Genomic DNA, 121,896 nt, shown 5'->3' on the forward strand with positions numbered 1-121,896 from the left:
TTGGTTCAAGGATGCATGTAAAACCTGTAGGGACACCGGCCCTCGGTGCCCACCCCTGCTTTAAATGGATCAGCTTAATTGCAGAGGCATCTCTCAGACCATCTGTGTGTGTAGGAGGGCGTGTTTGAGCTGCTAGTGCAAGTCTGTCTCAGACCGTGCTGTCTGTGTGTTTGAGTTGAAGCAAACTGAGCCATCGTGGTGACAGAGCAGAACTAAAGTTAGAAAAATAATCAATGAAATCAGCCAGGAAATTGTGTTTAGAAAAGTTGTTACTCGGAGTGTGTTCACTTGGGCTCGTTCAACTTCTGCAGCACACCAAGACGTGTGACTCGACTCCCGATTTGAAGATTATCTAAAGTTTTCTCTGTCTCGTAAGCACACATGCACGCACACACTGGTCCCTTTCTATCACCAATGCAGCAATCAAAACCACAGCCGGTCAAAGTTAGCATGATCCCTCCACACTCCCAGGCCAGCTTTTTCTCTCCGATCAGGAACCCATGTTCAGTGGAATCAGCATGTCTGCTCGATGTTCCCTGGTGGCTGCCAGGCTGAGCCTGCTGAGGCCCGATCTGCTGTAATTTGCCAGGCCCATTACTCCCACAAATGTGATGGCTGCGAGCCCTGTGAGTGTGAAACAGTTGGTGGGATAAAGAGAAAGAGAGAGAGAGAGAGGGCGAGCAAGGTACCTCGCTATTGCTGCTGTCTAGCCACAGTGTCTGAGAGCGTGCAATGCTTTGTGCTAATGGCACCAATTATGCACCAGAGAGCACTGCTGATGGGCTGGTTTTACAGCAAAAGCGCTAGAGGGAAAATGGTTGCATAGGGGGGCTTTTGGTTCCAAAAACAGAGGGGGGAAAAAAGGGATGTTACAGACCCGACTGAGATGAGCCACTTGGGGCTCATCTTTCCTAATAGCGGTCTGCTCACCACCCAGACATGTGGAGGTGTCTGGTTGGATTGCAGCCATGCAGGAATTTATGTATGTTGTTTCAGAGGAGCAATTCGAGCAAGACTACGACCAATCAAATGCTCTCAATAAAACGTACTCCCCTCTGGACGTCTCAAAGGCTTTCTGTAGATTTGATTTGAAGTCTATAACCTAGAAACCAGTGGGCGTGATGCTGATGCTATGATACTCGCTCTCTGTCAGATTGTAAAACTTCCGTGTGATCAAAGTGTTTTAGAGAGAGAAAACGCCCCACAATAATGATTCTGGTTTTCATCCCATGGAGTAATTGCACTCATTGTGTGATGTTTACAAGCAAAATTTTATTTATCTACATTTTTATGCAACACAAAAGAAAACATCTCGTCTTTCATGCAAACAAGAGCTATCAACGGGTTAGACCTGAAATCTCATTTAATTGCCTCCTCTGGCATGTGAGAAGCACAAGAGTTGTGTGTGAGACTCTTGACTGGTGGCAAAAAAAGAAACTTTTAATTTCACTGAATGCTGCTGAGATACCTGCATCCATACAGAAGATAATTAAAAGTCCTTGCTAGGAAGCAGAATATTTTTTTGCACAGGGTTCAGCAAGAAAACAGCACAGCTGACTTGCTCAGTCATGTGCAGATACTGTTAGATTAAAGCTGATATAAAAAAGTGAGAGCACGCTAGACAGGCAGTAAAAATGAGACCATCCATAATCAGGAGATCTCTCGATCAAAAATAATCACACAGACGCGTATTGTGAAGTCAGAGCCAGCACAGCCACGCCTTTGATGCACAGATGGTGTGTGTAAACTTTCTCATTCCACCTCCTGCTCTCTCTCCTCCTCTCTGCTGTTATCTGTCTCTCTGGTTTTCTCATCCCTCTTGTCCCACATTCTTCCTTCCTCTCATCATCATGTGTGTCACTCAGCTGATTTCTCTCGCTCTGCCTGCTGTGAAGCACCTCGGCATGCATCCCATCCCACCTGAATTTAATAAATGAAGGCTTGCAAAATTGCCAAACAGGATGGGAACACTGTGGATGCACAAATGTGAGCGAAAGGTGTTTGGTTTATAAAAACGAGCTCCTTCTGCAATGTTGGAGTCTTCATAGAAAGCAGCCAGTGATAGATTTGTCTGCTGGCAAGACAAATTTATGCCACATGATCCTCATCTTTGTAAATGGCTCACTGAGCAGGACAGTGGAGAGACAAGTGTGGCATGCCAGGTCAGGAATTCTGCAAGCTTCAGAATAATAAGCAATCAAACTAGTTGAGACTCCAAGTCTGATTGGGGTCAGCATTGTTGAATTCAATTCTGACCTCTCATTAACAGTCAAGTAATATTACACAAAAAATCCCTATTGGTTGAAAAAAATTACAAATAAACATCCCAGCTGACTAAAGCTGTGCTTTCTCAGTATCTGAAGTTAAACAAAATAAATCCCAGTCAGTTTAAATGTAGATTTTGCATAATTTTGTAAATATGCTTATTTTTTTGGCAAACAGTCTGATGAAATGACTGATAGCATTATTGTGTCTGTCAGTTAAATGTAAGGCTTAAAGCCATTTAACTTAGCTTCACATAAATACTGGTGATAAAATAGATAAACAACCAAAACACACAGTCTCTAAACTTTATCCATTTGCACATGATAATTACTCTCTTTTGTTGGGCACAAACCCAAAATTATTACTACAAAAATGACTGTGTTTACACTTTTTTAAACACGTTGAACAATATAGTAATGGGATAATACATTATGTGAAAAATATTGCAAAAAGAGGTCTTGGGTGGCTTCTCCTTCTCCTCAAAACTGGTTACTCTAGTGAGTCATCAGAGGAAATGACAACAAAGTATCCTGTAATGTATGAAAATGTCAAGCTGACACCAGGGCTACAGTTGCATATGAGAGTCTCTGGTTATCTTTATTTCCAATGGAATCAGCAGGTTTACACAGGCCTTCTGTGATTTAATCTGGATAAAACGTTTTATCTGTTTCAAATTCACACTCCATGAGTCAAAAATAAAGAAGAGGAAGAGCGTAAAAAAACAGAGGAATGCTGCACTATATTTGTGGGACTTGAAAATGAATATGAAGAGCAGAATTCCCCTTTTTCTTTCCTGGTTCAGTGTGTGAGGTCAATCAAATACATGTGCATGGAACCGGAAACATTCAATGAAAAACTAAAAATGTAATTTCATTATTTTTTTTATTTGTTTTTTCAAAAAGAGTTATAGAGACATTAATCTTGTGTACAAAAAATGTCTAAATAAAAGGCTATGGTTAGCTTATTAACATCAATGCAATATAAGTAACACTGGTAGCATACTGTGATACCGCACACTTCAGGTGCTTCCGAAAAGCCAAGACTTAATCCAAAGATGCACGTAGCCATTGTGATGTTGAATGAAAGCCACCCTCAAGTGGCCATTTGAGGAACTGCAGCAAAATAAAGGGAAAAATGCTTTTTAGGCCAGTACACATCATGTTGTCATCAACATGGAGGTTGCAGTGATGCAGACTGATGCAGACTCAACATGCCAACCATATGACAAACCCAGCTCTCATAAATACTTACATTTCATATTAAAGACTTATTTTTAAATTTGGGTTTAGCTGAGGGTTGCATGAAGGCAAGGGTTCACAAACAGTGCCCGTCCGTTAAGGCAAGGAGCCACTACAGAATGGATTCGGAGGACTAGAGTAAAATACGAAGTGAAACTAAGTTGAAGGTTTATAATTTATTAAGAGGACTAAACAGAAAATAGTGTTGAGGGTAACAGACTGAGTTTTAGTTAAGTCAGATTAATCTTGAATTTATTTTCATGACTCTTGATCAATAAAAATTGTAAGCTGTGAGAAGTGGGGCATGAACTTTTTTCTGAATTAGTGTGCCAGAAAACAAATAATTATCTTTGGAGAAATGTCAAACTTTAAATGAAATAATTGTGTACTTGTGTGGTGCTATTATTGTATTACTTTCCAAGTGGCAATAACTTGTTGAAAAGTCCTTAGATGTGGCAAGGGTGATATTAGAGAGAAATTCTGCTGGTGTTCCCCGTGGTGGATGTTTACTGAAATAAATTTAGCTGTCTCTGCTGGCATAGCAGTTGGTAAAATGAAATTTCTTTTCATCTGCTTATTGCAAATACAACAATGGAGACCTGAACTGAAGGAATGTTTTTTCAGGCTCTCAACTGAGTTTGGAGTGCATAGGAATACCAGCTCTTCTCCAGAGGCAGACTTTGTAAGACCTGGGTTTACTTGTGACAGGCTGACTGACAGTTAATCTCATTGATGGATTGTGCCTTGAACAGGAAGTACAGATGTTGCTAAGCAAACCCAGCTATATAAAAACACTCAGTGAGCTAAGGAGACAGGATTATTCCTAACAGTGGAGAGAATTCAACTTTCCAAACACTTTATGATAAAATACTGTAGTGACGTTAAAGATCACATCTTGAGGTTAATCACAGAAATACAGAGAAGAAAGAGTGCAGTTTGGTGAAACATTAGTTAAGAGCCTGACTGTTCTGGAAAAGAAATGGAAAGGCACAATGAATCTTTAATGCAAGTATGTGCATATCTGTTCTCTTTGCATGTAGTGAGGAACAAGTGTGGGCATAGCTAAACGGGGAGGCCTGTGGAGGATTCAGCTTTCAAACATGGAATATTCAACTTTTTCTTATTGCCTGTATCAAACCTCGCCAAGAACGTGCGGGGGCGTTAGGCTGTTTAGAGCCGGGGAATCGATGCTGTAGGCAGGCAGAGGGGAGGGATCGGTGCTTAGAGGAGCGGAGAATGGGCCACACTTGTATCACTCACAAGGTGTTCTTGGCAGTTTGCTGCCCTCTGTGCAGTAAAGCCTTCAACTTGTAATGTTCCTCAACCCTGTAACACGACAAAAAGGTTGCTCCATATCTGTGTGGGCAGATTTCCATCCCCTCCGGTATCCATTTCTGAGATTATTTCTGCCTGCCTTTGCTTTGGTGTGTTGCACTGCCTCGAAAGATTTTTCTGGATGAAGGCAGAAAAAGTTGGAATAACTAAAAGGATGTTTAGGGCTTCTGATGAATTGACAGCTCGTTCGATAGCAGACATTATAGGAAAACAGATAAGGACTACAGCAGAAAAAATACATTATTCAGTTAATCTGTGTTTATCTCCATAAAGACACAATTCAACCAGCGTGAGATAAACCAGTGAGATAAATCAGACTGCAAACAGAATCCACCCCCATTCCCGAGAGTAATGAAGTTGTCACTGGCCAAATCTGACCCTAAAGCAACGCTCCAGGGACAATGATATGGTACCCACATCTCCACACAAGGAGGCTGGCAGCCTGGAGAGGGGACACATGCGATGATAGCAGTCATCCTCACTGGAATGGGGGAAAATAGAGGTCATTGTGTCACTCATCCAATAGGAGGCGTGTGTGTGTGTGTGTGTGTGTGTGTGTGTGTGTGTGTGTGTGTGTGTGTGTGTGTGTGTGTGTGTGTGTGGTGCTCCAGTTGAGCATATAGTGAGAATCCCTGCAGAGATGGTGACAGCAAAGGAGGAATGACACTGGTGGGATGCTGAAGTGATTGTTGATGCATGGCTAGAGCTGATGAAGCCCGCCTCCATAAAAAATGGGAAATATCTGCTCCTCGTTTACCTCCAACAAGTTAAATTACAGATGGAAGGTGGAGTTTTAGTTAGAGTGCATCTCATATTCAGATTAGGCTACTCCCTCTTAAAATCATATATATTTCCAAGACGTAATGAAACGTGCCCTACGGCTCCAAAGCGTAATGCACGGTAAGGCAATCGTGCATCCAATCTAGAGACTCGGTTCCAGTACTCTGTGTGGTCTCTTGAGGGGTGAGAAATACTCGCTCAGCTACTCGCCGCTCTCCATCCATAGCGCATCTCCAGCTCTGAAGCCACTTTGGATGTGGACACCAGCGGCAGCGCTCGATCCCTCCGCTTCACACACTCACACAAACACACTTTTAGCGATGCAGCGTAGCAAACAGGACCGGCCGGAGAATTCCTATCTGATCAGGCGTATTGATGGTAAGGCATTTATTTCATTCTTTTTTCTTTTTTTTTTTTTCATTTTGCGCTAAGAGAGCCGTGACCGAAGTGTGTCACTGTCGTGATAATCACTAAATATTTTAAAGATGTGTTCTTACAACAACTGAAACTGTGTCTTGAGCTATTCTACTGTGAGTTTAAAGTGACTTTATCGGCTGCTGTTTTTACTATTATTATTTTAGGTGCTGTTTATAATAGTAATCATTTTCAGATGCCAAATTGCGCTTTTCGTCACTGCTACCCCTACTTAAACTGGCAGTACAGTAGCATAAATTGAACTACTCCTTACCGCTATGTTTTAGTGTTTCGGTAAACTTAACATTTTTTTTTTCATTTGATTTTGCACTTTAACACATTCCCTCTGTCTGTTTCTGTCTGTTTCCACTGTTTGGAAATGAATCAAACACTGAGAAAACCTTTAGTCGGGACCTTATAAGTAAATATTATATTCTCTGTGGACAAGATCAGATGAAGCGCTGACCTTTTTCTTTTTTCCCCCTTTTGCTCCTCTCAGTACCTTTTGTTTTCCCTTTTCTTTTTGTGTTTTTGTGCTGGAGGAATCACGTAGGACAAGCTTCATCTTCTCTCCCCCATCACAGGAGCCCCTCTGTAGCCCGGGGTCAGGTGTATCTCCTTTGAGCGCTGCAGTGTTCTGCTCTGCTCTCCTGCCGTTCTCACTCCCGAGGCGTAACATCCCGACGTTTTGTCACGTCCCGCGGCGTTCCTGAGGAACCCGAAAGGTGACCTTCCACGTTGTTATGGTACGTGGCGGGTTCCAGCCCTGTATTGCAGCCCTAAACCTAACCTTATCCCTAAGCCTAACCATAACCTTATTCCTAACCTTAACCATAAGCGTATCCCTAAGCCTAAACCTAACCTTATCCCTAAACCTAACCATAACCTTAACCCTAAACCTAACCATAACGTATCTCTAAGCCTAAACCTAACCTTATCCCCAAACCTAACCATGACCGTATTCCTAACCTTCACCAGCACTTTAATGACATGAAATAGTCTTTCCCCAAGCGATTTAAAGGGAAAAAGCTAAGATGTGTAGATTGAGTCCAAACGGTTCTCATGTGTCCGTAGTTTTCCGTCACGTAGGAACGCGTTGGGTGCCCGAAAACGTAATATGTTAACGATTTGTCACCTAGCGTAAAATGTTACGCTTTGGGAGTGAGAACGTGTTGGCCTGTGGATGTTTGAGTGCGCGCGCGCGCGTGTGTGCGTGTGTGAAAGGAAAAATGCATAGATGCGAGGACTGGAGCACTGAAACGCCTCCCGATGATGCTACTGTTGCTCAACTGTGTTTTCCAGGATTGATCGCCAGGCTTTGCCAATAAATAGCCTTCCCCTGAGGATCTTTGAAAACACAGAGGTGCCTTAATAGAAAAATCTTTGGCACTGTCACATCCCTCAATCACCTGCATCCCAAATCCCTCAGTCCCACCCTCATCGCTAACTCCTAACCTCGTTTGTTGTCTTTGTTTTCCACAGAGGCAATTACCTTTCTTGCACCAAACACTTTTGCTGCTATGTTTTCTCAGCAGCAGCAACGCCTGTTTGCTGGATTTACAAGTCAAACCTGACAGAGTGTAATCTCTGGTCAGTCTTGTCCCTGTGGCTGTTATCCCTTGTAAGGAATGTTATTGTACAAGAGGTACAAAAGCTGAGACCATCTGAAGCCTGCAGTCCCCTTCCAGCTGTTGACTAAACGTCTATTATTCCGGGTGTGAGTGCCGACGCAGAAGGTGTTATAAGCCGGGGAGAACGGAGGACTTGCAAATCAAATTGCTTTAATCCATTGAAGCATCTGTCTTCATTCTCCTGAGGGCAGCTCGGTGTGCAGCAGAGGAGCTCTGAGCCATGATCATGACTGGAAAGGAAAACAAAACCTGTCGCTGAGGAATTATATGATGCGCCTTGGTCAGCCAACTGTGCAGTAAGGGTATGGATGGCAGGGCTGTCAAATTGACAGATTTTTTTTAAATGTCAGAGATAGAAACAAGCTTGGTCAAAGTTTCTCATTATCTGCAGTCATTCATACAATCGTAATATGTCTCTATCTCTCCTTTCCTTCCACAAACATAGAAGCGACTTTAAAGTAGCCCTAAAACAAAGAGCATGATGTCCTTGTTCCTGTTATCCTGTCTGCAACTATCAGTCTAAGAAACAAACTTTCTCCCCCGATGTGTTCATTCTGCATCGCTGTTTTTAGCTGTATTCAAACAGAATGGCTCATGATGTCAGCTCGATTTCTTTTCCCCTCACCCACGGAGTAAATGTCTTTGGTTTGGCGCTGTTTGTGATTAATGGAACATCAAAAGCTCAGTGTGATACATTCCTGAGGATATGAGTCTGCCAGGGACACATAAACATCATTAATGAACAAGAGGCAGACGGGAGAGAGATGGAGTGACAGAGAGAGGGGTGAGGAAGCAAACAGGAAGGTGATATTTATTTTTGTCAGTTCGGTGATATATATTTACCTGTGATTTTGATTATGATTGCCTTCGCGCAGCCACTTTGAGTGATGGAGAGACAGTTTGTACCCAGGGATCTCGAGCGATTACCTACCATCAGCTTGGTGTATAGGGACGGATGGATGGCAGCGGCTTTTTTTTTCATGAATACATTTGGAAAATCACATCTACCTTTGCTCTTTCATGCCCAGTGGCAAAGAACTCGGAAGTGTACAAAGGAAACTTCTACGCTCATCTGTATGAAGACAGCTATATTTATCTGGGTATGTAGCTCTACTGGACTTAGAGGCTTAATTACCCAGAAGAGAGGAAAGCAAAAATGAAATGCAATTATGCCACTGTGTGCACAGTATCCTGAATTGTGGAGCTTTTGTATATAGGGACATTACCGCTACCATTTCTCCGTGACCTTTGCGCTCTTTCTCAGTGGCACAAATCTGTGGATCCTTATGGAAACATTTTATGCTCGGTAGCTGGCTACTGCCTCGCATTTACTGCACAGAGATGAAAGTGTTGTCAGATTTAGAAGGGTTAAGCAATTTCTTTATTGACTAATACTACTGTAGCAGAAACTACTGTTGAAGGACAAAGGTTTGTATTCTTAACTAGCAGGAGAAAAGTTAATGACATGCACCCTTGAGCAAGATTCCCTGCTGCTCCAGCATGAACAGCGCAGAAGGTCATCAGTGGAAACCCACAGGCACAAGTGTGTCAAAGCTGCACATGTATGTAGCTTTGGAATTAAACACTATTGTGTGTGTGTGTGCCTCTGTGGCTTTCCAGCATTGTCAGTGGGAACGATGTAGAGTCAGAGGTGGAGGCAGGATGGAGTGCTCCTGGAAGACGGTGCTGCTTCTTGTATGTGCGTCTCTGGGGGTCCAGTACACAGCCATCCGGACCCTGAGGGACTCGCTGTCAGGACCTTGTCAGGGAGCTTACCGCTGCCAGAGCAGACATCTCAGAGGTACTACCTGATGGCCAATTTACACTGCCCCACATACCACACTAAAGTCTGCACATCTGTTGGCATACGTATAGGTTTATTATTATATTTAATGCAAATCTAACATGAATAAACTGAAACGAGTATGAGACAAATGAGACAGTATTTGGCGGTACAGCAGCAGCAGGCATGCAGCGATGCACTCTCAGCGCTTGATTGGTGATATTATTTCTATTCCAGCATCGAGAATCAGGCTGCAACACCACGGCTGTTAGTGACTTAAAAGAAAAAATAAAGAGGATCATTAACTAAGGGAATTCCCTGTAAGTGGAGAGGACAGAGAAATTAAATATGTGTGACTGGTTTTAGAATCCTCCTCCAATCTGTCTCCATTAATCCTCTCTCATAGCTCACATGTGTGCCGGTGACGAGCTCCTGTGTATAAAAGTAGCATCCTCTTTGCAATCAACTCCTAATCAGGAGTAATTACACATTAGCTATTTGTGCTATATTTAGAGATCCACCATTTTCACCCCCCTGGTAACCATCAGCAAACAAGCAACTTACTCATGCATGTTTACCCGCTAAATTATTTACACTTTATTGGCTTGATTCTGTATTTCTTCTAGACTAAAGACTGGCTCTAATTCATTTTTATGAGCTGAAATGATTCTTCTGAAATTACTGAAATAACTCTTTTTCACTAGAGCTTGAACAGGTAATAACATATTATGCAATGAGTTATTTAAAGCTGTTCTCCCTGTTGCAAGAAAGCATAATGAAAGTGACGTCAGTATCACATAATATACATTAAAACAGTCAAGATTTTTTTTTTCACTAAGACTCCCGGTGGAGAACCTCCTGCGATGACAGCTGGCTGCCCATGGATTCACCTCGGAAGCACATCCTGCTGTTTGCCACTACACGCAGTGGTTCCTCATTTACCGGACAGCTCCTCAACCAGCATCCTGGGGTCTTCTATGTGTTTGAACCTTTGTACCACGTCCAGCAAGCCTTCACCAACTCCAGCAGCAGGTTGCGTCGCACCTTGGATCGCCGTGCCTTGCTGGGAGCTTACAGGGACCTTCTCCTCAATCTGTACACTTGTGAGCTTCACTTCATGGAGAATTACATCCGTCCCGAGCCTCAAGAGCACATCACAAGCTCTTTTTTCCGTAGGAGCTCCAGCCATGCCCTCTGTTCCCCTCCGGTGTGCTCTGATGGAGTAGTTGCAGCGGCCTCAGATCCACCCGACGAAACCTGGTGCCCTAAGAAGTGCGGGGCCCTGAACCTCACTTTAGCCTCTATGTCATGTCTGTCGAGAGGGCATGTAGCTGTAAAGACCGTGCGGGTCCCTGAGGTAGGGGATCTGCGCACTCTGACTGAAGATCCACGTCTGGACCTTAAGATCGTACACCTGGTGCGAGACCCCAGAGCCATTCTTGCTTCACGCATGATGGCGTTTTCTGATCAGTTTCGCGCTTGGAAAATATGGAATGCAACGGGGCGGCAGCCTCGTTACGTGGACCTTTCGCAGATCACCAGCACCTGTAAGGACATGGTGGCCTCTGTGGAAACAGGCCTGCAGAGACCTGCATGGCTGCGTGGACGCTACCTGCTGGTACGGTATGAGGACTTAGCATTCAACCCAAAGGACAAGGCCAGTGAAATCTACAAGTTTGCAGGGCTGGAGATGGAGGACAGGGTGAGGACGTGGATTGCAAAGAACACCAACAGTAACGCGTCGTCTCCATCTGAGTGGAACTACAGATACTCCACCACCAGAGACTCCAGAGTGACAGCTGAGAGCTGGAGGCTTCGACTCGGCTTTGACATTGTGAGAACGGTTCAGAATCTGTGTAATGACACTCTGGCTCTGCTGGGATACAAGCAGGTTCGCTCTGTGGCTGAACTCAGAAACTTGTCACAGAGTTTAGTGGAACACAGGACATTTCAACCAGTCACATAACAGATTCTGCTGCGGGTTTAAAGTTAAATCTTTATGTTCTTTATTTCTGCTCAGTTTAAACGAATGTAATTTATCTTAATTTTGAACAATGCCTAAAACAAATCATATTTATTGTAGTTTCAACTTTTGTTAAAGATATTAAAAGTGCCAAATCGCAAGTGTGTGTTGCTGAAAAATGTTAATTACCCAAAACAAAGTCCGTACTGCTGTATGTGTTGAATGCTTTTCTTAACTGTATAGCAAAGCTTTGAGGTCTAATGCGATAAAGTTTATGCCTGACTGGGGGGAGGGGTTAATGTTTTTGTAATTTTAATAGTTATAGTGGAAGTGTCAAAAAGACATGCCAGAGTCCAGGTGCCATTTCACAGTAAGTCACTCAAAACATGGCCCTGAATGAAAGACAAAAATAAAAGGAAAGAAATTACAGGGCTTAGCTTCCAAGTGTCTCTAATGCATTTTGGAAAAGGATTAAAATGTCACATATTGCAGGTAGAAAATCTTTTCTGGTGCAATCTCCTGCAGTGCACAGCAGCTCTGTTTTCACTATGTCAACAATAGGAGATTATTTCTTGTTTTTTCACTGTAAATACTTAAATACTGTAATAGCTGATTAAGTGGTGCAATGCAAGTATGAAAATATAATGTACTGGATGTGTTGAGACATTTTTGTCAGTGTTGCTTTACTGTTTGTATTTTTTAGACTTTTTCTAATAAATTATTCATATCATGAGTAATACATATCTACCACATTGGCAAAATCTTCTTCCAGCCATATTTGTTTGATGTTATTTATTTATTTTATTTCTTTAATCCTGAGAGGAAAGATGATAAGTACCTGAGTTTTAGAGCTTCACACAGAGAATGGTGTAAATTTGTTGTGTTTTATCTTGTAATCCCTCTGTATCTGGCTTGTCTTTAAAACAAATTTGAATCGTGCTGATGTGTTTTCTAGTAACAGGTTTTTGAGTAAAAAAAGTTTCATTTTATCTTTGAAGTTAATAAGACTAATACCAGCATCACTCAACTCTGTGTTCACTTAAAACTGTCCTTTGTGTCTAAACAGACAAAGGAATTGTACTCCCTTCAGACACCAGCCCATTTATTCCTATGTAGGACTGCTCTCTTGAGATAATGCTGGAGGTAGTTTTTGAGAACGAACTCATTGGATGAATCACAGACAAACCACTGTTTCGCTGTGATTTTCTTGCCTTTTAAATGCAAACACTGCATCTGCCTGAGGAGGTTGCAATTGTGGCCCGCTGGGAGCTGGGAGCTTTGATGCTCATGCTGCTGAAGATGGCCACTCCTCCTAAGTGAAGGAAAGTATGCAATTTGACTGGAGTAGTCATGCTGCTCTGTGAGTACTATTAAATCTGAAGTGAAATTGTCCCTTAAATAATGTATTTTTAGACACCCTGTCCTCCCCATCCTTCCTGTAGCTGCCCCGTAGCTGCTGACACCAGGGATATCTCAGCGCAGTCCAAAGAATTGATCTACAGATCCAGCTGAGGAGAAACAGGATTTAAGATGCATGGAGAAAAGAGCAGCCGCCTTTCTTTGAACTTAATCTGCAAGGCTACACAAACTGGCCATAAAGCAAAGCTTTATGACACCCCGGGAGCTGTGCTTCATCGGTTTTTCCATCCCCACTCTGACACACAAAGCTGCAAGTGGCCTGAGTCAGCCATCGGCTAATTACCCATTTCTTCTGCACTCAATACCGACAACCCCTTTCTGTCTCCTTAACAGTGCTGACAAATTCAGGTTTTATCTATACTGAGGACAAATATGAGGTGTGCACCGTTACTGGGAAATGCAAAATAGCAAACCGTTCATCTGTGTCACTGGTGGGTTAAATTACCAACGGGATCCTCACATATAAATAACACTAAACCAAAACAGCTAGACAGCAGCACAAAACAGAGTAGAGAGCTATTCCAAGTTTTAAAAAGATCCTTGCCGCATAGAATTCAAAATCAAACATTTTAGTAGCAAGTGTTGTATAAAAGTTTGTTTGAAGACAGAGAAAGATGTTAACATTTTTAAAGTGCTTTGAAGCTCATTCCAAATACATGGACCTTGACAGGCCAGACTAAAACTTGTACAAAGGTATTTTCTTTGTGTCATATGTGTGAGAACAATAATATATTGGCATAAGGTCACAACAACTTTTATTTAGCCTAAATACTACATTACATTACAAAATCTCACATTCAGCTAACTTCAGAAGTTTGAATAACTTTGTTTTATAAAGTCTGTAAGTGTTGCATCATGTAACATTGCAATAATTTAGTTGAGGCTCAAACAGAGAGCACTAAAAGGTCAATGGTGCTTCACTCTGAAGAAAATGTCCCAGTTAAAAAAATTAGTAAACCAACATATTTATATAATTTCTTCATTAGTTCAATATTCCACATTCATCAATGTGAACGCCGAGAAATTTTCAAATACAATGAAATTGTTTATGCTGGCAATTAATGTTAATTTATTACATTTAAATCAAACATCCACCTTTATCAGTTCTTCAGTTATACTATGTTAGAGTTAATATAGATTTTTAAGAGACAAAAATAGATTTGTGGGATCAGCAAACATTAGTAGAGTAATTAATAAAATCATTGATATATAGAAGGAAGAGAGTAGTCTTAATCGATCCATGTGGGACCTCACATTTGATATATATTTCCCCTTTCTTACATATAACGTCTAAACCAACTGAATGCTGTGCCTCAAACACAGCAATGTTCCAGGGTTTTAAAATCAATAGTATCAAATATCTTCAGTTAGTCGAGGACGATTTCTATGCCACATTTATCACTATCAATAGCATCATTGCTTTTTTCACAGAGATGAAGAGCTGCCATTATAATATATTGTGATGAAAGAAGAATATTCAGTGCAATGTTCCCGCTAATTTTTCATGTGTCTGAGCGAACACACAAACTCCCTGAGCAATCCCTTGGACCACTGTGAGCGACATCAGACGTGTGCACTGTGGTCACGCCAGCATCTAATCCATCCAAGTTACATGGTTTATTAAAATAATCAAATTACAGCATTTACATTTATGTTAGACTACTTTTAATTAACTGCTTTAGCCCACTTACAATGAAAATTTAAAAAATCCTGTTCATGACCTGTGTAGTATGTTAACACTATTGGAAGTAAAAATAACTTGAACTCCAATTTTGAAAACACAACTTTCTTTTTTTTTTTTTTTTTCATAAAGCTCTGACTTGTATTATGAGTCTGTGGTCTGGGAGAGAGTCCTGTAACTCTCTGTCTGCCAAATACAGTATATAATGACCAATGTTGGGCAATTAATTATATAGTTACTACTTCAAAAAAGTAACTCAGTTTGGCAAACAACAAAGTTTTTTGCAGCTATTTATTTTTTTTAATGCAGCCAAGGCGTTTTTAAATAAACATTTCAAACTATTTACAGAACAATCAGCTGTTCTGCATCAAATCTGATGCCACACAAATTATTTGTGCCACTCCAAAAACTAATTTCTGTCCACTATGAGATAAAGGAGAACAACAGCCTGATACCTGCAGGCCTGACAACAGGAGATGTATCACTGCTGTAACACCTGTAACATTCAGCAGCCGCCTCATTGTTCTGACACACACAACAAAACTATTGACTACACTACACACTAACTACACACTAACTACACACTAACTACACAAGATTTGCGCTAAACGTCTCAAATCTCTCACATCTCAGAACACCACCGTCACTCCTAAAACTTCCCCCCGTTTCTTAACAACTAGATGCCACATTGCCATATCATTTTTTGATTGGTCGACACGGTACTTTTTTCGACCAATAGGAAAGGGTGGGGGGTTTTTTGGTTTTGTTTTTGCTCACAGGCGGAGAGTGCTTTCCAGCGTTTTCCTTATAAAACGCCGTTTTTACCGTTTCTTCCCGCAGTAAATATAAACAACGATTCAGGAAGAAAACCAAACATTGCAGATATTTTTATCATAACTCTGGTTCTACGTGGCCTCTCAACACAATTTAAAAACTGGTATAAAGTCCACACTTTTTCCGTCAATTGTTCCGTCTGTCCTGCTCACATCTCCAAAGATTGTACACGTTGTCATTAACGTGGCTTCACTGCACATCAGCCACGCCGCTTTGCTAGCTAAAACACCGGTGTCGGCACATAAGGACGCTGTCATAGCCTGTCAACGACGTTGATTGGCTGCGTATAGGGCTTTGGAGCGTGATGTCACGGGAGGTGGACCACGCCCCCTTCCGCCATGACAGTAGGCTAGACACAGGATACAGCTTCAGCTATGGTCCGTGTTGTGTTGTCAGTTGCAACGTTAGATCACATGATCGTGAAGGCAAGAAGCTGGATAATGGGCTCTCTTTTCATCATTTTCCATCCTGGAGGCAACGTGAGGGATCCCATGTATCCGATATTACTAAACAAAGACGTCAGGCTTGCATTGCAGCGGTGAGACGAGCGGATATCGAGTTCTGTGCAATCCCCAGCTTTTTGTTGGTTTGCTCTCCGCATTTTCTTTCCGGTGAGTTCTAAATTAATTCATATCACTCTTAAAAGGCTTTTAGTGTTATTTTCAATGCACTGAGGTCATAGATAATGAGATAAAACATGCTAATGTGTGATGCGGCAGAACCACGTCATGTCATCATGCCGACTGAGTAGCTTATGATTTAGCATTATTGCAGGCAAACCAGTATATGAAATGGATGTAACAAATCCAGACTGGGCACCAACACTGCACATGGGCCTCTAAAAACATACTAAATTGCTCTCATTGTACACTAATCTGCACATAACTTCCAGATGAATCACACACCTGTCATTGGAATATTGGTGTACATTTACCTTATGTGTATGCACTAATTTTTATCTTATAGGCTTTTGTTATGCTGCTGCAGAGTCTGAAGGTGTGCCCCGTGCAGAAGTAATCGATGAAGACCAACAACAAAATCACCATGTCATGGAGGCAGTGGACAGCAGTTGTGTTGGACAAGTGAGGTTGAGGTACCAGCTGTAAATGTGGACAGTGGCGATCGGACAGACAGCATCACGGAAGCTAAAGGGCAGACGAAGTATTGTGTGTGCAATGAACAGGGCAGAGCAGAAATAAACACAACACTGCTTGATAAGATTGTTAAGGTTTGCTGTGTTTTGGTGAATATGTGCCCCAGTGTGGTTGTCAAACCAGCGCCAAATGAAACTTGCTCTTGTTGAGTATTCATAAAGCTGTTGTGTTGCATGTGTAGTTCATTATAAATAATTGTACTTTGTGTGAAGTAGTTTCAATAAAACAGAAAAGAATAGTATCTTTGTTTGTTTTTATTCTTGATCTGTTCACAAGTACATAAAATGAAATGCAAACTATTTACATGGCACACACAGCTGGCATCAATCTTGAACCACAAAATGAAACATTACAGGCTATTTAGAGCAACACGTTGTTTGGAGATTTCCCAACAAGTTCAGGAAGGCACACTTTTAAGAAAGAAGTCTTGTGCTTGCTTTAAACGTGGTTCCCAGAAATCCATTTCAGGGAAGATGTGTATCACAGCAAGGTCTCTCTGTGTCCACACAACGAGGTCACAGTGGTTGGCGCCAGTAACAAAGATTTGTGTTTGTACCTGACAGTAGTGTATCCAGTAATGGTGACAAATTCTCCAGCGTTGCAATAGGAATCTGCCTTTTTATATCGCCTCCTTTGCCTCTCAAAGGCAAAAGGAGGGTGTGTTTATGTTTTCATCAAGACCACATTTTTGGGCAGCTGCTGAGGAGAAGTCAATGTTATGTGCAACCTCGGGCTGTATCTTGGTCATATTTCCGGGCAATACCCAATATGCTGGCTCGTCTATTACAGTTCTGGTGCCTCTGATACGCACTGTAGCCTCGACTTTAAACAAAAGAGCAGCGACATGGGTGCAGGTCTCTGCAACTCCGGCCATGCATGTGCAGTGAGCAGCCTCAACCCTCTCACTGGTGCTCACAATGACCCATGGCTGTAATGCAGTTTCATTCAGTCGTTGTGAGTGCAGTACCTGAAACACACAAAAACCACTTTTAATAAAAGGTCTGTAATGAACCAAGGCTAATATAGATGGTTGACTGTACGTGCAAATCAAAAACTGTAACAAGGAAGTTGTTTAGAAAGTTATCAAGTTCAAACCGACTTACCTATGTCCTAACGACAACGTACTCGCAGCGTGGAGGCTTAAAGACGGACAAATCTTGCACCCAGCCGTTCATGAATTGGATGTGGGCCTCCAGGGATTTATAATTCTTAAACTGGGTTGCTGTGTATGCGCTGACTCCACAGACAAGGTATGTGAAGATCGGGATAGGACAAAGGCGGTAGGTCGTCTGGGTTTCCACTCCACTTCCTTATTTCATACGGGTCCACATTACCGATGCACGCAATTTTTTCAAAGTACCGTCTCTTGGCGTCTGGGCGCAATCGGTCGCGATACAGCCCTTTGTCTTTTGCGCTGATTTTGAGCATGGTTCTGGCAATCCCTATTCCAACAATCCAACACTGTGCGCTTGTTTTGCTTTCTAGCCTACTGACATGGCGCCGCGATCCCACAATGCACTGCGGCGTGACGTCAACTCCAAAGCCCTATATACGAATGTGAATCACATTATTGGCTGGACTATGGGATAAGGTGGCATCGTTCTAATCCCATACAGGAGCAGCCAGTCACTTACTGACTAACACTGCAAAACAGAATTGTTAAAGTTTTAATTTTAATTTCAATTCAGGTTAGATTTTTTTTGTGCGCAACGCAGATTTTCTGTGCCAGCAGTGCGCAATTGCGCAGCTTAGAGGGAACATTGATTCAGTGTAAGTATTACGCATGTTCAAGGTTCAAGGTTCAAGGTTCTTTATTTGTCACATGCATAGTTATACAAGTATAACACACAGTGAAATGTATCCTGACACGCTCCTCGACATGTGCAAAAACATGGGGGGGGGGGTAGAGGGATAACATTATAAATATATATATAGTATATACATTGGGTGAATGTGCAGTAGAAGCAGCAGCAGGTGAATTCTGTACATTAATATGAATAGACATCTGACTATTTTACAGAATGGACAATATAAACATATTTAAAGTTAAAGGAAGTTAAAGGAATTGAGTGTCTGGAGGAGAGTCTCAGTCAATTATAGATGATGTGAGATGGCGTGTGTGTGTGTGTGTGTGGGGGGGGGGGTGTTGGTTTAGGGCCCGGATGGCTTGAGGATAAAAGCTCTTCTTGAGTCTCTCTGTCCTTGCCCGGATGATGCGGAACCTTCTACCAGATTGTAGAAGTTGGAACAGTTTGTTGCCAGGATGGGACGGGTCCTTCAGTATCTGCGTTGCTCTAGTCCGGCATCTCCTGGTGTAGGTGTCCTGAAGTGGGGAGAGCAATCCTGCAGCAGCGTTCTGCTGTACGGATCACTCTCTGGAGAGCTTTTTGGTCCTTCACACAACTGTTCCCGAACCACGCTGTCATGTTCTGTGTGAGGATACTCTCCACAGCGCCTGTATAGAAGATGTTTTCCAGTACTTTGGAAATGCTTATATATGACACCTTCAGGAGGACTAATAGTTTTAGAAAGGTTTTCTCCTGAACTACAAGAGGAAGTTAACAATAGTGCTAGTTTGGTTAGCATGTTGCATCTGTAATTTACCATGACAGGACTAGATGACATTACATGTCAGGTAATCCACATTAGAGTCTATGTGGATTACTTTGCTTTTGAAACCAGCTTTTGTTTTTCATTCAGATAGTTTTGTTTTTTGGGGGGTGGGGGGATTAGTTAAGCTAATTTACAGTCTTTTCATGTTCCTCTCAGCCAGTGCAGAAGTGCCACAAGTTCACCTGGTTGGAAATTTCTGATCCACACTGTCCCAGCTAGACGTCCACAGAAGAGTTGCAGAGGTCAGAGTAGGTGCAAAAGATCAGAGACATTCATAGAATATATATGTATATATTTTTAAAAAAAAAAATACTGCAGCTGAGGTGTTTAAAGTAAAGCATACTTTTTGATTCAGTAAATGGTTTGTGATGACATGCAGAGGTGGTATGCTGACTTCTGTCACACCCACAGTTCCTCGAAAAAACGCAGGGAAACTCCCCACCTTCTACTGTTTTTTTAGAAGCAGGCAAACATCTCCACACCGATGCTTGTAAGAGTATGCTGCTATTGCATCAGCTTGTGTGGAAAGGTTGAAATGTTAAAGAAGATGAGCAGTGGTGGCCCGTGTGATCTGCATGGTTGCAGCTAGCAAATCTTTTATTCCAGAGTGATAAAAAGAGAATAGTATGATCAATGAAAAATTCCTTGATGATGGAGGCTTGGTGGGGGAGCAAGCTCAAGCTGAGAGGTTTAAAGTCAAAGAAGAATAGAGATTGACAGACCACGTGACTTTCGCGCATTGCATGCCGGGAACCCGTGGCAAAACAATCCAAGTACCGCATCAAACGCAAGCATTTGCAGCACCGCAAAACGTTCATTCTCCCGTTCCAATACCTTCTTGGTTTTTCTTTGCCCCCCCAAAAAAGTTATGTACAAAACGAAGGAGAACAATGCCGGACCGTACAAAGACAGACTCCACGAAAAGGCAAAGAAAAGATACGAGGAAAAAATCAAAGGAGTGAAAGGGTCAGACCCTTACGAGCACACAGAGTGGACAAAAAACGTTAGCGTGCTGCCCAACTTTCACCACGCTCAGATTTATAATTATATGGTTCTTGGAGTGAGTGCATACACATACACAAGCCCGGGTACAGTTTACCGATGGATGGGTACAGGACCTTGAAATGCACCATGTAGAACGAAAGACCATCGTACAAACAAAGGTAAATTTACCTCACAAATCGTCTTCATAAATACACATTCGTTAACCGTTTATTAATAGGACCTTTGAGCTCAACGGTAATTAATTAGTAGTGGAAATAATTTTTGGTAGGCATTACAGAAATGTAGCAGTGACAATAATATTGTATGTTGTAATCGTACTGGGCAATTAGTGATACAAAAAAACCTGTTTTATCCTGTGAATAAAAGTATACGTTTTTGTCAATGTACTAACAGAAGCGAAACGCAATATTGTGTCAGGACAATTCACTATTTAAGCACAATAAACAAAGGAGCATAGCGTGACAATTTCTGTTCAGCGCCAGACTTGCTTGTAACCTATATCACCAATTATGTTATGAAAAATGACGTATTAACTACTACAAAACACCGACCTTTGTGGGAATGCTTGGAGCAGACTGTGAAGTTATATTTGGTCTTTGAATGGCTGCAATCCAGGCCATCCGTCGGCTCTTTGTTACTTCGGAAACATGGCTGAACAATTTCTCTTCAAAGACGTAATCCGATAACAAACGATCTCTTTACCCATCGGCTTCCTGTGGCTGTCATGCGACCGGCTATTGCAGTTAATAATACAACAGCTTCTTGCCATTTTTTGTGTTTCTTTTTATCGCTGTGTAACTGATTTCAATTGAAAGCCTGGGTGCGTTAGTACCTCTTGCCACGGGTTCCCAGAATCCTTTGCGGTTTTACCCCTGAATGACGTCACATTTTCAGTCTCTATAAGCCTTTGCCTGCTGTGCTCTCATCTACGATGTGAAGAGCAGCAAGAAAAAAAAGAGCTAACCGGCAGGGATTAATAAAAAAAACCTCAATTATATGATATATTCATTAACTTGTAATAAACAGACACAATTTTTCTTAATTATACACCTTGCTTCCAATCATAAAAATGTAAAAATCAACTGTTTTCCATGAACAGGCTTTGTCTACCATTAAAATTCAAGGCTTTGTTGCCTGTGTCACAAACCAGAAGGTGCTCAGACACAGTGTGAACCAGTTTCCAGCGCTGTTTTGATAAGCACCTACTTGACCTTCCAGTTCCTGTGTTGCATTAGTGTCAGTTGAATCCACTCTATCACATAAATCTCACCTCTGCTCTGTTCCATAGCTGTCTGTAATCACCTGCCTTAACAATTCACTGGTCATAATGATGTGTAGGAGCAAAGGAGGCTGTAAGATGTCCTTGGAGTTGATCCTCCAGCTGCAGGTGTGTCATACGGTTTCATTATTACGTGGCTGACACTTTATGGTCTTTATCTGGGTTAGCAGCCAGCAGGTCTGCAAATTATGTGCTTTCGTGCTATCAGACTGTCACATGATGGCATGCTTTGATCAACATCTGTGCCATTATGCACTCATGTACATACATAAACATATATGTACATACAGGGGTGTTCAAAGCCGAATGTGTGTGAGGTGGCAGAGAGGTGGCGAATGATTTCTGTTGTTCTGTTAGCTCCACAAATTGCGCTCTGATCGGCAAACATTGATTCAAGAAAGGTCAGAAGCTGGTGAGAGCAGAACACACAACATATTGGCATTCTTGTTAAAATGACTTCTAAAAAAGTGCTGCTGATGATTGGGGAAATATCATCAGGAAATGGGTATTTCTATTTTTTATTAGACTGACTGTACAACAGTACTTAAATATAGCTTTTCACAGCAGACACTATTTAATTTCTTTCTGCCTCTTAAGTGCTGGGGGCTACTGAGGGCTGTAATTTCCTCGCACTAATGCTGTCTATCATTTCTGAATATTATATATATAAAAATTATACAATTACAAATTGAACACTTATTATATTTAAGCTTGGCATCTTTTTCTCTTTTGACACGACCATAAAATCCCAGTAGCACTGGCGTGAACAGTTTGCATTTTTCACTCTCCTTACTGGGAGCCAGAGATGTCATTTACGGAGAGATTAAGGATCATTTAGGACAGAATGAAGCCACTTTGAGCCACAGTGTCTTTATTACTGGAGCCACACAGGCCCTGAGCAAACATCAACCTCTGTCACACCCATCATTCAAACGCTGTTATTTCCCCCCATGCGCGCAGAACAGTTACACACAAAGATACACAAGTCCAGTGCACCCCTCCTCTTCATCGGTCATCTTTTGCTCTCGGTGTCTTCTCTTCCGCTCTCTCTTTCCACTGTGTCTGCTTCTAGAGAAGGCTTCCATAAGTCTGGCTCTTATATCTTTTGTAGTGAAAGCTGCATTCTTGTGACATCTCTCCCAAGCGTTTGTTTCGAGCGCGGGTTCACTCACAGATTATTTATTGTGTTTTCCACTGATCCTAATAAGGAGCTTTCATGGCGAACATCAAACGGCCAGCTGGCGGATCTGTATCTTGGGTAGAACTCCTCAAGGTAAATGCAAGCAAGCCTCCATCAAACTTAGCATCGTCAGCAGTATCACACACACACACACACACACACACACACACACACACACACACACACACACACACAGCAGTTTAAAGAGGCACTAGTGAGTCTCAACAGCAAGATTTCCATGTATCAGTGTGTAAGCTTCACCATCAGCAGTCCATTTAAGACAATCAGTGCATTTATTATTAAATGTCAGCAGGACATAAATCACACATTTTCATCTTTAGAATAATTAAACACTCAATTGATTTTGTCCTTATTTGCTCTATTGGTTTGAAAATACATCCCATATAAGGGCACATGCTGATTGCAAAACTGCTGCGATACTGCAAAGGGTAATTAGGTATATCACAATTAGAGGTAACAGGCATTAGAAATGTTTAATTTTTAGAGGTGTCTATGCTTATGAAATGCGGCGGCTATTTTGAGCCCCTTTTTATGATGCACAATGAAGCAGCGGCAGGAGCTCCGGCAAGAGAGAGAGAGCTCATCTAGAGAGAGAAAATGAGAAATAACACAGCATCAAGCAGGAGGCAAGTAACAGCAGGCTTCTACTGAGTGGGTAAATAACTGAATATTCACAGTCGGCCTGTTTGTAATGCTGTCTTTCTTTGCTTGATCCTAATGAAAGTGGAAGACGTATCTTTTGCAATAAGAAACATAGCATTAATACAATGTTCAAATTCAAACTTTTGCATTAAAATTCTCTTGCATCTAAGTTTACCCAGTCGCTGATGTATGAGGATGTACAACACTATAAATTAAATCAATCTGCAAGCGGCATTTAAAAAGGGAAAAAAAGATTTATAAACTATCCACGTGCAGGCTGGTTGCATGGTTTGACATTCTGATGTTGACTGATAGTTATTTAAACATCGACTTGAAACACTGCTTCGTGGTTAAAAAGTAGATTTAAAAGGAAAGTCATGCTGACATCTGGATTACTGCTTGGTTATCTGCTGCATTTCTACAACTTTACTATCAGAGGCAGCTCAAACAGACAACTTCTTAGAGAGCTTAGAGCTTTTTATTGTCATTGTGCAGTTTCTTGCACAGCGAAATTGGGTAGCTGGACCACAAAGGTGCTAAAATAAGAAGAGAAACCAATATACAATAAGGCTGAAAAAATAAAAATAAATAAATATAATAGAATAAAAAGCAGTGTATATGTATACATATGTGAGTGGAACTATATACATGGTGTATGTGTAGGAACCATTGAAACAGACTGGGACCAAAATACCAAATACCAATACCAGACCAAAATCTGTAACAGTGACGCAGTAATGCAAGTTTAATTAATTAATTAATTAATAATGTCAATCTAGGTTTTCATAAGCTACATTAACGTTTGTTAATTTAATAACAGTTGTTTTTTCTGTAGCCATTTGCTAAGGATTGACAATTATTGCATTAAATGAATTAAAAGTCCACTTCGACACGTGCAGTGGAAAGGAAACCATCAACTTTCTGATTAGTGGACAATCTGCTTTCTTTCCCGAAAGACAACTGCACAAATCAATACTGGTTATTCATTATTGGGCTATAAAAGAGGGCCTGACTGGACCTATTGGAAATGATGTCCCCAGTGTGTAACCAAATCATTCCTGGTCAGGGATACAATGTTGCAATTTCAAGAACATTTGTGGGGTATTGATGGTGAAAAAGAAAAAGAAGCTACAGTGTTTCTAGGAGTGACCCCGAGAAAACCACCATGCTAACACTGAGAGCAGAGTACACAACAATTTATAAACCTGTGTGCAGGGATTGTGATTCCAGCCTACAGTTCAGGGCCTAAGGACACCACAGTTGGGATTATTGGCTTCTGTTGTGGATTGAGTTAGTGGCGAGTGAATTTCTACACTAGGTCCTAGGAGTGCAACTCAATCTTTTACTCTCCAAACCTTAGTTGATTCCATCAGACTGACCACCTCCTAACCAAAGTGGTAGACTTTTCCTCCTTGACACTTCCTTAACACATAGGTTCCAAGCCAGGCTGTGCTAAAGCTATTATCCACTAAGGTGCCTTTGCTCTGTACAATTGACTGTTTCAATCTAAACCGACTTGTTTGACTTCCTTTCTATTGACTCCCAGAGTTTCCTTCTTTCTCTAAACTAACATGAATCGACTTACTCCGATATGCAACTCTAAATAGTTGGCACATTGACTAGAGTGGAAATTTCCACCCCCACATAGTTGCAGTTTGCCTCTCACACACATCAAATTAAAACTGAAGATGTGGATGAACTGAAACAGAAAACAAAATAATACCAGCCCAATGTCTGGCTGGGAGCTTCCCTTACGTATTCCACTGTGCCGCATTTTGTAACATTTTCAGTCTTTGGGCATCAGACGTTGATCAAAACTGAACCATCATTTTGCTTTGACATTGCAAAAGTTGGACAACAATTCCTGCAAGAAAAAGGCACCATTGTGAAAAGTAGTAATGTACTTCAAACTGTCATATAGGTTGTTGAAAAGCTTGGATCTTGGAATACAAAAATAATACAAAAGTGAGAGGAATCAGTGGTTGCACTGTAGCTTTAAGCAAAGCACTGGTTTTGTTTCTCCTGATCTCAACAGGGTGCTCTCAGTAGAATGCAGTAAACCAGTCTTTATACTGGCATTCAGTCATGCACACTGATGCCCCTCACCAGCCAGAGCCTGAGCTCCTCTCAAGGATCTTACCCCAGGGAGAATTTGTCTTCCGGAAGGTTTTTTTTTAAAAAGCAGTGCAAATCTTTTTCAAGTGAGCATCACTGAGATGTTTTAGATGTGGGCGCTGGTCCACTACTCTCCCTCCCTCCCTCCCTCCTCTATGGCTTGGCATTTCCTTTTTCCCTTCACTCCCAGCTCCACTTTCAGAGGACAGTAGGCGTGAAAATGTCAGTGGGATTTTTATTTTTATTTTATTTTCTCTGCTCCCCTACATGTAAGTCTTTCGCACAAGTAGGACTAAAGTGCGGAATAAGGCGTGGGCTGCAGTATCGCAGAGGCAGAAGGAGGAAGGTGTGATCACAACCCTGCAGGCTCAAATCACTTCACATGCCACACTCTTCAGACCTGGCCTATGAGTTTGGTTTGGCCTCCGTCCGTCTAGCCCACTCATCCCAGCTTGCAGCAGTGGAGCATTCTGAGGCAAGTTTAAAACACAAAGACTCATGCAGTTTTTCCTTTTCCTTTTATGGCTTTTATCTAACATTCCTTGCATTGAACTGCCATCCCTCTATGTTTTTCCCCCACAGCTCCAGCTGTCTAGATAAAGGTATACCAACACTGTCAGCAGTTCCTCAGTGAATTCCCAACTAGCTTTAATTTTCAAACTCATCCATAATTCACCAACACTGGGCACCTAACAGAGCAACATCTCGCAGGATTAAAGGCCCAAGTACTGTATCTTTTCCTTTCAGTTTAATTTGAATAGATTTCATATTCATTGAAACACCATATGAGACATCCAATTTAAATATGTTGAAAAGGAAAAGGAGCAGACAGTAGGGAGTTGAGGCGATAGGGAAATGGACCCAGACCACAAAAGTATCAGCATGGATGGCTTTCAGCTGTTGCGCTGGAGTATTGAGGCAGCTGCATGGCGGATACTGTCTGCTTTTGTTGAAAGCTCTGTCTTTAGGACAGATGTAAGAACTTGAGAAATAGTATGAAAGGGTACAGCTGCAACTCAGTATTGGACCCCCACAGTGTTTTGGGACTTAGAGAAAGATTATCAAAAAGAATGGTAAGAATCAGTGCAGCTGATTACTTTTACTTCTTTGTATAGTGGACGCTGTATTTCCACGACACACAACGACATCTGTTTATAGACGTCCCCTGCCTGCCTTACAGGATGATTAAGCAGCAAAAAAATAAAAAATCAAGAGAACAATACTGCAAAAAACCAAACAAACCCCAAAACAAAACATTGGTCACATTTTCTTCATCTTTTTTATTCTATGTTTTGTTTGTGAAGAGAAAAAAGATGACTTCCTCCTTTTTCAAATGACTTCTTCAGCTAAGGTCATGACAGCTACAGCTTGGTGCAGCCGACATAAGGTCATAGAAGCGGGGTGTAAATCTTTAACAGATCACCAGTCCATTGCAGGACTGTGGGCAGCCTGAGCAACTGGAGGAAACTCAGGCAAGCACAGAAACATGTAACCTCTAAACTTGCTCTTTTGAGGCAAACACCACAGCTACACCATCACTGGGCCGCCGTGTTCCCAACTCTGGCAAATGAATTACACTCAAAGCACAAACAAAAATACAACTACATAATTATCTCTCCTGTGTATTATTAACACAAAATCAATATTTAATTTTTAAATGACAAGATAATTATTTATATTCTTTTATTAAACAAGCCTAATTATGCTGACCTGCACCCAGAGCTCCCCAGTCAATGTGTTATATCTTTCCTGTTGATTCTGTGCAATAAATAAAACTAAAATGTGCCACATTGTGGAATTATATGTGGATTATATGATGGACTGTTTTTTTGGCATGTAGTAGAAACAGTGGTGTCTTTCTGAAGTCTGTAAATCCTCCTCGAGCAATTTCTTCATTTCATGTAGATTTTTGTCCTTTCTGTGCTAATATTGCACACCATGTAAACAATTTTCCCCCCAATTTAAAGACCCACACTAGCACTTTTCCCTGGTTTCCAGCTTAATGCTGGGCTAAACTGCACACATCCTCACTCTGGGTTTCTGACAATGACAAATTTCTTCTCATCTCTCTCTTGGATTGAATGCAAATGGACGTGTTTCCCTTTAAATGACTGCAGGCTCTTCAGGGCAACAGTATGATGGCCGGCTTGTAAACCTCAATTACCGCTTTTCTTCCTCTCCTCAATCTTTTTGTCCTTCTCTTTCTTTCCCTTCCTTCTTTTGTTTCCAGACACACAGCTTCGGTTCCATCAGTTCCTCAGGGCTGACATGTCTGCTGATGCTAACAAATGACGAGCGTCCCCACTGACAGCAAGTCCATCTGTCTGTGTCAGAGTAATTGAATTTCATAAATATAATCAGAGGGGTCTGTTATGAAGAGACCTGTACTGTGGTCTCCAGTGCGTCATGGCTGTGTATTATTCCACACACAACAGACGCTGCCTGCAGTCCGATTAACAAGAGGGAGCAAAAGCACAATAGCCACTAAGCGCTGATGGAGATTAGTTTGGTATCTAAAGAATAATGAACACAGAATCTGCTGCACAATTCGTCTTGAAATGTAATAGGAAGAGGAAGTTGCCACTTGCTTTCTGGCTTGATTGATTGAGCAGTGGAGGGGCACTCTGGCATCATGATGATTCTCTGGTTTCAAAAAGAATTGTGCTTAAAAACTCCACTAGACAATTTGACATTAGTCATGTCAATGAATGTACTGCTGGCAGTCCGCTACTATTGATCAAAGCAAAAATAAAGGCGAGGACAAATAGACTTGAAACTGAGGAAGCTACTTGTTATTAGCCAAAGCAGGTTCACAGTATTCCCACTGACCAGCATGTGCAAATTCAGCATTAACTGTATGTTCTGCTGAAACAGATGCTGCACAAGAACCATATGCTCAATAGAAAGCATCTAATTAGCTGTTAAATGGGCCAAGCTTTGACCTGAGAAGCTCCCTCAGAGGGGTAGTTAATCCCTGTTGATGCAGTTTGAGGAATTATTGATTCAAAGGCCCATCAAGCTCTGTTCCACGAGGATCCTATCGACCAAAGCAGCCAGAGCCCTTCCACTTAAACGATAAACTCACTATAGAGAATTAAAAAATAGACACTTCACATGCATATGATTGCAACGAGAGCGAACCGACGGGGCCTTCAGGGGTTCTCAGAGACAGCAAACTAATTAGTGGCAATAAAGACCTCAAAAACTTTGACAATGATGCTCTCAGCAGAGATGATCTAACTCCCAAGCTGGAGAGAGCAAAGCTGCAAGCTGATTGTGATTCTCTTAATGCCACTACGAGGAGATTCTGTGAGATGCAACATTGTTTGAAATTACTCTGTTCTGAAATTAAATGAAAAATTTCCAGTGAACTGTGTGATGTTGCCTTTGCTCAATCTGAAACCATCGAACGAAGCTTGGAATGAGAGCCAAAAGGAAAAACAACCTTTCAAATGCTAGCGACTTCATCATATTTTCCTTTTGAAAAATATTATTATACAAAGATCAAAGTGACAAATAACAGGACGGCTAACCACATGTTACTGCTTCCCTTTGGCAAGCGTTCAGATGGACCACTGTGATGTCTGCCAAAACGCAAAGGAAGTGGCTCGAAGCGGCTGATTCACTCACCCTCTCTTGTTCGAGTCCAGATAGATTTCATTTTCAAAACAATTGATAGTTTGTCACATCTGCTGTGCTTTGGGACACGCAGCCTGTGATGTGAAGAGAGTGCCAACATATGGCAGATTTAATTAATGTGAACCATCTCGTCGTGTGCCTCCCACAGACAGTTTAGGCCTGGTAAACCCCACAGACCTCCCGTGTTGTTGGGATTCACAGGCGTTTCCATTCAGTCTGTTGGGTTCCCTTTACAGAATTAATTAAATGTTCCCTCTGCCCACCTGAGCCTGGGTTTCACCTGCTCCAAATCTGCTAAAAATAAAATCTTTTTCTTTTTTTTAAAGAAAAAGGAAATAAAATAAAACTTAGTTTGAAAGAACCCTACCTTTGTTCCATGACTCATGAAAACACGGCAAAAAATTTGATTTGTCTGTTTGCAATGCAGTCACTGACATTCAGTGGAGATGCAAAAGCTTATTTCTCAGATCCCTCAGATCAATGCGTGTCTTCTGAAGCGCTCCTTGTACTCAGTCATTCTCTTTCTGTTCTGCTAAGGAGAGTGCTCCTTTAATGGGTTTGAACACTAAACTGATGAAGGGGCATTTATTGGCTTATCAGGACAAATCGCGTTTTTGAGCTGGCTCTTTGAATCAGAGCTCCTGTCTATAATAGGATAAACAAAATGGCCGAATCTGGGAGAGTGTGTGAACTCACAGATGCCAGATATTCCAAGAGAGATTTTAAGAAATGTTGGCTCCTGTGCACAGTTTTTAAAATTTGATTAAAATGACTGAGCCCTTTGCCTGCTGGCACGTTAAGGCCCTCTCTGAATATTAACTCTAGGGATGGGAATTGATAAGAATTTAGCGATTCCAATTCCATAATCGATATCACTTATGGATTTGATTCCTTATCGATCCTCTCATCGACTGTCATTGAGTTCTCATTGGCTCCGTTTTGAGAGTCAGCACCACTGCTAAGCATCAATAAAGAAATTACATTCCTGCAATTAATGTGCTGTGGGTCAAATATTTGTTTATGTTTGTGGAGGTGTTTCCAGTCTTTGTTGTGATCAGTGTTGGAGTTGTTATTCAAAAAAGTCATTATTACACATATTACACAGAACATTTTTCTTAAAAGTAGTGCAGTAGTTACCTAATTACTGCTGGGAAGAAGTCCTTTTTTTGTACTACTCGTTACAGTACTTTCATGTTTCTCTTAATAGCATACAAAGCTGACCGCACAAAGCAAAGATGAAAACCAGCACAAAAGAGCGATCGCCACAGTGATTCTGCTTTAAGAAACATGAACAGGCTACAGCCTGGCTGCTCATCTGCTTGTTACCTGTTGAAACTCAGGGTCTGACTGCTGGGGTCGGCATTCACTCAGCTTTCACTCTGGGTTCTTGGCTAGCTTACCGTTAGCATGCTGTCCTGTCAGATGCTTGCAAAGAACAGAAGTTGTGTTGGCACCATATTGCGGTTGTTTCTATCCTGGATGCAGTTGCCACTTTACCATTTATCTCATCCTTTTGTGCAATAAAAACAAAAGTCCATATGCATGCTCTAGACTGCGTCCCTATTTTCCTCCTCTGGCATGCTAACTGAAATCAGCTGATTGTAGTGGGATTGCAAGAACACGTAAGCATGATTGATAGGCAGGTAGACTACTGGGAACCGGTTTTCTACAAGAACCGGTTCTGGATTCCCATTCCTAGTTAACTCTTTCCTTTCACTTAGCAAATGAATTATCTGCACTCTAGTCTGTACAAAGTGCAGAAATATAATTTACAAATCAAAAGTCGAGCATTATTTGGGTAAATGAGAAGAAATTAGATCCCCCAAAAATGTTAGTCCCGAAGCTTTAATATCGCTGTGCCTCTGGTGTGGTCTGTAAACTATGCAAACTAGAAAAGCAATGAAATATTGCAATTTCATGGAAAAATTTTAATCATTTCATTCTTCCATTTGGTGTTTCAGCATTTCATTTGTGTACCAAATCAGTCAACCAAAAAGGAATGTTAATGTAGTGAGCACAAAACGAATATTTCACCGCTTAACATCATACTGCAAGGCAGCTATATTTAACACCACAATTTAATATGCAACATCACCGAGTTATAAAAGCAGCTCCTGCTGAGGGAACCCAAGAAAGCAGTATTGATTGGAGGGCCAACGCAGTGCTTCGTTTTTATCGACTGACCCCCGCTGTCAGGAAGAAGCCTGACAAGCTATTCACTGTGGAAACACAAAGAACACAAATGGACAATTCAGCTATCAAATGCTGGCAGGGTGAGATCACTCACATGTGAATTTAGTGGAGATATAAGTATGTAATTATCTTCAGATTGCACTTTTAGATTCATATTTATTTGCAGTTCCACATGGACATAAATTAGAGGAAATAAGGAAACAGTGGTCGACTATTACTATTGTCTAACCAGTATGAAATCCAATCTCTTCCACCTTATAAACACACATCATTATGAATTCATATAAACTAGATAACCACAATCCAGAATAGTCATTCAGGTTTGGGCCAAACCATGAAAAACACAGGGCACTGGTAAAGATACTGTCAGTCATGTAGTGCATCAAAAGGTTTTCCATTATCTTTATAAACAACAAAAAATCCACCGTAAATTGTCTGAACAGAAGTTTATGTAGGTTGGTAAAAGCTAAACTCTAGCTTATGCAGCATTGGTGGGAAATCATATATATTCATGTGAGGAAGAAAGTTTTCACAAGACTCTGTGTAGTCCCGTGAAAAGCTAAGGACACTCTTACTGCTTCCACAAGAATTAAGAGGAAAAGTAACAGCCACCACTCAAATGACTAACCTCTATAAACCCAGAAGTTTGGGCAGTTTGCTGGTCTGGAGTATTTAAGTCTACATTAACTAAATGACACAATCTCCCCAGGAGTGGATGTCCCAGCAAAATCAGCCTCAAGGTCAGACTATCCAATGCAAAACGTCCACGAACCACATCTTAGGTCACAGTTAACAGTAAAATTAGAAAAAGAACAAGTATGGCTTGAATGGAAGGCTCTTCTCTCTGAAAATAAGAAAACAGCACAGCTTAGGTTTGCAAAATTAGATTTGAATAAAACACCATAGTTCTGAAATAATGCACTTTGGACAGACAAGTCCAAAGAGGAGGTGACTGGCAATAATGCACAGCACCACATTTGGTGAAAAAAACCACAGAATATGAGCATGAAGACCTCATATCAACTATTAGCCGCAGGGGTGGAGGGTTAATGATTTGGGGTTCTTCTGCAGCCACAGGACCTGGACACCTTGCCGTCAATCATAATGAAATCCTCTGCATATCAAAGTATTCTAGAGTCAAATGTAAATCCATCAGTCCGATAGCTAAAACTTGGCTGAAACCAAGTCATGCAGCAGGAGAATGATCCCAAGCACAGCAGCAAATCTACAACAGAATGGGTGAGAAAGAAAAGAATCAACGTTTGGCAATGGCCCAGTCAAAGTCAAGACTGAAATGCTGTGATGGGACCTTAAGAAAGTTGTGCATAAACAAACACTCAGAAACATCAATGAATTAAAACTTCGGAAATAAGAGTGGGCCAAAATTGGTCCACAAAGACCGATAAGTCATAGAGCAAATAATTAGTTAAAGTTATTGTAGCAAAAGGAGATTCTACAAGCTACTGATCATGGGGTGTAGTTTTTTCAGGAGACTTCAAGGAGTCCTGTGAAAAAGAGACAATCTGTGGCAAATAAAGACTTGAAGAATTCCAATTTAAATCTGGAAGGCAGAAAGGAACAGAAATAAAAGACTGCAATACACACCTATAAACACACACACACATATTTGTATGTCCAAACCAGATTTTACTATCCTTACTGGGCCTGCTTATGAACATGTTGGCAAAAACAAAATCAATAAATTCATATCTAGCGAACAAAGAGAAATAGTTCCACCCAACAGTAAACAAAGTTACTATTTTTCTGGTTCTACTTTTGGTCTCAGCTGACTCCTGAAGAAAATCTCCTGTTTAAAAAACTCAACACTAACTTGTTCTGTAGAGCTGTTGAACTAAAAAGGGGGAAAAAGCTCAGACCATGAAACCCTGACATTAATCTAAAAATTAAACAGTGTCAGGTGATATTTTTTTGAGTTTGGCACGTGAGTCAAACTTTACGTTTTAGTTCAGCTTCACTCCGACTCCCCTTACACCACTTTAACTCTTCTTAGAGGACATGTAATCTGAAAACAAACACATACTGAACTTTTCTTTCTTTATCTTTTCTCTAGGTCACCTCTCTCACATGCTTTTTGGACTTTTGTTATCACATTTACAAGATAAATTCATTCCAGCTGGTTTAAAGGAAGTGTGAAAAAGAGGTTAAAACAATATTAAAGTACAACTGGGTCATAGCAGCTTGATACTGCTATTCCTTCCCAAAACTTTCACTGAGTTGCTTTGTGGTTCTGTTATTTGTTCAGCCATGGCCAGGGTTTTCTCAGGGTAATGAATAGCATGCTAGTGTGCAGCCCACAACCAGGAGGCTGTGACTTAGCTGGAGGAAGAACCCTGCTGTTCTCTGCCAATTAGAGCCACCCAGTCGCCCCAGCCACCCTGCTGATCTACAAAGAAACCTCATCATTGCAGTAGCTTCTGTAATAATACCAGACTGTACGTCCTGAAGCCAGCATGACAGTTATAGCAAATAAGAATGCTGATCTGCTTTATTCACCCCCAATGTTAAAGTTGTTGTTCAACGGACTATTTATCCTTTTTACTTGACATCACATCATTACAGAAATGCCCACTTAGAGGGTGAAACAAGACATTCTTCCACTGCCTGCCAGTTACTTTTGACTGAGTTCCTTTTGTCAAAATATGGATAGCAAAGTGCTTCTAGAAGCAAGAATCACAACTCGACAGCCATCATGGAATGAATCTGTTATGGTCCTGGGTCTTTGATCCAGTATTTCCTGATTTCTGGACTTGATTATTAGCTGTTTTTCATTTGACTTTATGATTCAAGCCTTGTGCCGGTTTCAGTTTCTGTTTTATGTGTGGTATTCCCCTTTGTTCCCTATGTTTAGTTAACCCGATTAGTGTTTCTGTTTATTTACTTCCTGTATTATTTTGATAGTCATCTGTCCTTGTGACTTGTTCTTAGTTTGCTTCCCTCTGTTTCGTTATCAGCTTTATTTCAGCTGTGTGTAGTTCCCAATGTGTCCCCACTCTGCCCACATCAGGTCTTGTGTATTTACATTCTCACTTTGTCCTTGTTCTTTGTTATGTCCACCTGTACTGTACCGTTTGCGGTTTTCCGTGGTTCCTGTTGTTTCTGAGTACCTGGAATAACCCCTAGTGCTTCCTTTGTTTGTTCACTGACTTTGTTATTTCTTCCTGCTTGCTGAACTACTGTTTCACCTCCAATAAAAGGTTGTTTTCATTTGATCCAGGCCGATCTAAGAGTCTGCATTTGGGGCCTTCGTTCACCATCAGACGTTTTGAGAATATTTGCTAATATCATCGTTTTATTAATAGCTCATTACAGCACAAATCACAATAACACTGAATACTTTCATGCTAATTCATGCTATAGACAAATTGAGCATAAAAAATTCACTTAACTACATCTTTATGTAGGTTTGTGATAGAGGAGTGTTTTGACTGTGTTGTGAAATCACCACCGTCTTCAGCACAAGCGTTCAGGGTCATCACTCAAAAAAAGGTTGTTACTTTGTTAAAGTAATGGACACAAAGCAAAGCGGAGCGATCGCCACTCTGATTCTACTGTAGAAATATGTACAGGCAGAAATGGAAGCTACAGCACTACAAGGCGGACTGCTCATTACGGACTGCCATTTGACTAGAGACCGCCCACCAGGATGAGATTGACTAAAACCGCAAAGGATTCTGGGAACTTGAGGCAAGAGGTTATTAGGACTGCTCATTACTGCCTTTGTCACCTGCTGAAGTTCAGGCTTCACCTGATCTGGGGTCAGAATACACTCAGCCTCAACATGAATCTGGGTTCTTTGCTGCTAGCTTTATGTTGACATACTGTGTGTGCAGATGTTTCCAGAGAAAAAAAAAAGTTGTGTTAGGAGCAGAGATGGGCAGTAAGTTACTGTAATCTGATTACTTTTTTCAAGTAACGAGTAATGTAAGGGATTACTTGTTCGCAAACACGGAACCGTGATAGATTATAAATCTGAGCGTGGTGACCGTTATCTTTCACGTAGGAACGCTGCGTTACTGCGTTACTAAAACCGTGATTTTTGCAGAATGTCTCATGACAGTGAAGTAATGCGAAAGTCACGTGATCGTCGTTCATGACAACAGCTGTGTGCAGATCAACAATGGATAATATATCGAGTGCAGAGAGAGTATGAGCGTGCAGCGTTTAAAGCGTGGAAGTACTGACCTTGACTTTGAGTTTGATTCCATAAAAGTGACAAAAACATTAGTGTCCGTTGTGCGTGGATGTTTCCAAGAAAACTTCTTTTTACAGCGAAAAAAATTACTTTTTTGAAGTAACGAGTACTGTAAGGGATTACTATTGCCATAAACTTCCAAGCAAGCAGCGCTGCGCGCTTAAACGTAATGTGAAACTCACAGAGAAACTCGCGGATTCTTCCACTGACCGCTGCAGCACACCTGCACCAGGGTAAACCTCCGCCTACCCCAGTCCTGCTTTACAGGTGAAAATAGAGCAACAGGACCGCTGAGTCTTTGATTTTATTTATTTTCTGCTGTGTTTACTTGCATCTATTTGAAAGAGTGAGTAAAAACAAAAATATTTTTATTTTATGTGCTGGAATTTGATATTTTATTTTATGTGTTGGAATGTGCAGAAAATAGGTTTAAATGTTAAACAAATTTCTTCCAGTCAGAGAATGTTGCATATAATTAAGTTTTTGCTTGATGCATAAAGTTAAAAGATTTAAAGTTTTAAAAGAGACGTTTCCATTTGATTACATTTTGTATGATGGATTATGCAGAAAAAGTAGAATTGGGCTGAAAGATCTATCGCTTTATCACCTATTCAGGTTGTAAATCGTGTTTTTAAAAAAGTAACTAAGTAACTAAGTAATTAATTACTTTTGAAAATAAGTAATCAGTAAATGTAACGGGATTACTTTTTTGGAAGTAATCAGTAATTAGTAACTGATTACTTTTCAAAATTGTGCTGACTGTGAACAAGTGTGAAGTAACTTGACCAACACTGGTTAGGAGTATAATGAAGCTTTTTCTGTCATGAATGCAGTTTTCCATTTAGCAGCTACCGTTTGTTCTTTTGTGCAATTAAATAAAGGGAATAGCCATACAGTTAAACTCTCACTCCTCAAAAATGCCACAGGAACTGAAATCTGTGCTGACTGTGGAACAAGTGTGAAGGAAGAAAAGGCACATTTGGTGTTTTGCAATGCTTTGCAATGTAGGGAAAACAGAAAAATGTCTATTATATATAAAAGTAATAAATAATGAATAAATGGTCTAGTCTAAATGGTTTAGTTTACTCATGTTGCTTTCCCAGTGATAGTTTTTAATGGCATAGCCAACTTCCTGGATAATGCTAACTCAATGCTAAGACAACTTCATTGGTCAGTTGTGATGTTGATCCCTGACCAACACTGTTATGATGATTTAGGAGCAAAACCAACATGGGGATATTAAACCCTGGCAATACAACTGCTGTATCAAGGCGATTTTTGATAGGGAAAAAAGGTAATCTTATGATATTAATAACTTGATATGTGTTAATAGGTTGATGTTTTCACATTATGAGCTTCCATAAGCCTTTGTAATGTTTTAAAGCTCCTCTTTTGCTTGAACACATTGCGGTTAAAATGGAAAACTTTCTTTTTAAATTTTTTTTTAAACTATTTATAATCACTGTAGTCTCAGGTTGCTGCTGTATATGGATACTACCTGCTCAAAACTGTAGGTTCGTAAACATATATTTATTTTTGTTCTTTTGAAAGGTGCTCTTAATATTTCTGGTTTGAGAAGAATTGACAGGCCAGAGCGCCTCACCATCACATGATGGAAAACTATTACTAAGAGTCATGAGGATACCTGAGAGCCTTGGATTGAACATTATGTCCAACCACAAATAAGAAACTCCAAAGATGTTTTCCATTTCTGTATTGACATGTTGCTATGCTACCACATTGTACAGTCCCTCTTTTCTCAGAGCAGAGAACTCTTCACATTCATGGTTTTCAGGGTCTGACAACATAGCTAATGGGATCCCTGAGCACTCAAGAGCTGGATGCCATTCACTTCCAGGAAGCATTAGTAATGTTATTAACATTAGAGGAGAAGAGGCTTTTTCAGGAAAGAGACATGGTACAATTAAGAGGCATGTTTGGCTGGTGCTGTTTATTTCTGACAGGCTAGTGGGCTGAAGATTTTATAGATGATATGTGAATAATAATTATATTATACCACACTGCCAAACTGCTTCCTCAATATGTTAGGGCTATAAATTGTCACTAATGAATAATAAAATTTTATGTTAGAATCAAATGAAAGTAGATTTCTCAAATAAAATGTTTGTGTGTGTGTGTGTGTGTGTGTGTGTGTGTGTGTGTGTGTGTGTGTTAAGATGTAGCTTGCCCATTACTCTTAAGATGAGAAGTCTGACGTTTTATTTTTGACAGTAGTGGAAGAAAAACAACTTCCTGAAATACTCCAAACCTTAAAAGGGTACATTTGTGAAATGCACTTTTTTTTTTTTTGCCAAAACCTACATGAAAAGATGGATACCACTGACAAACAGATGCTCACTATAAGTGCTGTGTATATTCTTTCTTCATTCAAAACAGGCAATTTCCCACCTCATAGAACACTTTTAATTTTTTGCAACAATTTGCTATCTCATGGTATCAAATACTGTTCTGTCAGATGTCCTTCATGTCTCCAAATTATGCACAAAGTGTTTGTGCACCCCTCGGGCCATACTCTATAACACAAGTTAACAGCCCATTTTTCAAAGAGCTAAACAGTCCACATTAGGAGGCTGGAACAGTGGTGGTGGAGAAGTCACATTCGTCATCCAGCTACACTTGCTGTTTGGAAACTTTTACTTTTGAACTTCTGTTTGTGCTTTTCTTCACTTATTTTTTACTTTAACTTTTACTTGCTAGTAAGACTTAGGCACCAAAAATTGTTCTGTTAGGTTTGGAAACTAAATTACATTGGGTTGCAAAGCATTAACATTTCAACACACACTTAAATGTGAAGAGTTGTGAGTGACAGACCCATACTTCTACACAAAGAGTATCTTATGTTTATTTTAGCCACACTAAGGACTTGACATTTGACAAAATGGCAGTACATATGCAAATCAATATATATGCAAAGTGTTGTTACATCAGGGCTGGACTGGGACAAAAAAATTGGCCCTAGAGTTTGGTCCAAGCGACCCATCATATATATATGTGGGTGTACAATTGTTGCTGGGTTAGGACATGTGACAATTATAAGCTACACTTTACTTCTTAAGAGGGGCTCATGGTCAAAGTACCCATTCATTTTACCTGAATCCTTGAATCTCTCCCTTCCTAATTATATCACTCCATCTATTTTCTTACCACGTTAATTTCACCTTCCTCTGTCTCTTTCTCACAGCTAACCCTGACAGCAGCAGCCTCTTGTGACGGTGAGGGCTGGTTACTAGTTATTGCTGGAACTACTCTTGATGGTACAGCTGCTAACATTTGACACATTTTGCTGTCTATTTATAGTTTCTTTTTTCTCTCTCTCTTAGCTTTTCAGCTCTGCCTTTTCACCACAGTAAACTGTTCTACAGCGAAGGTAGGGGATGGACTGCTTGCATTAAGAGATTTGATTGGGCAATACAGTGTCAGTAATGAACGAATGGGCTGCTGTGAGTGCTTGTAGGGCCGGCGCACAGCGGCTCTTCAAGTAACCCAGCCCTGTGTAACATCCATATGTACAAGCTTCATCTTTCCAGTTTTTGATAGTCCATTGCTGCTATCTTGATACGCTATCGGCTGCTGATCAGTAAATAGAGTATTCTATTACGTAAAAATGATGGCCTATTGTGCACAAACAGACAACAGACAAAAAAGGCCAGATGATTCGCTCAGCTTAGAAAAGATTAAAAATGGGGGTCTATTAATATATATAGGTTATTAATACTCACTCTAGTTTTTATTAATAATTAAATACACATTAATTTAATTAATTAATTGATTTAGTGACTACCTCTTTAAGTAGTCCAGGAGAAGAGATGCTGACACTAGTGTGTGTGCATGCATGTGTGTGCGTGTGTGTGTTGGTGACTACTCATAACCCTAACCAACTAACCAAGGAAACCATTTAATAAGAAGAAAACCGTCCTCTGTGTTTCTGACATATGACTCATGAAACTCCGTCCTTCTTTAACGACACATCAGTAACATCTTGATGGTGCTTAGAATTCAGTCTTTGAATTGTTGTTTTCCCAGGATGGAATGATTGCACAGAATGCATCATTAAAGATATTTTCTCTAATCCACACAGGCTCAGAAGTATGCATACAGCCCCAATAATCCAGTCTTTAAGTCTGACGTCACTAGCCGTGTCTGGGCTCAAACTCAGCTGCAGGTCCATAAATCAAACGATCACTGTGGCATCACTGAGAGTTGAAAAACTATCTAAAGTCTTGCATCTGTAATAAAATGATCAGCGTTCTGCTCTACTAGGTGATGAGTTTATCATCCAGGCATCCATGAAAATGAAACAGAATTTATGACATTTAACGGAGTTAGAAATTAGCAGCAAGTTAGCTCGCTAGCTTCCATCTAAATACAATATAGCATGTCCTGACTGAGGGATTTTGGAAACAAATTCAAACGTACAGCTCTGCTATCACTTCCAACATAAATGAAGACAGAAAACTGAAGTTTGGCTCACTGGTATATAACGATGTGCTACGTAACTGCTAGCGACACAGCTATGTGAGCATAATACAGGGTGGGCCATTTATATGGATACACCGTAATAACATGTGAATGGTTGGTGATATTAAAGTCCTGTTTGTGGCACATTAGTATATGTGAGGGGCAAACTCCTCAAGATGGGTGGTGACCATGGTGGCCATTTAGAAGTCGGCCATCTTGGATACAACTTTTGTTTTTTCAATAGGAAGAGCGCCATGTGACACATCAAACTTATTGGTAAAGTCACAAGAAAAACAATGGTGTGCTTGGTTTCAATGTAACTTTATTCTTTCATGAGTTATTTAAAAGTTTCTGTTTGTTCACAGCCATTGACATGTCGAAGAGGTTAACACGTGAGGAGCGGATCGAAATTGTGTTGATATCTGGTGAATGGAGTAACCGGGTCATTGCAGCAGATTTCAATGCAAGACACCCTACGAGACCACCCATCTCCCATGCTACAGTTAGCAAACTGCTTGCTAAGTTTTGTGAAACTGGTTCAGTGTTGGATTTGCCAAAATGTGGACACAAGAAAATTGTCACTAATGAAGAAACATCAGTGGCTGTCCTAGCTTCATTCAGCAAGAGCCCACAGTGTAGCATTCGCCCACTGGAGAGTGGCATTAGTCGAACATCCCTTCGCTACTCACAAATGTCTTGATGCATTCTCAATCATCCAGGAAAGTGGTCTCATTGAATCTGTTCAACATCCATTTTGTGGGAGAAGCGTTTCGTCACTCATATTACTTCTACTCACAAACCTGGCACAGCCCCCAGTGGGCTGGTTTCAGATCATTATGCAAATGTACTCCAGCTACTGCAGCATCTCCCACACGAGGATGACAAACTCAGCTACTGCGCAGCGCGCACAGAATTTGCAGAATGGGCAAAACAAAAATTAGAACAGGACCCTCAGTTCATGCAGAAGATTTTGTTCAGTGATGAGGCAAACTGTTATGTGAATGGTGAAGTTAACAAACAAAACCACCGCTATTGTTCCGACACTAACCCACGTTGGATGGATCCCTCCAAGACTGTTGGAACAACAAAAGTGATGGTTTGGTGTGGTATATGGGTACAACGATAGTGGGTCCATTCTTCATCAATGGAAACCTCAAGGCCACTGGATATTTGAAATTGATACATGATGATGTGTTTCCCTCTTTATGCACTGAAGCTGGCACGTTCCCTGAGTTTTTCCAGCAAGATGGTGCACCACCACATTATGGGTGCCAGGTCCGAGCATTCCTAGATGAACAGTTTCCTGGAAAGTGGATTGGTCGTCGTGGGCCAGTTGAATGGCCCCAAGGTCTCCCGATCTGATCCCCTTAGACTTTTATCTTTGGGGTCATCTGAAGGCAATTGTCTATGGTGTGAAGATACGAGATGTGCAGCACCTGAAACTACGGATACTGGATGCCTGTGCTGGCATTTCTCCTGCGGTGTTGCTATCAGTGTGTGAAGAGTGGGAGAAGAGGGTTGCATTGACAATCCAACACAATGGGCAGCACATTGAATACATTTTATAAGTGGTCAGAAACTTGTAAATAACTCATGAAAGAATAAAGTTACGTTGAAACCAAGCACACCATTGTTTTTCTTGTGACTTTACCAATAAGTTTGATGTGTCACATGGCCCTCTTCCTATTGAAAAAACAAAAGTTGTATCCAAGATGGCCGACTTCTAAATGGCCACCATGGTCACCATCCATCTTGAGGAGTTTTGCCCCCTCACACATACTCATGTGCCACAAACAGGACTTTAATATCACCAACCATTCCCATTTTATTACGGTGTATCCATATAAATGGCCCACCCTGTATAAACACGCTAACTTTTTTCCACTTGATAAAAGTTAACGTGAGGATTCTCGGTGGTCAGGAACAAATGTAATCTCATGGCAGGATGCTGTAAACGGACCAAACTTCAGCCAGGAGAACAACCGAGGTAATTCATCCACAAGGATGAATAGGGTTAGTCATTCATATACTGCTGCATGGGCTGGCAAGAAGAAAATACAAAACATTAAACATGTTAACAACACAAAACCCATATTAAACGCAGACTACTTTAGGCCCGGAAGCAGGATTCGTCACGTCATCACTTAAAGACCAGATGAAAAAGTTGCACCTCAACCAGACAAGTTTGGTTGCCAACAACAAGTGTGCAGCATAATTCTTGGTCTTCTTCCAGACTTTGGCTTTTCCAGAAGCTCAAACTTCAACCTTATTGAAAATTTGAAGGCTATGTTCCAAAGCTGGGTGCATACCACGAAACATACCAATTTAAGTGAACTCCATCAGTTCTGCCAAGAATATACGACCAAAATTATGCCATAACCATCTTATCAAGGTGCAGCTTCCAAAAGAATGTTTAACCAAATATTAGTGAGTTTTTGAATATATTTGAGCATAAATAATTTTGACCCTGAAGAAATAATTTAAAGCCCTAAAATTACAGTGACATCCATGCACATGATGAGTGTATGTAAACTGACCACAACTGTATTTTTTTGTAATGAATAAAGGTATAGTGTATTATTTTTAATGGGCCTTACATGTTTGGGATCACTTAAGTTACTGCTGCTGCATGAAAGCTGCAATAAACTCAGAGGAAAGACTTCTACAAATAGTTGTAAACAACAAATTCTTGAGCTCCTGTTCATTTTCAGGTGAAGCGAAGTGAAATTGTGTAGCAAATTGAGGAGGGGAGGACCATGACATGATGTCGTATAGAAGCTATCTGAGCTTCAGTTTTTCTCATTTTTTTGTCCTGCATGGACAAAATCCAACACATATTCACAAAAGGCAGCTGAGCCATGTTACAAGGCAACAGAAATATTCACACTGAACAAAAAAGGAATCACAAATAGCATAATGCTCCAAGGCTCACAACAGAGAGAGAACTCCTACCTTCTAAATTCGCCCTGACACCCTCAAACATTGATGAGTCTTCAACAGCTATACTGTCAAGCCTTGATGTGCCAACATCTGCCAGCACATCTGCCCTTGCATATTGCAGTGGAAAGCAAATTCACAAGGCCCACAAATTTTCACAGCTGATGAGCAGGAAGTGGCAGAGGAGGCTGTCTACTGAGGAAGAGGAGAGATCATCCTTCTCTGCATTTACTGAAAGGGACAGACACCGTATCAACATCTATGCTTTGTGATCAACTGTGAAACACATCAGTGCTTAAAAATATATATTTCACATCCATAACATCTATTCATGTTCATTTTTGTCTGGCTATATTGGCCTCATTGACTTGGGTTTTTTTTTAAAGTGGCAGTACAATCTTGACCCCAACCTCTTGGTGAGAGGTTATTGTGTAAAGCCCATGGATCCGATTTTCACAGGGCATCTTGATTACATTTCAGATTCAAATAAAGTAAAAGCAAAAAGAAAAAGATATGCATATAGTGACCCAAAGTCCTCAAAAGAGCTACAACAAGTGCACAGAGCATTGGTGTTTGAGAGCTAGGGGGCAGGAAAAGGGACATTTGCAGATTATGGATTCAGTTATGAAGAATACATTTAAAAAGTTCATAAGGAAGAATTATATTCATTGTTTAAAAGCCCTTTTCCATTTTTGTAGTGGTGCTAGTTTGCATATTCGTTTGCATTTCCTCTTACTGTATACTTCACATACTTGAAACTGTAGCCTATATAAATACAACTAATGGTGTTAACTGCTATTACATTTCATTACAGAGAAACTTGAGTGATTTGTGTTTCTAGTCAATTCATAAATGGAATACAGCAACAGCATATTCTGTGTCCCACTAATCAAACTTGTAAGTGTTTATTAATAGTCCATGACTTATCATGTAATTTTGTAACATTTGCCTTTTAATTCTTCTGACTTTAAGTCAAGATTTTCAGTACATAAAAATAAAAATAAATAAAAAATGGCAATTTTTAAAGGAAAGGGGAGTATATTATTTATTTATTAAATCCATTAATGGGGTGGGGGGGGACATGTGTAATCTGTGCGTCCTTTCTTTTAAAATACTCCGGAAGTAACCACTACTTACAAAATACTAACAGCACTTATGTGGAAGTTCTAATTTTTAACTGATTTGAGTATTTTACATGAACATTTTTATGGTTTTGTGAAAAAAGTGGCACAATTTAACAGGCTCCTCTATGTACATAAAAGATGTTCATACTTTATTTTGTATGCTAATAAATGAGGGCAATTTATGACGTATGCAACATTTTCCATAAAGGAGAGGCTTTGAGGCTTCTTACTGTTTAATGTGAGATTAGCATGGTCAATGTGAGTGTCAAACCATGAGTGCAAGCCTGCTTTAGAGGTACTGGGTGGATTTTCTTAGCTAGCTGTTCATATCAGCTTCTACTTTTCATGCTAGGCCAAGCTAACCACCAGCAGTTACCTCCTAAAAGAAGCAACACAGACATGAAAGTGATATCTCTTGACTTATTGGCAAGAAAGTGAAAAATTTAAAATATTCCTCTAAGCTTTAATATATATTAAAGCTTTTATATATAAGCCTTAATATCTATATATATATATATATATATATATATATATATATATATATATATATATATATATATATATATATATATATATATAGCCAATTTAAAGCACTTTCTGAATAGAATAACTGAGATCTTCTGATAGTCATGGACGCAAACAGAGCAAAAAGGACAAAGGTATGGCCCCATCAAACTCCATCTTTCTCTGAATCTTGGGCAAATCTGGGCTCTTTCTTAAATAAGCCAGATGGAGTCCACAGACATTCTTCATGCTCAAGGACAAACATTTTATCTGCAACATTTTATCAGTTTATATTATGTCTGATTTTTTTCCTTCTTAAGCCTGGGGAACAAATATCCTTGGATCCTTCACCTCTTAAATCCCAATCCGCCAACCTTGTTGTGAATATTTTAAATTTGTATTGTTATGAAATACGTGACCTATTTTTTATTTGAGAAAGATAGAACGTATGCAATGTCTGCAGCTGGACAATCAAGGACACACGCACAGGTTTCATGTAATGAAAAACAAAAATAAGCGTGCACACAAATATATCATCAGTTGACAAACAACATTAAATTGCCATGTTAATGGCTGTAGACTTCAGTTTTAAAAAGCAAAAGAGGACTGCAGTAAAGCAGATGAAGTACTCTGAGTGTCACCAATGGCACATATTGCAACACAAAAAGGATGAACCATTATTGTATTATTGCGGCACACACAGTTGTTGTGTTTACCTCCATTATACTGAGGTGGTGGCAAAAATTAAAAAGAAAAATGTCCAGAAAAAAATCATGGAAGCACATTTAAATGATCATTTTGATGTACAAATTTCTTTGCAGGTGTTCATAATTTAAAACAGCTCAAACCGATAATGATACAAACTGTGTGGCTTTTGTAGTAATGGTAGTTAAGGCAGAAGAACATACTTCTGCATTCAGGTCTAAATTATGTGAGTGCAAAATCAATCAAATTCTACAATGTCTAAAATATCTTATTATTTTATTATTATTTCATTATCTAAAAACATAAGGGTTTTTAAAAGGCACAAAATCATTTCCTCTGTTTGCCTTTGCAGTCATTTTATGTAGTATGTGGCAAATATATAGAGAGAGAAACAGATCATAAAACAACATATTTGTAATTGATAAGATTAAATTTTAGTATCTCAACAAAAGGATTAATAACAATGCTTGTGTGTTGCCTTAGCTGCTTTAAAACCCTATTAAAACCTTATTAGCATTAAAAATGGTCTTTAGGACTCTAATCTGTTTTTTGCTCTGGGAGAAATGCAGTGAGAACACTTTTAACCCAAACTTTACCATAAAACAGGTGCCAAGCAGGAGCCTGCAGAAGATATTTCTTCATGTAGAGCAATTTATGCATTCAGGTTGTATGTCTACATGTGTCTCTATAGCGTTTAAGTGGTCTAATGGGACCCAGGTGCTAATCCTAAAGTAGAGAGAGAAGAAAAAAAAATAGCAAGCCTAAGGCTGATTTTATGTAGCCTATTTGCTCTGTGTGAGTACATATGTATATATATATATATATAAAAAACACCCAGCACGCCCTAAGGCGGTTTGTCCTTCAAGCTCGGGTCCTCTACCAGAGGCCTGGGAGCTTGAGGGTCCTCTGCAATCTTAGCTGTTCCCAGGACTGCGCTCTTCTGGACAGAGATCTCCGATGTTCTTCCGGGATCTGCTGGAGCCACTCGCCTAGCTTGGGAGTCACCGCACCTAGTGCTCCGATTACCACGGGGACCACCGTTACCTTCACCCTCCACATCCTCTCAGCTCTTCTCTGAGCCCTTGGTATTTCTCCAGCTTCTCGTGTTCCTTCTTCCTGATATTGCTGTCATTCGAACCGCTACATCGATCACTACAGCCGTCTTCTTCTGTTTGTCTACCACCACTATGTCCGGTTGGTTAGCCACCACCATTTTGTCCGTCTGCATCTGGAAGTCCCACAGGATCTTAGCTCGGTCACTCTCCACCACCCTTGGGGGCGTCTCCCATTTTGACCTTGGGACTTCCAGGTTATACTCGGCACAGATGTTCCTGTACACTATGCCGGCCACTTGGTTATGGCGTTCCATGTATGCCTTGCCTGCTAGCATCTTGCACCCTGCTGTTATGTGCTGGATTGTCTCAGGGGCATCTTTACACAGCCTGCACCTGGGGTCTTGCCTGGTGTGATAGACCCCAGCCTCTATGGATCTTGTACTCAGAGCTTGTTCTTGTGCTGCCATGATTAGTGCCTCTGTGCTGTCTTTCAGTCCAGCTTTGTCCAGCCACTGGTAGGATTTCTGGATATCAGCCACCTCCTCTATCTGCCGGTGGTATCCGTGCAGGGGCCTGTCCTTCCATGATGGTTCCTCGCTCCCTCCTCTTTCTTGGGTTTCTGCTGCCTAGGTATTCACTGAGCACGCTGTCAGCTGGGGCCATCTTCCCAATGTATTCTTGGATGTTCGTTGTCTCATCCTGGACTGTGGTGCTGACACTCACCAGTCCTCGGCCCCTTCCTTCCGCTTAGCGTACAGCCTCAGGGTGCTGGACTTGGGGTGAAACCCTCCATGCATGGTAAGGAGCTTTCTTGTCTTTATGTCAGTGGCTTCTATCTCCTCCTTTGGCCAGCCTATTACCCCAGCAGGGTACCTGATCACGGGCAGGGCGTGGGTGTTGATAATCTTGTTCTTACCGTTCAGCTGACTCCTCAGGACTTGCCTGACCCTCTGCAGGTACTTGGTGGTTGCAGCTTTTCTAATGGTTCCCATTCACCTGCGGGATCCCCAGGTACTTGTAACTGTCCTCTATGTCTGCAATGTTGCCTTCTGGTAGTTCGATCCCCTCAGTTCTGACTACCTTTCCTCTCTTTGTTACCATCCGACTACACTTCTCCAGCCCGAATGACATCCCGATGTCATTGCTGTATAACCTGGTAGTGTGGATCAGTGAATCGATGTCTCGTTCACTTTGGCATACAGCTTGATGTCATCCATGTACAGGAGGTGGCTGACAACCGCTCCGTTTCGTGATCGGTATCCGTAGCCAGTCTTGTTAATGATCTCACTGAGGGGTTCAGGCCTATGCAGAACAGCAGTGGGGACAGAGCATCTCCTTGGTAGATCCACTTGATGGTGGCTTGTGCTATGGGCTTGGGTTGGCCTCTAGTGTTGTGTCCCCATTGAGTTCCTGATGAAGGCTCTTAGGGTCCTGTTGATCTTGTACAATTCTAGGCATTCCAGTATCCAGCTGTGGGGCATTGAGTCATAGGCCTTCTTGTAATCAATCCAGGCTGTGCACAGGTTGGTCAGTCTGGTCTTGCAGTCTCGGCTGAGTGTTCTGTCTACCAGTAGCTGGTGTTTGGCATATTCTTGCCAATCCCTTTCTGCCCGCTCATGTATTGACCCATGTGCCTGTTCATCTTAGCCGATATGATGCCTGACAGGAGCTTCCATGTAGTACTGAGGCAGGTTATTGGTCGGTAGTGGGATGGGACCGGTCCCTTCTTGGGGTCCTTGGGGATCAGGACCTTCCGACCTTCGGACCTTCCGGGTGTCTCTCGTTAACTAGCAGCTGGTTCATTTGTGCTGCCAGACGCCGTGGAGTGCAGTCAGCTTCTTCAGCCAGTAGGCGTGAACCATGTCGGGCCCTGGTGCTGTCCAACTCTTCAAGACCCTTTCTTGGATATCTGCCACTGTGATGGTTACTGGACCCTGTTCAGGAGGTTGCTGTGGTCTGCCCTCAGATCCACTAGCCACTGAGCATTGCATGGGTTGGTCCCATATGCTCTTCCAGTATTGGCACAAAGCCTTGGTGGTGCTGTTCTCTTTTCCTCCACTGAGAGTACACCTTTGCTGGCTCTGTGGAGAACAGCTGGTTTATTCTCCTGCCTTCTCTCTCTGTATGTGGCGGCTGGCCAAGGCTGAGAAACAGTTCAAGGCCTCAGGTATGGACAGCTTGCTGTATTTCTTATGCACCTTCTTTGTCGCGCCTTTCTGCAACTCCGTTAGTTGGCTAACCTCCTCCGTTAATCTTGCCCTCACCCTCCTTCTCCATGGAGGTACTGCCCTCAACTGTTCAACTTGTAGCCAAGCATCTCACTGATCACTGCTAATGTAATCAGCTTGTTAGTGTGTAATCGCCTTATCGTCCGTGAGTGCTGCATTAACATCATCTAAAGACCTTCTGAGGGTACTTCACGTAATCTTGGTAACTTATTAGGGATCCAGGTTTCAAGCTTGGCCATTTCAGGTCAAACTCATGATCCTTCTCCTATCGCACTTGGGGCTATGTACCCATCTCGGGTGGGGGTGATGATTTTTCCCCTGACCTGGCGGGAGACTCCTCCTTGCCGTAGCATTTATGTTGTACCTCGTCAATCTCTAGCTGTGATAGCAGTCCCTTCTTTCGAATGTTGGAACACTGAGCTACTAGTTGTTTCGCAGGTGGATGTTGGGTAGAATCCATAGGTCCTCATCCTATTCATGTAACCCCTTCCAATTTACTTGCGTAGTAGCATTCCAACAACGCCCTGTTTTCATCTCTGCCCACCGATGCCTTCTTGTTCCAGTAGCCCACTTGTCGTCAGGGTGCCCTGGTTCCTCAACACCTGTGGGACCTTGTTGATCCGGGCGACGTCCAGGTGCTATATCCTAAAGTAGAGAATATATATATATATATATATATATATATATATATATATATATATATATATATATATATATATATATATATATATATATATATATATATATATATATATATATATATATATATATATATATATATATATATATATATATACATGCATCGCAATAGGTGATTACAGGGTACTGTGTGCAAGTGTACTGTGTACTGTGTGCAAGGTGCCATTATTCCTCACCACACTAGAGAAGTTAATTGGGGAAATATTGACTAACTGGAATTATTAACTTGCCAAAAACAAATTAGCTTGCTACACACTTATAATCAATATTTCTATATTAACGGTTAATCACATTACACTTGGTAAGCGAAAGCTAAAGCTCATGGTGGTAAACACACGGAGAATTATGACTCAGCTCTGCAGTTCTCCTCACAAAGCATTTACATTGCATCTTTTATGTTTGCGTTTAATGATTCATTTCACTATTATGCACTTTTAATGCCATTCCTCAGTCACACTGCTGTCATCCATACACTATATAAAAAGACTGGCATAGCTTCTGGGTCTGGAAACTGAAGCCAAGTGTGGAAGTACCTTGGAATATAATAGCAAGCAGCAGGTGACTCAGAAAGTCTGATATAGTAGACTATAAGTCCACTTAGATTATGACCTCAGCTAATAATTTCCTAAATATGGTCATGGTTTCAATCCTTTGTTGCAAGATTTATTTAAGGCAAAACCAGATTTATTTTGTAAGTTCAGAAACATGCAGAATAAAGTATATTTATTACATCTATTCTACATTTTTGTAATTGACACAGTAATCATAATTTGTGTGAGTGTGATCAAGTGTTAAGTAGCAATTGACAGTATTCTGGTACTTTTATTTTCAAAGAGCTTAGAATCTCTGATTCTGAGTTATTAGAATTTTAGATTTGGTTCCACAGTGAAGAGCAGTGTAATAGAACCCAAGAACTGGAACTGACCCAAAAACCCACCAACCAACCAAGAGTTGTACAGGGACTGAATCACGCATAGCAACAGGCCAGATACCCGAAAACAGTCCCCACAGAAGTCCACAAAACACATTTAGTCTGGTAAGGCAAACTTCAGTGCACCCTCAAATATCCCTGAGGGAATAACAAGCTGGGCCATTGTTCCACGACCAGGACAAAACCCACTATGTTGCTACTCCAAAGTACAACTAATGGGCAAACGCTCTCAGAATGGATGATGAGTGTGACCCACTGTATTTGCAGCACACCCTCCGATCATCCCTTCTTATAGATGGGGACCACCATTCCCGGCCTGCCAATTTATAACACAACAACACAGCTTGAGATCTCTTTGGTAAGCTTTCCTTAACGTATTTCAGTAGTCTTCAGGAATAGTTCTCCATCTTTCTTAAAGGACATACAAAGTTATTCTGTGGATGCTGACTGCCTTTTGTTCTCTGTCAAGATGATCCTACACTCTTTCAGTTTTGTTGAGGTCCTGGCTATGGATTGGCCTCCTTAGAGCTGTGAATCACAGATGGGAATTATTAGTGCCCAATGATGTGATATCAAAAGAAATAGGGAATCCACCTTTTCATTTTTCAGGGATCTGTGCTGGATCGAAAGTAATGACGCTCACACAGTTATAACCAGACTATTGAGGTAATAACTTCAGTACATAGCAACAGACTTGAAATTATATAAACCTATCACTTATAAATGACTTTTCTGTGCTTGGTCATCTGAGCAATCAATAATAGATAAGACAGTGACACATGCAGAAAAGACTCCATTATTTATTCAGCTAAATGTTCAGAATGGGAGTTTGTGGTCATCATGGAAGAATTACATCTACATATCTTTCAGCTTCAAAGAATCTTATTGCTGTACTAAATCGGCATAAAGAAGAAATGTTGTCTTGTACAGCGAACTAAGGTCAAAGTCAACCTGTGAACATAATGCAGATGCGTATAACAGATTGTGTGGCATGCGGGGTATGTGCTTAAGACAATACCTGAGTCACCGCAAGCTGAGAAGAATAAAGCAAACATCTTCCCCCGCCAGTCCTCCACAGAATATGAGTTTCCAAAATGTAGCAGAGCAAATGTAGACTTTTGTTACCCTTCTGATATTAGCAATGAATACCTTCTTTGCTAAAGTTAGATAGATAAGTGGGTATGGTCAACCGTTGACACTGTATCCAAAGTCTAAATATGGGCCCTACATTAAGGGCCCTTTACTCATGATTCAGTGTAGTACCATCTCATTGTGAAAGTAAAACCATTATTAAAGTGTAAAGTGACTGAGAGGGATTTTTTTTTTCTGGTTAATGATTACAGTGTCAACACTCAAATTCCTTCACATTTCTATCTCACCACTGACACCTACACTTTCGGTTTTCCCATATATGCACGCTGCCAGTACATGAGTTTTGCTTTAACCTTGAACTACCCGGGAATCTTTCCCACCGCGCTTCCTCTGTTTTCTCTCTCAGTACAAACAATCCCTCCCGATGAAGCAGCGCGCAGAGTGGTGACCCACAAACGCTCTCCTGGGATGTCAAACATGGTCGCCCGCTGATGATTCAAACTGGTTGACACAGGGAGTATTTAGAGGGATGAGCCTACTGCCTGCATGTGCAACCCATTATTTTCTCTAAGTGTCATCCACCGGTGCTGCCTCCTCCTGTTTCACATCCTACAACTGTCTTTGAAACACAAGCCTTTCAGGGGAAACAGCCTGTTTTGTTCAGTTTTAGTGTGACATTTTTATGAGTCTGCAATTCTCAGGGGAGTAGCAGCCTCAGCTCAGTGTATTGTTCCAAAAAGTTTCTAATAGAGGTGGGTTTTCACGTAGCAGAAGAGGACTAAAGACTCACACTGTCTCTTTCTCTCTATATAACCCATAAACTCTCCATCTTTTCTCTCCATATCACTTTCCTCTATGACCATCTCTGCTGGGTCTAATTTCCTTCCATTTCCCTCCAAACTGTCTCACTGTGGTGTGTGCGTTACAAATCACATACCACACACTCGCTGCTCCGCTGGGGCTCTGCCTCTGACACTAGTCGCCATCTGTAAATGGTTTCAAGTCAACCCAACGGTTTAAATCAAAAACATGAAAAACTTTTAATTGATTTATTTGATGATAATCTACAAAACCTCAAACATGAAAAGCAGCAAATTTCTTTGTCAGTACAAGGACAGCTAATTAAACAGATAATGGGTTTCATCAGTAATACTTTCTTCTTCCAGCTGGGCATTTTCTTTTTCTCTCTCTCTTTTTTTTAATATAAGCCAGGACCGAATGAGTGTGACTGTTGTCTCTTTGGAAGCAGCTCAGTTATCAGTTTGCATTTGCGTGATCTATTTTAATGAGATATCGCTGCGCGTTTATTATAATACTTAATGCTGCAATCTGCTTGTGAGCTAGCCCAGTCTGGCAAATACATATGCAGCTGCACTGTAAACAAACACATATGCCGTCATGCACCGTGTACACAGCCACATGCGAATAACTATCGCTGATCACAGGCTGTTTCCATGGTTTCCCTCTTTAAAATAAAAATTAATCCCCTGATCCTGTGTTGATGCCTGAGACAGAGTTTGTTTGCTTCTTTCCATGGATGCCCTTATTTTTGTTTCATAGTTAAAGATACAAAGAGAACATATACAACTGAAATGACTGATCAAACTGGTGCCATGTTCCTCACCATAAATGTGAAACATTTGACCTTCACCAATATTCTCCCAAAACATTCACAGCTAGCAGCTGGCAGTGGCCAGTGAATACGAGGAACCCTGTGGTCATCAGAAGTGACTTTTTTCATTTTACACTAAATAATTGTAAACAAAATGCACTGAGAGTCCCTATCTACAGAAACCAGAGACTAGGCTATCACTTTTTCTTCTAAGGACATTACTATTGCAGAAGGCTTTTACTCCCACAATATTATTTAATTACTTAGTAGCGAAAACCAATAATTACCACTGTATTACTTCATATCATTAGTTTTCTGTTACACTGAAAACATATCGGTCAGTCCTTCCCGTTGCAAGCAGTCTGTAAATTCAGGCTACATCTGAAGCATATAGTGTAATCATTCTCCTGTTGCCCCAATCACAACCCATGATAATTAAAAGGAGGAAAATGAATTCGCTACAGCTCATTGTTTTGATCTGTATTAATCAACAAGTAAAGTCTCTAAATAAATTATGCTTTCTGAATTTCCTGGCAAGTATTTCCTCTGGCGCCCTGCTGTGCACATTTGTCAACTGAGCCAAACATGTTCAGAGACCAAAGTCACTTTTCTGAAAGCAAACGGACTGAAAAAAAAGGCCAATGGCAAACGGTCATACTTAATCAACCGCACTGTCCTCCCAGAAAAATTGGCATTATGTCATAATGTTTAGTAGTCATTATGACACAAAATATCCTAAGTAGCATCTTTCCAAAGAAGAATTATGAAAGAGACACGAGGAAAACAGCTGAACCTCCAGCAGCAAACAAGGTTAATTTTCACTTGAGTCACATCTTTAAGTTCAGTATCCAGTTATCTTCAAAACAACCATCTAGAAAACAACATAATGGATGGTTCAGGTTGCCAGACATGTTTGTATGTGTCATCCAGGACACTGACGTCTGGAAATTTGGGGATTTTAGCAACCACTTAATTCCAGTGCTTTATCAAAACATTTTCCTGCCTTAAGAAGGTTGAAACTGCAAAAATAGCTTCATGACTTTCTTTTCTGAGAATAAATACTGCATATAATCAGGTAGGTTTATAATGGTAATAGTTGAAATTCTGATTCCAGAACTTCAGCTGATTTTTAGATGAATCTATTAATACAAATACTCTAAAATATATTTTAAAGAGTCCTGCTCTGCATGTCTAAAATACTTTCTATGACCCACAGCTGGATTTATATCTTCTAAAATTACTCACATGGCTAGTCAAATACATTATTTATGGGTTACGTAACTTCCTGTAATATGTCTCTGCATTGGTTGAACTTAATTGTGATTTATTCAGCACCTGTCTTTCGTTCTGTTCATGACAGCTTTGCTTAAAAAGGTGTCTGCAGGTAAAAGTGACTCATAAATGAATAAATTTAAATAATTTCAAGATTTTTTTAATCTATAGTCGTCTGGATATAACAGCTTTTCTGCTCTGATCCATGTCTCCAGTCTATAATAAATTTAATTGTCATATACATCTCAAAATGTGTGGGTTCAGTCTCCAGTTATAAATCTGTTTTTAACACTGCAATAAAACCTTCTTCTTTTTTTCCCCTTTAAATGAAAAGCTTTGTGTGAAAGTGTGGGCTGTATGTTTGCATGCCTGGGATTCTGCTTCAGGTAACATGACTAAGAATATCCTCTAGTGGTGAAAAGAGGTTGTGTAAGGACGGTGGATGCTCAGAGTCAGTGTGGTGTGCTCAGCATCCACTTGTACATACAGTAAAGTGGCCACAGGCTCTGAAGGAACATCACTGAGGTTAGACATCCATAATCATAATGATTATAAAAGAGAAACACATCAGGGCTTCTAGTTTTTTATAAATCTCTCACAAGCCTGAAAGAAACACTTGAGATGCAAGCAAGATGAATCTGAAATATAACTACAGACAGGGATGAAAAGCTACTGTATTTAATCATTAGTAATTATTAAACGCTGGCTCTTTCTCCCATAGTGTGTATTTTGGTCCTGCCTCTCTCTGCTGCTCTGTTGCCCTCACCCCCAACCAGTCACATGGATGCCTGCCCCTCCCTGAGCCTGGCTCTGCTGACGGCTTCTTCTTGTTAAAAGGATGTTTTTAAGATCTCACTGTCTCCAGCTTCTCGCTCATAGGGTGTCCTGTGATTGTTGGGCTTTCTTTCGAACATTGTAGAGTCTTTACCTTATGATACAAAGCACCTTGAGGCTACTGTTATTGTGAATTGGCACTATATAAATAAAACTGAATTGAATGGAACTGAATCAGGTGGTTGAGCACTTCAGAAGGGAAACATTAGCAATTCTGAACGTTTTTTTTTTTTTAACCCTCAGCTGCCGATACTGATAGAAAAAGCATGCTTCTTCTTATTGAAACACCCCTCCTAGAATGATTGATGCAATTTTGTGTAGACAACCTTAGAAAAGAATGATAAATTCTTACACAAATTCTAATGGCAACAAGCAGTTGCTGAGATATGTCTTCATACCTTCAAATTCACTTTGCTGTGTTTGTTTAAATCCTAAGGAATGACAAGAAAGGTGCTATAATGCTTCCTTTCTTATCTTCTTTAACATTGAATGCACTAGATCGTACATTTAGAAAGAAAAGGAGTGTTTGTTCCACAACGTTTCATTTTACATTTGTTGCCGGGAGGGTCTATTCTTTTTTTTATTTCTCTTCCAACCCTGTTAGTGAGGTATTCATTCTCACTGGGTAGTCTACATTTATGCAACCCCCTGAAACAACTACAATGCATGGGGCTAGGTGTTATAGAATTAAAGATTTGCTTTTCATAGTCCATGATTGGAATATTCTACTTTCATGAGGGCAGAACATCTGCTGCTGCACAAGAGCCCAGAGGTTATCATTGCTGCCCGGTTCTAAAATCTTTTATCCTGTGGTTCCACAGGACTGAAGAGGCAAAAGAAGAAGGAAATAGTACAAGAAAGTGTAAGAAAAGGTGTGCTCATGTCTGCCTGGGCCGACCTGATAATATAACATTACACCAGAGAAAATAATTAAAACTCACAACAGTAAAAGTTGACTTACAAATCAACTCAGCAGAAAAGGGTATGAATAGAATAACAATATAATATATATTAAATATTAGAATAACTGACATATTTTGTGACACAGTTTTCACTTTGTGTCTGAAATACAGTGATGTTTTAAGGGCAAGACTGTGTTCTACCACCTCACTACATCCAGGCAGAGCTCATCTTCCTCATTTTTTCAAGCAACCAGATTGACCAATAGGGGGGGCAATAACACTTGTTTACTTACAAACAAGTCTTTTACTACTTTAGAACTAATGTACTTTATTTAATAATCCTTCTGTGGTGCTTGTGGCCCCACAGTGGTGCGTGTGTTACCCGAGTCTCCAGATTTTTGAGCAAACAAACACCAAATTGCCCCAAATCCTAAACTTATAAACATTCAAAACAGGCCAAGATGGACTCTGGACTCAATAGGACTCTGACTCAGCTCTATCTGGAGGTGAGAAGAGTTTATTACAGTTTTGCAGTTCGATGCTAATTAAGCTGATGTTGATTGGAGATTGTGGCTGGCAGTAGCAGGCAGGCTGAAGTTGGCTGAGAGTGGGGCTGATTGAGTGGTGCAGAGTTGGACGGGAGAATATAGAAACACGGTCCAGGAACACAACACAAAGGAGAACCAGATAACAACACAGGTCTACAAAACTCATCAAAGACAAGAAAAGAGTTGGCCATGACACAACAAAGTGATGAGGAGCAGATGAGAAGACAGGGTGAATGTGCCTCAGAGCTTGATTGGTGGATGGGCATCAGGTGTGCAGGTTGATTGCACATCAGTAGATGATTAGAGCACCAATACCATACACACAAAAACAACAGAGAAAACAGGGACCAGAAAAAATACACAGGAAGGGGAAAGAAATACAAGAAATAGAGGGAATAATGGAGAGATAAAGCAGTGACCGTGACATTCTGAGAAGTACAGTTACACTATTTTGCATATTTTATGCTACTTTGGTTCAGGTTCTTTTAAAAGGAAAGAGGTTTCAGGCCGTAAAGACACTTTGTACTTTGCAGTCTGCACTCCTGCAAACCCCTGGGAAACGGGACAGGAGGACACAGAGGAAATTTATAGCCAGTACTCAAAGGGTGGAGGTTTCATTGCGATATCACTGATGAAAGGTTTGATGATCCTCTTTGGGAGGTGTTGCTTTTACTGGGGGAGTTCATCATGCAGGAGTGGTACCTTTATTTCCCTTTGGAATGCCACTTGTGGATTTCTAGAGTTCATCAAAAGGGAGGAGATAATTTACAGGAGTGATTCGTCCAGGCTGGGCAGAAGAAAAGTGCATCAAACAGTAAATGAATAGTTTTAAATCTGAAAGGATGAAGAGTAATGTTGTATTTCAGAGTGGAGGAACAAGTTGGATGGAAAGAATAGAGGCTTGATACTCATAATAAACTGGCTTAGGTCTGACTGTCTGCACTGTCAGGATTTAACCTTTAAGCCTTAAAAACTACTGCCACAGTTTAGAGTTTTTCAGTTCAGTTCAATTCAATTTTATTTATATAGTTATATAGTTTATTTTTGCTGGGAGAGCTGTAGAAAGCACTTCTCATACTAACATAACTGTGATTAACTCGGTGAAAAAAAAGCCAAACATCAAAAAATTATAATGGAAACATTTCTAGTAGACTTTATCAACTGGATTCTGTTGTCTGTTCTCATTTTTGTCTCTGTTTTTTATTTTCCCATCATGCTCTGTGTATACATTAATAAAAACAGAAAACCCTTTGCTTTGAATTCTCATTCCCATGTGCCAAAAGTATCTTCCTGTTTCAGTAAACAGAGGCTATGAATTGCTTTTTAAACTGCTAAATTTTAGGTCTGTTGAACAAGCAAATCATATATGATGCTATAAAAAGACGACTGAAGCACAGCCAGTATAATGGAAAACAAAGGTATATGTGATCTTCTCCGTGTGCAGAGTGTGATCAAATTGCTGCGCCGTTTCCACACTGACTCACAGACCGGGGCCTCAAGGTTGCAATTCCAATATGAAATCAACTCGCTACACCCGCTAGCTGTGATAGACAGCAGCCATCTGTAAACACAATCCCCGAGCAGATCTGTGGGTGTGCCAGTCTAGGCCACAGGGGTCAGCTCTGGGTAAATTCAATGACAAGAAGACAACTATCCATTAGGACTCCTCCACCTTCTCCATCAAAAAGCAATACTTTCTCACAAGATGAGAACATAAGAGGCGCCATAATTGAAGCCTCGGGCTGCAGTCCCCTCTGCCACCAGATAAACTGCACATAATGTACGACTGTGTCTCAGTAAACCGCCCGATCATATACGCACGGTTGTTTTTCACTCTATTCTTTTGAAGTAAATACTTTAACGAAGATAACTAGGTAAAGTACTCGTTTTAGTTTGTATTGCAAACATGACCAGGATGCTGGGCAAAATGCTTTGTTCTTTTATCGTTTTAATTATTGATGTTTTTTATTACACACTTTATTCTTTTAATCTTTTTGTTCCTTTTTATAGAATCCTAAATCCTGTCAGTGTTCGCTTATCCTTTATTCGTCGTATATAACTGACATATTTGCAGTAACTAAAGAAATACAAATAAAAGGTTAAAAGAATGGTTACCCATTTTCCATGTGTTCCATATTAAGAGTCATATAATAATGTTATAATGTATTCTAAACTCTTTTTGCGGTGTTCAGGTCTGTGGGACTCATTTTCAGTGTTTACCAAAAGAAAACGATGCACTTTATTTTTATTTCAACCTCAGATTGCTTGTCTTTGAGTCATTTTCTATGAAGAACATACACAATGACAGATATTCAATTACTTCAGTATGGTTGGAGGGATGGGTGGTGTGCTTGTTTGGACATGTGCGTGCCTATTTGCATGTGATTTTTCTTTCTGCTCCTGCTTTTCCAGCAAAAGATTCCATCATTGTTACATTTCATGCAAATATACCTGTCTGTGCTCATATTACTGTACATTTTATCCTCTGTTTTGCAAAAGTAGTCTATATTTTCTGAAGCTGTCTTCTGCCTGCAAATTAGAGGTGCATGTTTTTATTTCTTATTGTGGTTTAACTTTTTGTGTCTAAAAGGTTTTGAATGGCTTTGTTTTTATTTGTTTTGAAAGTCTTATTTTGTTGTGCAAACTCCTAACTGTTTTTTGTTTTATAAGAATATTCTGCCAGATTATTTTTCCCTAGCCCAAGACTAGCTAATTGACATAATTAAGTCACCTGACAGAAGACCACAAAGGCTAAGCCGCAGCATCCTATGACTAATTTGCTGTTTCTCCTTTAGTGTAACATCTAGTGTCAGATGGCAGGAGTTCCTAAGGGGAGTGTGTAAGAATTTCATCCTGATCAGCAAATGTTCCCTGATCTAAAGTCTATTCTAAATCCAGTAGGAACAAAAGTAATAGCTGTGATATGTCTCTCTAAGATGGACAGGGAGACATAATATGCATGCATCAGGTGCAAGAAAAACTGCAAAACTGTCCCTCGTGAGCCGTATAAACTGGTAAAAATAGGCTTTATCAGTGAAGTTGAGTTACATAGACCGATTGAATCTGTTCAATTTCTAATTCAATTAAAAAATGAAACATTAGTAATGAGCAGACACCTATCATTCTTCAAGACAATCACGGTTTTCCCACCCACATATATGTTCTAATTATTTTTTACTGTTTTAAAATTAATTCGGTCAAGTTGTAATTTAATATGCTCTGACAGGGGAGGTGTGTATTGCTTGGAATAGCGTGTCCACAAGCCCTATTACACTTACTGAGAGACAAAAAAAACAAACACTATAGATACCATAAATAGATAATAAAGGCACGCCTATCATTAGCTAAAATTACATTAATACTGCATATAAACCATTGGTAGGAATTGTTTTGAGCGGAACCGAGAGTCTGTGTGTTGTTTTCAGACGGTCGAAGGTACCTTCGTCCGACCTTGTTTTGCATTCGTGTGGGAAGCAGCAAGGATCGTCTTTACTGTTTTGTTTTAACCTTGTTAACTTAATTTTGGCAGCATTATGAGGTTTTGAAGAGTCACGCTTTACAAACAACAGGCTACAACTGTTAGCTTCAACGAGAAATATTAAAAGCCGCTCCAAAAGTGCAGCTATGAGGCTAACAGGACTGAAAGCCCCGCTAACGTTAGCCTAGCTGCTTTTATCTCTGCTTTATTATCATGTCAGCAGCGCTTTTAATGCCCCTGAAATGCAGCCGCCATGGTAAACTTATTTACAAAGTGTTTACGCAGACACAACGACACAGATACCTTTCAAATGTCTACCCATCTGCTGAGCACCTCAGGAAATTTATTTCAGAAAACACGGAGATAACAGGGGAGCAGAGTCTGACTCCTGAGATCAGGCTGAGGTTATTCACCCCCCGTTGCAGATTCTGGCGAGAGAGACCGGAGTTATGGCCCTTTGATGACCCCTACTGGGCTATATACTGGCCAGGGGGACAGGCACTGTCGAGGTAAGATGACAGCCTCAACTAACCGGTCACTTTATTAGGTACACGTCTTAAACTGCTCGTTAACACAGATATCTAATAATTCATTCACATGGCTGCAACTCAGAGCATTTAGGCATGTAGACATGGTCAAAACGACCTGCTGAAGTTCAAACCAAGCATCATGGGCCTTCCGCATACCTCTACAGTTGTTACCTGTCATGCCTTATATCTATATGTTTTTCTCTACGTTGGTGTCAGCTTTAACCCAACACCTTACAGTTTCTGTCCTATCGCCAGTGCAGAAACACCTTCCTACCATAACCCCCACACATTTCTAAGGCAGGCTCTCTCAAGATTGTGATCTGTATTAGTGTCAGTGTGTACCAGTCTACTTTCAGCACCCAACCCTTCACAAATACTTGCAATTTTCTAATAATGAGTGTACCAACTCTATTATGAACATACATTGAAATTCATGTTAAAAAGAAACTTTATTAAAAATTGTATTCATAACAGAACAGAATTAACTTTTTGGCATATGCAGAAGAGCACTGCTGAACACTCAACGACAAGACCACACCAGGTGGCACTCCTCTCAGATTGTATTGTTACTGTCCATCCTTTTATACCCACCATGTCACAAATCATCTCAAATTGGCTTCTTGAACAGTCGGTGCACTCAAATGGCCTACACAGTCACAGTGTTAATCCAGTGGCGTATCTTTGGGATGTGACATTCATGTCATGTGTTTGCAGCTGCAAAATCTACACAACTGTATGATACTGTCATCACAATGTAGACTATGAAGAAGGTGCACCTAATAAAGCGCTAGCTAGTGTAGTTTTTGATTTCCAGCAATTTCTGATAACGAATCGTTTGTTTTTCTTTAATGACTTCCTGTTAAAGGTATGTCTTAGATAACCCTGAGGTGTGCCGGGATCAGACAGTCCTGGATCTGGGGAGCGGCTGTGGAGCCTCAGCTATTGCTGCAAAACTGTGTGGTGCTGCTCACGTAGTAGCTAATGACATTGACACTGGTACGCATTTATGTGTTCACATAATCTGTTATTGCTGCTGAATTTTTCTGAACTGTTCAATAAAAAAGCAGGAATTATGAGAAAGTAGGTATGTTGCTAAAGTGGTTCACATGTGCACTCTTACATACAATTACATACAATTTATCCTTCTAGACATCCATATTTATGACCAATTTCAAAAGTCATTCTCACTCTAAATTTAAATTGTGATTTATGTCCAATTTTGCATTTTTGCTGCTTTTTGCATAATCTGAAGGAAATTAATACTTTTTCCTGCATGTTGTTTAGAATTATGTAGTGGTGGTGATACATTTGCACTAATACTGACATTTTAAGTGAAAAAGGCTGATAGATGATGCCAAAAATTAGGTTAACATTAACAAAATAAAATTTTTTTAAATACTATTGAATCTGTTATACAGGGTGGGCCATTTATATGGATACACCATAATAAAATGGGAATGGTTGGTGATATTAAAGTCCTGTTTGTGGCACATTAATATATGTGAGGGGGCAAACTCCTCAAGATGGGTGGTGACCATGGTGGCCATTTAGAAGTCGGCCATCTTGGATACAACTTTTGTTTTTTCAATAGGAAGAGGGCCATGTGACACATCAAACTTATTGGTAATGTCACAAGAAAAACAATGGTGTGCTTGGTTTCAACGTAACTTTATTCTTTCATGAGCTATTTACAAGTTTCTGACCACTTATAAAATTCAATTCAATTTTCAATTCAATTTTATTTATATAGCGCCAAATCACAACAAAAGTCGCCTCAAGGCGATTGTACAGTAGATAGCACAATAATAAATACAGAGAAAAACCCAACAATCATATGACCCCCTATGAGCAAGCACTTTGGCAACAGTGGGAAGGAAAACACTCCCTTTCCGCAACAGGAAGAAACCTCCGGCAGAACCAGGCTCAGGGAGGGTGCGGCCATCTGCTGCGACTCGGTTGGGGTGAAAGAAGGAAAACAGGATAAAGACATGCTGTGGAAGAGAGAGGCAGAGATTAATAACAGATATGATTCGATGCAGAGAGGTCTATTAACACATAGTGAGTGAGAAAGGAGACTGGAAAAGAAAAACTCAATGCATCATGGGAATCCCTGATGCCTACGTCTATTGCAGCATAACTAAGGGAGGATTCAGGGTCACCTGGTCCAGCCCTAACTATATGCTTTAGCAAAAGGAAAGTTTTAAGCCTAATCTTGAAAGTAGAGATAGTGTCTGTCTCCCAAATCCAAACTGGAAGCTGGTTCCACAGAAGAGGGCCTGAAAACTGAAGGCTCTGCCTCCCATTCTACTTTTAAATACTCTAGGGACAGCAAGTAGGCCTGCAGAGCGAGAGCGAAGTGCTCTAATAGGGTGATATGGTACTACAAGGTCATTAAGATAAGATGGGGCCTGATTATTTAAGACCTTGTATGTGAGGAGCAGGATTTTGAATTCAATTCTGGATTTAACAGGAAGCCAATGAAGGAAGCCAAAACAGGAGAAATCTGCTCTCTCTTCTAGTCCCTGTCAGGACTCTTGCTGCAGCATTTTGGATCAGCTGAAGGCTTTTCAGCGAGTTTTTAGGACATCCTGATAATAAAGAATTACAGTAGTCCAGCCTGGAAGTAATAAATGCATGAACTAGTTTTTCAGCGTCACTCTGAGACAGGATATTTCTAATTTTAGAGATGTTGCGCAAATGGAAGAAAGCAGTCTTACATATTTGTTTAATATGTGCGTTGAAGGACATGTCTTGGTCAAAAATGACTCCAAGGTTCCTCACAGCATTACTGGAGGCCAAGGTAATGCCATCCAGAGTAAGAATCTGCTTAGATACCATATTTCTAAGATTTTCAGGGCCGAGTACAATAACCTCAGTTTTATCTGAATTAAGAAGCAGAACAAAATGTGTTCGATGTGCTGCCCATTGTGTTGGATTGTCAATGCAACCCTCTTCTCCCACTCTTCACACACTGATAGCAACACCGCAGGAGAAATGCCAGCACAGGCATCCAGTATCCGTAGTTTCAGGTGCTGCACATCTCGTATCTTCACACCATAGACAATTGCCTTCAGATGACCCCAAAGATAAAAGTCTAAGGGGGTCAGATCGGGAGACCTTTGGGGCCATTCAACTGGGCCACGACGACCAATCCACTTTCCAGGAAACTGTTCATCTAGGAATGCTCGGACCTGGCACCCATAATGTGGTGGTGCACCATCTTGCTGGAAAAACTCAGGGAACGTGCCAGCTTCAGTGCATAAAGAGGGAAACACATCATCATGTAGCAATTTCAAATATCCAGTGGCCTTGAGGTTTCCATTGATGAAAATGGATCACTTTTGTTGTTCCAACAGTCTTGGAGGATCCATCCAATGTGGGTTAGTGTCAGACCAATAGCGGTGGTTTTGTTTGTTAACTTCACCATTCACATAAAAGTTTGCCTCATCACTGAACAAAATCTTCTGCATGAACTGAGGGTCCTGTTCCAATTTTTGTTTTGCCCATTCTGCAAATTCTGTGCGCCGATCTGGGTCATCCTCGTTGAGATGCTGCAGGAGCTGGAGTTTGTAAGGGTGCCATTTGTGAGTAGCTAATATCCGCCCGAAGGGATGTTCGACTAATGCCACTCTCCAGTGACATCCGGCGAGTGCTACGCTGTGGGCTCTTGCTGAATGAAGCTAGGACAGCCACTGATGTTTCTTCATTAGTGACAGTTTTCTTGCGTCCACATTTTGGCAAATCCAACACTGAACCAGTTTCACGAAACTTAGCAAGCAGTTTGCTAACTGTAGCATGGGAGATGGGTGGTCTCGTAGGGTGTCTTGCATTGAAATCTGCTGCAATGACCCGGTTACTGCGTTCACCAGATATCAACACAATTTCGATCCGCTCCTCACGTGTTAACGCTCTTCGACATGTCAATGGCTGTGAACAAAGAGAAACTTGTAAATAACTCATGAAAGAATAAAGTTACGTTGAAACCAAGCACACCATTGTTTTTCTTGTGACTTTACCAATAAGTTTGATGTGTCACATGGCCCTCTTCCTATTGAAAAAACAAAAGTTGTATCCAAGATGGCCGACTTCTAAATGGCCACCATGGTCACCACCCATCTTGAGGAGTTTGCCCCCTCACATATACTAATGTGCCACAAACAGGACTTTAATATCACCAACCATTCCCATTTTATTACGGTGTATCCATATAAATGGCCCACCCTGTAGTATTTAACCATATCTTGCAGTAGAAGCCTTAAATCTACTGGTTTGTGTTACAGTTGCAGCTGTTGCGACCCAAATGAACTGTGAGCTGAACGGGCTGGAGCCACCTGTTTGTGTGACGACAAACATGATTGGTTCAGAACCCGACGCCTTCAGCCTGATCCTCTTAGGTGACATGTTCTACGATGAGGCCCTCGCCACTCACCTTCACAGCTGGTTGGACAGTTGTGTCAGAGTCCATGGCACTAAAGTACTTATCGGAGATCCCGGCAGAGCCCAATTTGAGAGTCACAGCATCCGACAGCTGCTGCATCAGCTAGCCCAGTTTGACCTGCCTGAGTCTGTTAGAGAGGAGAACTATGGTCTAACTTTCAGCAGTGTTTGGTGCTACCGTCCTGAACTGTAACAAATAAATCGTAGCATTTGTGATGTATTAATCTCTTCCTAATTATTGTGTCAAAAATACTCCCCTGAACTGAAACATGAAGATGTTGTGTGACTTCTACGAAGTTAATTTTTACTCTGGGTCATGAAAAGTCTTCACTGAAAAGAAGAAACAGAAGTGGAAGGGAATACAAGCTAAAAGTTATTCATTATTTTAGTGTATTGTTAACTTGATCATCATTTTTAAATGCATGTAAGTTACACACAGTATATTAGTGCTATTCACGAACAGTCGAACACTCAAGAATAAATTGGTAAATCAACAAGAAAAAAAACCATTTGCATAGACAAAACAAAAAGGATTAAAAAATATCTGAGATCGGTCACATTTTTATTTTGTCAAGGCAATGGCAGAGGTATCATCTACACAAGTGAGGAGGTGCAACAGTCACACAGAAATGCTGTTTTTCTTGTGAATGACCCACGTCAAAGCAGTGTTTCTTCAAAGTTTGTTATCTGAAAAGGAATGGGGATACAATTTGAGGGGGGAATTAAATTTTAAAAAACATCGCTGTGTTTGCACAACACTAAAAAGTTTTTGCATCTCTGTGTGGAGTAAAGCTGTGGAATAGACTAAGTGAAGAACTGAAGCAACGTCCCAGCATGACTCAGTTTAAAAAGCGGCTCAGAAATATGGTTTTTGCAAAGTACAGTGAGGAGATCGGGTGTTCTCAGCCACTATTTTTACAATAGGGATATGTATATATGTGTGTGGGTGCACAAGTGTGTTTATATAAGTATATATATATATATATGTACATTTGTGGATCTTTTGACATGTTACCAGGGTTATAAAAAGATTTTAAATAAAATGAAAAATACATGTAACAAATTGTAATGAAGAATTTATGATGGACAGGACACAAACAGGAAGACAAAGTGTAGACTATTAGTCACTAAATAGTGGAAAGGGGGTGGGATTAAATAAGCTTATGCTTCTCCCTACTCCTTTTTGAACATGTAAGTTATTTATAATTATTATTGCTTTGTTTTCCTTCTGTTTTGCTTTGTCTCTTTTTTTCTCTGTTGTTGTTTTTATACTATTTTAATATGTTCAAAATACAGATTCACTACAAGAGTACATTTATCTGGAAAGTTTTACAAGGACCTGCATTTACATCCATCTAACAGTACAAGAGGGGCACGGCTCAGCAGGTTCTGAGGTAGCTGTAACCAAATGTTGTATCCTATCTAACGATTCTTTATATTTTACACTGAGAAACATTATTTTGAAATATTTGACCTGTATAAAGTATTATGGCCATCACACCATCTTTTTCAAATGTTTAAATAAGTCATGTCATTTTTATTTTTATTTTAGTCATTTTTATTTTTATGTTTTAGCTTCTGTGAAGCACTTTGTGATTTTTATCTTGAAAGGTGCTATATAAAATTTTTTTTACTTACTTATGTCTTAAATGTATTCCACATCGTTCATTTTTGAATCACAAAATTTAGAAAAATTCTGGGCCATTCATAAAGACCTGGAAAGTTTGGCTTACAATTATTAACCAGTTTAAACACTGGGTGGTGAACAGAAGATGGCAAAAGACAAAAAACAAAACAGAGAAAAAATACTTGGTACCAAACTCTTGAAAGGAGACCTTAATGTCACAGAGTAGATAGTGTGCATTTATCATTATCATTATTATTATTATTATTTATTATTATTGTTGTTGTTGTTGTTATGTAGGCATTAACAAATACTAACTTCATAAAGACGTGACATGAGTAGTAATATACCTGTACTTTTTTTCAACTTTTTTTATCTTGCCATTACACTTTCTACTGACCATCCCATCCTCCAAACAGGTTTTCACCTGTTGCTTACACCCCCACACCTTTATCTCTGCATCTCAGAGGCCAACTGAAACCAAAGCCACCTATATAAAAACACCCTAACCAGGCACACCAACCCTTTACATCGGCCCTTGAGAGCATAACACTTCGTTCATCAGCACGAGCATTTTACTTTTAATTTAACTAGTTTAGGAGCATTTTACTTTTCTTTAGCGCTTTGAAACACACAGAGGCTAATAGTTTTCAAACAGAGTGTCACAAATAACAGGTATTCCTTTAGAAATAAACTGTGATACTTCTAACAAAAAACAAAAAACAAACACATATTCTTTCCTCATCACTAGCCATTTCACCATTTTATTTAAATATCTGAATTTTCGGAATGAGGATCCAAGCGGGACACAGAGGCTGCTAGTTTTAACGCACCAGAATGCAAATATAAATAAAAGCCTGACTATCCTGACAGCCTAGCTGCAGCGACACCTTTCTTTCACACGGATGCCTGGATGTGCGTTGGAGCTGCCTTTGCTACCCGCACAGTGCGTTTCTGACCTACGGGAGCTGCTTATACAACAGAGAAAAGCAACAATACAGCGTGTTTCTCTGCTCCAAGACATCCGAGGGCCTTTCACACAGTAAGCATGTCTGTTATACCCAGCGCATAAATGTCTGTATGTCAGTGCTGATTATACAAACCCTGTTTAAAATGTGACACATATGTTGTCCGAAAACATTTCCTCTAAATTTGCAAAGTTACTGATTTAAAAATATATTTTCGAATTTTTAGTTGCATGACAAACATACGATAGACTCTTGAGCGTATTTATTTATATAGCTACATTCACAATGGTATAACAGTGCTAAATAAAAGATGCCCAAGCACCAAAGCACTCTAATGCAAGCCTCTAAACTGTATGTTGATAAGTGCATAAAGTGTACCTCTACCTCTACAGCTGAAAACAGTTTGTATCCGCACTCTGAGGATCTGCTGAATTGTTTTTAATATTGCGCTTTTTCACGAACTGCAGATGATGAATTCCTCTTTATTGGACATAGTGTCCCTAAGCTATTGTTGTTCATACTTACTGAGTTCCCTAGCTACTTCTTTACTATGTCAGTAAACTTTTTGAAAAGGAAGCTGTTGTAGATTTAAAGAAACATCCTAATTGAAGCAAAGGCAAAAATCGGAATAAATTTTATGTGACTGTTCATATTAAAGCCAACAACAAGTGAAAATCCAAAACCGGCTCCAATCTTTGTATTAATGATCTCCCCTCTCTCTCTGTGTGTGTGTGTGTGTGTGTGTGTGTGTGTGTGTGTGTGTGTGTGTGTGTGTGTGTGTGTGTGTGTGTGTGTGTGTGCCCTCACAGAAGGAAGGTCACAGCAGGAGCTTTTTCTCAAACGCATTACCAATCAGTTTATTTTTTACAAGAAGTGTAGCTCATACGATGGTATAAATGTGTTATTTGCGATACTTTATAAATATGAAACTCTAAAGATTTTGTGTTCATGCACATTGTGAAACAAGAATGTAAATATTTTGTGTCACAATGATTTCTATAAAAGCATGTTGTTTATGGGGATAGTGTAACAAATCTTTTGTGGCCCTATTAATGATCAATGGTGATTGAAAAGGAAGCTGAACCCAGGCTCAGGACATTTTCATGACAAGCGACAGCACAGACATCTACTAATGAGAGAACATGTTTTATCATCATAAACACTGTGATATGAAGCATCGTTAAAGTGTCACTTCAGTAATGTTTTTAATAGATGTCTTTAAAACACTAAACTCTAATTTCTGTGGTTTATTTTAAGCTTACAGAATATAACATGTGGTAAGACGATGAGTTTTACTTCTCACAGGTCGTGTTATGTGTATCTATTTATCATGTATGCTACTTTGCTCTGTGGACTGTAAAATGTTTCATTGTGTTCATGAAATAAACCAGACTTTCACCGTCTGCATCTTTTACTGTTTTTCTGCTTTTGTTCACTCCAAGTTTGACAAAACCCACAGACATCCAGAGTTAACTTGCTAACAATGTGGAGCAGTCTCAGTGTATTTAGCTGCTTTTTCCTAAACACAACCAACTGAGAGAAACGCTTGTAGTCCTCACTTTGGTCATTTTGAACGCTGAAGGAGATTTGTTCCATAGACACCTCATACTAGTGTTTCCTGCACTTAATCCATCAGCACTATGTTCTATTTAAATTCAGAGTCCTTTTATAGTTTGCAGTGAAATTTCTTAAACCGTTGCTTAATGGGACAGAAGTACACGTCACTCTTTACTAACATATTTGTAGATACGTTTATTGCTGAATGACACAGCTAGCAGTCTCACTCACTCTTTAGGTTTTGAAGTTTTGTGTGTAGTGGTTTAGTCTCTCACACCTTACCCTTTTCTCCCCAGTATCACAACAGTCTGACTCCCAAAGTACGGATCAGTAAACAACCAATGATTCTAAAGCCAGAACAGAAAGATACAGTTGGAAGATGAACGATTGCGTTTTTTTGATGATGCGTAGTAAAACTACCCTCTTCTTCTTCTCTGTGTTGTTGTTGTTCTTGTGTGTGTGTGTGTGTGTGTGTGTGTGTGTGTGTGTGTGTGTGTGTGTGTGTGTGTGTGTGCCTTAGAAGTCAAATAATACATTAGCCACACTTAAAAAACAAAAACATTTGAATTTCATTTAGAACTGAGATTCTAAGTTGTAAGCAGAAATCTTATCCTCAGCCACAAACATGTTTCCCCACTTTCACAATGCTGAGGTGTCAAATCCACAACCCCAACAAATGGTTTGTTACACGCGGGTGTGAAGGGCAAGCTTTACTCACACAGCTTCACACACAGTAGATTTTTAAAGTTTTGGAGGTACAGTGGTTTAGCCACAGATGCAACTTATACTTTTGATAAAGACCACTCCACCTGTTTATTTCTTAAGAAATTAAGCTTTTATTTATACATGTCTACACAATAATAGACACTGTGTGCTCTGTGACATTATAGTCTTCTACTGCTGCTTCCATTGGTTTGCATTTTAAACTCCCAACCTTTCAGGTTGTTATGAATGACTTATATTTCTAACATTTTGTGATATAAAAGTGAACCATGTGGGTTTTTTAATTTTCTGTGTGATGGAAGGACTTAAGACACGAGTTATTTAAACAATTCTAAATGAAAGTGTGATGGCCATAGTACTTACCTCAGATCCTGTTCTGTCAGATCTATGTATGTAAGGTAAAACATTCCACAGTACTTCCACTTAAGTAAGTAACCAAACACATAAAGTCACCCTTACCAATAATCCACTGCTCCTTGAAAAAAGTAGCACAAACAGACAACTGACTCAGCAATGATGAGTAGAGCTACCCGAGGCCGAGACTCAAGCGGAAGAAAATTAAAAGTTTTGGTTTTTGTGGCTCGAAAAATTAAAGAAAGTATGTTTAATAATTCAACAAGACCAGCACTTTCAACACATGTACATTCAAATTTGGATCAGACTAACATCGCTGTTGTTCAGTAGTTTTTTAGCCTCTCTCAAAATTCATTTTATAACCTTTATATACACGTTGTCACTGTGTTTCTGTACTACCAGCTGTGAGGGCTCTGCTTTTGCTTTGAGCAGTCTGTTTTTATTTTGTCTCGTGAGTGTGTGTTTTTCAAACGAGTTCCTCGTCAGTTTGATTTTGTCATCACAAACTTTGTGTGAAGTTCACAACAGAGGTAAAGAGATTTAAACACACCAGTTTAAGGAGGCAGCGGTTGGACCAGCTGCACAGGACAGGTGAAGCAGAGAGTGTCGGGGGAGATGTGCAACAGAAGCAGAGGGAACATTTTACAAGATGATAAATGGCACATTTAGGTGATTAAGGATTTGTTGACAAGATTAAAAGACACGGCCGTCAGAGTTCAACAACATTACAGTTTGATTAAATAAAAAGTTTTTAAACTACACAAGGTTTATTTTCTCCTCTGAGAGTAATCATATTAAACATGTCAAGAAAGAAAGAGTATAAAGAAAAATAGTAAATGTGTGTCTAATTAAACTCTTCCTGTGAACCTTATATCATCCCTTAATATGTTCGGTGTTACAAACTTGAAGAAGCACAGAAAAGATCATCAGACATTAATCTAATCAATTTTCAGCCTTCATTCATTCATATTGAAAAGTTGAAATCTTCCCTGCTAGACCAAAGTGCAGCGTTTAACACCGTTGGCCATAACTGTTAGATTTGTATTGTGATTGTCATTTATGCTTAGAAATATCTACTTATATATTCTTAGAGGTTTATAATTAGGTGTAGATTGGTAGAGGTTTGATCCTTAATAGTCTGCAAGCTTTGTGTGCATTCCAGAGCTCTCTGACTTTCACACCCACATTTTAGGAGCATGGGAGAGGTCGTACCTTGTCTTATTGTTTTATGGTAGGATAAACGTATCTATGTCTGTTTTAGTCTAAGTGCCTTTTGTTTAGATGGACGGCTGGGGAGTCTTCCTGGGGTCACAGTTTGACCCCCACACACAGATACACACATACACACACACACACACACACACACACACACACACACACACACAATGTATTCTTTGTTCACATGTATACCTATATAAGAGGTCATATGTTAATGAATCTATGCATATTCATGTAACCACAATAAAAGAGCAGTGTTACGGGGGAGCGGACGAGAGCAACTGGGGTCAAGCGAAGGAATGGCGCCTGTCCAGTTCTCTCCCGTGCACGTGAAACATAAAGAACTTGCCTACTTCGTGTCTTGCTTGCTGTGTAATCACATTGCCTTCAACGTTCCAGCGAATAGGTTCAAGCTATAAACCTATCAATAACATTTTATTACAGCTATTATTAAATGGAGAGTCGTCTTCACACACTGAGGTTAATTATGAAGCTCCACAGGCTTCTGTGCAAAGACCAGTTCTCTTTACATTACACGTGCTTTAGAAGACATAGCGTACATTTTCACATAACAAACATTAATCTACAATCTTCCAACTGTATCTTTCTCTTCTGGATTTAGAGTCTTTGTTTGTTTATTGAGCCGCACTTTGAGAATCACACTGTTGTGGTAGTGGGGGAGAAAAGGGTAAGGTGTGAGAGAGTAAAGGGGGTCGCCTCCTGAGGTACAAAATGACTCTTTCAAATGTATTGGAATATCCCACTGCATGTGTCGTCACGCTGGACACTGCATGGTCTTATTTTTATTAGCCCTGACTCAGCTGTGGCCTGCTTTCAATTAGTTACGCGGTCACTTTCGTTACAAGTCTTCTTCCAAGTACATCACAATTATTTGCTCCTGTGTTTAGGGAATAAAGGAACTAATAGTTAGTTAGTGGGTTTTGTATTTGTTTTTAGTGGATGTCTGTGGTGTTTTGTTTTTTGTTTTTGTCAAACTAGGAGTGAACAAAAGCAGAAAAAAACAGTAAAGATGCAGACTGTGAAAGTCTAATTTATTTCATGCTTAGAATTTTTTTTACAGTCCACAGAGAAAAGTAGCATACAAGATAAATGGATACTACAACATAACATGGACAGTAAGAAGTAAAACGCATTGCCTTACCAGTTTATATTCTTTCAATTTAAGGGAAAAAAATGATATTAGAGTTTTTTTGTTTTTTAAGCCTTCTGTTAAAACATGTGTCAACACTTTTTTCTTGCAGCAGCTTTACTGAAGTCACACTTTAACCTACTAGACAATCGTTTTATAGCATCAGGGTTTGTTTTCTGATGGCCCCTCACACGTCATCACATGCATGAGTTTCAAAACCACAAATGTTCTGTTAGCAACTTTTAACACAGTTTGAAAAGAACATCGCCTCCGTCTCCATCCCAGGTGTCTTCCTGTAGCTCGCCTTCGCTCGCTTATCTCAGAACATCAGCAGCACGTCTTAAGGCACACTGTCACTTGTGCAGACACAATTTTGCAGTTGCAAGCTTTTACAAAGTATTATTTGAACCTTCCCCTACCCCTGAGTCTAACTGCTGTGTAAGTGTGTGTATGTGTGTGTGTCGAACTTAAATGCTCTCTCATCTCACCCGTTGCACTTCTGACCTTTCACCAGAACAGAGGCTCATCCTTATATGTGTAATAACCTAACTGAAACTATATATATGTAATATGTTGAATAAATGTCAAGTCAAGTCAAGTCAAGTTGGTTTTATTGTCACTTCAACCATATACAGTTAGTACACAGTGAAACGAAACAACGTTCCTCCAGGGCCAAGGTGCTACATGCAACATAAATTTACAACATAACATAAATTTACAACATAAATTAACAGAAAACACTAAACTAGCTAACTAAGAGGCCAGACTGACCTAACATAAATTGCAACATAAATTAACAAAACAAAAATGTTTTAATCAAGAACCTCTACTAAAAGCTTAATCAAAAGATATAAATGAATAACTTGGTTATTCAAATAGCATCATCCAAACAGCTCCTCAAAATAACTTACACTTAGACTCTGCTTCTAGTTTCACTTTCACAAGCACGCTCTGCAGGAGCATGCGTTTCCTGTCAGGACTTTGGCATGAGCTATACACAGAGGTGAGCCTTTCATATAATGCAATGTAATCTGCATATAAACATTTAAGATTATAAAAAGCATTCAAAAGCATTTAAGATTATAGATTCAATAAAATATTTCCCTGATCTCCACACGGGTTTCTCATTAGCAGAAACGCTCAATAGACAGAAAAACAAGAACACAACCCTAAAAGAAAGTTACCGTGAGATGAGGAACACAGCGTTGTTTTATGCACACTGCGGGTCAGGAAGGAGTCAAGTAGGAGGAGACGACCGAACATCTGTGCAAAGAAATGTTTATGTTCATCCTAAGAGGGAGGGTGGAGCTTGGAGGAGGCAACTTTAAATCCGGTTGTCAGGGCCGTGCAGAGACGTTTACAGGGGCGGGTGCTCAAAGCTAAAAAGGGGCACATTGAACCAGGCTGAATAACAACAACACACATTCATCAAGAATCTAATATGGGATCGCATCATACTATATCACTGTTGTGAGGCAAAGCAAACGTAGCCTATGTTTTACCTGATGGGTACAATGTTGCTGTTGAGGGGTTGCTGCTGCTCCTGCTGCTGATAGTGCTGGAGGGCTGAGCTGTGTTGATCTGAGACTGTAGACATTAAAAAGTCCATAGGAGAGATGGTAGCTGACTAAACAAGTGTCATGAGATAATAACAAAATGCAAAGATTGGTGACAGCGCTTGGAACCATAAGGCAACAAAAACTGAGAAATAAACAAGGCTCTGCCTGTGAATCACTCTTTGCCTCTCTCCTCCTTCCATCCCCTCATCTCATCTATCACTCTCCACTTGCTGTCCATCTGAGAACAAGGCACAACTTGCTATTGCAATAAACTATAATTTAATTATCCACACTTAACAACTCTTACACTTAATCTATAATAAAATGATGACAGAAAAATGTTATAGAAGCAAAACATTTCAGTTGTGCTCATTATTATTATTTTTATACTGGGATACCTCTCCAACAACTGGTACATGTGTTAATGTTACCTGTGCTCTTTGTAATCCAGCTGCTGAGGGATCCACTGCCTTTAGTAGCCTCACACAGCTCCTACTGTTTCCTCCTCATGTCCTTACCAGCCATGTCTGGACAATGTTATATCATGAGTAATAATTTAAAAAATCCATATACATAAAACACACATGCATGCACACACAGGAACATTTTAGACCTTCTTCAGAATACTGTATATACTGTGGGCACAAGTTTCCATCATGGTGCTGATCCAGAATCCTTCCCTTATTATTTATTACTAGAGCTACAATAATAAAGCAATGAGGGGAAAAAAGTAATAAATATGAAATAATGTATTTATGATGATTCAATTTGTTTCACTATCCACTCTGTGCAGGCAGAAAGCTTATTACATGTTTAAACTGTAGAGATACAATAATTTTGCTGCTGTAAAATCAGCATTTTGTCTTATTTAAAATATAAATCTAATATAATCTGTTTCTTAATGTATGTTCTTTAAAATACAGCATGTTTTTTAAATATTATAATTATAATAATCCATTATTATGTGGACATGCATATTAGATGGTTTTAAGTGAAATATAATCCCTCCAGAAAGGCAGGAAAAGCCCTGTAACTTGCTTTAAAACTAAATATGTTCCCTAAAACGGTGGACAGAGCTACAGACCCATGACAGCCTTACCCAGTCAGCCAGCAGCTATGACCAGCACTACTTGTGCAGTTAATAAAAGGACAGGTAATGTTTGTCGCGCTGTTGCACACACAGCACGCTCATTTGTTTAATCAGTTGCCACAAGACAGCTTACCAACGTGTACGTAATAAGCTAATACTCCTGTGTGCTACACACTACAGTGTACGCTGTACAGCTACTTACTGGTTTTGTCGCATCAGTCTGTGTGTCTGACGTAATTTGTGTTTCTCCTACAGCTCCGTCCGGACCGCTAAAATGCGCGTGCTCTTTGTGAGCTCGTTCCCGGCTCGTAACCAGCGCGTTCTGCAGTCAAGGGCGAACATTGGTTAATGGTGATCATGTGACTGATGCAAGCCAGATCCTTTTATTTAGCAAAACTGTGATTAATAGTTAAATATTATTGTTGAGGGGCACAGACAGGACTCTGCACACACACACACACATTTAAAAGAAAATTAAAATTAAAAAAAAATTGCCTCAACAAAGGGCACTTTGGGCACCCATCAGGAAAGGGGCGGGTGCTCAAGCCCCTTCCGCTCCCCCCTCTGCACGTGCCTGCCGGTTGTTCAGTCTGACGTCACTGGCTGTGTCTGGGCCAGTGTTGCCAACTTAGCGACTTTGTCGCTATATTTAGCGAGTTTTCAGACCCCCTAGCGACTTTTTTAAGAAAAAAAGTCGCTAAAAAAAGATGTGAAAGCGCGTATCGCTTTACTCTCAACAAGCAGCGGGTGCTGCAACGCAGTCAGTTCTTCTTTTGTGTTTTTGTGGATCACAAGGTTTAAAACTACTTATAAACACACACACACAAAGTAACTCCACCAGAGTGCCTATTTCGGTCACTTTTGCCGGTCCAAGCCCGGTAAAGGAGCAGGGTTGGAATTGTGACATTAAAAAAAAACAATAATTGCTAAAAGAAGTTAATTTGTAGTTCTAAATAAACTCTAAATGCATTTAGGACGTTTTTTACTCACTTTATGTCTCTTCCACGATGTTATTTCTCTCTCCAACAACATAGGTTACAATTATATTAGCATGACTAATTATGCAAATTAGGTGATGACGTCATTTAGCGACTTCTAGCGACTTTTAGGACAACCAATAGCGATTTTCCTTACTGAGGAGTTGGCAACACTGGTCTGGGCCTAAACTCCACTGCAGGTCCATATATCAAACGATCACTGTGGCATTACTGAGAGTTGAAAAACTGTCTAAAGTCTTTCATCTTTAATAAAATGATCAGCGTTCTGCTCTACCAGGTGTAACAATTGAGTTTAACATCCAGGCATCCATGAAAATGGAATTTATGACATTTAACGGCGTTAGAAGTTAGCAGGAAGTTAGCTCGCTAGCTTCTATCTAAATACAATATAGCATGTCCTGACTGCGGGTTTTGGAAACAAATTCAAACGTACAGCTCTGCTATCACTTCCAACATAAATGAAGACAGAAAACTAAACAGCAGTGACGCTTTGTAGGGTTACTGAAGTTTGGCTGGTATATAATGATGTGCTACGTGACCGCTAGCGACGACACAGCTATGTTAGCATAACATAAACAAGCTAACTTTTTTCCACTCGATAAAAGTTAACGTGAGTGTTCTCGGTGGTCAGGAACAAATGTAATCGCATGGCAGGATGCTGTAAAAGGACTAAACTTCAGCCAGGAGAACAAGTGAGATAATCCATCCACAATACGAGGTTAGTCATTCATATACTGCTGCATGGGCTGTGCTGTAGTTACATGTAAGGTTTTAAAAACTGAGCTTAAATAAATGATTAGCAGTAATAAAAGCCGAGGGAGGTCAACAGTGATCACTGACTGTTTTAGGAGCTTTTTGAGATTAAATAGAAGAAAATACAAAACATTAAACATGTTAACAACACAAAAGCCATATAGGGCTTTGGAGCGTGATGTCACGGGAGGTGGGCCACGCCCCCTTCCGCCATGACAGTAGGCTAGACACAGGATACAGCTTCAGCTATGGCTCGTACGTGATGTGTTGTCAGTTGCAACGTTAGATCACACGATCGTGAAGGCAAGAAGCTGGATAATGGGCTCTCCTTTCATCGTTTTCCATCCTGGAGGCAACGTGAGGGATCCCATGTATCCGATATTACTAAACAAAGACGTCAGGCTTGCATTGCAGCGGTGAGACGAGCGGATCGAGTTCTGTGCAATCCCCAGCTTTTTGTTGGTTTGCTCTCCGCATTTTCTTTCCGGTGAGTTCTAAATTAATTCTAAATTAATTCATATCACTCTTAAGTGTTAAGTGCCTTTAAGTGTTTTTTCAATGTGCTGAGGTCATAGATAATGAGATAAAACATGCTAATGTGTGATGCTGCAGAACCACGTCATGTCATCATGTCGACTGAGTAGCTTATGATTTAGCATTATTGCAGGCAAACCAGCATATGAAATGAATGTCACAAATCCAGACTGGGCACCAACACTGTACATGGGCCTCTAAAAACATACTAAATTGCTCTCATTGTACACTAATCCGCACATAACTTCCAGATGAATCACACACCTGTTATGTGCACTAATTTTATCTTACAGGCTTTTATTATGCAGCTGCAGAGTCTGAAGGTGTGCCCCGTGCAGAAGTAATCGATGAAGATCTGACAGAAGAACAACAACAAAATCACCATGTCATGGAGGCAGTGGACAGCAGTTGTGTTGGACAAGTGGAGGTTGAGGTACCAGCTGCAAATGTGGACAGTGGCGATCGGACAGCATCATGGAAGCTAAAGGGCAGACGAAGGATTGTGTGTGCAATGCACAGGGCAGAGCAGAAATAAACACAACACTGCTTGATAAGATTGTTAAGGTTTGCTGTGTTTTGGTGAATATGTGTGGTTGTCAAACCAGCGCCAAATGAAACTTGCTCTTGTTGAGTATTCATAAAGCTGTTGTGTTGCACGTGTGGTTCATTGTAAATAACTGTACTTTGTGTGAAGTAGTTTCAATAAAACAGAAAATAGTATCTTTGTTTGTTTTTTTTAATCTTGATCTGTTCACAAGTACATAAAAATGAAATGCAAACTATTTACATGGCAACACACAGCTGGCATCAATCTTGAACCACAAAATGAAACATTACAGGCTATTTAGAGCAGCACGTTGTTTGGAGAAGTATTTCCCAACAAGTTCAGGAAGACACACTTTAAGAAAGAAGTCTTGTGCTTGCTTTAAACGTGGTTCCCAGAAATCCACATCAGGGAAGATGCGTATCAAAGCAAGGTCTCTCTGTGTCCACACAACGAGGTCACATTGGTTGGACTGCAGTTTCATTCAGTCGTTGTGAGTGCTGTACCCTGAAACACACAAAAACCACTTTTAATAAAAGGTCTGTAATGAACCAAGGCTAATATAGATGGGTTGGCTGTACGTGCAAATCAAAAACTGTAACAAGGAAGTTGTTTAGAAAGTTATCAAGTTTAAACTGACTTACCTTTGTCTTAACGACAACGTACTCGCAGCGTGGAGGCTTAAAGACGGACAAATCTTGCACCCATCCGTTCGTGAATTGGATGTGGGCCTCCAGGGATTTATAATTCTTAAACTGGGTTGCTGTGTATGCGCTGACTCCACAGACAAGGTATGCGAAGATCGGGATAGGACAAAGGCGTAGGTCGTCTGGGTTTCCACTCCGCTACCTTATTTCATACGGGTCCACATTACCGATGCACGCAATTTTTTTCAAAGTACCGTCTCTTGGCGTCTGGGCGCAATCGGTCGTGATACAGCCCTTTGTCTTTTGCGCTGATGTTGAGTATGTTTCTGGCAGTCCCGATTCCAATACTCGAACACTGTGCGCTTGTTTTACCTTCTAGCCTACTGACATGGCGCCGCGATCCCACAATGCACTGCGGCGTGACGTCAACTCCAAAGCCCTATTAAACGCAGACTACTTTAGGCCCGGAAGTAGGATTCGTCACGTCATCACTGAACAACCGGATTGGGACCTTAAAGACTGGCGTTGCTTTGCTTGGTTCCCGATTCTAGCTAGACTGCTGTATCCTTCCAAAAAAAGAGCATTTCAAAGAAATCGTTAAAAGCGTAAAAAGGACATTTACGCCCATAAACTTCTGACCATGTTTATTTAAGCACGGTCTTGAAAAAGTGAGCAAACGTAGGTCAGCTGCTCTTTGTAACTTCCAGATAACGTGTTAATGTCAGCTACTACTGCAGTCATCCTGTTGCTTCTACTCAGACTCTGTTATGTTGTAATATTGTAAATACGTCAAAGGTTTAACTGACTGATGAAATACACATTGCTCCACATGTTATGCATATTAGAAGAATATAAGGGGCACCTTTGTGGGAGAGGAGGTGGTGAGGGTGAGGGGAGTGGTGCCCATCAGTGACCGCCAGAAAGGGCACCTCATGTACGCGGGTTCACTCATCCGAAAAAGTGGCACCTGCAGACATCAGCCCCCACTGCTCACGCTCTGTCTTTTCCTAGCGGGGGGGCGCGTTTTAATTAGGTTCATCATCCGCTGTGTGCATTTTGGTTTTTCAGGGTAAATTTATACAAACAGGAATTACTTTGTCTTTTTATCCTAACACTATAGAAAGACTTGTTGTTAGACAGTCGACATGAAACGGCAAATTGTGTGTGTATGTGTTTTACAAGCAGATTTTCTACGGTTAGTTAAGCGACTGTCCAACTGTGCTGCATTGTCACATTGTTTTTAACAACTGCGCATTGTTGACTGTTTCAGACTTCATGACGCCGTGTATCTCGAGAAATGGTGAATTGGGAGATTAACTGCTTTTTTGTCTGTGTTTGAGGGTGAAGGAAGAGGCATAAAGGTTGATAAGAGCCAGCGAACTCCTTCCTTGGGGTTGATTCTGACACCTACGCACATTTTCGTTAGTTTGTGTATTTGACCATCTAAATTTAAAATTTTTTAGACAAAATACCCATTGACTTTTGATGCCATCTTTAAAACATAGATGTGCAATACAATATTTCATTTTGTTTATAAACCGCTGTGTGCGTTTTGATTTTCAGTGTGAATTTATACAAACAGGAGTTACTTTTGTAAATGCAGGATCAATTTTTTTTAATGGTGCTTTTTAGACACTGATCTGAAAGATAAATGTTTGCCTTAGAAGCAGCTTTGCTGGATTTGTTTTTAACTTGGTGAAACATAGTGTGAAACCTTTTTTTTCTTAATTCAGTATTTTTACAGGTTTTAACTGTGTGGTCTTTCTGTCTTTCTGGAAGATGTAGGCCAACTTGTTAAATGAGAGCGTGCACCGCCCTTCAGAACTGTCAGCTTTGCTCATTTCATGGGTCCTCTGTTGATAAACTGATTTTTTTTTTTAAATGGATCTTAATGTTTAGAGCAGTGGTTCCCAAACTTTTTTTTGCCAGGCCCCCCTTTTTTACAACAAAAACGTTCGCCCCCTCCCCCCGCACAAACACATCCTCCAAACACACACACCCATATTTTGTTTACAAACTCCATTGCGGTTTATTTCACACCTCAAACATTTAGTAAACAATTAACCAAATACAAGTAAACGGCAATTTATTACAGGTAGTAATAAAATATACTACTAACTCTTTTACGCTACGTCCACACCTACACGGGTATTTTTGAAAACTCAGCTGTTTCTATGCGTTTGGGCTTTTCGTCAACACGTAAACGGCGTTGCGATTCACCGAAAACGGAGATTATTTAAAACTCCTTTTTGCGTTTATGTGTGGGACGAGGATTACAGAGTTCGTCACGCAACGTCAAAGGTATGTGCCTCTTTTCACGTCACGCTGTGCGCCACGTTATTGTTTACATGAGATGAATTGCAGAATGGCAGATAGAGACAAAATACTGTTACTGTTAATCTGACTATCTGCAGGTTTTACACGCTTACATACACACGCAGTTACTGTCCCTGCATTTAGAAAGGCAGCGGCGTCACGGTGTAATTATTTTAGGTGTAGTTGTTTTTTTTCCTGTGTAATAATATTCAACATTGCTGTCAATACATTTTTCAACAAATGTCTGTCTGTGCAAAATGGGTTTAAACACATAAACAGCTGTGGGATACTGTTTGTCCGTGATTTGAACAGGGGGAACAAATCGTGGCAGGATCAGCCTGATATTATTTGTATCCCGCTGTAACTTTACTGTAGAAAGAGCTAACATGTCCAAAATGTCAGGAGTAGTTAGTCATTGCAAAAAGTGTTTGTGAACTAAAAATCAAGAATGTGGGATACTGTCTGTCCGTGATTTGAACAGCCCAGCGCTGCTCCCGACGCAGGGAAACTAATTTTGCAGGGGAGACCTACCTCGGCACTTGTGCAGGTGAAGCCAAAGGGAAGATATGCTTCACCATATTTTCTAGTCTTTGGCTTGGAAGGAAGTTGGTTTGGAAACATATTTGGCAATGCTTCATCTCCTGCTTTGCGTTTGTGTGGGAGCTCCGTCAAAAACCTGTCCATTATGCTAGCAGTGTCCAAGCCTTCTTTTTTTCTTTTCTTTTTTTTCTTTTCATACCGCCCCCTGCAATGGCTCTGCGCCCCCCCCCCCCTCCCCCCTAGGGGGCGGGCCCCACACTTTGGGAACCTCTGGTTTAGAGCGAAGGTACTGACCTGTGTGTCTCTTTAAACTGTAGATGTTAAATTCTAAGGCTACATAATATTTATCTCGCACTGAGTCTGCTTGGCATATGCTATGTATAAAGGCTCTGGACCTTTCCAAAATGCCAGCCAGCAGAAATTCCAGTTGATGCCTGGACGTGCGTTGGAACCGACTTTGCTACCCGCACAGAGTTTCTGACAGTCGGGCGTTGCTTATGCATAAGAGAAAAGCAACAATACAGCGTGTTTCTCTGCTCTATACATCGGTCCTTTCACACGGTAAGCATGTCAGTTATAGTCTGCGCTTCATAAATGTCTGTCTGTCAGCACTGATTATTCAAACCGTGTTTAAAATGTGACTCATTTGTTGTCCAAAAACATTTCCTCTAAATTTGCAAAGTTACTGATTTAAAAATATATATTTTCAATTTTTAGCTGGATGTCAAACATGATAGACTCTTGAGCATAGTTATATAGCAAGATTCACAATGGTATAACCATGTTAAATAAAATATGCCCAAGTGTTCACCAATGCACTCTAATGCAAGGCTTTAAACTGTATGTTGATAAGTACATGAAGCGTACCTCTGCCTCTGAAAAGAGCCTGTATCCACACTTTGCGGATCTGCTGATTTGTTTTTGATGTGGCACTTTTTTTTCACGGACTGCAGATGATGAAATCCTATTTATTTGAGAAACTGTCCCTAAGCTATTGCTGCTCATACTTACTGAGTTCCCTAGCTACTCCTTTACTATGTCAGTAAACCTTTAGAACAAGAAAGGTACGGTAGATTTAAAGACACATCTTAGTTGAAGCAAAGGCAAAAAATTGGAATAAATTTTATGTGGCTGTTCATATTAAATCCAACAAAGAGTGAAAATCCAAAAGCTGCTGCAATATTTTGTATTAATGATCTCTCTCGCTCTCTCTCTCTCGCTCACTCTCTCTCTCTCTGTGTGTTGGGGGAAAATTTCCCAAATAGAAGGCTGCCAAAGTAAAACAGAGACACAGTGAGACAATATAATCAATCACATGTACATGGGTGAACGTCTCGAGAGAGAGAGTCACACAGTACACTTCTTTATTGCAGGTTATATAGGCATGTAGGTTACACAACAGGGCGGAGGCAGTCTCTGCCTGTTCTCAGAATATAGATTGCTTAACTGACAAATGCATATCTTGCTAAACATTCTGTCCGTACTATACTAAACGTCTGCTTAAGTGGCACTTTCCATTCCTCTTTACACAGGAACTTGTCTTCACAGGCATTTGATAAGCATAGGCAAGGCTTCATGTTTATCAGGGTGAATCGTCATTCAGAGTTTACACAATCACAAGCAAAGCATATTTGAAGAATAAACTAAATCTTTTCACACTGTGTGTGTGTGTGTGTGTGTGTGTGTGTGTGTGTGTGCAATGCGGCGTGTGCTACTATGTGAGTGTGTGTGTGTGTGTGTGTGTGCAATGCGGCGTGTGCTACTATGTGAGTGTGTGTGTGTGTGTGTGCAATGCGGTGTGTGCTACTATGTGTGTGTGTGTGTGTGTGTGTGTGCATGCGTGCTAGCAAAGCGAAGATCATGGCAGGAGCTTATTTTGAATGCATTTCCAATCAGCTTTTCTTTTTTTTTACAAGAAGTGTAGCTCATACATTGGAATAAATGTATTCTTTTCAATACTTTATAAATATGAAACTAAAGATTTTGAGTTCATGCACATTGTGAAACAAGAATCTAAATCTTTGTGTCACAATGATTTCTATAAAAACATGTTTTTTATGAGAATAATGTGACAAATCTTTTGTGGGCCCTAATAATGATCAATGGTGATTGAAAAGGAAGCTTGAACCCGGGCTCAGGACATTTTCATGACAAGTGAGTAGTAATATACCTGCAGATTTTTTTGCAGAGCATAACACTTCATTCATCAGCACGGTCAGCAAACCTAACAGTGTTCTTTTTTAACATGGACAACATATATGGTAAGTAAAACAAGACTATTAATGGATTCTTAAATTATACACCCTAACCCTCTTTTCTTTAGCGCTCTGAAAGACACAGAGGCTAATAGTTTTTAAACAGAATACCACAAACAACAGGTATCCCTTTAGAAATAAACTGTGATACTTCTAAAACTACATATTCTTAACTCTGCAACAGTTAGACACAGGGGGTTACAGTTAGACCCCCAACAGTCAGCAGAAGAAGTCATAAAACAATGAAAGAGGCTCCCTTATCAACAGCACCCCAGCACTCACACATCCCAACTGTAGTTCCATAGTTTTTCATCCTTTTTCATTACAAACAGTTTCCTTTATCTTATCTTATCATGTCAGAGGCCAACTGAAACCAAGGCCACCTATATAAAAACACCCCATCATATACACAGTATTTTCCTCAGCACTTCACAACTGCCGCAAGGTATAGCGTTTTAACTTTTTATTTTTTCGGATCCCAGACACAGCGGTGTGAGGTAGTTAGCACACAGTCTGGACATGTAGAAAACATCGTTTGTTTGGAACACATCAGCAGAGAGGTAGAATTCATAGCTGTTCATAAGAGTTTAATTTAATCAAACCTCATTTTACGGATCTAAGTGGCTCCTCATCACTAGCCAATTTACCATTTTATTTAAATATCAGAATTTTCAGAATGAGGATCCAAGCGGGACACAGAGGCTGCTAGTTTTAACGCACCAGAATGCAAATATAAATAAAAGCCTGACTAGGCTCCTGAGGGCCTAGCTGCAGCGACACCTTTCTTTCAGACGGATTCCTGGATGTGTGTTGGAGCTGTGAGTACAAGAAAATAATTATTAGAATGTAATGTGTTAAATTTGTTTAGATCAGATGAATAGGAAAGGATTTGTCTCTGTGTTTCAGTTTGGCTTAGCTGTAGGCTTGAGAGTGTGTGTAATTGTTTAGAGGGAAAGGAATTTATTGACACTGGGGGTCTGCTGTCATAAAAGGAGACAGGAAGCTACAGTTGGGGGTTGCTGATGCTGATGCTTGTACCTTTAATAAAAACTCATAATTGCCATAACTTAGAAGTAGGCTTGGAGGAGACTCTCCACCTTATCTGTAAATGTAAGACAACAAGAGGCCAATGGCCCAGTGGATGCAGAGTGGGGGTCTCAGTGTTTGTAATATGTTAACTCTGTTTTCTATGTTGTGTGGAGGAATTTGGTTTAACTTGGGTGAGGAGATTACTTTTATGACCCCCAGGAAGTCACGTATACAGAGACACACACAAATAGTGCTTTGACTGTTGCGACGCACCCACACTTACATGCACATTCACTCACGTGCACAGACATACATACGGGTATGCGCACACATAGGCATTCACAGGCTCGTGCATACACACACAGACATACAGAGTTTCCAGCACACCATGGGGGATTTATGATGGGGTCGCCTCTATAAAGCTGGCTGTGACTAACAAAGGGGTGAAGATTGTTTCAGAGGGACACTGGCCTCGTCTTCCCTTCTAGAAGTGCATGCTTAAATGAGGATGAATAAAGATGAATAAAGATTTTGTAAAAATAACTACTGAGTTCCGGTGCCATCTCTGGTCCCTCGACAAATAAAAGAACAAGGGTAAAAACTGATTTCGTAACAGAGCCCACTTTGCTACCAGCACAGAACGTTTCTGACCTACGGGCTTATACAACAGAGAAAAGCAACAATACAGCGTGTTTCTCTGCTCCAAGACATCTGAGGGCCTTTCACACAGTAAGCATGTCTGTTATACCCAGTGCATAAATGTCTGTGTGTTAGCGCTGATTATTCAAACCCTGTTTAAAATGTGACACATTTGTTATCCAAAAACATTTCCTCTAAATTTTGCAAAGTTACTGATTCAAAAATTACATTTTTGAATTTGTAATTGCATGACAAACATACGATAGACTATTGAGCATATTTATATAGCTACATTCACAATGGTATAACTGTGCTATATAAAAGATGCCCAAGCACCAAAGCACTCTAATGCAAGCCTCTAAACTGTATGTTGATAAGTGCATAAAGTGTACCTCTACCTCTACAGCTGAAAACAGTTTGTATCCGCACTCTGAGGATCTGCTGAATTGTTTTTGATATTGTGCTTTTTTGATGAACTGCAGATGATGAATTCCTCTTTATTGTAGAAACTGTCCCTAAGCTATTGTTGTTCATACTTACTGAGTTCCCTAGCTACTTCTTTACTATGTCAGTAAACTTTTTGAAAAGGAAGCTGTTGTAGATTTAAAGAAACATCCTAATTGAAGCAAAGGCAAAAAGTTGGAGTGAATTTTATGTGACTGTTCATATTAAAGTCAACAACAAGTGAAAATCCAAAAACCGGCTCCAATCCTTTGTATTAATGATCCTTTCCCCCCTCTCTGTGTGTGTGTGTGTGTGTGTGTGTGTGTGTGTGTGTGTGTGTGTGTGTGTGTGCCCTCACAGAAGGAAGGTCACAGCAGGAGCTTTTCTCAAACGCATTACCAATCAGTTTATTTTTACAAGAAGTGTAGCTCATACGATGGTATAAATGTGTTTTTTGCGATACTTTATAAATATGAAACTCTAAAGATTTTAGTGTTCATGCACATTGTGAAACAAGAATGTAAATATTTTGTGTCACAATGATTTCTATAAAAGCATGTTGTTTATGGGGATAGTGTAACAAATCTTTTGTGGCCCTATTAATGATCAATGGTGATTGAAGAGGAAGCTGAACCCAGGCTCAGGACATTTTCATGACAAGTGACAGCACAGACATCTGCTAATGAGAGAACATGTTTTATCATCATAAACACTGTGATATGAAGCATCGTTAAAGTGTCACTCCAGCAATGTTGACTCATGTTTTAATAGATGTCTTTAAAACACTAAACTCTAATTTCTGTGGTTTATTTTAAGTTTACAGAATATAACATGTGGTAAGACGATGAGTTTTACTTCTCACTGTCCATGTTATGTGTATCTATTTATCACGTATGCTACTTTGCTCTGTGGACTGTAAAATGTTTCATTGTGTTCATGAAATAAACCAGACTTTCACCGTCTGCATCTTTTACTGTTTTTCTGCTTTTGTTCACTCCAAGTTTGACAAAACCCACAGACATCCAGAGTTAACTCACTAACAATGTGGAGCAGTCTCAGTGTATTTAGCTGCTTTTTCCCTAAACACAACCAACTGAGAGAAACGCTTGTAGTCCTCACTTTGGTCATTTTGAACGCTGAAGGAGATTTGTTCCATAGACACCTCATACTAGTGTTTCCTGCACTTAATCCATCAGCACTATGTTCTATTTAAATTCAGAGTCCTTTTATAGTTTGCAGTGAAATTTCTTAAACCGTTGCTTAATGGGACAGAAGTACACGTCACTCTTTACTAACATATTTGTAGATACGTTTATTGCTGAATGACACAGCTAGCAGTCTCACTCACTCTTTAGGTTTTGAAGTTTTGTGTGTAGTGGTTTAGTCTATAAGCATTTTTATTTTTGTATATAAATAAATGTTGATGTTGTGCGACGGGATTGTATGTCTCAATTTTACTTATAATGTGCCAAATGACTACAACAGGCGGCTCAATGCCGTCCAGAGTAAGGATCTTGTTAGACAGTGTTTCTAAGATTTTTACTCCCCGTTACAATAACCTCAGTTTTATCTGAACTTAGAAGCAGAAAATTAAAGCTCATTATGTGTCTAAGACATCCCAGCAGTTTAACCAATAAAAGTGGGTATCATATGCATAGCAGTGAAAATGTACGCTATGTCTTCTAAAGCACGTGTAATGTAAAGAGAACTGGTCTTTGCACAGAAGCATGTGGAGCTTCATAATTAACCTCAGTGTGTGAAGAGGCCTCTCCATTTAATAATAGCTGTAATAAAATGTTATGGCCAACGGTGTTAAACGCTGCACTTTGGTCTAGCAGGGAAGATTTCAACTTTTCAATATGAATGAATGAAGGCTGAAAATTGATTAGATTAATGTCTGATGATCTTTTCTGTGCTTCTTCAAGTTTGTAACACCGAACATATTAAGGGATGATATAAGGTTCACAGGAAGAGTTTAATTAGACACACATTTACTATTTTTCTTTATACTCTTTCTTTCTTGACATGTTTAATATGATTACTCTCAGAGGAGAAAATAAACCTTGTGTAGTTTAAAAACTTTTATTTAATCAAACTGTAATGTTGTTGAACTCTGACGGCCGTGTCTTTTAATCTTGTCAACAAATCCTTAATCACCTAAATGTGCCATTTATCATCTTGTAAAATGTTCCCTCTGCTTCTGTTGCACATCTCCCCGACACTCTCTGCTTCACCTGTCCTGTGCAGCTGGTCCAACCGCTGCCTCCTTAAACTGGTGTGTTTAAATCTCTTTACCTCTGTTGTGAACTTCACACAAAGTTTGTGATGACAAAATCAAACTGACGAGGAACTCGTTTGAAAAACACACACTCACGAGACAAAATAAAAACAGACTGCTCAAAGCAAAAGCAGAGCCCTCACAGCTGGTAGTACAGAAACACAGTGACAACGTGTATATAAAGGTTATAAAATGAATTTTGAGAGAGGCTAAAAACTACTGAACAACAGCGATGTTAGTCTGATCCAAATTTGAATGTACATGTGTTGAAAGTGTAGGTCTTGTTGAATTATTAAACATACTTTCTTTAATTTTTCGAGCCACAAAACCAAAACTTTTAATTTTCTTCCGCTTGAGTCTCGGCCTCGGGTAGCTCTACTCATCATTGCTGAGTCAGTTGTCTGTTTGTGCTACTTTTTCAAGGAGCAGTGGATTATTGGTAAGGGTGACTTTATGTGTTTGGTTACTTACTTAAGTGGAAGTACTGTGGAATGTTTTACCTTACATACATAGATCTGACAGAACAGGATCTGAGGTAAGTACTATGGCCATCACACTTTCATTTAGAATTGTTTAAATAACTCGTGTCTTAAGTCCTTCCATCACACAGAAAATTAAAAAAACCCACATGGTTCACTTTTATATCACAAAATGTTAGAAATATAAGTCATTCATAACAACCTGAAAGGTTGGGAGTTTAAAATGCAAACCAATGGAAGCAGCAGTAGAAGACTATAATGTCACAGAGCACACAGTGTCTATTATTGTGTAGACATGTATAAATAAAAGCTTAATTTCTTAAGAAATAAACAGGTGGAGTGGTCTTTATCAAAAGTATAAGTTGCATCTGTGGCTAAACCACTGTACCTCCAAAACTTTAAAAATCTACTGTGTGTGAAGCTGTGTGAGTAAAGCTTGCCCTTCACACCCGCGTGTAACAAACCATTTGTTGGGGGTTGTGGATTTGACACCTCAGCATTGTGAAAGTGGGGAAACATGTTTGTGGCTGAGGATAAGATTTCTGCTTACAACTTAGAATCTCAGTTCTAAATGAAATTCAAATGTTTTTGTTTTTTAAGTGTGGCTAATGTATTATTTGACTTCTAAGGCACACACACACACACACACACACACACACACACACACACACACACACACACAAGAACAACAACAACACAGAGAAGAAGAAGAGGGGTAGTTTTACTACGCATCATAAAAACGCAATCGTTCATCTTCCAACTGTATCTTTCTGTTCTGGCTTTAGAATCATTGGTTGTTTACTGATCTGTACTTTGGGAGTCAGACTGTTGTGATACTGGGGAGAAAAGGGTAAGGTGTGAGAGACTAAACCACTACACACAAAACTTCAAAACCTAAAGAGTGAGTGAGACTGCTAGCTCTGTCATTCAGCAATAAACGTATCTACAAATGTGTTAGTAAAGAGTGACGTGTACTTCTGTCCCATTAAGCAATGGTTTAAGAAATTTCACTCCAAACTATAAAAGGACTCTGAATTTAAATAGAACATAGTGCTGATGGATTAAGTGCAGGAAACACTAGTATGAGGTGTCTATGGAACAAATCTCCTTCAGCGTTCAAAATGACCAAAGTGAGGACTACAAGCGTTTCTCTCAGTTGGTTGTGTTTAGGGAAAAAGCAGCTAAATACACTGAGACTGCTCCACATTGTTAGTGAGTTAACTCTGGATGTCTGTGGGTTTTGTCAAACTTGGAGTGAACAAAAGCAGAAAAACAGTAAAAGATGCAGACGGTGAAAGTCTGGTTTATTTCATGAACACAATGAAACATTTTACAGTCCACAGAGCAAAGTAGCATACGTGATAAATAGATACACATAACACGACCTGTGAGAAGTAAAACTCATCGTCTTACCACATGTTATATTCTGTAAGCTTAAAATAAACCACAGAAATTAGAGTTTAGTGTTTTAAAGACATCTATTAAAAACATTACTGAAGTGACACTTTAACGATGCTTCATATCACAGTGTTTATGATGATAAAACATGTTCTCTCATTAGTAGATGTCTGTGCTGTCACTTGTCATGAAAATGTCCTGAGCCTGGGTTCAGCTTCCTCTTCAATCACCATTGATCATTAATAGGGCCACAAAAGATTTGTTACACTATCCCCATAAACAACATGCTTTTATAGAAATCATTGTGACACAAAATATTTACATTCTTGTTTCACAATGTGCATGAACACAAAATCTTTAGAGTTTCATATTTATAAAGTATCGCAAATAACACATTTATACCATCGTATGAGCTACACTTCTTGTAAAAAATAAACTGATTGGTAATGCGTTTGAGAAAAGCTCCTGCTGTGACCTTCCTTCTGTGAGGGCACACACACACACACACACACACACACACACACACACACACACACACTCACAGAGAGAGAGAGGGGGAGATCATTAATACAAAGGATTGGAGCCGGTTTTTGGATTTTCACTTGTTGTTGGCTTTAATATGAACAGTCACATAAAATTCACTCCAACTTTTTGCCTTTGCTTCAATTAGGATGTTTCTTTAAATCTACAACAGCTTCCTTTTCAAAAAGTTTACTGACATAGTAAAGAAGTAGCTAGGGAACTCAGTAAGTATGAACAACAATAGCTTAGGGACACTATGTCCAATAAAGAGGAATTCATCATCTGCAGTTCATTAAAAAAGTGCCATATTAAAAACAATTCAGCAGACCCTCAGAGTGCGGATACAAACTGTTTTCAGCTGTAGAGGTAGAGGTACACTTTATGCACTTATCAAACATACAGTTTAGAGGCTTGCATTAGAGTGCTTTGGTGCTTGGGCATCTTTTATATAGCACAGTTATACCATTGTGAATGTAGCTATATAAATATGCTCAAGAGTCTATCGTATGTTTGTCATGCAATTACAAATTCAAAAATGTAATTTTTAAATCAGTATGTGAAAAGATTTTGTTTATTCTTCAAATATGCTTTGCTTGTGATTGTGTAAACTCTGAATGACGATTCACCCTGATAAACATGAAGCCTTGCCTATGCTTATCAAATGCCTGTGAAGACAAGTTCCTGTGTAAAGAGGAATGGAAAGTGCCACTTAAGCAGACGTTTAGTATAGTACGGACAGAATGTTTAGCAAGATATGCATTTGTCAGTTAAGCAATCTATATTCTGAGAACAGGCGGAGACTGCCTCCGCCCTGTTGTGTAACCTACATGCCTATATAACCTGCAATAAAGAAGTGTACTGTGTGACTCTCTCTCTCGAGACGTTCACCCATGTACATGTGATTGATTATATTGTCTTACTGTGTCTCTGTTTTACTTTGGCAGCCTTCTATTTGGGAAATTTCCCCCGACACAGTAACTTTGAAAAATTTAGAGGAAATGTTTTTGGATAACAAATGTGTCACATTTTAAACAGGGTTTGAATAATCAGCGCTAACACACAGACATTTATGCGCTGGGTAAAACAGACATGGTTACTGTGTGAAAGGCCCTCGGATGTCTTGGAGCAGAGAAACACGCTGTATTGTTGCTTTTCTCTATTGTATAAGCCCGTAGGTCAGAAACGTTCTGTGCTGGTAGCAAAGTGGGCTCCAACACACATCCAGGAATCCGTGTGAAAGAAAGGTGTCGCTGCAGCTAGGCTCTCAGGATAGTCAGGCTTTTATTTATATTTGCATTCTGGTGCGTTAAAACTAGCAGCCTCTGTGTCCCGCTTGGATCCTCATTCTGAAAATTCTGATATTTAAATAAAATGGTAAATTGGCTAGTGATGAGGAGCCACTTAGATCCGTAAAATGAGGTTTGATTAAATTAAACTCTTATGAACAGCTATGAATTCTACCTCTCTGCTGATGTGTTCCAAACAAACAATGTTTTCTACATGTCCAGACTGTGTGCTAACTACCTCACACCGCTGTGTCTGGGATCCGAAAAAATAAAAAGTTAAAACGCTATACCTTGCGGCAGTTGTGAAGTGCTGAGGAAAATACTGTGTATCTGATGGGGTGTTTTATATAGGTGGCCTTGGTTTCAGTTGGCCTCTGACATGACAAGATAAGATAAAGGAAACTGTTTGTAATGAAAAGGATGAAAACTATGGAACTACAGTTGGGATGTGTGAGTGCTGGGGTGCTGTTGATAAGGGAGCCTCTTTCATTGTTTTATGACTTCTTCTGCTGACTGTTGGGGTCTAACTGTAACCCCTGTGTCTAACTGTTGCAGAGTTAAGAATATGTAGTTTTAGAAGTATCACAGTTTATTTCTAAAGGATACCTGTTGTTTGTGGTATTCTGTTTAAAACTATTAGCCTCTGTGTCTTTCAGAGCGCTAAAGAAAAGAGGGTTAGGGTGTATAATTTAAGAATCCATTAATAGTCTTGTTTTACTTACCATATATGTTGTCCATGTTAAAAAAGAACACTGTTAGGTTTGCTGACCGTGCTGATGAATGAAGTGTTATGCTCTCAAGGGCCGATGTGAAGTGGTGAGGAAAAATACAGGATGTCTGATTAGGGTGTTTTTATATAGGTGGGGCTAGTTTCAGTTGACCTCTGAGATGCAGAGATAAAAGAGTAGGATGTAAAGAAGAAAGGTGGAAAGCCTTTGGAGGCTCTGATTGACATGGTTTCAGTTGACCTCTGAGATGCAGAGATAAAGGTGTGGGGGTGTAAGCAAAAGGTGAAACCTGTTTGGAGGATCGGTTGTAGTAGAAAGTGTAATGGAAAGATAAAAGGTGAACAAACCTTTGGTGGCTCCGCTGGACCTGGTTTCAGTTGACCTCTGACATAAGATAAAGGACACTGTTTGTAATGAAAACTATGGAGGTACAGTTGAGATGCTCTTGATAAGGATGACCTCTTCTGCTGACTGCAGGTATATTACTACTCAAGTGACAACGCAGACATGTGCTAATGAGAGAACATGTTTTTTCATCATAAAGACTGTGACATAAAGCATCGTTAAAGTGTGACTTCAGTAATGCTGCTGGGAGAAAGAAGTGTTGACTCATGTTTTTTAATAGATAACTTAAAACACTAAACTCTAATTTCAGGGGTTTATTTTAAGTTTACAAAATATAACATGTGGTAAGACGATGAGTTTTACTTCTCACTGTCCATGTTATGTGTATCCATTTATCATGTATGCTACTTTGCTCTGTGGACTGTAAAATGTTTCATTGTATTCATGAAATAAACCAGAATTCCAATGTCCGAATCTTTTACTGTTTTTTCTGCTTTTGTTCACTCCAAGTTTGACAAACCCACAGCTCACTAACAACGTGGAGCAATCTCAGTGTATTTAGCTGCTTTTTCCCTAAACACAGTCAGTTGACTGTAGTCATCCACTTTGGTCATTGTGAATGTTGAAGGAGATTTGTTCCATAGACACCTTATACTAGTCTTGATGCATTCTCAATCATCCAGGAAAGTAAATCTCCAAAAGTTGAATCTGTTCATCTGGACGTAGCGTTTTGTGGGAGAAACGTTTCGTCACTCATCCAAGTGACTTCTTCAGTCTCAGCAGCAGGACCACTCTCAGCATCGACCAAGTGTGTTTGCTTTTGGAACTGTGTCTTCATTCCACCTACTTCACATACAAGGGTCAGTTCTACAGGCAGAAACATGGGTGTGCCATGGGCTCCCCAGTTTCACCCATCGTGGCCAATTTGTACATGGAAGAAGTGGAAAAGAGGGCTTTGCTATCCTACCCTGGAACACCACCAAGCCATTGGTTCAGATATGTGGATGACACCTGGGTGAAAATCAAATCTCAGGACGTACCACAATTCACGGATCACATTAACTCGGTGGACCGACACATCAAATTCACCAGGGAGTATATCAAAAGTGGCAGGTTAGCCTTCTTAGACTGTGAGATTTCCATCAGTAATGGGGACATCTAAAAGCTGGCGTGTACCGTAAACCCACGCATACGGATCAGTATCTAAGGTTTGACTCTCATCATCCACTGGAGCACAAACTGGGTGTCATCAGGACGCTACAACACAGAGCGAACACCATCCCCACTGACACAGCGGCCAGGGAGGCAGAAGAACAGCACATCAAGAAGGCCCTGAGTAAATGTGGTTATCCCAGCTGGACTTTTGTCAAAGCTGGAAGGCACCTAAAGAAAGCTCCAGCCGATCCAGGAGAGAAGGACAACCGCTGCCCAGGCGAAAACCTGTAGTGATCCCATATGTGTCAGGAGTATCGGAACAGTTGAGACGCATTTTTTCTAAACACCGGGTCTCTGTGGCTGTTAAACCCCAAAATACGCTGCGCCAAAAACTGGTCCACCCCAAGGATCGGGTCCCCCGACACAAACAGAGTAACATAGTGTACGCTGTTAAAGAATGCACAATCTTACAGACATCATGTTAACCACCGTAAAGTTTGAATATTTTCAAATGCACATTTATGACAGCAACATGGAAGATATCTTCAAAAGTGTGTGTATTTACGAGACACCACATATTTGAAATATTTGATAAACTTTGTAATTTAAATTTTCTTAGGTTTTTCAGGTCTTGTAATTCAAACAGAGTCTCCTGCTTCAACTTTCTTAATATGGATGTTCTTCAGTCCTCACAAAATCTCTTATATTTCAAATTTGGGAGCTGAAAGTCTTTCGGGTTAGAAGCAAATCCTTTGGACTTCTTATAGAGTGCTTTTTAGGGTAAAGCTGTGATGACTCTGACTATTACATGTCTCAGTTTACCGTTCTACTATAGCTCAGTAGATCTGGCTGGAGACTGAAAGCATTCTTTGTTTTGTCCCTTCATAACTTTTCTGTGTTTTGTTTTCAGCTGTGTCCATCATTTTAACGGGATCTGGATCAACTCAATGTTCTGGCAGAGTTGAAGTTTATCTCAACAACAGCTGGGGAACAGTCTGCGATGATGGCTGGGACTTAAATGATGCTGAGGTGGTTTGCAGACAGTTAAACTGTGGGTCAGCACTGGAAGTTCCTCAATCGGCTCACTTTGGTGCAGGAACTGGACAGATCTGGCTTGACAATGTGAGCTGTTCAGGAAATGAAAGTTCTCTAACTGAGTGCCAACACAGTGGATTTGGATCAAACACATGTGAACATGGTCAGGATGCTGCTGTCATCTGTTCAGGTGAGAAAACTGTTAAATATACATGATATTGGAAGTTAACTCTGTTCTTTTGTGTCTTCCATGAAGTCTTTTTGTGTAAGTGTAACACTTCTGGAGTCGTTACAGTATGCTAGGACCAGTTAGGTTCGGCTACTAGAGTAGTAATGAGTGTAGTGTGTGATAAAGACCACAGACCAGAAAATACGTTTAAATTGCCGGCTTATTATCTTGGAAAAGACAGAGATAATAGACAGTTATAGACACATTACATAAAACATTCAAATTCACATTTAAGGAAAACAAGATATTTTCTTTCCCTTTTAGTTCAGTAATTTCTGTTAATTTATCCTATTTATTTCAAAACCTTTTATTTGGCTTTAAAAGGATGTTATTTTCAACCTAGGTTATTGTTTTATTCATTTCAAGTTCTAAGTTCAAGTTTATCTTTTGATCTATTTGAATTAACACTGTGTTATTTTAATTCAAGCTTAGTTCTTTTAAGCCCAAGATTTAATTTAATCTTGGTCTAAGTTCACCTTTGAATTTCAACCATTCCTTATTTTGTTTTAACCCAACAAAATTATTTACATTTCCATTAACACCATTACAGCATTAAAATTGGTTGTCCAAAATAAATTACAAAACATGTAAAAACTGAAAACAATTCAGCAAAAGGCTGAACAAATCCCTTAAACAAACAAATAAAAAAAAGAAAATTGTCTCTGTGTCCTTTAACTATAAATCCTGGAATTGCTCTGAATGATTATCCAGTGCTTTGAAAGTCCACTGTTCTTTTGCAGAGGTGTATGGATTAATCCTACCAGTTTTTAGTGAAAGAGTTCAACGTCCAGCAGGGGGCGTTTCCTTTTTCCTGCTCGGTACAGTTCAATAGGTCCCTGGGTGGCTCGCCATCTTGTTTCTCGCTCAGCGGATCAAACTCCGATTCTAGCTCGGCATTTCCCGATCCAAACCTTAATGGCCTACCATAACAACAAAGCAATATGCATAAACATTTGAAAATAACACACGGGTAGCCCTTAAATAACAGTAAAAGTCCGTTTTTTCCAGCTTATTCAGTCTTAAATGAGGTGACGCCAATATGGCGCGCTGAAACACCGTCAAAGGCCTTTGAACTACAGCCTGTGTGTCGGTTAAGCACCAATCCACCGTTTTTTAACATAAAACAACATAAATCTGCTACCTTGACTTTCCATTTGCATGAAATGAGCAATATAATACAACAAAACATTTCTTGCATGAAATAAAATACAATTTCTGAACTCACCAAGTCCCGTTCGTTACGTTCACAACGTCACCAAGGCAAAGACAGGTCGGAAAACAAAAATATATTCTCCAGAGTACAACAATGGCTTTATGTAGACTTCTGGCTTGTTTTTTAATATTTTTTTCACTCGTTTAGGCAGCAGCTCCGCAAGAACTGTCTGCATTTCTCCCTCTCCAGCTTCAAAAAGAAGGAACAACCCGATTGGGTGTGGCTGATCACAGGAGTCACGCTACAGCGTACCCTTTCACAATAAGAGTCTGAACACATATTTTAGCCATTTTACCTTAATTAACATAAAAACACCATAAATTAGCAAGTTTTTTAACCTTTTAACATGTTTTTAAACACAAATGAAATCTTATACCATGAATTATATCATTGCTGATGTTTTTAATGAATTTTCTAACCATTATGTTCTATTTACTGAATATTTATCACCTGTAATATTTCTTAAGACTGTTTTTACTAACAGGCTTTTATCTATTGACAACTATGTTAACCAGGGTTACATAAGGATGTTTGAAAATATTTTTCATCTTCTTTCCTTTTCAGATCTCATCAGATTAGTTGGATCTGGATCATCTCGATGTTCTGGCAGAGTTGAAATCTTTCACAATAACATCTGGGGAACAGTCTCTGATTCCAACTGGAACTTAAATGATGCTGAGGTGGTTTGCAGACAGTTAAACTGTGGGTTGGCACTAGAAGCTACTCAATCATCTAAATTTGGCGCAGGAACTGGACAGGTCTGGCTCACTGGTGTGACCTGTTCAGGAAATGAAAGTTCTCTAAGTGAATGTCAGCACACTGGATGGGGAAACTACTACAACTACAACAACTACTACTACTACTACAACTACTATGGACATTATTATGACGTTGGTGTCATCTGTTCAGGTGACAACATCTTTTGATATGGAACAAATTGCATGTCAGTGTTTTTGCATGTTATGCATCTATATTTTTCTTTAAGGGATGTGCATTGAAATATAGTTTGTTTTGTGTCTTTTACATAAAAGGTGACATCAGATTAGTTGGATCTGGATCAACTCGATGTTCTGGCAGAGTTGAAGTTTATCACAGTAACAGCTGGGGAACAGTCTGCGATGATGGCTGGGACTTAAATGATGCTGAGGTGGTTTGCAGACAGTTAAACTGTGGGTCAGCACTGGAAGTTCCTCAGTCAGCTCACTTTGGTGCAGGAACTGGACAGATTTGGCTTGATCATGTGACCTGTTCAGGAAATGAAAGTTCTCTAGCTGAGTGTCAACACAGTGGATTTGGCTCAAAAACATGTGAACATGGTCAGGATGCTGCTGTCATCTGTTCAGGTGGGAAAACTGTTAGATGAAGATGTTAATATAAGTTAGGATGCATGAAATTTTGTTTTAAGAAAGGATGTTTTTAAATGTTTTTTTGTGTTTTTTGCTTTTAGATCTGATCAGGTTAGCTGGAGCTGGATCATCTCGATGCTCTGGAAGAGTTGAAATCTTTCACAATAACATCTAGGAACAATCACTGATTTTAACTGGGACTTAAATGATGCTGAGGTGGTTTGCAGACAGTTAAACTGTGGGTCGGCACTCCAAGCTCCTCAATCAGCTTACTTTGGTCCAGGAACTGGACCGATTTGGCTTGGCGGTGTGACCTGTTCAGGAAATGAAAGTTCTCTAACTGAATGTCAACACTCTGGATGGGGAAACTCCTACTACTACTACTACAACAACTACTACTACTCCTACTCTAACAATGGACATTATTCCGACGCTGGTGTCATCTGTTCAGGTTACAAAACTGTTTGATATGGAACAAACGGCATGTTAATGTGTCTTTGTGTGATATGTATCTTTATTATCTTCAAAGGACATATATTAAAGAATAGTTTGTGTTATGTCTTTTTCATCAAAAGGTCCAATCAGATTAACTGGATCTGGATCAACTCGATGCTCTGGCAGAGTTGAAGTTTATCACAATAACAGCTGGGGAACAATCTGTGATGATGGCTGGGACTTAAATGATGCTGAGGTGGTTTGCAGACTGTTAAACTGTGGGTCGGCACTGGAAGTTCCTCCATCAGCGCACTTTGGTGCAGGAACTGGACAGATTTGGCTTGACAATGTCACCTGTTCAGGAAATGAAAGTTCTCTAACTGAGTGTCAACACAGTGGATTTGGATCAAACACATGTGAACATGGTCAGGATGCTGCTGTCATCTGTTCAGGTGAGATATTCTCTTGATGATCTGATAAATATTAAACAATGTGGAAACAACCTTCTTTTAGACCTCTGCCTTCCACTTATTGATGTGTTTTATCATTAAATTCAGTGTGAGCAGTCAAACTGATCCATGCAATAACCACACTGTTGAGTATTTGAGTGGTGAAATGTTTGCATCTTCCTCTATAAACGCAGCTCAGATCCACAGAGAAATAAAGCAATTTTTAAAGAATGCACAATCTTACAGACATCATGTTAACCACCGTAAAGTAAAGTTTGAATATTTTCAAATGCACATTTATGACAGCAACATGGAAGATATCTTCAAAAGTGTGTGTGTTTATGAGACACCACATATTTGAAATATTTGATAAACTTTGAAATATAAATTTTTCTTAGGTTTTTCAGGTCTTGTAATTCAAACAGAGTCTCCTGCTTCAACTTTCTTAATATGGATGTTCTTCAGTCCTCACAAAATCTCTTATATTTCAAATTTGGGAGCTGAAAGTCTTTTCGGAGTTAGTAGCAAATCCTTTGGACTTCTTATAGAGTGCTTTTTAGGGTAAAGCTGTGATGACTCTGACTATTACATGTCTCAGTTTACCGTTCTACTATAGCTCAGTAGATCTGGCTGGAGACTGAAAGCATTCTTTGTTTTGTCCCCTTCATAACTTTTCTGTGTTTTGTTTTCAGCTGTGTCCATCATTTTAACGGGATCTGGATCAACTCAATGTTCTGGCAGAGTTGAAGTTTATCTCAACAACAGCTGGGGAACAGTCTGCGATGATGGCTGGGACTTAAATGATGCTGAGGTGGTTTGCAGACAGTTAAACTGTGGGTCAGCACTGGAAGTTCCTCAGTCAGCTCACTTTGGTGCAGGAACTGGACAGATCTGGCTTGACAATGTGAGCTGTTCAGGAAATGAAAGTTCTCTAACTGAGTGCCAACACAGTGGATTTGGATCAAACACATGTGAACATGGTCAGGATGCTGCTGTCATCTGTTCAGGTGAGAAAACTGTTAAATATACATGATATTGGAAGTTAACTCTGTTCTTTGGTGTCTTCCATGAAGTCGTTTTGTGTAAGGATGTTTGAAAATATTTTTCATCTTCTTTCCTTTTCAGATCTCATCAGATTAGTTGGATCTGGATCATCTCGATGCTCTGGCAGAGTTGAAATCTTTCACAATAACGTCTGGGGAACAGTGTCTGATAATAACTGGAACTTAAATGATGCTGAGGTGGTTTGCAGACAGTTAAACTGTGGGTCGGCACTAGAAGCTACTCAATCATCTAAATTTGGCGCAGGAACTGGACAGGTCTGGCTCACTGGTGTGACCTGTTCAGGAAATGAAAGTTCTCTAAGTGAATGTCAGCACACTGGATGGGGAAACTACTACAACTACTACAACTACTACAACAACTACTACTACTACTACAACTACTATGGACATTATTATGACGTTGGTGTCATCTGTTCAGGTGACAACATCTTTTGATTTGGAAGAAATTGCATGTCAGTGTTTTTGCATGTTATGCATCCATATTTTCTTTAAGCGATGTACGTTGAAATATAGTTTGTTTTGTGTCTTTTACATAAAAGGTGACATCAGATTAGTTGGATCTGGATCTACTCAATGTTCTGGCAGAGTTGAAGTTTATCACAGTAACAGCTGGGGAACAGTCTGCGATGATGGCTGGGACTTAAGTGATGCTGAGGTGGTTTGCAGACAGTTAAACTGTGGGTCAGCACTGGAAGTTCCTCCATCAGCGCACTTTGGTGCAGGAACTGGACAGATTTGGCTTGATCATGTGACCTGTTCAGGAAATGAAAGTTCTCTAGCTGAGTGTCAACACAGTGGATTTGGCTCAAACACATGTGAACATGGTCAGGATGCTGCTGTCATCTGTTCAGGTGGGAAAACTGTTAGATGGAGATGTTAATATAAGTTAGGATGCATGAAATTTTGTTTTAAGAAAGGATGTTTTTAAACGTTTTAAATGTTTTTTGCTTTTAGATCTGATCAGGTTAGCTGGAGCTGGATCATCTCGATGCTCTGGAAGAGTTGAAATCTTTCACAATAACATCTAGGGAACAATCACTGATTTTAACTGGGACTTAAATGATGCTGAGGTGGTTTGCAGACAGTTAAGTGCCAGGAGGATTGCCAGGATTTATACATCGGGGAAACCAAACAACCTCTAGCGAAGCGGATGGCACAACACAGAAGAGCTACCTCATCAGGCCAGGACTCTGCAGTTTATTTACACCTACAGGCCAGTGGACACTCTTTCAATGATGAGGATGTACACATCCTGGACAGGGAAGAACGCTGGTTTGAGCGCCGGAGTCAAGGAGGCCATTTACGTGAAAAGGAAAGACCATCTCTGAATCGAGGAGGGGCCTAAGGGTACATCTTTCGCCATCTTACAATGCTGTGATTGCAGCCATTCCCCAACTCTCTGTGAATGGTACTCATGGCCATTGATCAGTGTTCTTTGATCAGTGGGTTTTGGTCAGTGATTGTTGATCAATGGTCATGGGAATTTGCATAATTATGATTAAGGAACTGACCTCACAGCCCATTGTTCCTTCAGTGGGCTGGTTTCAGTCATTATGCAAATGTACTGTTTATAAGGTTTGGGGAAACCTGCAGTCAGCTGAGACTGAAGATGTCAGAGTGAATAGTTAAATGTTTGTCATTTTTATGCTTACCATCCATTTTTATATTGTTTAACTGTGGGATGAAAGGAATTTCACAGTCCCCCTCCCCAGATTCTCGAGGTTCTGGGTGAGGGGCTGTAGTGTTTTATTGCAGATACATCCTATCTGAAAGATCTGCTTCTTTTGATGTAAGCTTCCTGCGTTTACGACCCTTTGGTCAGCAGGAGGTAACACACACACACACACACACACACGCACTTACAAAACCACAGGCAAGATACTCTTTGTGTGTATGTATACATCATATGTTAATGACCCTATGCATATTCAAGTAACCTCAATAAAAGGAGTGCTATGGGGAACCTGGCTGAGAGTCTGACGGAGGTCAAGTGGGTGGAACGACACTTGGCTCCAGGCAGGCCTCCCTCATGCATGAGTAACACAAAGAACTTTGCCTACTTCGTGTCTTGCTTGCTGTGTAATTACATTGCCTTTAACGTTCCAGCGAATAGGTTTAAGCTACAAACCTATCAGAAGAAGTCACTTGGATGAGTGACGAAACGTTTCTCCCACAAAACGCTACGTCCAGATGAACAGATTCAACTTTTGGAGACCTTATACTAGTGTTTCCCACACTTAATCCAACACTACTATGTTCTATTTAAATCCAGATTCCTTTTATAATTTGCAATGAAATTTGTTAAACCGTTGCTTAATGGGCCAGAAGTACACGGCACTCTTTACTAACACATTGTAGATAAGTTTATTGCTGGACAACACAGCTAGCAGTCTCACTCACTCTTTAGATTTTTGAAGTTTTGTGTGTAATGGTTTAATCTCTCACACCTTACACTTTTGTGTGTGTGTGTGTGTGTGTGTGTGTGTGTGTGTGTGTGTGTGTGTGTGTGTGTGTGTGTGTGTGTGTGTGTGTGTGTGTGTGCCTTAGAAGTCAAATTATACATCAGCCATACTTACAAAAAACATTTGAATTTAATTTAGAAATGAGATTCTAAGTTGTAAGCAGCCAGAAGCATGTTTCCCCACTTTCACAATGCTGAGGTGTCAAATCCACAACCCCCAACAGATGGTTTGTTACACGTGGGTGAGAAGGGCAAGCCACCCTTTACTTACACAGCCTCACACACCATAGATTTTTAAAGTTTTTGTGGTGTATAATGATTTAGCCACAGATGTAACTTCCACTTTTGATAAAGATCACTCCATCTGCATATTTCTTAAGAAATGAAGCGTCTTTATTAAGCTCTTATTTATAAATGTCTACACAATAATAGACACCGTGCATCCGTGACATTGTAGTCTTCTACTGCTGCTTCCATTGTTTTGCATTTTAAACTCCCAACCTTTCAGGTTGTTATGAACGACTTATATTTCTAACATTTTGTGATATAAAAGTGAACCACGCGGCTTTTTTATTTTCTGTGTGATGGAATGACTTAAGACACGAGTTATTTAAACAATTATAAATGACAGTGTGATGGTCATAGTACTTTACGTGGGTCAAATATGTTAAGGATAATGTTTCTCAGTGTAAAATTGCAAAGAACTTTTGGATAGATTATAACATCTTGTAAACAGTTACCTCAGAACCTCCTCAGATCCTGTACTGTCAGATCCATGTATGTAAGGTAAAACTTTCCACAGTACTTCCACTTAAGTAAGTAACCAAACACCAAACACACAGTTCTTGAAGCTCTTGTGTGTGAGCAGTTAAAGGAGTTTTTACATACCAATGCCATTTTATCTGAATATCAATCAGGCTTTAGGAAGAATCACAGTACTATCACAGCTGCAATTAGAGTGGTAAATGATATTACTATTGCACTTGATAAAAAACAACACTGTGCATCCCTTTTTATTAATTTGTCAAAAGCATTTGACACTGTTGATCATTGTATTTTAAAACTTAGACTCTTCCAGTCAGGACTCTCTGAGAGAGCTTTGGCATGGTTCTCAAACTACCTCAGTAACAGGTCTCAGTGCATAAAATCTGACGGTTTATGTTCTAACTTTGTTACAGTGCACAATGGAGTGCCACAGGGTTCTGTATTAGGTCCACTTCTATTTATCATTTACATAAACAATCTTGGTCTAAATGTGCCAGATGCAAATTTGCACTTCTATGCTGATGATACAGTTATTTACAGCTGTGGTTCAACTCTTGTCCAAGCCATTGACTCCTTGCAGAAAGCCTTTTTGCTGTCCAGCACTCATTACTTCAGCTCAAACTTGTTATCAACGCAGACAAAACAAAGCTCATGCTGTTTTCTAAATCAAGGAATTTGGCCCAAATAATCCCATCGGTAACCACTCTTGAAGGTAATAAAATAGAGTTGGTTCACACCTATAAATATCTGGGAATCTTAATTGATGACTCGCTCACCTTCAAACCACATGTAGAGAATCTTGTGAAAAACCTGAAGTTAAAACTGAGATTTTATTTTCAAAATAAGTTGTGTTTCTCTTTTAATACAAAGAAGTGGCTTGTTGCTGCAACATTCTTGCCTGTGCTGGATTATGGTGATATTCTATATATGAATGCTTCTGCTCAATGTCTTGAATGGTTGATTCTGTGTATCATGCTTCTCTGAGGTTCATCACTAACCGTAAATTTCAGACTCACCACTGTGAGTTATACTCTCAGGTAGGATGGCCTGCTTTGGTAAGTCGGAGGAACTCTCATTTATACAGTTTTATATATAAGGCAATACTTGGGTTGCTGCCTTCTTATATATGTTCCCTGCTTGCAATGAAACATGCTGGTCGGTATTCTCTTAGTCCGCATGGTTACTTGTTGCTTTCTGTTCCACTTGCCCGAACTGAACTTGGTAAAAGAGCTTTTGTCAATTTAGCACCCTCGGCTTGGAACAAACTGCAGAAGGACTGGAAAATGACTGAATTCATTTCATTAAGTGCTTTTAGATCTAAACTACGAATCCTTGAGGCCAAGTCCATAATATGCAACTGTTTTAATTAGATTGATTGTCATTTTAACTGCCTTTTTTTTTTTTTTTTAATCGAATTTTATTTTGTTTTCTTTCACTTATTGTTGCATGTGTGTTGTTGATGCCTATGTTTGAGTAATCTCTGTAACTGTGAGACACCTGCTGCTGCCTATCTTGGCCAGGTCTCCCTTGAAAAAGAGGTTTTTAATCTCAATGGGATCTTCCTGGTTAAATAAAGGTTAATAAATAAAACTGCGCTGCCCAGAGCGCAGAGCACCATCAGTGTTGACTGTCTGTTTGCTCTCTCGTGGTAATAAAGGTACTGACTACAGTTGACCGTGTCTGCAGACTTTGTTAACAGAAATTCCATAACATCTGTAATTAACATCAGCACAAAGACCATCCACTGGGAGCTTCATGACATAAGTTTCAATGTTGAAACACACACATACTGAAATTTTACCTCTGACGAATGAAAGAACTCACTAGAGGTCACCATATCATATCTAAAAAAAATAGTAACCACATTTGATTCTGATCAAAGAGCGATAACATCAGTATTTTTAAAAGCAACTTTAGGTCAGTACAAATCAAACATGACTGTGATCAGTAAGCAAAAATGCATCAGTTTGACTTTCCTCTGCTTTATAGATATTTTAGAAAACTTTTTTTTGAAATTACGTTTATATTTGATCAGGTGTCTTTAAAAAAGTGACATAGGCTACATAGAAAGTCCTGCAGGCACGTGTGTGTGCGATCAGCTGAATCGCCTGTATGTTGTGATATGTACTATTTATCAAACCTGCTTTACGTCGCCTACTAATTTATTAATTGTAATATCGCCTACATTTAACATTAGTTTCATTTGATGCACATAGTAACTGACACAACATCAGCCCAACAAGATCAAATGAGTCTAACAGCTTGTTCCACACATACTGGATGATCAGCAAGTGAGGTGATAGCTGGTAGTTTGGTGAATTTACACTGATAAGGAGGGTTAGTCTCTCAAGTAGCAACATGTCAGCAGTATAAGGGCGATCATCTAAAAAGGATATGAATCTCAAAATGAAACTTGTGTTTTACTTAAGGGAGTGAGTTCTAACAAGCCTGTAAATTGGATGTTGTTTGAACAGGGCTAGTTTTCACATTCAGAACAGGTCCACATCTGTTATTAACATCTGACAGATGCCTAGGGTAATATCAAGAAAACAGATTTAAAAATATAAAATAAACATTTTTGATTTTATATCAAGCAACACAATAAGATCAACAAAGAGGATCGTTGCAAGGAGCAGAATAAAACCGTTAATGGCCATTTCAGCTTCCTGTAATTTGGGTTTGTTTCAGATTATTTCCAGGAAGCAAGCCACTTCCCTTTAATGCTAAACAACTGTTGCAGCTTATTTATTAATCTACTATAATATCTACTATTAGTTTAGACAAAGACAAAACCACATTAAAAATTGATAATTTAATAGTAGAAAAGTTAAAATACAAATACTGAAAGTGTAGAAAAACAGTAAAAAACTCACAATGCAAATGTTACAAGTTTTTTTGTAAAAGTAAAAAAAGATTTTAGACTTACACCCCCTTTCATGGATGTCATTTGTTAACTTGAACATTTAGACTATCTAAAGTCTGCAGTCACTGATGCACAGACACAAGATAAAACGACGCGCACCTTTCATTCATCTTCAGAGCTTCTCAGCTCATTAAACAGAACTGCACCAACAGCAAACACCATGTCTTCCTTTCTCCACTGTCCCGAGTACAGTGGAGAACCGACAAGGAGCAGTGACACAATAATAACCAAGACAGAATGTCATTACTTGAACACATTCGTAAAGGTTGCCAAATTCCCACGTCTCGAAAAGTCAGTAACTACACCTGCTCATGACTGTAACGCTTTTTACAGGCATGTAAACAACAAAAAGTTACAAAGGCATAATTTTAGTCAAAATCTTTGTACTAAATGTCTTTAATGAAAAAAATATTCCCTGAGAAAAGACATCTTTCACATTATTCATCTTTTGAGTGAGCCCGCTCTTTGTATTTCTTCTGATACTCGTGGAAGAGGCTGAAGGTCTTGGGAATATGTTGAGGTCTATTCTTCTGCAGACTCGAACCCCATTTACCTATGATGGAATTAATAATCATTAGACAAAAACAGCCTAATTACTAACATTTTTAAAAAAGCAGAATAAGAATTGATGCATGCTTCAGATGTAGTTGCTACCTTTTGGTTTTGTGACAGCTGTAGCAGCGCTCTGCTCTTTTTCTGGCTTATCTGTAAAGACGGTACGCTCTTCTGGAAAGACGAATAAAAAAAATAAATTTAAAAAAAGTAACAATTTTGTTTAAGGAATTTTTGAATCTTAATTTGCGTAATGCATTCATTCAATTTGAGAAAATTCTAATTTTACATATTTAATCTATTGTGCCATTCAGTCAAAGGTCAAAGTAATAATACAGCTCTATAGAACCATTTAAAACCGTTTTAAACCCTGTTCTTTCTCCACTCGTGACCTCATCCCTTGCTAGCTCCCAGGTAAACCCCCCCCCCACACACACACACACACACACACACACACACACACACACACACAGTACATTTCCCATGTTTACCACCACTCTAACCTGCAAGACACCAGTATCCCACTCCAACTATGACCCATCAAAGGAGCACAGATGTGATTAGTCTTTTCTGGGTCAATTTATGTTGCACGTCCCTGCTTTATGTAGATACTCCAACACAATATATTTGCCAATCACCCTTCTAACATGCAATAAATTAAAAAAAAAAAAAAAAAAAAAAAAAAAAAAAGTGGGGCATTATATGCGAATTACAATAAAGCATTGAAATTTAAAATCTTTAAAGAATAAATATTTTTAGTAGATGATTGGTGCTTTGGAACTTTTTGCTTCATAATTTTGGATCTTTACCAAACAGAGTGAGTGTGGCACTATCTGGAGATATCACAATTTTTACCAAAATAAACCAAGAATCAGCCTTCTGTGACCCATTGTTTTCAACAGATATTCTAATATTGCCCACAGTATTGCCTGACGGTACCCCTCTAATCTCTGGTATTTACCTGAAACTGGATTGGTGGATTCCTTCCTGCCACTGGATCCATCTTTGAGGTCAAAGTTACTGGGTAGAACACTGAACCTCAAGACTATGTGCTCCTGGCAAGGTTTGACATTTTGGCTTTCATTTTTAGAGGAACGTCTCTTATTATCAGCGATGATATCCTTCTTCTCCTCTCCAAGCGTCTTCAGATTCCGGGAGTCCTTAGTTTCATCTCGTTTCATCAAGCTACCCCCAGCTACAGAGTAAGAACGGCGTTTAAGTTTTTTTTTGTGACTGGCTTTAGTCGGTTGAAAACTTCTCCACCATTTGTCATGAATTAGTTGTTTGACTGAATAATTCCTGTTGTAGACCGTGTCACTGAACTTGCTACTCAAAGGGTTGAGATTGACAGTAAGAACTTCTGGAGGCCTCGGGTGTGCTGCCTTAGACGCATTCTTTACAAAAGGGGAATGGGCTTTTCTGCTGCCAGTTAAAGCACACTTGTCTTGTTGAGCTGAGCCAAACAGCACCAGTTCTGCAGTTCTTTTTGAGTCTATATTGAGAGCTTCAGCTTCAACATCAGGCTCTTTTTCACATTTTGAAACACCATCAAGGGCATGTTCTAAATTAAGATCAACAGGTGAGTTGCATTTCTTTGATTCCTTTTGGGGTGGACCAAATTCATTATCCCATTCGAGTCTCTTGTGTTTTCTTTTGGTTTTTTTATGCTTCACAGATGCTTTAAAGTCACTGTTAGCACAGATTTGAGATTGCTCTGTGGTTTTCAAAGGGGATGCTGGCACATCTAAAGCTTCTTCACAACTCCTGCCATGATCCAGGAGCTGGATGGCAATCTCAGTCTCAGTGCTGCAGAATTTGTCAGTTTCAGCTTTGTCAGTACTGACTGAGGCACCTGACAGACTCAATGGTTTAGACTTCGGTTGTTCTTGTCCACACTTATCGTCACGTTCAGACATCTTTATGGCAAGATCTGTCTTCTGGCTAAGAATTTCGTTTTCACCACTGGAGAGATCTTCATCTTCATCATTTATAAATATAACACTTGAATGACTGGTATTGGCTATTTTGCAGTGGTTCTTAGAATTTAGTTCAGAAGGCGAATGAGGTTGGTCATCATCTTCAGTCAAATCTATGGCTTGATCAAGAAGGCTACAAAACTCAGGGCCACTAAATGTCACAACTTGATCATCAGTGTTCTCCTTGTCCTTTACTGGATCCTTCCCAAACTGGTTATTGTGCTTTAGTACAACTGTTTCGCCAATATCACTGGTCTTGTTGATCCATTTTCTATACTTTTGTTCTTTCTGGCTGTGGCATTTACAATCAGAAGGTGTACTTGACCCTATAGTCATTTCCAACAGCTTTGTAAGACAGCAAAGCGACTGACTTATGCCAATTTCCACCGTTTCCAATTCTGATTTCCTCGATGTGGACTCTGTATTATCAGGTGTCTCACTCTCCGTGAAACTACCTACGACCCTCTCTGCATCCATACTTTGTGGCATCGCATTTTCCATTTGCTCATGGTAACGTCTGGCTTCTTCTGGAGGCATAACTTGGATTTTCAGTGACAAACATGGGTCACTGGAACCATCTGTCTGATTAGGGGAGGAAGTTTGAATTGAGGGGGGTTCAAGTGTGGTGGTTTCTTTTCCTTCATTTGAATCAACAGGTTCAAAATCTTTTAATGGCAAGACCTTGCTTGGCACTTTACTCACAATTGCAGGATCACTGTTGTTGATGTGCATCTGATCTTTCTGGCCATCACTCTCAAGCAATAAAGTGTGATGTTTCAAAGACAATGGGAAACCAAATTCTTTGTCTATTTCATCCAACTGCTCATTTAGATTTAACCATGATGATTTGTAAGGCAATTCTGAAAATACTTCATTGTCTTTGAGGACATGGTAGCTTTTCATTTGCTCCTCAAAATTGCCATCTACCTCCAACAGTACAACAGAGTTGGCTGTTAAATATTTTTTGCAGAAGTCTTTAACTTCTAAAACCTGGAGAAAGCATACCTTGCTTGAGTACATTTGTAATGTTTCAAGTTTTCCCTCCCAAAACAGGTCTAATATTTTTTGTGCAGTGTGTAATTCTTTCAAATCGCTGGGCTCTTTCTGATTCTTTTCTGCATCTTTTATCAACTTCGTTAGTGCCAATAATGTCCATGGGGCTGTTGGGAGTGCGGAAAGGTCAGAAACGGGTGATGTTGAAAGTGTCTGAATCCCACTTTGGTCTTCAGGAGAATTTTGGCTTACTGATTCTTGGGATGGAATTGAATTTTGAACATTAACATCCAGTTCAGACTGTTTCCCTGTGTTTTGTGTCCCTGACTCTGTAGTTGGCAGCGTTTTGTTAATTGCTGTGGTATCCAAAGCAAAAGTTTTCTTAGGGTTGTTTAAAGAGTCTCCTGCTGTGGAATCACAAGAAGCATGGTCATTGTGAAGCTGACTTTCCAGTGACGGCAGCGGTTGTACAACAGCAACAGCTTTGGTGCCGGCGTTTCCAGGTGATGAGTGAACAGAGCTGTCGTTTAACTGGACTGATGGTAGCGTCTCAAAACTGCTTGCTACTGATGATCGTGTCTTGCTGTCAGCAGATTCCGGCAGCAGGGATGAACCAAGCAACAATTCAATTAAGCTACAGTTCTTTTTAGAATGAATTTCATTGTTTTCCTTACTTGGGCTTTTTTCATTTCCTGCAGCAGATTTGTGGAAACTGTTAGGTACACAGGTTTGCTGATGGGGTCTACTTACAGCATGCTGTGTTCTTGACATTACACTTTGAGTGCTTTGAGGTAAAGACTGTCCAGAATGGCCGGGTAATAACTTGATGGCATTCAAGTTACTATAATTTTTAGGGGTAGCCGAAGTCCCAGGTTGAATATTAGATTGATTAGACACGATCATTGTGGTCGTTCTGACAAACTGCTGCCGTCTGTGATTTGAATAGCTGTATGGTGGAGGAGCAGGACAACCATCAGACCCAGGAGTACATGAATTATTTAAACTATCTGCACTTAATGAGTGCCTGATCACTTTCTGTTGTGTAGAAGTTTTTATCTGACGCGCTCTCATTTTTGCAGAGTGAGTAATATTTTCATACTTTTTATAAAAATTTGAGTTATTGTAGGTGGCAGTCTTGATCCCATTGTTGTGTCTTAATTGGTGCTGAGCCGAGTGTTGCTGAGTTTTGTGGCTCGTGGTGGAAAAGTAAGAATTCTGTGCACTTGATGGTGGATATGTTGCAGTGTTATTGTTTCCTGAAGTCTGAGAGGTTCCCATATTGTAACTCTGTGAGATGACAGGAGAGAATCCATGCTGAGTGCCGCTTTGTCTCTGAACCTGATTGTTCGGAACAAGGTACACAGTCTGTTCAGAGCCAGACATCATAGTGCTGGTACATAAACCACGTTCAGCTGGAAATGAGATAGTTGGTGTAGTGTACGCTGAAATGGGTTTTGTCAAGTCTCCATTCACATTCTGTTGCATGCCCTGCTGAACACGGGCATGCTGGATATCAGTCACAGTTCTATCCCGTGTTCCTATCATTTGTCTCTCATTAACAACCACTGACTCTTTCCAATGAGTGGACATGCCTTGCTGGGTATATGTAGCGTTTGAGTTCATCTGGTTAGATGGACTCTGAGTTGATGAATTCTGATCACAGTCTTGCAGAGTGGGAATCTGAAATCCAGAGGCTGGCAAAGATGGGTTTCCACTTTGCTTATTAGCTGATACATTTTGAATATAGTTAAATAACATATCAGAAAAATAACTATTGTTATTGCCTCCACCGGTCTGCTGAGAAGAAACCTCCTGATAAGTTCCTGCAGAAGTCTGCAAATTTGACATTTGTCTGTTAGAATAAGCTCCATTGTGCAAAGGGAAATGTTCAGAGTGTACATTTTGGACTCCTAGGTTTCTTGCTTGATAGTGGATGGTTTGAGTTGGAGTCCAAGATTGCAGATTTCTTGTTGCATCGTGGGCATGATAAGGAGCAGCTTGCGAGGGCTGAGAGGCTTGTCTAATCTGCTGGTGTTGTCCATTCATCAATGCGCAGGACTGCATCTTCTTCCTCCGTTAAGGTTTGTAGTGGGTTCAAATGGGAACGATCCTGAAAAGGGATAAAAAAAAATAAATGAATAAAATAACATAAAAAAATTTTTTTTTTTAAATCTATTAATGACAGCAAATAAATTTAAATTACAAAAACACACAAGAACCCATATTTACTGTACTTATTTAATATCAATATTCTGGAAAAGGAATATTGATAAATGATTTAAGTATTGATTTAAATACACGCCCCCTCCCAAAACTGGCCATTGACAGCTAGAAAAAAAAAAAAAAAAAAAAAAAAAAAAACTTTAACCAATTATCAGCAATAGAAGTATTGACCAGAAGTACAATAAATAAACAGGGTTTTGTTCTTACAATGCCATGGCTGTTTGCACAAACAGGTTTTCTTCCAACCTTTTCTTAAAAAAGAAAAAAAAAAAAAAAAAGCCTTTTAAAATGAAACCCAAACATGAGTTGAAATTAAGGCATTTTAAGGAAAACTACAATAGTTTAAAGATAACGCATTACCCGCTCTGATGCTCAACAGCTACTCTAGATCTCAAAAATGTATTTATAATCTCAAAGTATGTCACAATTGTGCTGAGGGTGTTTAAATGTGCTAGACAGTATCATTTTTAATCCATCTGATGTTAAGAGTTTCAACTTCACGGTGACAGGGTATTAATTTATGGTAAAAGGGACTTGAACCCATGGTCAAGCTAGAGTCTAGAGATATTGATATGAAATTATCTAGAATGTCTTGGTATGCTGAACCATTAAGACCTCCTTTCACTAGAACCAAGGGGGAGAGTCCAACTCCTGAAAAACAACAACACATCCTGGATCCTTAAATGGCTGTTCAGCCATTTAAAAAAAAAAAAAAAAACAAGCATTCCTAATCTGAAGGCCACATGGAGTTTGGAGGTCTCTAGCAACTGACTCAGAAACTGTAATGGCTTTTGTGGCTCAGTTCCTTGTGTTCCAAACTGCCTACACTTTGTTATAATACCACTAACAGTTGCCTGGAATATTTAGTAGCACAACTGGACTTGCTGTACAGCTGACATCCTATCATGGTGCCACACTGGAATTTATTGAGCACATGGGCGAGAACCATTCTTTTAATGATTCAATGATTTTCATTGGCAAGCGAAATATTTTTGGCAAGATGGGGGGGGGGGTTCTTACAAGAGAAGATCCTTCAAATTACTTTTTATAGCGACCAACTAATACAGGACTTTTTTAGGACAGGTGACTAAAAAGAATTCTAGTATCTGATTTTTTTCTTCATAAACAGATTTCCCCAAGATTTATTATGTGTCATTTAATACTCCTTAGTACGATAATATCATAGACACAAAGAGTCATGAATTACTCATATATGTTTTGCACGACTGGATTAACCAGTAGTTGCTTGTGGCATTCCAAACAGGTGCTGGCAACAGGGAAGTTACACAGAATATCCTTTGGTGGATGAACTTTGCAAGAACTCCTCTCAAATGGTTGAAGTGTGATTCGATATATCAGATAGCCACACCTTTTATTTTCACACAAGCAATTCAAATCATAAGCACGCACTTGGATCTCTACTGATTGGAAAACCATATTCTGCAAGCAGTTAGCTGTAGAACAACCTGCTAGAAGAGAGACCCTAACGCACATTGTTCAATATGAGATTGTGTACCGCTATTTGATTGGCCAAAACTGTTGGCGAGGGGCCAGCAAGTTATTGGTTCTCCTTTGTTGGTGCACAGGCATGTCCCAGCCTCTTGACACTCGTGTGTAAGACGACTGTCACCCTAGTTTCACATCCCCTTTCCTACATTTAACCCAACCTTTACCCTGGTTTCACATCCCTTTCTATACTGACCTTCCCCCTGGTCTACACAAACAACTTCTAAATATATGTAGGCGTAGAAAAAACAAACTGTCCACAAGATCAACAGTATTCCGAGGGACGCTGAGGACAGCAAGTCCAAATCGACCATGTTCCACACCCCTATTGTTAAAGTTGCCACATGAAGCTGCAGCTGCAAGGTGTTTGGTGTCTGCCATGGTGGATATAGGAGATTAAGTTCTATTGGGCTTCGTTAGCCTGTGGTACTTTGGAACCAACTGACAGGTACTGGCAGCCCAAGCGGAACAAGTCTCATACAGTGGCTAAAGCAAATACTTGAGTGTATGGGGACTTCAGTGAGACCGTGGAAAAAGCCTTTCGGACCACCTTGAAGCAATTCTGGTAAGCTGTCAGGTGAGTCAGAAGGGGAACTTGTGCTCAACGCAAATGGCCAATTGTGTGGGTAGGGTGCTGCTGACTTCAAGTGAGGACATAATCGGGCGGGAGAAGGAATACCTCATGGACCTCCTTTATCCCACTTACACACCTTCTGTAGAGCAAGCAATCTGGGGATGAGGGAAACAGCTCACATCACTGGGCGCAAGGTTATTCAAGTAATTAAACAACTTGTTAGCTGGGACACTAGGGTACATGATATTCAGACTGAGCTCCTGAAAGTTCCAGTTGCTGCAAGGCTGTCTTGGCTGACATGCCTCTGCAATGTCACATGAAGATCTGCCTCTGGATTGTCTGACTAGGATGGTAGTCCCCATTTTTAAGGTGGAGCACACCCTTCAGTCCCCCAACTATAAGGGATAAAGACACTCCTCAGCCTCCCCAGGAAGGTCTATCCTAGGGTACTGGAAAAGAGAGTTTGTACATTAGTGGAAACCCAAATACAGGAGGAATACGGTTTTCATCCTGGTCACAGAATGCTGGACCAGTGCTTTATCCTTGAGAATATAGAAGTGCACATGGGAGTTTGCCAGACCCATCTACATGTAGACTTTGAGAAGGGCATTGATTGCATCTCTCAGGGTATCCCTTGCTGCAGGAATGTGAGACGTCTGGCCCGTTGTTACAAGCCATTCACTCTGCACAACTACAGCAAGGGGCGTTGGACTCCATCTGGGCTGCCCTTTGTCACTTAATCGGGTCATTTTTTTTTTTTTTTTTTTTTTTTTTTTTTAAATGGACAGAATATCTAGGAGTAGACTACAGAGATTGGGGCTTATCTGCAGTGAGACAAGACTATGTCGATCAGCTGCCCTGGAAATGCTTTGGTGTTCCCTCACATAAGATGGAGGAGGTGGCTGGGGAGAGAGACGTCTGGGCTTTGAAGGAAGTAAGGAAGGAAGGAAGGAAGGAAGGAGATAGTAGACACATGGATCGAGATGGACCTCATATCTTTACCTCCCTAACTCAAAGTATGTTACAGGTTGTATGAATACTACTCGCTTCATGTATGATAAGATAGTAGCCATTCAACAAGGCCTTGTAAGGTTGATGAAGAGTGTATTTATTAAAGGACAAGCAGTATGGAATTCCCAGTACCAGTGTGGTTATGGGTTTTTGACTGTCCTGCTACGTGTTTCTGCTGCTTCCTCTCAACCACTGAATATAACCCACGTTACATGGTTCTGCACACCATCTTGTATGACACATGCATAACCTAATTTCTAGACACTTCCAGCAAAGAATAAGGAAGCTATAGCATACGGTTTAAAGCTGCAAATAATAAATCACATAAATTTTTTTTTCCTTAAGTGGCCGTTTACATTTCTCCCTCTGCTGACCTACTGCATGCTAAGCCTGGTCAAGGATTCATACAATTTCTCCTCTATAACCCCACTGGGTAGGTCACACAGACACCAGGAGTATTAGGAGGTGGGTAGAGAAGGCCTTAGCTGAACAGACTGGGAGACACTCTGGTTAGAACATCAAACATCGGTTTACTGAGTGCAACACAAACGACATAACTTTCTACACAGACTCCATTGTCCCAGCTCAGACTGTCCATTGTTGCCCAAGTAAGAAGTTTTGGTGCGGTAAAAAGAGAGATTGTCAGAAAAGGACATAACAGGAAATGAACCAAGGTTGAGTTTGGGTGTGGTAAAAAAAAAAGGAACTGTCTAAGTAAAGTGGGGTAAGAGTAAGAGGCGAAGGAAGGGGGACAAGCCTGGAAATGACCCCATGTCCAGGCCATAAAGTGGACTGGGTTAAAAACACCACTGCGCAGGAAGGGACAGAGTCGTCTCCTGTTGTGGCCAGTGCCATCCCCTATAACCCCCTATCCATTAGTACTGTTGAGAATAATAGATTGCTTGGTATACATTGGAGTTAGAGAGACTAGAGTTTGTGATTGCTTGCAACATTATAATATGGCGGTTGCTAGGGGGTAAGAATACATATAGAAAAAAATAGTCTTGGAATATGAACAAAGGGCTGGGGTGCAGGGCAGGAGAACTGCCAACCCCCACCCCCAGACAGGAAGCCACAGGTACAAGCCTGGAGGAGGGCAACCCCAGGGTGAACAATAGAAAGGGTAGTGGAAGACTACTGAGGAGGGGTGCCAAAGGGCAGCCCCCCACCCACCCCCCACCTTACGCTATAAAGGTGTGTGTGAGGAATGCTCCTCAGATCAGCCTTTAGTATAGGACTCCATAGGATGAGCTCCAGATGCATCTGTATTTTATTTACTTCCAGCGCAAATAAAGACATCTGAAAGTCTCCGCCTGATCACTACCATCAAAAAAGAATCCGTGAAGTCGGCGTACTTTAACAGTACCTACTTGGACATGACTCGATTGGGATCGACTGGTTTTCCATTATAATTTAGTACCTCCTGATGTGTGTGGTCATTGTCATAGCAACTCATGCGAGGGTCCCACAACATATTATGCGGCACGAACGCTACAAACGCAGATATCAAAGGCTGAATATGCCTACTGCTCGGACTTGGGGAACACGGTGTTTTTGCAACCATTTCCCCGTTGCTGGGTTTCAAAAATGGCGATATTGATTTTCGTGCACGAGACCTTCTCACAACTCATCAAGTGACGCTACTGACCAGCCAATCGGTCACATGCAGTCTGATGACATCACATTTTAGCACCTGCTTAGATCCCTTTGAACCCTAGCCGAGCAGGTACTATGACCTAGTGGAAAACCCTGAAAATCGTGGTGAATGGTGCCGAGTCAATCCAAGTAGGTACTAATGAAAAAGGGGCTAAATTGTTGCATGCTGGGGCAGCAGGTTGAAGGTTGCAGATCAGACTCAAACTAATCCGCAAGGCTAGTAATGTAATCAGGATGGAGCTGGACACCCTTAAGATGCTGTCGGAGAAGCGGTTGTTGTCCAAGACCCACTCCGTGACATGCCAGCCACTCACAGGAGCACGTTCAGTGAAAGACTAAGATTGTCCAAATGCACCAGTGAACGACAAAGGAAATCATTCGTACCTGTGGCCATCTCCCTGTGCAATTCCCTCCATCTAATCCCTCCATCCAGTAGTTACACCCTTTGGACATTCTCTATGGTCAAAATAACACATTTTTTTACAGTTTACAGTAAAATGTCAAACATATATAGTTATTCTCAGTAATATTTGTATTTATTCATATATGTGTTTGTATTTATAGAGCTATTGCTTATATTTTAAAATTAATACACTGTATTATTTAATTTAGTTCAGTCTATTACTGTTCTTAATGTCTTGGAGCATAATAACAACGCTATAATATAATTATTATTCACATATCCTCGATAAAATCTTCAGCCCCCTATCTTGTTAGAAATACACAGCACCAGCCAAACTTGCCTCTTAATTGCACCAGGTCTTTCCTGGAAAAGACTTATCCTGCAAATTTAATAACCTTACTAATGCTTGCCGCAGGTCAATGGCATCCAGCTTTTGAGTGCTCAGGGATCCATTAGCTATGTTGTCAGACCCTGAAAATCATGAATGTGAAGAGTTCTCTACTCTGTGATAAGAGGGACTGTACAATGTGATAGCATAGCAACATATCAATTATAAAAATGTAAACCATCTTGTAACAACATGCCTTTTTATGCTTTGAAAAAAACGAAAAGAATGTGTTTGGACATGTTGGATAATGTTCAATCCAAGGCTTTCGGGTGTCCTTATGATTCTTGGCTGTAGTTTTCCATCATATGATGGTGAGGTGCTTTTTTCCAGGTTTCTCAAGCTACAAATATTAAGAGTACCTTTCAAAAGAAGACATACATTTATATTAACAAACCTTGAGTTTGTTTGATCCATATACAGCAGCTGTCTGGGACTATATTGATTAAAAATAGTTTAAAAAAAAAAAAAAAAAAAATTTTATTTTGTTTTATTTAAAGAATGTTTTCCGATTTTAACCTCAATGTGTGGACACTGCTGGTCTTTGGTGACTTCAAACAAAAGAGGATCTTTAAATTATTACAGAGGGCCAACTGTACCATTACATTAATTATCATTTGTAACTTTAAGATTCTCATTCATCTTTAAAATAGTAAATGGATCGGTTCTTATGCAGCACGTTTCTAATCCAGGTGAGTGCTTTATACAACGTGCCTCATTCAGCTATGATCGATAACTGCAGATATCAGCTGGACCCATCGGAGACCAATTTGGGGTTTGTAGCTTGCTCAAGGATCGTTGGCATGCAGACTGAGGCCATGTTCACACTAATACGTTTTTGTTTGAAAATGCATCTCTTTCTCTCCATTTTGGTCTTCCGTCCACACTGAGACGGCGCTTTCGGTCAAGGAAAATGCAGCGTTTTGAAAACTCTCTCCAAAGTGTATACATTTGAAAACGCCGTTTTTGCGTTGCAGTGTGGACAGCGAACACAGAGCCTTTTCAAAAACGATGACACATTTTAGTCATGTGATGCAGTCATGAACAATGAACAAGTCGTGAACAATTAAACTAAGGTAGCGGAGGGCATTATACAGCAGTTGTTTTGATTGCTCTCAATTTTGACAGCCCTATTAAAGATTAATATCAGTCTGTACATGTTCCAGATAGCTTTTCTTCAAATTCTTTAATTCTCACTCACTTTTGCAAGTTTGTACTTTTCTGTTACTCGCAGCAACAACTCCACCTCATTGTTAGTCCATTTAAAAAACTTGGTGCTTTTCCTCAACATTTTGCTGCGACGTTTCAAAGAGCCGGAAAGTAAATAAGACAGAAATGAGGCAGGTCGAATGGTCTTCCGTTTCACGCATGCGTAGTACTGCAACGTAAGCGTTTCCGGCTGTTTCAATGTGGACGCACAACTCTGTGAAAACGACTGAAAACATTAGTGTGGACGTGGAGCGTTTTCAAATTTATCTGGGCTAGTGTAGACGTAGCCTGAAGCAGCCAAGTGTGTACCCACCAACCTTCTGATTAGTAGTAGTGTGACCCACCCCATCTCCTGAGCTAGAGCCACCCCAAAACATTTTCAGGTAAAGGAGAAGGAACGTTCAAGGATACAAATTTTTACAGTTTGGACTGAGAAACCAGAAGCTTTGAGAAAGGAGTAAAGGAGGCCATTTACTTCAGTGGGGGTTGTCCCTGTTGGGCAGTTGTCCTGAGGGTCATTAAACCACAATTGGTCATGCGAATAATCAATTAAGCCGTTGTGTGAAAACAACAGGTCCTTCGATAAAATCTCTGAGATCTTGCCACACCCTATCATACAGCCTCTTGAGATTTAAGGTAGAAGTGCTCCTCCTGGACCTCCTGGCTGCATTTTAACATAGCTGTTGTTGTTTCATCAAGTTTTAGAACTAAAGAATCTCAAAAGAAGTCCAGTTGTCTTCTTTTTTTCCAAGTTCTTACAACAATCACATCTTTAACTCACCATCAGCTGTTAGAACTGCAGAAGCCTTTATATTGAGAGGTAAAACATTTTCAAGAACCTCAAAAGAAGTCCAGGAGCCTTCAATTCAAGCACTTACAACTACCATGACTTGGATGACTGAGAGCATACATTGGTTACTAAACAAAACAACTGCTGCACAAATTTTATGTCACAGTATTTTGCTCCTTCTGTCGGACAACATTTGGAGGTCCTTAACTCTGAAATGTAACAACATGCTTTGACAAAGAGCTGGAGAAATGCAGTGATTAGAAAAAACATGAATTGATGTATTTAAAAAGAAAAAAAAACAACTTGCACAAAAAAGCAAGAATCTTTTGTTTGACCAGAGTTAGGTCCACACAAAACCTCACACTCTTTGTCTTACCGATGTAAAAAAAAAAAAAAAACTATGAGAATTAAAACAACTGAGCTTTTGAATCAGGAGTCCTTCAACACAGTACATCACCCACTCACACTGAAGTGCCAAGACACTGATAACACAGATTCCCAGGAGTTCCCAGGAGTCGGAACAAAAGAGGTCCTACAACAACCTGCTACATTTCCCAATGGCCCTAAAACCATTAGAACAAAGACAAATCTAGATGTCGTCAACATTTGTTAAAAGAATGGGTGTTAATTTGCACCCATACTACCTACATCAGTTATTTGCATTCAAAGTATAATCTAATCTAATCATATCCTCGACAGATTTTATTTGTGTAAATAATATTACCATTTACTGCATAATCTTTAATTAGTTAGTGTGTTTATTTCAAAAGGTATGTATACAGCTCGGTTATAGCACAAGATCATAATTTCATATGTTAAGGTAAAATGTTATTAAACACAGGAATATCACACGGATAATACACTCTTTATTTTAGGTCACATAGCTGCCTCATATATTTAATAAATGTTGCATTTATCTCACAACTAAGAGTCTTTTGAACACAAGTATATTAAGGTTTGAGTATCCATCTAAGACAAATACTGTGTGTCTGCATGTGCTGAGATTGTACAAAGAGTTCCCCATTCAGTTTATTGAAACTGAATAAAATATTTTCTACAATTTGAAGCTGCAGTTTGAACTTTCCTTACCCAAGTTAACTTACTCGTTTCAGACTACACTGTTAGTCAGAACAGTCATGTTAGTCTTCAACCAGTTTTTGACCACAGAATTCTTTGTGATCCATCCTACATCTTGTACTTGAACTGGGCACTGCTACCATTAGGAAGGCATAGAGTTTGGCAGTACAAACTGAAAGAAGGCTTTTGTCCCTCTATCCAATAGAATCAAAGAGAAGCCTAAAATATGATGACACATAGCTTTATAAAACTGAAGTCAAATTTCCCAGTGAGAACAATAAAGTATCGATCAAGATCCTTAATATTATAAAAACACAAGCACACATATGGACGTTTGTAGATTTTACAATTGCTAGCTAATTATGCACACAGGTTTGTTAGTAGGATTTGGGGTTCTGAACATGCTTGCTTAAGAGGTAAATAGCCAATTCTAAACAGACTGTTATTCAATGTAAAACGGGCCAGAAAATGAGCATTGTTGGTAGTGATCATGTCAAAGCTAAGGAACACTCGAGCCTTCCCACTCCAAACAACATTACTGTCTACATGCATGAAGGAATGACACTCCTCTCCCGTATATAAGTTGCCTTCATATTTTGACGGTACCTGGGGTATCGGCCTGTATTTACTTGGTATCAGATCAATATAAAACAACAATAATTATGGCAAAGCACAGCAAACTTTATCATCAAATGTTCTTGCTCTGTGGTGACTGGTTATCTGAAGAAGTTAGAAAATAATGCAGAAAGGTAGCTGGGGTTACCTTTTGCAAACAATTAGTGCTGCATGAATTTTATTTTTAATGTAGTTTTACGAACAACATTTTTTTTCCCTCCACAGAGCAATAGTGAGTGAATGATCAGGTTTTTTCCATCAGTGACCAAAAAGTGGCTCGGAGACCATAAAACATCATTTTCTGACATTGACTGGCTACCAGAGTCCAGACTTCGGGATGTGCTTGAGATGTTAGAGCCTTTACGCTAACTGCCGTCATTAAAACAAGATCTTAGCGAAACGTTAACGCGACTCTACATTTTAGGTATAAAACGCTACTGAATGTAGCCCTCCAACTAAACTGGCGGCTCTTCCCGACACTTTGTGTGTCGGGAGGTTGTGCCTGTATTTTCAATGTAAGGCTTAAATTTGTGCTTTCCTCTTTCTTAAACTCGTAAAACTCAGTAACATCCGGTTTTAACGCTGATCAATAACGTCGGATGTTGGTATTAAACTTTAATGTAGTCTATTGTGCTCATCCACAGCTTGACTCATGTGTGCAGGCAGCGTACACTACACAACATCTGTACTGTACTTGAGTATTTGAGCAACTGGGAAACTTACTTTTTCACGAATTCTGGCTGAGCCGCAGCGGTTTCAAACAGTCCGCATCCTCTTGGGTAAAACAGCTTCTCTTTGTGGTAGTGTCGTAGTTTCATCCATATCACATCCGCGTTTAATAAGGGCAAGTTTTAGTCCTTCTCCTGGGGTTGGTTAATCGCGATGGAGATTCAACTCTATTGTCTCGCACTAGCGCTCTCTGCTTATAAGTGTCGGCGGATCGGAGACGTCATCGAAGGAGGCGGACCCCAACAAACACGTGTGGCTTCACAAAACAGGACCAGAAGAAGTCCCAATTTTCGAGTTCCCAGTCGGAATTTGAATCTTTCCCACTCGGAAAGTCGATGCAGTCTCAGCAACAGTGTTGTGCCAAACTTGAGATTTTGGAG

At 40.0% G+C, this 121,896-nt stretch overlaps 4 protein-coding genes and 1 long non-coding RNA gene across 8 annotated transcripts; 3 read left to right on the top strand and 2 right to left on the bottom strand.

Annotated features, from left to right (window-relative positions):
* The first annotated feature begins 5,592 nt into the window (after positions 1–5,592).
* On the top strand, positions 5,593–12,150 carry si:ch73-62b13.1 (uncharacterized protein LOC100002270 homolog). Of its 3 annotated transcripts, none has more exons than XM_039614273.1 (4): positions 5,593–5,996; positions 6,575–6,778; positions 9,284–9,464; positions 10,286–12,150. In XM_039614273.1, exons 2-4 carry the CDS (start codon positions 6,776–6,778, stop codon positions 11,410–11,412), a joined length of 1,311 nt encoding a protein of 436 aa, XP_039470207.1. In that variant the 5' UTR covers positions 5,593–5,996; positions 6,575–6,775; the 3' UTR covers positions 11,413–12,150. The 3 variants fall into 3 exon arrangements, with proteins under 3 accessions (XP_039470207.1, XP_039470206.1, XP_031585883.1); XM_039614272.1 differs by having other exon boundaries at positions 6,617–6,778; XM_031730023.2 differs by lacking the exon at positions 6,575–6,778 and having other exon boundaries at positions 5,598–5,996.
* An 18,885-nt stretch (positions 12,151–31,035) lies between these two features.
* On the bottom strand, positions 31,036–35,600 carry LOC120441306. The gene is made up of 4 exons (XR_005613974.1): positions 35,580–35,600; positions 32,198–32,409; positions 31,813–32,028; positions 31,036–31,210 (listed from the first exon to the last, which is right to left on the bottom strand). It is a non-coding gene; the product is annotated as an uncharacterized LOC120441306 (long non-coding RNA).
* Positions 35,601–59,725: 24,125 nt separating this feature from the next.
* etfbkmt (electron transfer flavoprotein subunit beta lysine methyltransferase) lies at positions 59,726–64,988 on the top strand. Of its 2 annotated transcripts, XM_031730013.2 has the most exons (4): positions 59,726–60,053; positions 60,150–60,306; positions 61,193–61,323; positions 64,608–64,988. In XM_031730013.2, exons 1-4 carry the CDS (start codon positions 60,011–60,013, stop codon positions 64,955–64,957), a joined length of 681 nt encoding a protein of 226 aa, XP_031585873.2. In that variant the 5' UTR covers positions 59,726–60,010; the 3' UTR covers positions 64,958–64,988. The 2 variants fall into 2 exon arrangements, with proteins under 2 accessions (XP_031585873.2, XP_031585872.2); XM_031730012.2 differs by having other exon boundaries at positions 59,726–60,306.
* Positions 64,989–97,247: 32,259 nt separating this feature from the next.
* On the top strand, positions 97,248–100,696 carry LOC116327162 (deleted in malignant brain tumors 1 protein-like). Its single transcript, XM_039615809.1, has 7 exons — positions 97,248–97,317; positions 97,822–97,831; positions 97,948–98,171; positions 98,296–98,607; positions 99,730–100,086; positions 100,208–100,519; positions 100,623–100,696. The coding sequence occupies exons 1-7, from the start codon at positions 97,248–97,250 to the stop codon at positions 100,694–100,696; spliced, it is 1,359 nt and encodes a 452-aa protein (XP_039471743.1).
* Positions 100,697–105,691: 4,995 nt separating this feature from the next.
* si:ch211-106e7.2 lies at positions 105,692–121,693 on the bottom strand. The gene is made up of 4 exons (XM_031732184.2): positions 121,511–121,693; positions 107,331–111,448; positions 106,472–106,543; positions 105,692–106,370 (listed from the first exon to the last, which is right to left on the bottom strand). The coding sequence occupies exons 2-4, from the start codon at positions 111,400–111,402 to the stop codon at positions 106,255–106,257; spliced, it is 4,260 nt and encodes a 1,419-aa protein (XP_031588044.2). The 5' UTR covers positions 111,403–111,448; positions 121,511–121,693; the 3' UTR covers positions 105,692–106,254.
* Between the last annotated feature and the right edge of the window lie 203 nt (positions 121,694–121,896).

This window comes from Oreochromis aureus, linkage group 7 (assembly GCF_013358895.1).
Source record: "Oreochromis aureus strain Israel breed Guangdong linkage group 7, ZZ_aureus, whole genome shotgun sequence".
In the NCBI taxonomy this organism is placed as follows: Eukaryota; Metazoa; Chordata; class Actinopteri; order Cichliformes; family Cichlidae; genus Oreochromis; species Oreochromis aureus.

Bases quoted from the DNA above. Each gene is read 5' to 3' on its own strand.
- si:ch73-62b13.1 (XM_039614273.1), top strand. The intron at 9,465-10,285 runs GTACTACCTGAT...TTTTTCACTAAG, and splicing joins CCAGAGCAGACATCTCAGAG to ACTCCCGGTGGAGAACCTCC.
- etfbkmt (XM_031730012.2), top strand. From the start codon at position 60,011: ATGTCAGCAGCGCTTTTAATGCCCCTGAAATGCAGCCGCCATGGTAAA. The intron at 60,307-61,192 runs GTAAGATGACAG...TTCCTGTTAAAG, and splicing joins GGGGGACAGGCACTGTCGAG to GTATGTCTTAGATAACCCTG. The intron at 61,324-64,607 runs GTACGCATTTAT...TTTGTGTTACAG, and splicing joins AGCTAATGACATTGACACTG to TTGCAGCTGTTGCGACCCAA.
- LOC116327162 (XM_039615809.1), top strand. From the start codon at position 97,248: ATGGACATTATTATGACGTTGGTGTCATCTGTTCAGGTGACAACATCT. The intron at 98,172-98,295 runs GTTACAAAACTG...TTTCATCAAAAG, and splicing joins CGCTGGTGTCATCTGTTCAG to GTCCAATCAGATTAACTGGA. The intron at 100,520-100,622 runs GTGGGAAAACTG...TTTTGCTTTTAG, and splicing joins TGCTGCTGTCATCTGTTCAG to ATCTGATCAGGTTAGCTGGA.
- si:ch211-106e7.2 (XM_031732184.2), bottom strand. From the start codon at position 111,402: ATGCAGTCCTGCGCATTGATGAATGGACAACACCAGCAGATTAGACAA. The intron at 106,544-107,330 runs GTAAATACCAGA...TCGTCTTTCCAG, and splicing joins ATCCACCAATCCAGTTTCAG to AAGAGCGTACCGTCTTTACA. The intron at 106,371-106,471 runs GTAGCAACTACA...ATTCCATCATAG, and splicing joins AGCTGTCACAAAACCAAAAG to GTAAATGGGGTTCGAGTCTG.